This window comes from Leucopleurus acutus, assembly GCF_964270905.1.
Source record: "Leucopleurus acutus genome assembly, chromosome: 1".
Taxonomy (NCBI): Eukaryota; Metazoa; Chordata; class Mammalia; order Artiodactyla; family Delphinidae; genus Leucopleurus; species Leucopleurus acutus.
Genome location: NC_139142.1, coordinates 11,955,385 through 12,061,450, shown reverse-complemented (window position 1 = coordinate 12,061,450; position 106,066 = coordinate 11,955,385). Strand labels below are relative to the sequence as shown.

The 106,066-nt window shown below is 45.7% G+C and overlaps 1 protein-coding gene across 2 annotated transcripts; it reads right to left on the bottom strand.

Annotated features, from left to right (window-relative positions):
* Window positions 1-22,670: 22,670 nt before the first annotated feature.
* FBLN5 (fibulin 5) lies at window positions 22,671-105,795 on the bottom strand. 2 transcript variants are annotated; one of them, XM_082834648.1, is made up of 11 exons: window positions 105,515-105,795; window positions 101,953-102,007; window positions 99,741-99,792; window positions 95,691-95,945; window positions 47,742-47,864; window positions 44,754-44,870; window positions 41,062-41,181; window positions 36,536-36,658; window positions 35,332-35,458; window positions 31,532-31,727; window positions 22,671-23,754 (listed from the first exon to the last, which is right to left on the bottom strand). In XM_082834648.1, the coding sequence occupies exons 1-11, from the start codon at window positions 105,529-105,531 to the stop codon at window positions 23,593-23,595; spliced, it is 1,347 nt and encodes a 448-aa protein (XP_082690774.1). In that variant the 5' UTR covers window positions 105,532-105,795; the 3' UTR covers window positions 22,671-23,592. The 2 variants fall into 2 exon arrangements, with proteins under 2 accessions (XP_082690774.1, XP_082690773.1); XM_082834647.1 differs by lacking the exon at window positions 105,515-105,795 and adding an exon at window positions 104,993-105,480.
* Window positions 105,796-106,066: the final 271 nt, after the last annotated feature.

The following is a 106,066-nucleotide window of genomic DNA, read 5'->3' as shown; positions in this document are numbered from 1 at the left end:
CTTAACAACCTCCTCACTGATGCAGAAGTCCCCAAACGAGCTTCCCAAATTGTTCCTAATTTTCTTCCATCTAAAAAGGCTTCTTGGACTTCCCTGGTGGAGCAGTGGTTGAGAATCCGCCTGCCAATGCAGGGGACACGGGTTCAAGCCCTGGTCCGGGAAGATCCCGCATGCCGCGGAGCAAATAAGCCCGTGAGCCACAACTACTGAAGCGCGCGCACGTTGAGCCCGTGCTCCGCAGCAAAGAGAAGCCACCGCGATGAGAAGCCCGCGGCACTGGCACCGCAATGAAGAGTAGTCCCCGCTGGCGGCAACTAGAGAAAGCACGCGCGCAGCAACGGAGACCCAACGCAGCCAAAAATAAATAAATAAATTTATATAAAAAAAAGAATCCAGACAAAAAAGGAGCCCATAAATAAATAAATAAATATTTAAAAATAAAAAGGCTTCTTAGAAGAATCTACTCTGCTGACAGATATAGTTCTTTGAAAACAATGAAACCACTTTCTTTGTTTTCTTCGAAACGTCCCTCCTTCCTGTTCCACTTTCAGAGGCAAGGCTACATTGATACGAATGGAGGATATTGTACACCTTTCTTTGTGCCCTTGTGTTCCCTCTTCCCATAGAATGATGGTTGTTGCAACATTCTGAGTGGGTTTTTGTTTGTTTATTGTTTGTTTTTTAATGTTAAACATTAGTGTTTTTAATGTTTAATGTCATTATTTGAGGCAGATCTAAGGAGAAAAAGAAATTTGGGTTGATGTGGGTAACACTGCTGCTTAGATTTTGCTGTGTGTATTATTTCATTTGATGGAGACAAATCACTTAATCCCTGTCCTAAATCCCTTTTCATTCTTCCTTCATTTAGTAGTTTGTAAATGCTTTGTGACTTATCCAGCCCTACCTCTCCAGCCTCCCGTGCAACTACCCACCACCACACATTTTTGACCTTCTGAATTAATTGCAATTCCCAAAGGTGCCAAATTTGCACTACTGTTCTCTTTACCTCCATTTTATGCGTATCAACTGGCAAGTCCATGTTCATTCAGCTGCAGTATCACCTCTTCTGGAAGATGAAACTCCACAACACCCAGCCGAAAGTCAATGAGGTGCCCTTCCTCAGCATTCCTGCCATAATCCACCCATATCTCCATCATGGCACCTACTCAGTAACTGCGATTATTGGCTTTTTTCCCTCTTTCTATTAAACTCATTCCATGTGAGTTACCAATAAACAGGAATTAGGACTTCCACCTGTTCTCTGAACACATACGATAGCCCCTGACATGTAGCAGCACTCAAATATTTGTTGAATGAATGAAAAACAAATCTTTAAAAGAATACGAATTCGGGCTTCCCTGGTGGCACAGTGGTTGAGAGTCCGCCTGCCGATGCAGGGGACACGGGTTCGTGCCCCGGTCCGGGAAGATCCCACGTGCTGCAGAGCGGCTGGGCCCGTGAGCCATGGCCGCTGAGTCTGCGCGTCCGGAGCCTGTGCTCCGCAACGGGAGAGGCCACAACAGTGAGAGGCCTGCGCAGCGCCCAAAAAAAAAAAAAAAGAATACGAATTCCTAGAGTGCTTGTGAAATAATTTTACAAATATATATGGTCATATGAACACAGTGGGTGTGGCATACGGATTTCGGCTTCCCTCCAAATGATTGCCTTCTCATTTTCTGCCTTAGAAAAACAGAACAGCAGAAGCCTATACATAGTCATTAATTCATTCATTTGTTCAACAAAATTTTTGAGTGCCTGTAGTATATCAAGCACTTGCTCAGAGGGAAAGTGACATTTCAACAGAGCCATGGATGCCCACCAAACCTTAATTCCTTCTTCTGGCCTCAAAGCTAAACTACACTGTCCCTTCCCCTTGTATCTAGGTACAGCTGTGTGACCGGTTCTCATCAGTGGAATGTGAGCATGAGTAGAGTTTCACTCCTGGCCCTATGCAATGAAAAACTTGGAGTCTCTCTCCCTCTTCCCATCCCTTGACCACCCTGGACCATCGCTAAACCATTGTTAACCATTGCTAAAGCTAAGAATGCAACCAGATGGAAGACGTCCTGGTTTCTGCTTGACTCCATCCACCACCCACTAATCTTGATTGGATTGTGTTGTGAGTGAAAAACAAACTTTTTTGTGTAAACTACTAATACTGGGGCATTTTTTTCCCCAACAGCTAGCTTTACTTACCTTGATTAACATTGCCGTAAATGATGACATAGAGATTACACAAAACGCTAGAAAACATCTTCTTCTGCTCTAGGCATTGCATGGGAAACATGAAACACGAAAATTAATCAGAGAAAGTATTAAGGTCATAGAGACTTTAAGTTTGTCCCAAATGGATAATGAAAAATCCTTATGGATACACAGCTCTTTTCTCTCTCTCTGATGGCCACCCGATCCAAATGCTGACATCTTGACAAGAAAACAAGCATGGCGTAACCATGACATCATCATCATCTTTATCAGCCCTTGTCAGTCACTTTCATGCGCTCTGAAGGGTTTCCCTGTGAGCCTCAGGAAGTTCAGTGTTACTCAGAGTATGTACTAAGGAGTGATGGAAGATAGGAATACAAAGATAGGCTCTGAAGCCTCTTGAATATCTTACCAAGGAGACTGTATATTAATCTACAGGACACATAGTTGAATAAACTAGGGGCTATTTGTGGCGGGATGAGTTTTTTTCCTTTTTTCTCCTTTACTTCCCAGTTTCTCCCATAATTCTGTGAGATCTTATTCCTATATCAGTAATATCTAGTGGTGTGCTCCCCTGATTGAAGCCCTCTGGTTCACCATGCATGTGCTTGGCTGCCCAACAGGAGGATTATGTGAATTGGACCTTTCTTTCCTTCCATTATTAAAGGCAAAGTGCTGGGGTTATATGTAGGAACTATGGAAATCTGGGCAAAAAATTACACCATGGTAGAGGGCTCCCCAAAAAGGTGGTTACTTGCCCACTGCTTACATAGTGTGAATTTATCATAGTATGGAAACTGACTTTCAGCTTTTCAAGCTCAGAAACTTGTTTCTCTTCCCCTGCAGCTTACTAAGTTAAACTCTGTTAAAGAAGAAGACTCAGCCAGGCTCACTAGAGGGTGAACTAGACAATAGGGCCTATTAATATTAATAGGGCCTGTCTATTAAAATAACACAAGAAATAGAATTATTCTAGGTCCCAGACATTTGTATCTAAAGGTGAAACTACTATACCCTGCAGAAACAGCCATACAGGAAGCTAAATGATAATCAGAAGGTTGTCTGGGGAGGGATATGGAACCAAAATTAGAAGAGTTAGGAGGAATACTGATTGATTAATAGCATCAAGTTATGATCGCCATCATCAATACCACAGAACAGAGTGGTCTGTCACAGTTGCAGATAAGCTGTGTGATTCCACTCACCAAGTGTACAGTCAGAGTCACAGGCCTTCTTCTCTGTAGTAGATTACAGTACTGGCTTCAGCCCTCACTGTATCCATACTCTTTGCCATGACTTTGAAGTTCCTTCCACTCAAGGAGTGGAATATATTTCCCTACCCCTTGATTATAAGTTCAGCCATGTCACTTGCTTTGACCAATAAAATGAGATTGAATAGTGTTCAAGTTCTGAGCCTAGGCCTGAAGAGGCCTCAGATGTTTCTGCTTGCCTTCTTGTGCTTCTACCAATGCTGTGAGAAAATTTTGCCTGGGCCAGACACCTGGTCCAAGGAGGAGGAGGGACACAGAGCATCCCAGATAAGCCCAGACTAGAGGAGCTAATCCCTAGCTGACAAGCAGACAGGTGAGAAATAATAGATGATTGTCATTTTATATTATGGCATCTGGGGACTATTTGTTACACAGCAATAATTGCCTGACATACCCTCCAGCCATGATTTTCTGGGATGGGGTGGAGGAGGTGCTCTTACCCCACTGTGGCCCCAGAGTTCCAGACCAGCATGCCCAGGATTCCCCTCCCAAGTCACTTGGGGTCACCAACTGGACCAATGGTAAGTCAGAGGATTCAGTTTCCCAGCCCCGGCAAAATCCTGTTTGACTTTTTCTGTTCTTCTGGTTAGATGTAAAATCTAAATATTTGCCACAGCAGAGGAGAGAAAGATTTTTAACTCTTCAGAAGGCTACTTCTGAATATTAATGGTTGTTTACAAATGCAACTGAAAATCATTATTTGAAATAAAATTGAAAACCTATCATTTGTGAGTTTTGCTTTCATCAGAGTTTTAGGAAAACTCATATGCCCAGCAAAATCCCCAGGCAGCTTAGAATGCCAAGACTTTCTTCCCCTCTCCTTAAATCCGCTCCAAGTCTATAAGGAGACTTCATGAATAAACGCGGTTGGCAGAGGAACCATATTTTTACGATAATTGCTTCTTAATCTGTTAGTTTGAAATATGCATTAGTCTTTATACGAATTAGTAATGTGTGGGGGGGGGGTGTCTCAAAACACTTTACAATCCCATTTTTTTCAGACATTCCTTCCTCCCCCACTACTCCCTGCCTTTCACTAGCCTCTCCCACCCTGCTAGTTTATGATGGGACTGAAAATGTTGGGATATTTTTTGAGGAAATGTGGGAGGTCAGCAATCCATTTCCTACTTGATGTGGGTTTATTTACCAGAAGGGGAAACAACAACAACAGTGCAAGCGCACTTCCAGCACAGCTGGACAGCATCTCCGTGCACTGGCTTTTAAAGAGCTATCCTATCACTCCGCGAGGTGACAGCACTCAGGGGACAGGACAGGGTCTGTGAAGGCCAGTGAAGCATACCCTTCCATTCCTGAAAAACATCCCCTCAGGAAACAACTTGGCGTTTCCGGAAAAACATGAACTTGCTTGGCAGTCTGACCAACTCATCGCTCCTGTTCTTCACATACTGCCTGTCTGATTAATAACAATAACTAGTCCAAAAACAGAGTGACTACAGCTTCCAAAGGAAAGGGGGAAACAGGAGATAAACAGTGCCCTCGCCAAACAAACACATGTGCACACAGGTTCACACCCCCCTAAACATAGAAAGTCACTTTAAAAATGTCGAGAAATACAAAATGACTCAAGCAAAACCACTTTACGTTACTGGAAACAAGGTTGAAAATTACTTCTCGTCTCCCATCCAAATATGTTTGGAATGATACTAGCTGCCATTCTTCATTGACTTACCATGTGCCAAGCACTGTGTTAACGGTTCATATACATACACCTTTCAAAATTGTTGCAGAAACCCTGCAGAGAAGATATCTAAACTTTACAGGTAAGTAACCTTTCCAAGATCACAAAGAAGTGATCAAGGAGCCAGGATTTAACCCAAGGTTGTGTGTGACGCTAAAAGTCAAGCTTATTTTATGAAATCGCAGGCTTGATTGGTAAACTGTGAAGCCCAGGCGTAGTTGTTTTCACATAAACCCAAGCCATTCCTCAAGGCCCATGGAAATGACCACCTCATCTATAAATACTTGACTTGTTCTAGACAAAGCTCTGATGGTTATAAGTAATAGAAATCCACTCAAATTCATTCAACTGAAAGTGGATGGGATCCTAGTCCCAGCCCTATCCTGGTAAGGGAACAATGGAAACATATAGGAACTCAGGATCCGAACAAGTGGACCTCAGAAAGGTCAGGACCTGAAGCAGCCCAACACCCCTCAGCCCCTACCAGGTCTCTGAGCTCCAGGTTTAGCCCTTAATTTTAAATAGCCTCCGGATGCTCTCCAATTGCCTTCTATTTATTTTCTAGGTTTCTAGAGAACCACATCTTATCATCATGATATCTGCAACGCCTAGCAGAATGCTAAGAACACAGTGGACACTTAAAAATGATTTGTTTTATTAGAGTTCATTGTGGGGTAGAACAATGCAGATGATCAAGAAGAATTCCTTTATTCCTTCCTTTGCCCACAAAAAGATCATCAGAATTAGAAAGAGAATATCAAACGTCATCCCAAGTCTTTAACCTCACTGGCTTAGCTACAGCATATGCAGAGAAGGAAATGAATTTGACCCTTTAGTACACAAACTCCAAGTCTCCTTCCAAATCTTAGAAGGAGATGCCTCAAAGAGGCATCTAGGCCAATAGCTCTCAACCTGGAGTAATGCTCCCATGAACTGTATCCTTGCTCTGATGCCATCCTCTTATCACCCATTCAGAGAAGTCTACTAGAATTAAAATAAATGACTCTTACACTATTATAGTGGTAAGCTTTATTCCGCTCTGCTTTGCAAAAAAAAAAAATTAGTTTCAAAACCTAAGTATTAAATTATTAGTAACTAATTATTAGTAAACATATTACAATTGGTATTGTGATTGAGAGTGGTTAATATAAGACATTCTGCTGCCCACAGCTGAGATGACACTAATTCTATCAATAAGAATGTTTTCTGCCGTTAATAACAGAAAACCCAGCTTGAATAGTCATAAACATAAGGAAACGTATTAGCTGGCGTGGTGGCTTGAATCACGCTTGTAATTCTTTGAAATTCCTCTCATCAAGGTTGGGATCTATGTCCTCTCCCCTGTGTCGAGGGTAACCATAGTGACTGACTGACCAAGAGACTACTGTGGAGATGACAGAATGTGGAGATAACAGAATATGCCATCCAAGGCTAGGTCATAAAAGCAATACAATTTCTGCTTGGTTCTCTCTGTTCGCTTACTCTTGGAATCCAGCCACCATGATTTGAGGAAGCCCAAGCAGTTTGTGGAGAGGTCCACATGACAAGGGCCATGACTCTCACATTGGCTGAGCCAGCACCAACTCTCCAGCTATGTGGTGAGCCATCTAGAAGTGGATTCTCCAGCCCCTAGTTGAGCTGCTCCAGCTGATACCTCATAGAGCAGAGACAAGCCTTCCCCACTGAGCCCAGCTGACATTGCAGATTCATGAACTAAATAATGATAACATGTTGTTTTAAGTCACTAAGTTTGGGGAAGGCTTGTTACACAGCAATAGGTAATTGATATGTCTAACCTAAAAGGAAGCCCAAAGGTAGATCAGATTTCAACAGATTGATGATTGATTCAACAATTTCAGATTGATTCAACAATTCAATCATTTATTATTGACTGTTTTTCTTCCCTTTTGTCTGTTCTAGATTATGTGAACATCATCCTAAATCTAGTTCCCTCATGTTTATAGAATGGCAGCCAGGAACAATTAGACCTTCCTCTTTCTTTCTTTTTTTTTTTTAACTTATTTAATTAATTGATTTATTTATGGCTGCTTCGGGCCTTTGCTGCCCGCGGGCTTTCTCTAGTTGCAGCGAACGGGGGCTACTCTTTGTTGCAGTGCATGGGCTTCTCATTGCATTGGATTCTCTTGTTGTGGAGCGCGGGCTCTAGGCACACGGGCTTCAGTAGTTGTGGCTCGCAGGCTCTAGAGCACCGGCTCAGTAGTTGTGGAGCATGGGCTTAGTTGCTCCATGGCACATGGCATCTTCCCAGACCAGAGCTTGAACCTGTGTACCCTGCATTGGCAGACGGATTCTTAACCACTGCACCACCAGGGAAGCCCTTGCTTAGCCCTTCTTAGTCACTATCTCCCCATCCTTCACTAGTTTCCTTTCACTGCTCTGGACCATCTCCAGATTCCACCTTCCTTCTTCACTTCCTGGACTGGCTAAAAGTAATGAGGACTCAACTTTTCTACCTGAAGTTTTCCTGCTCATCACTTTTGACATTGTGCTGACCCCTTTAAACACAGCACAACATTGTGATGCAGTTCAGCAAATATTTCATTTCCCAAAATTGAATAGGATAGTTCTGGAAAAAAAAATAACTTTGTGGATTAAGTTTAGGATGTCCAGAGTAGACATCTATTCAGAGTCTGATCATGGGAACCACACCTCCTTCCACTCCAAACTTGTACTCCTAGGAGAAGCTACTATATCTTCCCATGATTTCACTCCCCTAATCAGTTGATTGGTTCATGAGAAGGCATCTCACCTGAGCAGTGTCAATCACAATCTTTCTCTAGAATCTTTTTTTTCAAACTATAGCCAGGAAAGAACAGTTAGTCTTCTTTTTAGCAATAGAAGACACTTCGGTGGCCATGTCTCCTAGGAAGAAGTCAATATATAATAAAAGAGAGTGAAGTTGATATGCTTCCAAAGGCATTAGACTTCCTGGTTCCATTCAGTCCTGAGGGAAGATGCACCCTGTTGTTCCCTTGTACATAAGCCACATCAGGTATAAACCCATAAATGGCATCCTTTGCCTAAATTAACGCATGTTTAGTTTCTGACCCTTAAACACAAGAGACTTGATATGAGTTCTCAAACAACTAGGTCCCTGTAAGATTCTTTGAAACTGGGTCTTTGGCATTTTCATCCCATTGTGATTTGCATACATTTTCATTTGCTTTAAGTGCTCACCTCTTAGGATTTTGTTTATGACATGGAAAAAAAAATGGAAGGGAAGCCCCAAAATACTATTTAAATGTAAATTAATATGATTAAGACAACAACAGCGGAGTATATATATAAATATTTTCATTGGCACGTTGAGTTGATCTTGGGCTGAATGACAATTTCAGTGTTGTGAACAAAACTTCCTATAAACAAGATGTGAGGGCTTCCCTGGTGGCGCAGTGGTTGAGAGTCCGCCTGCCGATGCAGAGGACACGGGTTCGTGCCCCGGTCCAGGAAGATCTCACATGCCGCGGAGCGGCTGGGCACGTGAGCCATGGCCGCTGAGCCTGCACGCCCGGAGCCTCTGCTCCGAAATGGGAGAGGCCACAACAGTGAGAGGCCCACATACCGCAAAAAAAAAAAAAAAAAAAAAGTGAAGTGAATGGAACTTTTGTCCACCATCCCTCCATACTCTCTTTGGTTATGCTCCCTCTGGTCCAGATAATGTGTCAGGGTGTGTCTGATCCCAAGTTCTAAAAGTAGCCAATGCTCTGCAGCCGCTGGATGCTGTTGCAGAAGCATCAAGATGGAGGCGATGGTGAAGAAAGAGGTTATTAAAATGATCTAAGGCCCTTTCACTTATAATTAGCACATAACCTTACTTCTCCATTTAGCGCATCAACACATCTAAGGCTCCCACAAAAGTCTCAGGATGCAAATTGCCCATTTGTGACTCCTTTTTCCCTTCCTAATCACCCACATAGAACTTTACAAAGAAGACACAGGGACTCAAGAAGCACAGTTGCCCGGGGCCATTCAGTGTAGGGACAAACAGACCTACGCACTGTACTATAATATAGCAAAGTGTAGCCACCGAGGTTTAAAATGATAATTCTGAATCATCATCAAGTAAAACTTTACACATAGCATAGTCTGGCTACTGAGGCAAGAAAGTGGTCAATACTTCATTTTAAAAATCCATCAACATGACTAAAATTATTTTAAAGGTTTATTGCTCCAGAAATTATGTTCTGAATTGTCTGAAACACATTTGACAAAATGATTCGTTTTTCAATTATTCAAAAGAACTTTAGTTTTTGGGTATCGTTGTTTATCCAATGGTTCAGTAAGTTAATTGTAAGCATTAGATGCCCATAACATAAAAATCCCTACTTAACGTTGTACAGTAGGTGAAAATGAACAATCTCCCAACGATAATAAGTATATTCCATTGGGATAAAAATGTTTTGCCTCACTAACCTTGACTTTTAATTTGTAAGGGAAATCTGTCTTTGGTCAAATTTCCTACAGTTAAAGATTGTTGAAAAAAATGAATTATTGTGGGCTTTGGATTTTTCTTTTATCCCCACCAATAGATCACTAAATTGTTGTTAATTGTTTGAAACAAATCATGTCCCACTTTCCTACCTTAATAGATGTAATATAATATGTAAGCCATACAGAAGAAAGGCATGTTTGCATTTCTCACTGTTCTCTCAGAACAGTGAGAGGGCCAGAGGCACTGGGTGAGAGAAGAGAGGAAGAAGAGTAGAAACTGAGGACAGAGGAATATGGGGTGGGATTCGGGGTAAAAGGAGATAGTGTGGGCCATTGTAAAGACATTTGCTTTTACTCTGAATAGACTGAGAAGCCATTGGAGGATTTGGAGTAGAGGAATGACATGAACTGATTTAACATTTATATAGATCAGCTGCTGGGTTGAGAATAGATTGTAGAGAGCAGGAGGAAAGGTGGAAGCAGAGAAACTGCTAGCTGATGAACTAGAATAGAGGTGAGGGAGATGGGTCGCTGGGACCAAGGTGGTGATAGGGCAGTAGTGAAGATGTGAGGATTAAACGATATAACACATGCACAGAAAACAGCATCATGATTGGCACAGTCAGTGCCCAGTAGACACTGGCTAGTATTAGTATTACATCATTCTGAACCCCAAGACTCATCAGTAAATGGTTGGTTGATTGAATGGCAGAGCCAGGTGAGTGATTACAAATTAGAGGGTCAATAGTAGGATTAGAAAAGGAACTTTTAATTTTTTTTAACATTTCTGCATAGATCAACCAAAATGAAGTGGAATTGAATCAAACCTAAAGAGTTCATGCTCCCCCTCATTGAACTGTCTGCTTGGATCGTTTTTTAAATTACACACACACACACACACACACACACACACACACACACACACACACGAAAAATCGAAGAATCTGTGGTCAAAATGGTTGTTGAATTGCTGCCATTGACCAGAATCCAGCCTGACCTTGCAGCACTCCTAGATATTAAAAATCCTTTCCATGGTCTTACATTTTTTGGTTTAACAACTATAAGAGGCCATGAACTCCAATATCTGAAGCAAACGTATTAAACATCTGGGATCTGGCACGAGTTTCGCCTGTGGGATGCTTTGTTTGGGCAAACTTTTATTGAATTGAAAAATAAGTAAGGACTGAGTTTCAAAATATTCGTGTAACCTAGTAAAACTATTTCTCTGAAGCCCGAGTCAAAATACAGAGTTCTTCAAACCAACTAATAAACCTAATTTAAAATCAGGCTAGAAATCAGTTCTTAAAACACAAAGTGGTGTCTAAAGGGAATCAAGCGGACGTATCCAGAGCTCTTGCTCCAACAAGAAGATGGCTAGTCTGAATTAAGTGGATTTTTCTAGACTAAAGGCTGCAGTTCACAACCACTCGAAGAAAGTCCATGACATTTGCAGGAAGGGCACCAGTCTGCAGTTTGGGGCAAGCTCTGTCACTTAAACACAGATGATCTTGGGCAACTTACTTTACCTCTAGACTTAAGTTTCCTGTATATCCCATGAAAATTGGAAAGAACAACCACCCCATGGGTCTTAGAAATTTACAAGCATAAAAAAATAGAATAATAAGGGTGACAGAACATTTAAAAGCTCCTATAGGTACATAGGAGAAGAGGAAATATTGTAAGGAGGAAATAGAATGCAAGAGATTATTATTAGAAGATGCGAGAGATCAAACAAGCTGAACAAAGCTTTTAAAGAAGAGAAGCCAAGGGTGGTCTTCCGGAGTGTTCTTCAGGGCAGGCTTGTATTCTTTTAGTATCTCCCCGAAGTGCCCAGGGCAGCATCCACTGACTGACAGACAAACACATCTCTCTCAGCTTCCACCGTCTACATCCTGACATTCTAAAGGGTGGGGTGAGGGTTACGGTTAAGGCCAACAACCTATCCCATTGTGTCTGGCAGGCAGAAGGATGGAAGTAAAGCAGGAACATGTCTTCTGAAAGGGGGACAGAAATCGTTTTTAAAACCCACCTTTCCCTTTTAAGAGGAAAAGTATTTTCAATCAACCAACCATTTACTGATGAGTCTTGGGGTTCAGAATGATGTAATACTAATACTAGCCAGTGTCTACTGGGCGCTACTCCCTGCAAAGTATTTTGTGCAGCTGAGTATCTGGAGGGGTTTTGGCCTGAATGGTGAGCTGGGAGCTGAGTTTGAGAGTAGGCATTCTGCATCCTAGAGCCAGATGAATCTGGAGTTTGTGGACTTCATGGGAAGCAGGGACAAAGAGGCAAGTTGAATGGAAGAGGAAGAATAGGGGGTGGCAGAGGACCTACTGAAACAGCAGGGATGGAGATCTGAAATGTAAATTACTCTCTGTCCCACCCTCCACTCTCAAATCCTCAGTAAATTTTGACTCCATACACAAATGAAAACAGTGTTTGTATTAGTTTCCTAGGACTGCTGTTACAAAGTACCACAAACTGGTGGCTTAAAACAACAGAAATTTATTCTCTCCCAAGTCTGGAGGCTAGAATTCCCAAATCAAGGTTTCAGCAGGACCATGCTCCATCCGACGCTCTAGGGAAGAACCCTTCCTTGCCTCTCTCCCAGCTTCCGGTGGCTCCTGGAAATCCTTGACATTCCTTGGCTTATAGCTACATCACTACACTTCTGCCTCCATATTCACGTGGTCTTTTTCTCTCTGTATATCTTTGATATGTCCTCTCCTCTTCTTATAAGGACGTTAGTCATTGGATTTGGGGCTCACCCTACTCCATTGTGACCTCATCTTAATTTGATAGATTATCTGTGCCAAGACCCTATTTCCAAATAAGACCAACTCTGATGTTCTGGACGGGTATGAATTTGCGGGGGACACTATTCAATCCACTACAGTGTCGTTGCATCATTTTTTTGCGTAAAAACCAGAGTTTCATGTCAGAATCAACTGGCAAGGGACTGGGGGTCGGGGGACTGTGTTGGTGGTGAAATGGCCTATGAACCAAGTAAATTCAGAGAAGTTCAGAGTTTGAAGTCAGAGGTGACCACCTCCCATGAGAGTGTTCAGAAATCTGGAAAGGCTTTGGAATTCTACAGGGCATGGAATGAGGATTATGAATATTATCTGGATCTCATGTACCAGGAGACCACAGCTGACTTCCGGGTTATCGATGAAAGAAAGACACCTGGAAGAGGGGGAAACAAGTGGAAGAGAAGGAGGAAGAGTAAAAAAGGTGGGGAGATGAATAAGAAAGACAGACGAGTTTCTAAAGGGAGACCAAGGAAAAAGAAAGCAGGGTTAAGGAACTAATGTAAGACCTGGTATATTAAAAGTGCTCAAGATAGGGCTTCCCTGGTGGCACAGTGGTTGAGAGTCTGCCTGCTAATGCAGGGGACACAGGTTCGAGGCCTGGTCTGGGAAGATCCCACATGCCACGGAGCAACTAGGCCCGTGAGCCACAACTACTGAGCCTGCGCGTCTGGAGCCTGTGCTCCGCAACAAGAGAGGCTGCGATAGTGAGAGGCCCGCGCACTGCAATGAAGAGTGGCCCCCGCTTGCCACAACTAGAGAAAGCCCTCGCACAGAAACGAAGACCCAACACAGCAAAATTAATTAATTAATTAACTAACTCCTACCCCCAACATCTTCTTTAAAAAAAAAAGTGCTCAAGGTAAGTTTGGAGAAGAAAGAAAAGGAGAAAGGGAGGGAGGAAGAGATGTGCATGGGAGGCCTCATACAGTGTCACCAAAATTGCCTCCACTGTCACCCAGAGCTGTCCGTATCGTGGTGGCTTGCTCATGACCCTGATCAATTTCAAAGACGAGAGCACCATGTGGGAACCCTTATTGCTTCTCTCTCTGTATCAGTGTTCTGTGGACTAAAGAGGTCGCAGTCCATTTTCCATCCAAGGGCCCTGAAGTCTTTTTTTCCGATAACGCATATTCTGTCTCAACTCTAATTTGAGTTGCCACATACTTGTGATCTCCTTGTGGTTTTTGCTGTCCCTCATTGTGCCACAGTTTACCTTACTGAATTCCCATGAAAGGACATGACAGTTGTCTAAATTAGTGAATGTCCTTCAGCACAGAAGGGCAAGGAGAACCCTTGTGGATTAAGCAAATAGCTTTCAGATCACTTGAGATACAAACAGTTTAAATAGCTCAGGATTGGAAAGATTCTTTGGTTTAGGGGAAAGAGAACTACTAGACCAGGAATCGGGAGACCTATATGTCAATCTACCACCAGGTTACCTTGAGCAAGTCAATTCCCTATTCTCAGCCTCGGAATCTTCATTATAAGGCAATTGGACCTCATGACATGATTTCTAGATCCTTTCGGTTGTCATGGTCTATATGGACGCATTATCAATAAAATCCAATTAAAATGACCTCCTTAGGACATCAACAGTGTATTGGAAGAGTGAAAATGTGGCTGGAAACCACATTCCCACTTTGTACAAAGTTGAGATGAAATGGACCTGATTTCAAGTTGAAATGAAATGAAATGAGAAGGAAACTGCTAAGAGTATGCTGAGAGAAGTGAGGCCACTTTGGTCCTTCAAGTTCCAAGAACTGTTTATAAACTGAGTCATTGCTCGGGTGAATGGCTTGGATACTTGGAATATTTGAGGTGAAGAAAGGCATGGGGCAATTGCTGCTTGCTAGGATAATAGGGAAGAAAATCACGAAGCATTTCCACATACATCATCTTATTTCTCAAAACAACAAGGAGGTGAGTATCATTAACCCCATTTCACAGATGAGGAAAGTAAGGCTCAGAGAACCCAGGCAACTTATTCCAGGTCACAGACTGATAAGTGGCAGAACTGGGACCCAAACCCAGGTCTATTCAACTCCGATCCCAGTGTTCCCTCTGCATCCCCAGATTGACACTATTATACCCAGTTGTCTGAGCCAGAACAAAATTCCTGTAAAGAAGCTGAGCTGTGCATACCTCATTTTTTCATCCTCTAGTGTAAAGAACACTTTCTAGTGTAAAGGCATACTTTCAAATTGAGAGTGATGGCTATCTGGCCAGAGGCCAGAGCAAAGAACTGTTTGAGCAGGGATTCTTACGCAGGTCAAATCCAAGACCAGAGTAGAAACTTGAAAAATATTTGTTGAGGAGTCAAGTGAGTACAGGGTTCGAGGTTAATATTTTTTCAGGTTACAAGGAAAATCTGAGGCTCAGAGAGGCCAAGTGTCTTGCCCTAGGTCAAGAGAGACCTAGAAAAGTTCTCTCTTTGTCCAGAGAGAGCTGGAGAAAGAACCAAAGCTGTCTAGACTTCCAGACTAGAGATATTCCCACCACATCACCATAACTCCTAAGGCCAATAGAATTTTTCCTATACATTTAATTAAATGCAGTATACTTTAGGGGGAAATGAATGCTAACCTCCAGCCGAGAACATTTATTTGCCTAATGGGTTAATAAGAAAATGACTCTGCTGTTTCGGAAGCTAACAGATGGCATGGTTAATGTAATTTTCAGTTTTGATATTGGTCCATGAGTCATTTTTGTTTATCTTAGCATTCTTTCCTCAGGCATGGTATGTGCTGACCATAATTACTGGGAATAGGAGCCCCGTCACTCACTCAGGAAGCAATTGACGGACTCTCAGGGAGGGGATGACTGCTTTCATGAGTGTATTTGGTCTTTTAGGTCAAAAAATGGATCTTGGGCTTCTCATCCTCAAGGAGCCACCTCATCTGCATCCCCGGGACCACTTCTCAAAGGACCCCAGAACTCAATCTCTAGCGTCAAAATCTCTCCTCCAACACATACTTCTGACCATCTTCAGAATACCTCCACCTGGATGTGTTACAGCCGCCTCAAAGCCAGCAGATTCTACCTGTCCAAGGCTATCTAACTGTGCAGTTAAGACCTATGCACTTCCCTGTATGTAAATTATACCTCCACACAAAAATAAAAATAACAGAGCAAGTTTAAAATGGAGTTCATCTTCCCCTACTTCCCAAACCCCTCCTCCTGAGGTATTTCTCGGCTTGGTTCAGGGTGTGCCTTAGCTCCGCAAGCCTCCACACCCAGTAAATCAGCAAGACCTATTGATTCCATCTACTACAGTTCTCCTGACTCTTTCCCCTTCTCTCCATTTTTCTCTTGTCAGTTCCCATCATCATATTCACTTGAATGACCCTGACCCCCTACTTTGTGCCAGGTGCTATGCTAGCCCTGAAGCCTATAGTGACGAGCAACATGTAAATGGTGTTTTGAAGGAGTTCGCAGTTTAGAACTCTGCACGGTAATCACAACCACAGGAACACAGGTAACAGGAGTGTTTCTTTCTACACAGGAGTAGAGGGCGGAGTTGGCAGTGTGGTTGCAGGGTTTCAGGGATGGGTCTGGAAAGCTCAGAGAGGAGCTGATCTCTGAGGGGAATACTGACAGACGAAGAGGCATCTGGCAAGTGGACGAAGAGAAGCGCTGCCAGTGAGAGGAGTTCTAGCAGGAGCAGCTGAAGGGAATATACAAGCCTTTCAGGTTAGGGGAGAGGGGTGTTGTTTGTTTGAGAATTTGTTATGAAGGAGGGGAAAGTGATTGGAGATGGAACTGGAGAAAAAGGCAAGAACCAGAACATGGAAGGCTTTGTCAGTCACGTTCAGGAGTTTGAACTTTACCCCACGGGCAGAGGCGGGGCTGGGGGTCAGTAAAGACTTTTAAGCGAGGAACTAGTCAGCCTTCTCTTCAGAAAGATCAACTTAGAGGTAATGATCTTTTATGTGAACAACCTGCAGTATTCTGCTTGATTCCCATTTCTCCCATCTCCATACACCACTTCCAAAGTGATCTTCCTAAAAATAAGACAACGTCCCTTTCCTAATTAAAAAGCAAAGCAGGGGCTTCCCTGGTGGCGCAGTGGTTGAGAGTCCGCCTGCCGATGCAGGGGACACGGGTTCGTTCCCCGGTCCAGGAAGATCCCACATGCCGCGAAGCGGCTGGGCCCGTGAGCCATGGCCGCTGGGCCTGCGCGTCCGGAGCCTGTGCTCTGCAACGGGAGAGGCCACTGCAGTGAGAGGCCCACATACCGCAAAAAAAACCCAAAAAAACCATAAAAAAGCAAAACAAAATAAAATACAAACTCTACCATAGTTCCCCCCATAGCAGACAGTAGAAATTCCCAAACTCTAAGGAAAATTATTACTGGAGACGTTGATAGTTGTTCTGGGGAAAAAAACATTTCCCTTCCAAATAAGTTTGATTCACCTATATACAAAAATTAACCAGGTTTCCTTTTCATTGTAGGACTTCTCAGAGGCTTTAATTTTCTAATATCAATTGTGAATCTTTCAAAAAGGGACTCATAATTCAGATTCCCCAATCTAGTAAACAAGCGAACTCCTCAGTCTTGGAGCACTGGTTAGCATCTCGCTGGGCTAGTGTTCTGTGAAATTCTGGTCTCTACAATAAAGTACAAACTCATTTAGATGAATAGGGCCATCAATAATGTAAAGAATTCCATTGCTCCCTGCCGTACACACACCCTTGAATCCTCTGCTCCAACCACATTGGTCTTCTCAGTGTCCTTTCCTTCCTATGCTTGAGGACTTCACGGTCATCCTTTAAGTCGCAACTAAATCCCAATTCACTGTGAAAAAGGGGTGTACGGGTGAAGGTTGCAAAGATATAGGTGGATCTGCGTAAAGGTTACTGTCCATAAAACCACAGTATGTTCTATTAGGGAATAGTTTGGATGAATAATTCTATAATCTGTGAATTTACGAAAAGTGCTAGCCTACATTTTACAAAGAAAGTTAAGGGTGATTTGTTACTGGCAGAGAAACCCTGGTCTTTAGAGACCGTGCCCGGTCCTGAGTTTAAACGGACTCCAGTTTTCCCCAGACTCTGCTCCAGATTACACGAAGACTATAGGCACCACGTCAAGCTGCTAGATGCCACGATGGACTAGGGACAGAGAGTATTGGAAAGATTTTTTAAAGTGCATTTCTGGTAATGAGTGGGGGTAGCCTGGCTCCTGACGAAGGGGTGTTGGAATGAAGGAAGTCGAGCCTGGAAAGGAGAGACTGCAGGTCAGAAGGGACTCTGAGAGTGAGTCCTCAGGAAGAACAGCCACAGGGAAGACCCAGGGTCAGATCACTGGATAAAGATTCTTTCTTTTTTGAGCAGGAATGACAGGAGAAAAATGAGAAAAGGGAAGTCGTGTCTTTGCTCAGGAAGGGGTGTTCTGGAGACTGGAGAGAGGTTCTGTGTGCTTGGGAAAGAAGAGCAGAGGAGGTGGAGGGAGAAGGGATCAAAATGTATCCATAGTCTTGTACTTTGCCCCTCAGACCCAGCTGTGCTTTCACTGGACAGGACCCGACCACCAACTCGCAACTTTGGGATGGAGATCAGGCAGTAGGGGTCAGGGGACAGTGCAGAAAAGGAAAGAAGAGAGAGAATAAAGGGAAGAAATGAGAGGAGGAAGAGGAGGAGAATGAAGGAGGCTCCTAACCCCAAGCCCACAAGCTTACTCAGAAGTAAAGCAAGGAAACGGAGTTCACATTCCCGAGGAGGAACAAGAGAAGCTCCATCTCTATCCTCGTCCCCTTCTTTCCCACCTCAGCCTTCAGCAGGTTGTTGACGAATCAACAAAGGAATGGAGTGGGGCTAAGTGAAATCTGGTGAAAATTAAGAACCAGAGTAGCTTGAGGCAATCTCCCAAGATGGAAGCTTGCAGCTGGAGGGAATGAGTGTGAAGAGCAGAATATTTATTAGCTGAGTATTAGCAGAGTACTGGCTCAGTATTAGCTGGAGGAAGCAACATCCTTTCCTTCCAGAGCCTGCCCCTTCTCTACAGCTGCTCCAAATGAGGCAATCAGCTCCTTTTCCACTTGCCTTATTGTCACAAAATTCTTGCAGTACACCTGGGAGCTCTTCACCACCTACTTGAGAAAAGTCCTGGCTTTTATGATGGAAAGTGATGCCAAGAGTTTTAAAAGTTGTACTGAGGGCCCTAAGAGGTTATACATTGAAAGTTCCAACAACAAAAGCAGGAAGCAAGAGGGCCTAGCTCTCCCCCAGTGTGCATAGATTCCGAGCTGAAAGGATTCTCTTGACTAACCGCGGTTTTACTGAAAAAAGTCAATTATGATTTCAATAGTGCCTTTGCACTTAAAAATGCTGCCTTTGCAGCAGTGTTATTGGCCCACATATCTGCTTTTCCGAAAGACTGGGAAAATGCTGTGTGGAAATGCCAAGCTTGGGGTGGACATCTCTGTGGGGGTCTTTTTTAAAGTGGAACTGGAAGAAAATGAAACAAAATAAGACAACACAAAATTGTAAGACTACAGAATCACTGTAAAGAGCTAAGTTATTTGCGAATACCACAGCTTGGTTTCAATAACTTTTTTTTTTTTTGGTAAAATTTTTAAGAGCAGAGGATGGAGGACATTAACAAATATAAGAGCAATCGATGCTCCTCTTTATGGACAAATTATAAGTGGTTGGTACATTAAAGCTCAGAAGAACTCAAGGCATGTGTTTGAAGTCTAGTAGCTACCTTGTGATAGAAGCCAGTTCTGCAACATCAAATGCATTCTCAGTAGAAAGTAGGAGAGCAAGAATTGGAGAAGAGGCTACGTAGAAACCAAAACAATCCTCCCCAAACAAAAACTACTTTCAAGTGGCATCCAGCTATCCAATGACTCTCTGGTAGCCCTAAATCAGCATTAAATTAAAAACATCAAATCTTGATAAATAGGTATCATAAGGACCTTGGTGTTTGCATCCATGCACAGTTTACTCCTACATTCATCTTACATTATTGCTCAAGAATACTCCAAATTCCTGAAAAAAGTGTTGCTAGTCACTGCCTGTCAACATGTCGTTACCTCTTTGAGAGAACACCAACAATGACAATATAATCGATCTGTGTTGACACCTATTTTCTTAGCCTAATGGTCTGTTTCACTGATGGATGCTGGTGAAGATTCAGTGCTAGGAAGCATTAGCAAGTCAAAGATTCTAATTGGATGCTGTCACTTCCCCTGCCTCCCCACCCCCGGCAAAAGAAAACCTACCAAAGTGATAAATCTTGCCTCAGTGCACTCCTTTTTGTCCTGAAACTTCTTGATTATTTTTTTTAAAAACATCTCTTAGTTACTTATGTTAGGGATTCTAATGAAGCTATCAGCCATCTGCTAAGTAAAGGCACTAAGAAAACTGAGAACAAAAATATCAATAAGAAAGAACAATCTGTGTATCTCTATGATAGTTGATGGGCATTGGCCAATTTCAAAATAATGAAGAGCTTTACTAAAAGTTTGCTCTTCTTTTTCCATAGAGATTAAAACATTGCGTTTCAAGGTACATACAAACAGTATCCAAAAGAAAGAAAATTTTTAGCTCACATTGATTTAGTGTTTCCTTTCAGTGTATTTAGTAAGCCTAAGCAGAGACATCTTATTCTAAATTTCAAACATGTTTCTGAGAATGTTCATAAGAATTTTTGTTGTATGAAATAGACATGTCAATAATTATGAAAATCTAACCAAAATCATTTTGTTCACACCGCTAAAATGCACCCACCACACTGTATTCCAGTTTTGTCTCAGAAGCTGCATAAACCCTTAGATAAATATCTTGTCAGGGGCTTGTATCTATCTTGTTCATCTCTCTGAATCCAGAAACTGGCCCAACCAAAGTGGGGTGGGTAGGTGCTTAACCAAAGTGTGTTCTCCTCTTACAAAGAAAACCTTCTACAAACAGGATTTCATGCGCTGAGAGGAGAGAAAAGAATAGTTGCTCCTTTATCGCACCATCTCTCTCTGGGTGACCTTCTTGGCTCACCCAGATGAAGAGTTTGTACATATTACAGTAAACACTCAGTCCATAAGCATACATTGAAACCACCGAAAATGAGGTAATCAGACCTGCTGAAATGTTTTCACCATCTGGGAAAATAACACCCCAAGGGCCAGGACAGTTACCTAAGAAAATTTCGAAGTACGTTTTCCAGGCCCGAGAGGCTACAGGTAGGTGGATTCTGTGCCAGTTAGCAAGTGTTATGATTGGCAAATGGCTGTGAAACTCTCAAATTGCAGTTTAATGGAAATGCTGGCTGTCATCCCCAAAGTACATTTCAAGAAATCACAAAACTTTAGAATTAAAGGCAGCTGAATGGAAGGTTTCATCCACATTGAACCCAGAAGCTTAGGTGGTAACGCAAGAACTTTTGCAGGTGTCCCAGCTCTTAATCTGGCACCTCTTCCACCACAGAGTCCTTCATTCTTCCAGCCCTGATGGAACAGAACGGAGCGGGGTTCATGTGACAAGCTCTCAGCCCAGCTCGGAGATGGGGCAACGCTGATGAGGGGGGACAGGTGTGGAACGGCCTGATACCTCAGGGTCCAAGGGGACAGCCAGCCCCAGCAGACTCCCGCGGAGGGGGCACAATGCTGAGATTTGAAGAGCAGGCTTCTCCCCAGTCTTGTGAAAATAATAACACCCGACTGTTCCCAAGGGGTGGCCGAAGGCGGCAGCTTTTCGGGTTCTGGGAGCCTCTGTAACTGTTTCCCAAATGTCTGGGGTTTGGCCCTACAGTACGTACACGCTTAGCCCCAGGGCATTTTTCCCTTAAGTTTTCAGTTTAGGGTATTTTAAGGTAAATTGATCCCACATGCTTCTGATTCATTTACACTGAACTCATCAGACTATGTTTGGAAAGAACAAGCTGCAGGCCAAGAAGTCCTTTGAGGCTGCTTTTATGAGTCTTTCTGTGCCCTTTTTCTTAGAAGTAGGAAGCCACGTCTTGACATGAACAAATAAAATGCAAGTCCTAGAGACTCAGGTCTGGTTCCAAATGTGGCACCTCTGAAACCCATGGGTCCTCAAATCACCAAGACAAGGCTGCCCCTCCTTCTTTTTCAGAAGTTAAAGGAAACCTTACCCTCGAGCTGTGTTGAGCCTGAGTCAGTCATTCGGAGCGGCTCACATCAGCCTTCAGCATTCTAACTCCACACCCAGTCCTGACACCTAAGCCTCCCCACCCAGGGGGAGCCCAGGGCTCAGGGCCACCACTGCTCTCTGCTCTGTGGAGCTGTGTCCGCACACTGGCAAGTCTGTAGGAAATTGTCCTTCCTCTTCTGAGCTATGAAACTGGGGCTGTGTGTTGTTGATTTGTTGCTGGTGCTACTGTTAATATCACTTGAACCTGACGGAGAGGGCACAGTGGGGAATGGTTTGGAAGAGATTTGTTTTAGGAAGGAAGAATTAACATATCCCCTCTGGAGGCCGACCGGAACCAGGAAATGTTTGACTTTACTCCTTCTCCTTTTAGTATAAAAGAAGCCTGAGGTCTAACTCAGGCAAGATGGTTCTTTGCAGCATGAGGCCACCGTCTTCTCGGTCTGCTGGCTTTCCAAATAAAGTTGCTATTCCTTGCCTCAATAATTAGTTGCTCAATTTATTGGCCTGTCGTGCAGCAAGCAATACGAGCTTGGACTCGGTAACAGGGTTGACTCCTGGGATGGGACGCAAAGGTAGCTGTCCCCACCTGTTCTCCCATCGGTGATTTGCACTGTTGACTCCCTTTGTCCCTGCCTGGGGTACCAAGATTGAAGGGAATTCAGGTCCCTGACCAGGAAGAGAAAAATGAACCCTACAAGTAAGAAAAGATGTTGAGGGCAAGGTGACCAGGGCTTGGGCCACATTTGTCTCCCTCTCTTTATGCAATGAGCTCTCAACTCCACCTACTTATTAAAGGTTTTAAGTTTCCCCATGCCTGGGCCCTACCTAAGACTGACTAAATCAGAATCTCTGGGGGTGAGGCCCAGGAAGTCAGGTTTTCTTCTAGAAAGCTCCACTGGTTATCTACTACGCAGTCAGGGATGAGGGCCACTGATTTAAAGTAACTTGATACATTCCTGCTCTGGGAAAGTACCTGGAAATAATCTACATCACGGGGGGTTGTTTGCTGTCTTCCAATTGAACGGAGTAAGGTTCAGGCTTCATGCTTTCCCCTCCCTCCTCCAGCACCATTTCTCTCCCCACCCTCACTCCTTATCATGTTGTTAACAATGATCTCACTCTCCAGAGAGCTTTTCAAGCCAGTACACAATAAACTAAAGAGAACAAGAACCAACCCCAAATGCTCAATCATCTACGATGTCAAAATGAACCAAACACAAGATCTCTTCAAATATTTAATCAGTTTGGAGACCTCTGCCTTCCAACCCAGTTGTGTAAAAATTCTAAAGGAAGCATGATGAAGGGGTCCTCAAAGAAAACGTTGGGCTAAAATGGAGAGGAGACTGGGTTTGGGAAGACAGAACATAACACGTGCCTTAAGGCCTTTTGAAGGAATTCTACCGTGGATTAAAAAAAAAAAATACTCAAATGAACAAGAAAGGATTAAACAGTTATACAGAATTAAGGACAACTAAAACTTCTTTTATGGCTGAAAATACCAGACATGGCTTTGAAATAGACTCTTTAAAAACCCTTAGATCCTGCTGTGGTTTCTTTCCATAGCCTTCTCTGTACATGCAAGAAGCAAGCTAGCTACACCCAGCATCCCCAGGAGCATTTTGGGCCTTGGCAAAGAAGCAATCAGCGAGAGATAGAAAGAAGGCCTGGAGGAGGTGAGAGGAAGCGGTTCACAGTTTTTGAACGTGGACCCAGACCCCAGCCAACCTAATCTATTTTCTTTGAAAAATATGGAAATAAACTGAAGGCCTTGAAAAATCACCGTCAATCTCAGGTTAGGGTGCCAATGATAATGCTTTTTGATAACTGTGTCATAGCAACTGGGGAAGCATGTCCTTCAAAGTGACGGGACGGGGTTTATAATAATACAGGCGTGGTCAGGACTCGGGGCTGACTCCCCAGGAGACATTCGGCAGGAAGGGCATCACGTCTTTCTCGCTCTCATTCTCCCTCTGGTTCCTTCGCTTCTCCTGTCCCTTGGTGCTGTTGAGAGGCAGTGTCAGAGGCTCCAGCCCAGGGCTCAGAATGGGTACTGAGACACGTATATCCGCAGTCGGATCACGGAGCTGCCTCTGAAGTTGATGACGGTGTTGACAGTGATCATTTCCAAGTCCAGCTGTATTTCCCGGGGCCCTTTGATGGGGCGTGTCATCACCAGGGTGGCACTGATGGGGCCTGTTTGCTGTGGACGGAACCGGGGATACCAGTTAGAGAAAGTCTGACTGGCTTAAGGAACCAGGGTGAGCCTGACCCCAGAAGCTGTTGAACAACGGCAGAGAGGGTGAGGAAAGCTGTCCGTCAGGAGACGTGGCCTCTGGGACAGTCACCAAAGCGGAAGGCCAGGTGGTCTGGCCATAGCCGGTCTCTGTGGCCCCAATCGGGGCGCTCCTCTTTGCCCACTGCTGGCAGACAGCCATCCCTCGATGCCAGGCTCTTCCCCCGACTTCGTTCATGCTCCACCTGGCTTCTCCCTGCTGTCCCTTCAGGTCCCACCTGAAATATCACCTCCTCGGAGGAGCTTCTGTGCTTTCCCCCATCTAATTCAGGTCCCTCTGACCCTCTGCCAGTGCACCCTCTCCTTCGCCTAGGAAGGAAGGTGTTCGTTCCCATGTGTCATAGTCCACACTAGACTATGAACTCTGTAAGAGCAAGGACCGGGGGCAGGTTTTGCACCCCTGAACCCCCCAGCGCCCAGCACGGTGTCTAGCATGTGGGTAAGTGTTCAGTGACTGTATCTCGAATGCAAGAATGAATAATTGTCCAAACTAACTACGTGACTCAGGGCTGTCACTTCACTTCTCTGTGCCTCCTCTCTAAAATGAGGGTTTGTACCAGATCAGTAGTTCCCAAGTAAACAGCTCCAAAGCACCTGGGACACTTTTTAAACTAAAAATCCCAGGGGCCGATGCTAGGATTTTCTGCTTCAGTGGATTTTTCGATGATGCCTGGAGAAGTGTGACCTGTTTACCAGCCCCCAGGTGGTTCTGAGCGTAGCCCCTGCTGGGGGTCCCGGCTGGACACTGTGCACTCACCTACAGCTTCACCACTCTGCGACCCTATCGCTGTGGTCCTGATAACTTCATGTGAGCTTTTTTCCTCCTCTGAATCTTTTTCTGAAGCTTTCAAGGAGGTAAGGAGAGAGGACTGATATAATTGAGCTTCCGCCATGTGTGAGGCACTCTTCCGGCCACTTTTATGTATATGTGCTTATTTAATCCCCATAAAAGCTCTGAGAGTCCTGGCTACTCAAAGTGTGGTCCCTGGACCAGCATCATCGGCATCGTCAGGGTGCTTATGAGAAATGCAGGATCTCAGGCCCCCCTAAGACCCACTGAGCCAGAATCTGGAGCTTAACACAATCTGCAGGTGATTCATGGGCCCATTAACAATTGAAAGGTGCTCATCTAAAAGCACAGGACCCAGGCTGGGGAACCTAACTGCCATACTAAAGGTATGTCTCATTATTTCTGTTTTTCACTGTTCCTTGTGAACTGAGGCTCCATGAGTTAAGTCATTGCTTAGGGTCACTCGACCAGTCAGGGGCAGAGACAAGGGATACCATTCCGGTGCTTTTGTCTGACTCCAAACCCCAGGCCTTTTTTGCTGCACAACAATTATCAGAAAGGACTGATGCGTATTTTACTTCTTCCTAGCACTGCCCTGAAGGACAGATGCTTGGGGTCGGGGGTCAGTGTAACGGCCAGAGAGTGGGTCCCTGGAAAGGAAATAGCATAAGGGAACAGGACATGCTGGATAATCCCTTCCTACAAGCTGCAGAGTCCAATGCTGTGCCCAGAAACTGAAAGCAACAGGCTCTGCAAAATCAAGAAACGTGGCTTCTTTAAAGCCACACCAGGCATTTTATCTGTCTCCTTGAAGGGAGGGCTCCCCATAAAGTTCTGGACAGCCCCAAGAGCTGCCACAGGTAGGACAAGGGCAGGGCAGGCAGACAGGTGTCACCCAGGTAGTGGGACCTCCCCTGGGCTATCAGCAGCTTTACAGCCACGCCATTTCCTCTTGGCATCAGCTCCCTCCATTCCCGTCAGCATCCGCGCAATTGACACCCTCTCACGCAGAGTATCGCTAGCACTTCCTTGTCAACTCTTGCAAAACCTCGGAGCCCTGGGCCAGGACTTCAGAGGGTACAGCCAAACAGGGAAATGCCCAGGACATTTACATATACAAATACCTCACCAGCTTTCACTGTTTGCATGAACAAAGGCCAGGAGCTGAGGACCCTGAGCTGAGGGCGGGCCTCTGGAGGGAGAGCTGCAGAGGCTGGGACAGGGAATGGAACAGCTGGAAACTTCCCAGTTGTCCCTTTGGGCTGTCCTTGTAAATGTCTCCAGAGTGTGAGAGCATCGTTGCCTCTCCTATTTGGAAGTAATCTTAGAGCTCAGACAGTCTGATCCCCACCAGGGTCAGATCTACAGCAGCCTGAGAAAGGCCTGCCCACAAGCACACAGAGGACTCAAGTGCCTGCCAAGACAGCTAAGGACCGACATCTCCACTCCTCACTGGGCTTTTAGGGCAGAGCCAGGGCATTAATGAAATAGGCCTCCCAAGAGGCTCTCGTCATTGGTGGACTTGGGGGTCACTGGTACAAAGGGATGACGGTGACGGTGATGGTGGTTGATACTAGGCATTTGGTTATGACCTTGCATACATCCCTTATTTAATCCTCATAACCCTACAAAGTAAGTAGGTTAAGTACACTAGCACATGGTACTAGAGCATCTGACTCCAGAAATCAAGCTTCTAGCCACTAAGCTGTACGATAAGGTCTCAAGTGTCTCTCAATTTCCTGACGTCCCGTGGCACTCACTCTAGTTGAGAATCACTCCTTTGCGTTGTAAATGTTTGCCTGGTTGTTTTCCCCTCCCTACCACAGTGTGGATTCCTGGGGGCAGAGGCCACATCCTGTTTGTCCCTAAACTCTCAATGCCTGACTCAGAGTTGCACATGCAGCGGTGCTGAATTAACCTCCATGACAGAAGAAGGAGTGAGTGACCGAATGCCTGTGAAGCTGCCCGCATGGGAGTAGCTTGCAAACAGCCCACCCGCTGTCTGGCTGTCTGTCTTCCGTGGCCCTGCTCCTACACACGCTCGGCTCTGTTCTGAGTCAACTCGCGGGATGGCACTGTCTGACATGGGGCAAGCAGCCAGGCCACAGCAAGTCAGCTTCCCTTGGCCCGGCCACGTGATCCCCGTGCACTTGGCCACAGCCTGTACCCTGTGACCGTGCTCCTTCTTCTGGCCCTACTTGTGTCCCTAAGTCACCTGGCCAAAGCCAATCACCAGTCCTCTGTCCAGGGCTCAGTGTGAGACAGATCGCCAACGGGGCTCATGAAAGGGACATGCGCCTGCATATGCACCTGTGCATTTGTGTGCATACCTGTACCTATGCATACAAGCAAGTGTGTGCTTGTGAGTGTGTGTGCATGTGAGTGTGTGTGCATGAGTGAGTGTGCATTTGGTGGGTGTGGCTGTGCATACCTGTATGTGTGTGTGTGTGTGTGTGCACGCGTGTGCATGCATGTGTGGGTTTGTATGCATGTGGCTTGCCTGCTGTTTGAAATGAAGCTCTTCCCAGGTGCTCGTAATACAGTCAGTGACTCTCAGGGTGGCAGAGACTGAAGAGCCGTCAAGCCCCACCCCTCACAGGATGCTCCAGTCCCTTGAGCATCTCTGGCCTCTCCAGGGCCCAGCAGCCCACAAACTCTTAACAACAGTAGCAGCAGCAGCAGAAACGATGCTATGGATACAATCGTAACTAATGCTTATTGGACACTTTCTATTGTGATCAGAAGTTAAGGTAGACTTTTCTTGTTATCTCAATCTCGGCTGAGACCCCAAAGCTAGGAAAGTAGGTGAAGATACCCTGCATCCTAAAGAGAAATGTGAGAGTATGTACAGATACTGGTGGTAGACTGCCCGGGTTCGAATCCTGCTCTGGGGCTTCCTAGCTGTGAGATCTCCACAAGTTACTTCGCCTCCCTGTGCCTCAGTGCTCTCATCTGTAAAGTCGGGAAGGTCAAGCAGGCCCCAGAGTACAGGATTGTGGTGAAGATGAAAGGAGTGAGACATGAAAAGTCCTTGGAGTACGTCCAGCCCCGTACAGGATTTGCTGCCAGCGCTGTCTGTGTAGTTCCTGTTGCTGTTGTTATACGATAGAAGTGTATTAAACACACTTACCAGCCCCAAAATCAAGCAAGAGGGGCTTTCACTGCGGGTCCCTTGACATTAAAGGATGCAGAGAGCAGCATCAGACTCCTCTGGAGAAGTCCAGGGAAGAGAGCCCCAGAGCTGCCTTGCGCCACGGGGAGGGGACGGGGCTGCAGGGGAGCGGCTGTTGGTGTCCTGAAGGCCCCGTGTAAGGTCTGCCCGCCAGCGTGAGGCAACACACACACACACACACACACACACACACACACAGACTTTCTGAGAGAGGTTTGCGGTGACAAGCGGCCAACTAGAGGCCCTCGCCCACATCTGGGAATGGTCAGTGCAAAGTCCTCAGGGAAATCTCCAAAGAACCCACAAAGCATCCCATTAAAGCAAGAGCATTTGGGCTGTGCCTCAGAGAGAGGAAGAAGGCCTGCCTACAATGGCCCCATCCCTCCTAACCACGCCCCTTCCACCATCTGCATCCCCAAAACCCTGGAGGAGGAGCCAGGGCAGCACATCGGTGTGGGGAGGGGAAGAGGAAGACAGTACAAAGGCCAAGCTGGCGGGTGGGGGGGGAGGGAGGGGGAGGGGGAGGGTGGGGGGAGGGAGGGGGAGGGGGAGGGGGAGGGGGAGCGGGGGTGCGGGGTGGAACATTACACTGAAGGAGAGACTGGGTAGTTGAAGTTTCCACGTAAAGCAGCTGGTTTGATAAAAACAGCCATTCTGTTCTCCAGGCACTGTGCTAAGTAGATGATCTCATCCGATCCTAAAGTAGATACTGTCATTATCCCCTCTTTACAGATGAGGAAACTGAGGCTCAGAGAAGTTAGGTAACCTGCCCAAGGTCATACGGTTGGTAAGTTATAGAATGCAAACGAGGCAGGTCAGCCTGTCTCCAGAGCCGACATTGGAATGACTCCGTGGGGCCTCCTGAGGAGGGCACTGCAGCTTTGCACAGCTTGGAAAGGGAAAGCCCTGCTTCCTCCAACAGATTTCTGTCTTCCTGGCCCCATGCCCTGTGGCGTCACAGGGCCCCTGCACCGAGCCTGTTTTCTCTTCCCAGGGGCAGCCTTCGAGATCTTTCCAGCCAGGATCCACCTCCCCATCCCTAAGTTCCTTCAGCCATTCCCAGGGCAGGTCTATGTTCCCTCACCCCCTTCGTGTCCTGACAACCTCATCTGAATAAATACTAAAGAATTAGGGCCCTTCTCAATGTTCTCAGAGAGAGAGCAAACCACATACAGCTCAAAGTTTTGTGAGTTTCAAGGGTCCCCTAGTCGCTGTGACAATCCAGGCACTAGAGGAAGCTGCCAGGAAGGGGCCCTCCCACGTGTTCACTCCACCTGTAGAAGAAGACAATCTTCTTCCCACCCTTCCCCACACACACACACACCATTGTGGTGTAGCTCTTACAAGTCAGCCTCACAGGGAACATTTGGGTCTAGGGAATTTTAGGAGGTGGTGACCTGGGAGTGAAATCTTGCCAAGACAAGGCCACTTCCTGCAGATCCTCTATTCTGCTGGGGGGTGGGGGGTGGTGGAAGGGTAACCGGAAGCAGGTAATGTGGGTGATGGTATTTTAAATCCCCAAGAGGGGCATCTCTGTGCCCTGTGATTGGGACCCACTGTGTCTGTACAAATGACAGAGGCCAGATTAGAGAATCCTAGGTGGGCTAGGCTTATGCTCGGGGGGGTGGGGGGGTGCGTCGGGGGGTGGAAAGCCCCCAGAGGCTCAGGCAGGTGAGCTGTGCTGGGTGGCTATGGCTTACGGGTTTGGAGAAAGGACTGACAGAGGCGCAGCTCATCTTTTTCATCTTGAGAAGTTCCTCTATCCTCAACTCATTCCATCTTCTTCCAAAGCCCTTGACCTCACTACACTGATGTACAGAGGCTGGGTCCGCAGGTATGTTATCACACATGACCCAGCCCTGTTAGGGTCTTGCCAAAAACGTATTAGTGAGGAAACAGGCATGATACCAGCTCCTGGGGCCTTTTCTAATCTGTTTTAATCCTGCTTCTGAGACCTCTCTGTTTTCCGACAGTCCCAGCACCAGAGGCAAGGACTGGAAGATTCTGCCCCGGGGCTGGGGAGAGGGCAGGGAAAGATCTCAGATATGTGGTTCCCTCACAGGCCAGTGGGCTGTGTCCCATGGAAGTGTGTAAACTTCTGAGTCTAGCGCCCCACAGGGACCCTGGAAGACCACATACTGTATTCGTTAGTAATGCAGATTCCTAGGCTGAATCATGGCCCCCCCAAAGTATCAGGTCTTAATCCCTGGAACCTGTAAATGTTATAAGGAAAAGGGATCTTTGCAGACATGATGAAGTTAAGGATCTGGTCACGGGGAGATTATCCTGGATTACCCGGATAGGCCCTCAACCCAGTCACTGTCAATTCTAAGAGACAGAGGGAGATTTGATACGCACGGAAGAGGAGGAGGCTCTGTCACAATGTGACAAGGGATGCAGAGATTGGAGTGATGTGGTCATGAGCCAAGAAATGCTGGCAGTCGCCAGAAACTGGAAGAGATAAGGAGTGGATTCTCCCCTGGAGCCTCCAGAGGGAGCATGGCCCTGCTGACATCTTGATTTCAGGGCAGTGAAAATGACTTCAGACTTTTGGCTTCCAGAATAAATTTCTGTTGCCTTAAGCCACCAAGTTAATGGCAATCTGTTACAGCAGCCACTGGAAACGGATACACTAGGCCTTAGCCCCCATCTTCTGAAATAGATTCTCTAGAGAGGACGCTCTGGAATTCCTTTTTTCAACAAGTACCCAAATTCACACTGAAATGTGAAAAACATCGCTCTAAGCCGGGGGGCTGTAAAGACAAGTGATCACCCCAGAGGTTGCAGGAGATGAAGCTCAATAATAGAAATGGTACAGTATTGGGTGTATGTAATTTACAAAGAAGCAAATCTATTTTAGGGTGTGTGCTCTAAATTTTTTTCCCGATATGGATAAGCTGGTGCTGCCCCATCGAACTTTCTATGATGACAGAATTATTCTATATCTGAGTTAATACAGCAGCCACATGTGGCTACTGAGCCCTTGAAATGTGGATAGTGCAACAGAAGAACTTAATTTTTAACTTTACTTCATTTTCATTAGTTTAAATTTAAAGAGCCACGCGGCCACTGTGTTGGACGGCGCAGGTTACAGCCCACTTCTGTGAGGAATGCCTTTAAGTTCACTGCCATGTATGTGCCACGAGGGCAGGGATTCAGGACTGTTTTGTTCACTAGAAGTCCTTCTAGTTTCTAGAAGGCCATAGTAGGTACTTGATGAGTATTTGTCAAATGAGTGGATGGAAAAAATGGATATGTGAATTCCTCTCCCACAGGATTGCAGGAGGAATCTGAAGAAGAATATACATATGTAGATAGATACAGATACAGATATATCTATATAAATATAACTGAATCACTTTGCTGTACACCGGAAACTAACACGACATTGTAAATTAACTATACTACAATTTTTTTTTAATGGTTAAAAAAAAGAAAAAAGAAGAATTGCAGGAGGAAAGAGACCTACAATTGCATCTTGGCCTGATTTCTCACTGCAGGTGAGGGTTCTGAGGCTCACAGAGGAGAAGCAACTTTCGCAAGACCACACAGAAAGTGAGAGGAGCCAGGACATTGGAGTCTGACTCACATCCGCTTCCCTCTCCTGCCTTTACACCTGCCCCTCCTGGCTGCACTCTGGCCTATTTCTAGAAGCATGTTCCAGGCTAGACAACAGAACACCTTGTTGAAGATGGTGACCATCACTCAGCACCCCTTCTTACCCGCATATAGAATTCTCTGCCCTCATTCCCAGACTTGATCTGGAAAATGTAATAAGCCCCAGGGTAGCGGGTCGTTGCTTGCATTTGGAAGATGTCAGCAGGAACAGAGCGTCCAGACACCACGTCCATATCCCGGTACAAGATGGTGAAGGGCTGGTCTCTGCAGCCAGGATTCTCAGCGGGACACATACAGCGGCTGTCGGAAAGGGAAATCATGTGAGAACTCAGGAAATCCTTTCCAGATGCTGCATGTGCCTACTTCCTCGCTTAAAACACTGAAAAGGAGGCCACCCCATTTTCACCATCCAAATGCTGTCACTGTAGAGGCTCTCTGCTCCCGGCTCCGGTCTAAAAGCTCTCCAGCATGTAGGTGAGCTCTCTGTTTCCTAGAGAATGTCCTGTTCTGGCCAGTCAGCTATTCTTGCTACTAGAGCATAAACCTGAGATGTCTGGTTTTCAGAACACTGGGGACATCCTCTAATGCACTTCACATTTGTCACATATTTAGTCAGAAAAATGTACTGCATAGCCTTTCACTTCCCCAGCCATCCATACTCATTGAGAAATTTTAAAAGTGAGAAAGTACATTAGACTGACACGTCTTGAGTGGTCACTCTACATTTTCTATTGCACTTACCCCAGTCTGTGTGGAATATAATTCAATATTTTCTTTCTCTAAACAAGCACTCAGAACTCACTGTGTATAAGATACACATTAGGACATGACTTTAAGATGTTAGGACATTATTGCAACAATAAATAAGATCCTGATCTTAAATTCACTCTCTAACAGGTGAAATAAATCACAGACACAAATACTTCTAATACAAAGCATCTAATTTGAAACACTAGTAATAGCATTATCATAGTATGAAGTTGAGTCATTACCAAGGTATGCCTGTTATAGACACCCCTTGATTTATCCCTAAGCACCCCCATCTCTCACCTCATCCCTGAGACTCCCCCTAGGGGGTCAGAGTGCAGAACAAGATGAGAACATCTGTTGATCTATGCCTTGGTGCAAAACCGGGAGTAAGCCTTGCTGTGCTTCTGTGCTTTCCCTAACTTCCAATCTATCTTCGAAACCTATCAGTTCTACTTCTAAAATGTAGTCCAAACCCAACCACTCCATCTCCACTGTCAGTGCACTGTCTCACTCACTGTCTCACCTGGACCTCTGTGACAGCCTCCTGTGATGGAGTAGAGGGTACTCCCACTCCAATCTATTACGCCACAGGCAGAGTGCCCCTTGTGGAACGTAAGTCAGATTACGTCTCTATCCTGCTTCAAGGTTCTACAGTGGCACCCATCGCAACTTGGACAAAAACGAAACACCCATTTCAGCCTCTAAAACCTCATGGGGTCTGGTCTCTGTCAGTTTCTCTAACCTCCTCTTGGGTCACTGTCCATGTCGTTCATGAGGCTGCCGTTTCTTCCGGTCCCTGAAGACATCAAGGTCACTCTTGTCTCATAGTCTTTGCACACACTGTTCCCTTTGCTCATCCACCCTCTGTTAACATCGACTCCCCTTTCCATTCCAGCCCAAGGGTCATTTCCTCAGAGGGGCTTTCGGATTATCCAGGCTAGACCAGGTCCAGCCTACTCTTGCGTTTTGTAAATTTCTGTTCTTCCTGTTCACAGCCCCTGTTACCATCTATGATCATGGATTCATTATATGACCATTTGTTTACTGTCTTCTCCTCCACTAGCATAAGAGCAAACACCACAGCACCTGGGAGCAGATGTGGCACAGAACAGGAGCTCAACTAACCTTTCATAAGTGAATGTATAGAAAGAATTTTTGAAGTTTTGTTTTTTGGGGCTCCATCAAAATATCCAAGTCAAAATGTCCCGGGTGCCAAAATGGTTGCATTAAAATGTCATGTGTCACACAGAAAAGAATTGTTTCCTAAAAGAAGCTTGAAGGAGAGAGAGATGGCTCCTAGCTGAAGAGGATCACAGACAGCTGGGAGGGGTGACACTGGAGCTCAGATCTGAAAGATGGGGCAAATCTGTCTGTGTGGCAATGGCAGGAATGCCTTGCATATGACAGAAAATGTGGGCATGGAAGCCAGAAGGCTGGACACTCTGCGGCATGGATGAAGGTGAGAGCTGGTCCTGTTCAGGTTGGCGGGAGTGCAGGACACCTGAACGAGCAAATGAGCTGGATGGGGGTGGCTGGAGTGAAACTGGAATGGGGCCTGGAGACAGGGAGTCTCCCAGCATTCTCAGTGGCTAGTTGGGGACTTCGCCAGTAACACCAGCTCAGTGCTGCAAGCTGCAGGTCAGGTCCCCACCACAGACAACAGTGGCCTGGAGAAACCCAGGGAGAGCCAGGATGGGAGCTGAGGGCAGCCTGAAGCTCTGCTCTGCTGCAAAGTGCCCTGGAACCAGAAATCAAAGAACCCTATTCTAAAGGCTACTTAGAAGCACAGCTCTTAGCAACAAGTGAAGACGTCTCTAAGGGACCAGCCTGTCCCTGCTTTGTCCTCTTCTGTCCAGCTTTTGATCAGAGCAGGAAGCACACTGGTAAGCTGTGGACTTCTCTTAGAAACTGCATCCCTAGAGGGAATGAATGATAGGCATGTCCATTCATCCCTTTATCTCCAGTGGGAGGGCTGGGCGATGCTCAGGGCATTTGACTGGAAGAGAGAAGGGCAGAAAAGACATCCCTGCATGTGTGCATGTGAGTGTGTGTGTGTGTGTGTGTGTGCACACACACGCACATGGGCTGAGGAGGAACTCAGATGGTTAAATAGGAGCTAAAGAGAAGGAAAAGGAATTCCTAATACACCAGGGGCAGAAAAACACTGTCCTAGGGCATTCACCTTGCAGAGGTTGTCTTCAATTTAGTTCTCTCCTCAACTCTAATATTTGCCATCTGGTGACTATGTAAAATCACTATTGTGGGACTTCCCTGGTGGTGCAGTGGTTAAGAATCCGCCTGCCAATGCAGGTTTGATCCCTGGTCCAGGAAGATCCCACAGACCGCGGAGCAACTAAGCCCCTGTGCCACAACTACTGAGCCTGCGTTCTAGAGCCTGCGAGCCACAACTACTGAGCCCACGTGCCACAGCTACTGAGCTTGTGTGCTGCAACTACTGAAGCCCGCATGCCTAGAGCCTGTGTTCTGCAACAAGAGAAGCCACCGTGATGAGAAGCCCGCACACTGCCACTAGAGAAAGCCCACGCGCAGCAACAAAAACCCAACTCAACCAAAAATAAATAAATAAATTTAAAAAATCACTATTGTGACATCAAAAACTTGATTAGAGCAAGCTAGGTACCCTCGGTTATTGAGAACTCTCTATTGACCTCTCTAACCCCTCACTACTCCCAGCAAGGTCCAGGGAGACTGGAAGCATCCGTTTCACCTGGGGGCTTGTCTGCAAGGCTGAGTCTCGCATCACCCCAGGCCCACAGAATGAGCATCTGCCTGCTAACAAGATCCTGGGTGGTTCCTATGCACGTGACCTTTGAGAAGTCCAGCTCTAGAAGACTGTGTATCCAGAACAAAGTCCCTAAAGAGAAAAGGAGGTTCATGAACCCTGCCTCTCCTTTTGGTTAGCTTTCTAGAAAATCTTCATATAGCTCTGGCATGAGTGGGGGAGTGGTAGAGAACAGTGTGTGTGTGTGTGTGTGTGTGTGTGTGTGTGCGTGCGTGTGTGTGTGTTGTGTAGTAGGCAGTAGGCCAGGTCTCCCAATGTCCTGGAGGTACACTCTCCTTTACACCACACTGGCAGCCTTCTGAACCAGGCCCCTCACCATGTTCCCATTTCCCAGGGGAAGCCATGACTTACTTATCGCTGATCCGCAGATAAGGCTCCTCGCAGCGGATGGGGTCAATGCACTTGAAGCCCCCTTGCAAATTGTAGCAAGTCTGCTGCAGGATGCACGTGTGGTTTCTGTGCTCACACTCATTGATGTCTGAAATGCACGGTAGACAAGAGGATGGTCACAGGCCAGATGGGTGGGAATGGCGAGGGGGGCTGCCTGGGTCTTTCTATAGAGCTATGCTAGCCAATAAGGCAGCCACTGACCACACTGGCTCAGTGGTCACTGAGCCCTTGAAATGTGGCTAGTCCAAACCGAGATGTGCTGTTGAGTGGAAACTATATACCAGATTTCGACGACTTAGTAAAACCAAAGAATGTAAAATACCTTATCAATAATTTTTATATTGAGTGCCTAGTGGAATGGTAATATTTTGGATATATTGCATAAATAAAATATGTTCTTAAAATTAATCTTGCCTGTTTCTTTTTACTGCTTTAATGTGACTAGGACATGTGACTGGGACATTTTAAATTACATATGTGGCTCACATTTGTAGCTCACAATACATTTCTACTGCCCGGCACTGCTGTGTGGAGAATTCTTGCTTAGTGTTTGGGTTAGGCAGGTTCAAGGAGCTGAAAATGAGTCTGTTGCTCAGCTACCAGCCTTCTCCACTTGCCCCAGTGAGTGGAGCATGGGAGGGAAATCATCTCAAACAGCCAATCTGGAGGAGACCCACCCCTTTCACAGACTGGGGTCCTGACCCTTGGAGGGACACAGCAGTTAGAGGTGAGAGGTATCCCCAGCGTCCATTCTCTAGGAAGTCAGTAGAGAAAAGCTGATCAGGCTTCCCTGCAGGGGCCATGAGAAAACCTGCTCATGGACCAGGGCCAGGCCATAAGATGTCCTGGTCGGGTCCGGAGCAGTCCCCAGAGGGGCCGCAGAGATCTGCCTGGGAGGGCACGACAAGCCAACTGTATCTCCAGAGTTCATTCCAGAAGCAAGAGTGGCCTTGTCCTTTCTGAGGCCAAAGGATGGATTGCAGGGCAGGAAGGCACCAACCCTGGCATCCTGCCCAGAGCCTGCCACTCTGGGAGTCACCAGCACCCACTCACACCCTCACCTCTGCCACCTTCCCCAGGTGAAGACATCCAGGTGACCCACCCCCGAGCCAGCCCCACCTCACACCTCCCCTCTGAACAGCCAGGTCCCTCTGAACAGCCTTACCCTGGCAGCTGCGGTTGTCATCCAGCAGAATGTAGCCAGCTGGGCAGGAGCAGAAGTACGTGCCAGGCTGGTTCACACACTCATGTTGGCAGAGGAACTCAGAGAAGCTGCACTCGTCCATATCTGGGAGAGACAAGTTACACCTGCTATTTATAATCACAGACTACCCAGGGATGAGAGCTTAGTGCTATTTCAGCTTTATTTATTCCAGCTTCCACACTCTCCTGACACATAGGATAGCTTTACTGCCAAGAAGTTGCTAACTCACTTCTTGAACACTTCTGGTGACGGGGAGCTCACTACCTATCAAGGCTGCCCGTTGATATCTGGACAGCTCTAATTGTTAGAAAATTCTCTCCTACATGGAGCTGAAATCTGTCTCCATCAAGCTTCTAACACCCTTTGCCTCTGGCTCAGCTACGTCATCTACTCATCACTGGCTCATTTTTGCTGTACAAGTGAATCCACCCTCCACCTCTGGAGGGGAGATTTGTTTGCCTGCTGGAGTTTTCTGGGTGCAGAGCTCTTCCCCCAGACCTAAAAACATTCACTGGCCCCAGTCTTCTGAAAGGGCAACTTTACCAGGGCTAACTCCCCTCTAATCTCCTGCAAGTTGAGAAACAATATTATTCCTAAAATCGCAACTAAAAGGGACATCTCCAGAAGGCCAGGGGGTGTGAATTATATTAAAACTCCAGGGACTTCCCTGGTGGTCCAGTGGTTAAGACTTCGCCTTCCAATGCAGGGGGTAAGGGTTTGATCCCTGGTTGGGGAGCTAAGATCCCACATGCCTCCCGGCCAAAAAACCAAAACATAAAACAGAAGCAATATTGTAACAAATTCAATAAAGACTTTAGAAATGGTCCACATCAAAAAAGTCTTTTAGAAAAAGCAAACAGGGCTTCCCTGGTGGTGCAGTGGTTGAGAATCTGCCTGCCAATGCAGGGGACACGGGTTCAAGCCCTGGTCTGAGAAGATTCCACATGCTGAGGAACAACTAGGCCCATGCGCCACAACTGCTGAGCCTGCGTGTCTGGAGCCTGTGCTCCGCAACAAGAGAGGCCGGGATAGTGAGAGGACCACGCACCGCGATGAAGAGTGGCCCCCACTAGCCACAACTATAGAAAGCCCTCGCACAGAAACGAAGACCGAACACAGGCAAAAATAAATAAATAAACAAATGTGGGGTTAAAAAAAAAAAAAAGAAATTACATTTAAAAAACAAACAAAAAACCAAACAAACAAAAACAACTTCATTGTGTCCAAAATCCTCCTTGAAAGAGAAAACTGCAGGGGCATGGGGTGGCCCTCCTGCCTCAGGTGATCCCTGGGACTGTGGGACCTGGCGCTGGTCCAACTCTCCAGCCGCAGAGGTGGGGACGTGAAGGGGGAGCCATAGAACTTTTACACTGTGGCCGCTGATGCAGAAGCAGGCGTTCCAGAAAAGCCAACTCTTCATCACACACAGCGTTTGGCAACAGAGCCCCCATTTGAGCCTCATGCGATAAGTACGCCAAAGAAAACATGTTTTTCTTTCATTTGTTGTTTCCCGAAAACTTGCTTTCTCTGTTTTCCCCATGTGATGTGTCCTCGGATTGCTCTCTGGAATCACCCAGAGAGGGTGTCAGCGCACGTGAGGCTCCTTCTCCACCATCTGATAATTCCAGGTGTTACATGCCTGACATCTCTCACATTCGAGAGGGAAAAACTCCTTCCCTTTTCTCTCAGGGGTCTTTGGGCGACAGGTTATGAGCCAGCAGAATTGGGAGGCTGATTTGAAATTTTAAATGATAGGGAGGGAGGGAGGGAGACGCAAGAGGGAAGAGATATGGGGATATATGTATAGCTGATTCACTTTGTTATAAAGCAGAAACTAACACAACATTGTAAAGCAATTATACTCCAATAAAGATGTTAAAAAAAAAACAAACTCACACTCAGTGAGTCAGATCTGCTCTGTCCTGCCCGCCTCCAGCTCCCCGGGAGCCTCAGAGAGTCTGGTCTTGGCCCCAGACAACCTAACAGAGTGCCCTGCTTATTTCCCTTAAACTTGTAGATTCCATTCATACCTTTAGTAGAAGCAGTGGTAAAAGCTGTCATTTCCTGAGAGCTCGCTGCGTACCAAGCCCTGGCTTAGATGCTTACATGCCTCATTTTATTTAATCCTCACCTCGGCCCTAGAAGGAGGTGCAATTACTAACCACACCTTACAGAGAGAAAATGGAGGCTCACAGAACTTAGGTGACTTAACTAAATTTCCTGATACTGAGTAAGCAGGAAAGCTGGGATTTGAACCCAGCCAGCGGCCCTCCAGGTCCGACACTCGTCAGCACAGCGCCATAATGTCTCCCTAAATGTAAGTCATGCTCAGGACTTGAAACTGGTGGATCTGGGGAGTCCTAGGGTCGGGAAATCCCCTGAGCGGGGCTAGCCCCAGTGCAGGTGGAGAGGGTAGCACCCACCTCCACCTAACAGACCCGCTCAGTTTATCTCGGTCAAAATCCCCAGACTTTACTAAGGGCTGAGGCTCCATCCTCCACTTGAAATACAAAAGCTGAAATACAAGGCTGGTTCTGGCAGAGAGCCCACACGAGGCCATTTTCACGCAATCACATGAGAACCCACCATGGTTTCCAGGGTCAGCTCACTTAGCAAATCTCTAAGGGACACGGCTAGGAAGGATCTGGGGCTGCACGGAGGGGCCCCACCAGCTGGGATAACACAGTGAAGGTAACAGTTCCTGGGGGCGAAACAAGCAGCACAGAAAGGCAGTAAGTAGGAGGGAACAGACAGCAAACTCCCTGAAAACATCCCTGCCTACTCTTGGGCCAGCCCTAAAGCCCGTAGTGGACAAGAAAGTGGGCATCGTGGTGAACGTGCAGAAGATGGCCATTTTGGTTAAAGTGAGTCAACTGAAAATCTTTGCCAAACCACCACGGATGGCTTCTTGAAAAGCGTAAAGTCCCTTACACCTACACTTAGAGGAAGTAAGTTAACACATAATGACACTTAGTTACTACAGCTCATTTAATCTTTATGAGCACCCTGTGAAGATGTTTGTTTGTTGGTTTGTTTTGTAACAAATGGGGAAACTGAGGCTCAGGAAGTGACTTGGCCAGGGAAAGTACTAAACAGGAGAACCAGACTTTGAACTTGGCTCCGTCTGACTCCACAGTCGCTCTCCCATACCTCCTGTGCAGGCGCCCAATAACCATCTGTGGATGGGCAGACAATTCTCCAAAAACAAATATTCCCATCTCATAATGCTAAACTTTCCACCTTTTAGTTCCTTGGCCCAGATTCCCCAAAGGAGTGCCATGGCAGGAGGAAGGGGGCGGGCGGTGAAATCTAGGAAGAAAGTAGCTTTTCATGACTGAGGGTATTTTATGGCTGTTTCTGGGACTGACATTTAGTCGATCTAAGGCTCTCTGTAACTGCCTACTTGCAGCTCTGGCTTTCCTGGCCCTGGGGAGAAGTGTTCATTTGTTTCAGAGAATTCTGTCCCTAGAACACTCCAGTCCTAAGTGAAGCTATTACACAAGCCCCATTCATGAAACCCAGGATTAGGAAACTTTCCACTCTGGAGGACAAAAAGATTTTCACACCCTCGGGTATGGCCCACTCATTGTGAAAAATACAGGGAAGCATCATTAATTTGTACTGTGCTCGTTTACAATTGCTGATGATGCTAAAAGTGGATGGAATAGAGTTTAATTCAACGTTTACAAAAAAATAGGGCAAGAAAGAAAAGAAGGAAACATTAAGCAAAAGATGAGCTGTATATGGCTCTGTGCAGGATGCTACAGGGACAAGTATGAGTAAGATGCTGTCTCTATTCTCAAGGAGCTTACAAGAGTTTACACGTTTCTAAGAAAGTTATAATAGTGTCCATACGCTAGCTTGGGCAGAGTCATAGCTTCTTGGGCTTGGAAGGAATTTGCGAGAGGTCAACTGAGCCATCTATGTTTTCACAACAAATTAAGATTTTACTCATTCAACATCCAACCATTCATTAGTTGATTTGCAAACAAGTTATTGCATGCTCGCAGTGTGCCAGGCCTGGAGCTAGGCACTGATTGTAGAGATTTTAATAGTTTACATACACAGTCTCATTCATTCAACACTCCCCCTCCCAACCCTACCCTGTGAGACTTGCTCTTATTTCTGCTATGATTCTATTAGTACTATCTGCTCTATCCCCAAGACTTGACTCAGTGCCGGGTGAGGACAGATAACTCAACCCAACATGCAATATTAGGCAACTCCTTTTCCTCTTCAACGTCATGTCAGACCCTAAAAAGTAGCTCCACTGATTTTTGTGCTAAGGGTCAAATGACGAGGACATGGGACTGCACTCCACCTTTCGGGAAGTGACTCATCTCCGTTTTGTGTGGTTGTGACCCACTGCACTGGAAAATGTCCCAAACTGGAGATGTGTCTGGGAAATGAGAGGAAACACCTGTGAAGAAAGCCCCCGCCCCTGTGCCCCTAGTACAGGTGGAAATCTCTAACGCCAAGCCCATTACCACTGCAATGAACTCCATCATCCTCAAGTTCATATCCCGGGTCGCAGCGGCAGATGAAAGAGCCATAGGTGTTGACGCAGGTTTGCACGCAGGGGTTCTCAGTTGCACACTCGTTCACGTCTGTGGAAAACCAAAGCACATCACTGACCATTCCCACAACAGAACATTTGTACTAACCAGGCAGTAAAATGCACCAGCAACAAAATTACTACCACTAGGAGACCAGATCCACAGGCACCAAGGGTCTCCATCTAGGACCAATCAGATGGAGAGCTCAGACCCCAAGGTGTTCACTGAAGAACCAGGGCCTCCACTCATACGTCCCTTCTGGGGTTGCAAGCTGGGAAGGGTGGACATGGCATGTATACATATCATATACATGTATACACATGTACACGCATACACCTCCTAGGAAGTCCACTCTCCAAGGCTCACCAACGGGAATTTCTAGGCAACATCTGCTCTTTCCCATCACCAATTGAATTCATCTCCAATTAGCTCTTCCCTCACCTCCATTGACTTTGAAGTTTCAGGTAAAGAGGTAAATAATCATGACAATTTAAATAATAACTCTATTCATTATTGCTGTGGACTGAATTGTGTCCCCTCCAAAATTCATATGCTGAAACCCTCACCCCCAAATGTGATGATATTTGGAGATGAGGCCTTTAGGAGGTAATTTAGGTTAAATGAACTCATAGGGTGGGGCCCTCATGATGGGATTAGTGCCCTTATAAAAAAGAAGCACCAGAGAGCTCGCTCTTGTTCTTTCTGCCATGTGAGACATAGGGAGAAGGCGGCCACCTACAAGCCAGGAAGAGAAGACTCACAAGCACCCAACCATGCTGGCACCTTAACCTTGGACTTTCAGCCTCCCCCCCCGTGAGAAAATAAATTTCTGTTGTTTCAGCCACCCAGTTTATGGTATTTTGTCATGGCAGCCTGAGCTGACTAAGACAGTTAGACAGAAATAATGTCGCTGATTATTACAAAAGGATCTCACACTCACAGGGTACTTACAGCCCTGTTTCAGGACCATCACCCCATGTTACAAGTTCAGTAGAATAAGGAGAAGACCAAAAAGGCGCACAAGGAAACTTTAAGGAGTGATGGAATATTCATTATCTTGAGGTGGTGATAGTTTCATGGGGGTATACATAAGTCAAAGTGCATGAACTCATGTACCTTTAATAGTGCAGTTCATTTTACGTCAATTATACGTCAACAAAGATGTTTACCTCTGTTTTGAGGTTGAGAGATGTGCCCAAGTCCCCAAGCTAACAAGGGCACAGTTGAAACTGGGACATAAGTCAGGGGTCTTTCCACAATACCCAAGATTCATTCCGCACAGCTCGGAGAACGGGGAGGGAAGGAAGGAGCCCCTGTGTACAATGGCATCAGCTGACCCGTTCTGAGCTCCCCCGTCCTGCTGCCACGCTCCATAGGGCAATGACCAAAGTTCCAGCTGAGAGAATTTCTATCCCCTTCAAAGTCCAGGTTAACCTCTGGAGACTCTTAACAGAGATTTGAGGGCTTTCAGAGCTAAAAGGTAAGTGGCTTGAGAAGTTTTTCTTACAGAAGAGGGCAATCCCACGCCCAAACAGCTCCTGCTTCCTGGCATCTTTGAAACTTTCAGAGGGGAAAGAAAAAACAGATGGCCATGCATGGAGGGTCCAGTGAGATACCAGTCTCCACTGGTGCCCAATGGGAGTCTAGAGGCTGCCCACCCAGAAGACCAGGAGAATGTCGTGGTGCCAGGCTGTCGAGTGCAAGTTCAGGCAGAACAGCACTAATGAGCATTAAGGGCTGCAATCCTCGGCTTCCGGCCGGATGCTGGCCATGCAAGGTGAATGAGCTTACGGCCCACCCTCTCACAGCTCTCAGCTGCTTGCGCTTCTGCCCCCTGGGGCCCTGGCTGCCCTCTCCTGCCAGCCCTGGCATGCACACGTGCCCAAATGCCTTTTGGAGTCCTTTGGGAGAAGACCGCATCCCACTCTGACTTGCTGGACAGGAAAGCTGGATCCTTGGTTCTACACTCATCTCAGAGCTGTGTGACTCTGGCCAAGTTGCTTAACCTTTCTGATCCTCGATTTCCTCATCTGCCCTGCCTACCTCATAAGGTTATTGTTGGAGTTCAGTGAAATGAACAAACGTGACAATGCTTTGAAGAGGGAGGGCAAAGCACTCTTCCTTGCTTGAGGTGTTAGGAATACAAAAGCTTGCCAGAGTATGTAACATCCTGTGTTGCCGCGGGCCCTGCTGATGCAATATCCCAGTGGCCAAGTGCCCAGTGTCCAGGCCTGGATGCCGTGCCTGCTGCTTAATCACACTGCTGGACTTGGCACTGAGAGGTATGTTCACTGTTCCTTGTCAAAGGCCGGTCCCTGAAGGACACATGGGCCTTTTGGCTCTTCTGTGCGTGGCTGTTCCTTAGTGGACACTGGGGGAAAACCTGGGCTGGCAACTCGAGCATCCAGCCCTGGCACAGAGAAGCCTGCATCTGCTCTGAGCCGCTTATCACAGCAGCAAAGGAGCCAGGCGCCTGCTCCCTGCTCTATCAGCTCCCTCAACCTCCCAGCCCAGGCTCTGCTCTCAAAAGAAAATGAGTTCTCCCGGCGAGAGGAACGCAGTCGAGACTTCTTGGAACAAGCAGCAGAACCAACTTTGGAAGAGAGACTGAGAAAGAATCCAGGATCCAGCTCTTTAACGCTGATGCCTTCCTGTTTACCCAGTGATTTAGATACGATTAAACTAATGGAGACATAATCTCCTCCAAGTAGCTGGCCAGGAGCCTGCCAGCCAGACCTCGAATGGTGTGACAAGGAAATGGATCCTGCAAAACCTGGTGACAGGCTCCAAACAAAGACCTCATTCTGAGTCTCCGGCGCTGCCTCCACCCTGGATGGGGCAGCTGCCAGGGCCTGGAGGCCTGGGCAGCGGGCTGGGGGCGGGGAGCTTGAGGCCAGACAGGACTTGGACTAATTCTTGGGTCTTAAGTCCCCCACTCACTTCCTGAGCAGAAGAAGCTTTCAGATGGAGGCAATGGGCCTGGAACTTGTTTTTCTTACTTATCAGTATTTGAAGTGATCATGTGAAAGTCAGAAAATGCCTTTGTTTCTTTCATTCTGTTACTGCGGGGAATGCTGGGTTGTAGGGGAGGTGACCACCACCTCCGGACGCTCTGCTAAATAACAGGCCCTCCTAACACGGGTGAGGGGAAACTGTACGGAGAGGCATCAAAGTCGCCCGTGAAAACCCCGCATAGAGTGTACCTGAATATTTCACAATTCATCCAGAATCAGAAGCCCTCTTTCCTCATCTCTCATTGGGCCTCAGGAATTGAACTCAGGCTATAGGACATGTGAGAACATTCCAGGTTGGCCAAAAAAGCTGGCAAGGCTACTTGTGGATAGCAGATACATAGAGAGAAGCAAATCCATGAAATCATAAGCTCCCAGCTGGTGGATGACTGTGGTTCTAATTTCAGCAGTACTCAGAGGACACTCTGACATGTTTCACATAACCTCAGTTAGGATCTCAGGTTTCCGTAAACAATGGGATGGGCAGGCAGTGACAATGAGTGGAAATACACTTTAACAACAGTGTTTCCTACCAACATAAACTGTCAGACTCTGAAGAAGACAGCATCTAGGGTTTCACATTGTGTTCAAGTTGTCATTCACATCACATACCTTGGCAAGACCTTCCATCCTCGTTGAGGGTGAAACCAGGGTTGCACGTACAGGAATAAGATCCAGGAACATTCGCACACAGCTGCTGGCAGTAGCCGTAGCGACATTCATCAATGTCTGGAAACAGAATTGCAAGCAAGGTAAGATATGTTTTCTTCTCAATCACCGATGCCACCCCAGCATCTCTACTGCCTGTCTCTTCTGGATCAGCATCACAAGGGGAAGCACAGCGGAACGAACACAACAACAGCACCTACGAAGTGTCAGGGATGGTGACACCCTCTGGGTTCCGGGCTCAATGTCTCTACCATCCTCCCTGACCCATCTCAGTGCTATGAACACCTGAACCTATACTGAAAGTTGTAGAAGAAATTTCTGCTTAGAGTGGAACATTGGTCAAGATGGCCTCTAAGATTTTAAGCAAATCTAAGATTTAACGCTAAGGTTTATCCAACACCAAGAGTCACCCTAAGATCCTACTTAAACGTGTCATTGCCCTGGAAAGGGACAAGTTGGCTTAAAGTGTAAGGGGTATCCATAGCCTGGCTCCTGTAGGCTCTTTGCCAGCTCCACTAATGATGAATATGTCCAGCTGTCAGGAACGAGAGTGAGTGTAGGCCAGGTCAGGCTGGGTAGCGCTGTGGTCTTGAGACCTACGAATCCAGGAACACAAGGATGCCGGAGTTGGCCTTGGATCTCCTCCTTGTAGCAGAGTGGACATAAAACTCTGGAGAAACACACCTCTTGCAAGCCATGATTGGCCTTTCCTGAGCAAGCAGCTATGTGGGTGAATGGTTCCTTTTAGCAGAGCCAGGCTGACATGTACCAGTCAACAGGGAGGCTGACGTCATTGGGAAAGCCCTTCTTCATACCCCAAGCTGATGGGCTGACGGGCTGACAGCTGGAGAATTCACTCCTGCAGGACAGGGTGTTTCGAATGAAGCCTCCAGGTGGGGACCGAGTCTCACCTGACTATAGCTATAACTGGTCCTTATTTCATCCTCACCTCCCCCTAAACGTTTCCCCTCTGGTACACCACTTCCTTTGGAACCAGGGTCCACCAAGGGCTCCAAAGGCCAGCTCAGAACTTGTCTCTGTGCCTGGTTTCTACCACCTACTGCCAAAAAGGACCCCATCTCCACCTTACTCATTGTTCAGCCCTCCTCATGCCCTGCCCTTGTCATTCTGTTTCATCTCTGAGTTGCAGCTACTTCTAACCTGGCTCACCCCACTGCCCACCAAGTGCCCTGCAGCTCCTGCTTATAAAGCACATTGACCTGTGCAGTTGCTGATCCTGACCTCCTACGTGGGTGCAGTTGGGCACGTCCCCAAGCCAGGGAGGCAGCAGGGGGAAAAGAGGGCATCTTCTGCCTAGGGGTACCTTGGAAGAAAGGCGATTCCCAGCCCCTTATTTTTCTGCAAAAGCAATGCGTCCAAAGTCGCACAGAGTGGGGGGTGGACGGCTATGGAATTTGCATTTTGAAAGAGAAAGAAGAGTTTGGCTGAGAGAAGGCGTGAGTTTAGCCCATACTGAGGAAAGCTCTTCACTTTGGATGTAAAGTGTAAGCAGGCCATGCATGCGGCACCACGTCAGGCCTCCAGGAGCATCCCTCCCAAAACTTCATGCTCTGTGGAAGAGAACAACCCCCCCCCCCCCGGTAGAGGAATGTCCCAATTACTGCCCCCACTCAGATGGGGAGAGCTTTCCTGGCCCCGAGGTCTCTGAAATCTGGCCTGTATGTGCTGGTCACCTGGTTCTCTCTAGCACCTTCCTGTGGTGGAAAAAACTGGGCTGAGAAGCAGGAGACAGATTTTAGACCCACTCACTCTAACTGTCCAACACGCTGCTCTCCTTTGAGTCTCAGTTTCCAACTCTACAGAAGTTGGATGACATAACATCTTATACCCCTTCCAGCTCTGAAATTCTGCATACTGACTCTTCCCATACAAATAACTCACACGGGTCTGCTTATGTTCAAATCAGTGGCGTCAAATTTTCCATAATAGCTGAGGTTGGTTAAAATGCAAAGCAATCATCATATTTACACATGCCCGTGTGCAGCCAGCTCTTTGGTGCCTGGAAAGGGGAACCGAGTCAAGCCTAGGCTGGCTTGTCAGACCCCAGGGTGCTCTGGACAGGGCTCTAGAGGAGACCTCAGCTCAGTCTCAATCAGGAAAGACCTGGAAAGAAGAACCTTGTTGTTTGTTTGTTTCCATGATGTTGTTTGGATTTGTTTCTCAGCTCCTCCAGGACTGACTTCCGGGAGACAGAATAGTGTCGTAGAGGATTTAAACTAGTAGGGCTTTTCCAAGAAAACAGCAAAGAAATCTCACCCTACGAAGAGAAACTGAAGTGACAGCCAGAGATTGCTATGAATTCATTCACTTGGCTAAACCAAAAACTAAAGGAGAAGAAAGGAAAACAGCCCTCCAGCAAAAATAAACAGAGAGATCATATAGCCGATGCCAACCGCAAGGGACAAAATTCTCAATTGGTGCTGACTGACTCCTTAAAAAAAGACCACAGCTAGTGGGGTGGGCATGGGGTAGGGGCTGTGATGGGGTATTAGGAGGAGATGATATTAGACCAGAATCCACTGATCACATTTGAGACTTGGGACATTTCTGTGACTAAGCAAGAATTCCCTTCTCTTGGTATGATTTCTAATTGGGACAGAACAACCCTCACCCCTATCACTTCCTGCCTCGGTTATCAACTTCCTAAAGGCAGAGAGAAGGTCTAGGTAGAATCAAACATGAACCCTTAAAAAGTACATCCAAAAACTCTGATGACAACATGCAGTGACGCGGTGATGGTGGTAACTGATTTTAAAGGGTGGGACTACGCGTGAGCTCAACAGCCTTCTGCCTCCCCCACCCCCAAAGAAAAGCCCGCTGCCCTTAGACCACCAGCCATGCCCACATTTCACTATACCCGACACAAGCATTAACTCTCAAGAGTTTCTGTGTAGCCCATAGAGCTGTTACCTAAGCACTGGCCTTCGAGCAGCCAATAGCCGTCAGTGCAGGAGCAGGTGTACCCTCCTTCTGTGTTGATGCAAATCTGGGTAGGGTTGCACTGGTGGGAATCCGTTGCACACTCGTCCACATCTGTAACACAGACATATTCCAAAGAATGTCACTTACATGTTTAAAGCCCTGCAGCCACTAGAGGTGCCAGCTGCTTGCTTGTCTGGCTGGGAGGCAGTTGATCATGTCCCTGGGTTATATCCAAGGAGACGGAAGCACCTCCCTAACAGGTACCGCTAGGAGACCCTGACCTTTTCGGAGGGGGGTAGAGCTAATCTGCTCCCTGGAAATCCACAAGGGAAATGGCCAAAAAGAGAACACACATCCTTAAGCACTTTTCTGCCGTCCTAGCCCATCATTCTCTGAAAACAAGTTCAACCATTACTTGGTTTAGAAACGCATTTTGTATTAGGCTTACCCATTCACATATTAAACCGGTCTGTTGTGTACCTGCCGTGTGCACGGAGCTATGATAAACACCACTGAGAACATAACAGAGGAAAAGAAACGTCCCTCGCCAGCGGAATCTCGTAGTCAAGTCACTTGATTTCATCCATGCCCCAAAAATCTTTCAACGTAGAGCTCCTGTTCCTTCATGAAGCTTCCCAGAGCCCTCCAGTCTTCCTTCCACGCCAGAGCTCCGAGGGCTGATCTCTTGCTGCCCTCTGCTTACATTGGGTTTCTCCAAGCTGCTGCGTCCCCATCTGTCTGCCAGTGTGCAGGTACTTATGTCCAAGCCAGTCGGTCCCGTTTCCTTAACTGGGAGCTCAGAGCACAGAGACCAGGTTGTTTTCGTGGCCACATTTCTCATCTGTTGTACACAGCACTCAGAACTGTTTCACCTGAAACGAATCCTTCTTCCCTTTCTCCCCACACTGCACTCTAGAAAGAGTGCTCAACCCTATAAGCGGTCCTCCTGACACCACGCTCTTACTTTGACCTAAAGGACAAGACCCCCTAGACCTTTGGCTATGAAGGGATTCACCCAGCGCCCTGGATCCGCCTGGCCAGGCCCCACCTCTCCTCATCACTCCTGCCCTCACCTGCCTGCACTTTAGGGCTCCTGCCTTTTGCCCCCTCCTCACTACAGGCAGGGTTTGCTCATCTACCCCGTCTCCCCGCCTCTCCAGAACGGACCATCGTGGCACCGGAAATAACTTTATAACTGCACCTCACTGAGCCTGCGCAGTGCGCCCGACTCCTCATTTTTTCTCACAGTCGTTCCATGCGGTGAGCTGGTGACCCCCACTTACAGATGGGAAAACGGTGCTGAAGATGCTGTATCACCAAGGCCAGGGCCAAGTCCAGGCTCCCCCACCTGCTGCCTCCCAACCCCCTCTGTGCAGGAGTGACAGAGGTCACACTGCGAGGCCCAGGCAGGTCAAGCAGAGGAGAGAGGGCTGAGCTTTTGCTACCTTTTCCTGCCCCACCTGGAAAATTGTCTGCCTCTTGACATCACAGATGGCAGACTGTGGTGGGGCTGGGGGGCACCTAGGATTCCAAAGTGTAAGCTCCTTGGGTAGCACAGGTGTGCACTCAGGAAGCAAGCACAGCTGGTCCAGTGAAACGTTCGGCCAGGTAAGCGATGGTCTCCAGGCTCCAAGCGACACCACCACAATCCACCACCATCTGCATCACTGGTCAACAGCAATGACGCTGGTCTGTTCCCATCCCACCCTCAATGACCAGGTGTCTGGGCACCGTGTGGAACCAGGCTCCAGCCCGCAAAACATGGACCACCTCCAAGAACCCGCTTCCAGGGCGGCAGCAGCCTCTGCTCCACCCTGACACGTGACGACGCGCAGCCTCGGTGGCAAAGACGCGCCGCCGTTCTCAGCTGCAAGAGCTCCTGCCTTTGCCCTGGGCCTCGCTTCCAGCCCCAGGTCTGCCCACCCAGCAAAGCCTCCCAGGGGAACCGGCCAGCAGCCGCTCCTACTCAAATCCATATCGAAGCCTGGGATAATAAACAACACCACTATTGGCCAGCACATATTTACATTTTTTCAGCGGAAAGTGATAGATGGCAATTGTACCCTGGGAACAACATTGCCTTAGGAATTTGTGCTCTTTTTCCTGCTTCAAGGGGAACGCAGGGTGAGGGAGACTTAAGGGGCAACAGAGCTGTTAGAGAGACTTGGTGATAGCAAGTTCCCAAGGCTCTGTGCTTGTGTAGACTGGGTGCACGCAATGTGCCCCCAAAGCCCTGCACAGAGGAACCAAACGCTCAGGAGGGGCCAGACTGGGCTCAGAAGGGCACGTGAGGTCTAAATGTGTTAGCGCATGTGCACACACAGGCACGTGCAAACTATTCAAATCCAGAAACAAAATCTCCAAAGTTTAAAAAAAAAAAAAAACTCCACCACTTTTACTGAGTTAAAGAATTAACTCAGTTATACCACATTTCTGTTGATGTACGTTCAAAAAAACTCCTTGAATTGATTGATTGAATGGGTTGAATCAATCAACTGACACTGGATTGTCAACATAAATATATTTTGAGAACTCAGTAAGTTTGGAGTCTTTGGTGGATGTATGTCCCATCTTTATAGCCTCAAAACATACCTGGGGCTTCCCTGGTGGTGCAGTCGTTAAGAATCCGCCTGCCAATGCAGGGGACACGAGTTCAAGCCCTGGTCTGGGAAGGTCCCACATGCCGCGGAGCAACTAAGCCCACGAGCCACAACTACTGAGCCTGTGCTCTAGAGCCCGTGAGCCGCAACTACTGAAGCCCGCGTGCCACAACTACTGAAGTCCGCGCACCTAGAGCCCATGCTCTGCAATGAGAAGTCACTGCAATGAGAAGCCTGCGCACCGCAACGAAGAGTAGTCCCCACTCGCCACAACTAGAGAAAGCCCACGCGCAGCAACAAAGACCCAACACAGACAAAAATTAAAAACAAACCTGGTTTAACCTGGGTCCATAGTAAATGTTTAATAACTCTTTGGTGAATGAATGAATGAATGAACACATGGGCAACAAACTTTAAGGCCTTTGAGCCCCCAGACAAGCTTTTCCCAGCCAACTTGCTGACAAGTGCCTGGACTTTGAAAACCACCACCCCACAGAAAACCCCCATCAGCTTGCACACCTGTGGGGCTGAAACTGGGGAAGTTCATGCTGTGGGTTCCACACGAGGCTAAAAGACTCATCACACATTCCAGCTCACAGCTAAATTGCTTACATTAAATACATTTGACTTAAATAACAGAAGGAAAAGTACGCTGAACACTCCAAGGACATTCTTTGGCAAAGGGGCCTTTTCTGCATCAGTGGAAAAGTACAAGTTACGGCAACCTGAGTAAGTGTCATTATCCTTGGACGCAAACCATGCCTGTTACTCCTTTCCTTTTCTGTGGGATGTTTAGGAAACATCCCTTAAGAGAAAAGAATGCTGGGTTCATTCAATCATTCATGTACTCATTCACTTATTAATTCTTTTGTTCTACTGTGTGTGTGTGTGTGTGTGTGTGTGTGTGTGTGTGTGTGTGTGTCCTCCTAAATTTCCAGGCCACTGGGAGAGCTGGTGTCGAGTGCAGTCCCTCTAGCTGTATGGTTCACGGAAGCAGAGGGTCCCTCCAGGGGGCTGTGGCCCTGGGCAGCTGCCTGGGCCCTTCGAGGATTCCAGCACAGCAGCCATGGCTCATCTCTCCCCAGCTGGGACAACATCCCCCCACCGTCCAGGCGACCAGCACCCTGGCTACTGAAGTGCTCACTGACATCTCCAAAACCAGATCAAAGCCCAGCACTGTGCCTACCCAGGAAAAAATCATCCTCCATGTTGAGCAGCACAGCTCTGCTGCCCCACGCAGCTCTGAGCTGTCACTCCTTCCTTCAGACATCCCCAGGGTGGCCTTCAATTACACTCTCAATCTCAAACAACAACTGCTCACGTAGGAAAGTCCTCAAAGCAGTCAACCTCATTTCCTTGACACCCTTCCAGAAGGCAGAAGTGAGCTCCCGGCCTTGGGACAGCAGCCTGCACGGCAGGGATATTCATTTAGGATGTCATACCGATAGCTGTGTCCCATGTCCCCAGCAGGTGTGCTAAGGCAGTGTGAGTGAAGAACGTCCTTCCAGTCCCGTCAAGATCTCACAGAGGTGCCAGATGGAGGAACTGGGCTCAGACTTCAGAATACACCTGCCCAACAAACTGGAACAACAAAAGGAACAGAATCTTCCAGGCTGAGACCTTAATAGACATTTCTCCAAAGAAGACACACAGATGGCCAGTAGGCACATGAAAAGATGCTCAACATCACTAATTATTAGAGAAATGCAAATCAAAACTACAATATGGTACCACTTCACAGGGATCAGAATGGCCATCATTAAAAAGTCTACAAATAACAAATGCTGGAGAGGGTGTGGAGAAAAGGGAACCCTCCTGCACTGTTGATGGCAAGGTAAGTTGGTGCAGCCACTATGGAGAACAGTGTGGATGTTCCTCAGAAAACTAAAAATAGAATTAGCATATGACCCAGCAATCCCACTCCTGGGCATATACCCAGACCAAACTATAATTCAAAAAGACACATGCACCCCTATGTTCATAGCAGCACTATTCACAATAGCTAAAACATGGAAACAACCTAAATGCCCATCGACAGATGAATGGGTAAAGAAGATGTGGTACACGTATACAATGGAATACTACTCAGCCATAAAAAAGAATGAAATAATGCCATTTGCAGCAACATGGATGCAACTAGAGATTGTCATACTAAGTGAAGCCAGAAAGAGAAAGACAAATACCATATGGTAACACTTATATGTGAAATCTAAACTATGGCACTAATGAACCTATCTACAAAACAGAAACAGACTCACAGACATAGAGGACAGACTTGTGGTTGCCAAAGGGAAGGGGGGTGGGGGAGGCAAGGACCAGGGGTGTGGGGTTAGCAGATGCAGACTAGTATATATAGGATGGATAAACAACAAGGTCCTACTGCATAGCACTGGGAACTATATTCAATATCCTGTGATAAACCATAATGGAAAAGAAAATTTAAAAAAAGGAATGTCTATATGTGTATAACTGAGTCACTTTTCTGTACAGCAGAGATGGACACAACATTGTAAATCAACTACAGTAAAAAAAAATAAAATTAGAATCTTTTAAAAAATTTTTAAATTTTATTTATTTTTTTATACAGTAGGTTCTTATTAGTTATCTATTTTATACATATTAGTGTATACATGTCCATCCCAATCTCCCAATTCATACCACCACCACCACCACTCCCCCCCACCCCACTGCCACTTTCCAGGCTGACTTAAGGGACAGCATGAGAAAAGGCCACAGCCTGCAAATCTGCTAGAAGGTTTAGCCCTTGGAGCAGGAGTTCTGTGATGGAGGCAAGTGGTGATTGGTAGGTCCCCCCTCTCTCTTGTCAGACGGAGTTCTCACAGGGCATCGTGACTATCATGCTATTGGTTTATGCCTATTGTATGTCCTTCCTTGGGAGTGGGTTAGGTCTCAGCATACAACCCATTTTTCTGTCCCCCGTAAAACCAATGGTTCCAAGTATGATCTTAGGGTTAACTCACAGGTTGTTATATAAAAATCTCTACTGGCAGGTATAATGGACAACGTACTGCTATAAATATGCATGAATATGTTTGAATACAAATAATATGCATATGTATGCCAGCTACTTATTATATTTGAATGTACATATTATATACCTACACGCATTTACATTTCAGCATTCCTAAAAGTTCAAGGGAAAATAGTTAAACTGTTTTCATAACACAAATTCTCATTGAAATAAATATCCTTTAAAAACGGTAAAACAAAGCAAAACAAAACAAAAACTAATGGTTCCGCCACACCCACAGGGAGAACATTTCCTAAGCCATTCTGCCAGCACTAAAGCTTAAGAGAAAAAAGACCAAAGGGCTGTGACTTCCCCAGAAAGGGCTACTGGGTAAAAAAAATAAGAACTTTGAGAGGCAGGCAGAGCTGGGTGTGAATCCAGGCTCCTGCACTTAATAACTGAATATTACTGACAAGTTGATTGATCTCAGGGATGCTCAGACGCTCTGCAAAATAGAGCTGCAGCAGCCTGCCTCCTAGGCTGCCATGAGAGTTCACAAATCAGCGTGTTCGCAGGTCCCATCACCATTGCCTGGCGCATAGGAGGTGCCCAGGAAATTATAGTTCCCTTCCCCAGTGAGGTGCTGTTTCTAACAGCCAAGAAAGATAGGGGAAGCTTGGTTTCCAATACTGTCAATAAGGCAGGGCTGACTTTGTGAGCCTGTGTACACACCCTAGGCTGAATGTCTCCGTTCTTGAGTGAGAACTGCCATCAGCCAAAGGGAAACATTCTCATTGGGTGACACGGGGAGAAACTGTCGAAAAACGTTCGGAAGACTGCACCTTTCCAAAGTCCTCCATGAGTCCTTTTTTGGACACGGCCGAATCACTTCCTTGGTAGTAAATTTTTACCCAGTGAAACAACATGTTTTCCGAGCCCGTTTTTGTTCCTTCCTCGCTCAAGCTAATGGGGCTTGATAAGAAAGAAGAAAATAACAAGGCACATTCCAACGCCTCCAGTTGAAGCCAGTTTTAGGCCTGCTGCTGGGCTGGATGGGGGCCAATTTTCATCAAGACGACCTCAGTGAAGGCTGGAAGCTACACAGACAGGACAGACTTCCCAAACACCTGCTTAATTAAAGAGCTCAGCATTTGAGAACTTGCTTGTTGAATTCCCAGGACGTCTGCATTCCACGTGTCTTATAGGTCCTGGGCAGTCACCAGGAACCAGATTTTTCTGTGTTTACAGCATTTGTCCCAATCCTTGATATCAAGCTTAGAATACAAAGCTTGCTCGTTTTGTGCCTCTAATTAGGCAACAAATATGTGATCCATTTTCCAAACAACTAAAAATCCTCTCCTTCTGGATGAAACCAGCTGGACTGTAGCTTCCAACCTCTGCACGGGTTCTATTTTTCTATCCATAAAGCGAGAACTTGGAGGAGAGCTCTGAAAGGCCCTTCTAGCCGTGCCTTCTACAGAAACAAAGTATGAAGATAATGGGGGTCACATTGTTTGGTTCTTGGGTAATTATTTCATCCAGAGCGCTTGGTAAACATCAGCTGACTCTAGCTGCTTTCAAACTGGGCAGGGAATTGGCTAAGCTCATTCAACTTTTTTTTTTTTTAAAGGTTTTTGCTCATTCAACTTTTGACAACGTATGAATTGTTACTGCAGTTCCAGGGGTGGGGTGGGAGCGAGGGGTTAGTGACATATATGTTCCTTCTTGAGCATCATGCCTCAAATTGTCCTGAGAGGAAGGGGACAAGGCTGCTTATTGCCAATGTAGACATGTTTGTGGTTTTTTTTGTTTGTTTTTTTTTTTTTTTGCGGTACGCGGGCCTCTCACTGTTGTGGCCTCTTCCATGGTGGAGCACAGGCTCCGGACGCGCAGGCTCAGCGGCCATGGCTCACGGGCCCAGCCGCTCCGCGGCATGTGGGATCCTCCCGGACCGGGGCACGAACCCGTGTCCCCTGCATCGGCAGGCGGACTCTCAACCACTGCACCACCAGGGAAGCCCGACATGGTATTTTTTTAAAGGGCATGAGGCTTTAGCCATGATTGTGATTATAAACCAGACAAACATGGAGCTCAAACTAGATTGTCATTTACCAAAAGTCCTGCCGTTTGCCCATCAACAGAGAAGGATTTTTGAAACTATACAAGTCAGTGGTTCCCAAACCTAGCTACACAAGAGAGTCACTGGGCTAAATCAGAAAGTCTAGGGTGGAGGCTTGGAAAGCTGTTTAAAGTTACCTAAATGATTCCAATGTAAAGCCATATCTGGAACTTGCTGTGCCAGACCAGTACTTCTCAAACTTTAATGTGCATATGAATCAGTGCGGATCTTGTTGAAATGCAGGCACTAATTTGGTCAATTCTGCATTTCTAAGTTCCAAGTCTGCTGGCCCAGGAACCACACTTCGAGAGGCAAGGTGCTAGATTATTGTGGGTGATGTTTGGTTCTCTATCCATGCAACTTACTCAGAGTTTAAGAAGCTGTTCAGGAGAGTCTAGGAGGGAATTAAGGGTTCAAAAATCAAGCTGGCAATCCCTAACCAGCTTATTCTCTAAGATCAAACCTGCTGGTTACAATAGTATTGTGACTTTTAGAGTCTTATTCAAGAAGTTCTCAGCACAGCCTAAACCACAGTCTAAAAAATGCTTTCCTGGGGCTACAGACTCAGCCATTACTCATGTCCACCTGCAGTGGCTGGGCCCAGAGCACTGTGTACCTTCAGAAGGTTCTCCTCCTTTCAGTTTGCTGGTGGTGTTTTGATTGCTTAAGAGTTAACTCAGTTCCCTGAATCTTAACTAAGTTCTTGGCAATACTGGCCCCCAAAGTGATGACAAAAAGTGCAAAAGATTCCAATTAGGAGCAAAGACAACGTTTTTCCTTCAATACAGACCATCCCTTGTTCAGTAACGCAGTCTATAAATATCATAGCTCTTAAATCACGTCATCTCCACCGCATCTCCCCATAGGCTCTGGCTCCCCATTCCCTCTGAGCATATTCCTCCCCCATACCCTTCTCTCCTGATGCTGTCACAGGTCACGGTGTCACCGTTGTCCTGAACCTGGGGCTAGAAAGCTCAGTCATCCTTAAGCCCTTCCCCCCAAACCCTACTCCCACACAATTCACCTCCTGGAAATGCTGCAAATTCTTTCTTTCCATCCCTTACCCCCGAATATTCCAAGGCCTTGCTGTCTTTTCTCTAAACGGTTGGAATAACTCTGTACTAGTCTGCCGGCCTCCAGCCTCTCCCGCTGGAAGCAAGTGAAACACAACCTCCAGAATGATCCAAGACATGGAAACGATCATGGGGCCCCACTGCTCAACACTTCACTCCCCTCCTTAGAAACCACACAGCTTTCTTTTTACACCTCGGCGACAGAGCACGTCAAGCCTACTTTTATACTCACACATGTGCTAATTAAACACATCTGGTTTTATAGCATTTCACACTGTATGACAGAATTAGCTGTGCAGGGCTCCATCTCCCTCCACCAAACCGCGAGTTCCCGGAAAACGAGAAATGGGTCTCATTCACATTTGTGTCCTGAGCACCTAACATAGCGCCTGGTGTGATGGAGAGCATGGAAGTGAATGATACTGGAAATGAAGATACTTTGTCCTTGGACTTTTCTGAAGGCAAGAGGGGGAAGTCAGTTATACCACAGGACAGGAGAGGAAGCCAGTTGGGCCAACCACCTCTTCGGTGGCCCTATGTCTCACACCATGGGATGGAGGATATCTGGGAACCGTGCCTGCCCAGCAGAGCCCCAGGCCCCCACCTCTAGTGCCCGGGGCCTCATCCCTGTCCCGGTCTTTGCCCAGGGCTGATTTGAGAGTGTCCTCAACCTCCAGAGGCTTTGACACGCCATGTGCTTGGCCTGATGGAGTGAGTTATGTTTCCTCCTTCCTCATAAAGAGCCGTACATCTCAGACAAGGAAGAAGTTTATTCTCAACAATCACAGGAGGGAGGAACATCAGAGGAAAGAAAAGACACACATTTTCCTGGCCTGAAAATGGGCACCAGCAGGACCCCTTAGGGCACAACCAGCCCAATCCATTTTGCAGGCTCAGGAGCAAACCCTTGGCCTGGTGCAGGCTGTGAGATTACCAGGGTATGCAAATTCACCCCAAGGAATCAATCAGCCTGTCATCAGCAGCAAACACTCCCTGCCAGTCCCTCTCAGAGCACGAGAATGGAATCTGCACGTGTTCTCCTCCCCACGCCGGGGTCAGAGACTCTGCTACCACTTCTGACTCCATCACTAACTAACCAGGGCACCCATGTATATGTCATTGGCCTGCATTTGCTTCCCTGCCTCTGAAATGGGGCCACCATCACCTGCCCTCCTAGGACTTGCAGGCTAGTGGGGAAGGCAGGCGGTGAACAGAAACCAGTGTGGAGAGCACTGCAGAGGGCTATGGGAACACATAACAGCGAGTGTCCCACATCTGGGAGGTGAAGCCAGGTCTTGACCATGGACAGTGACATAGGGGAACACTTCCTTCACATACACCCATTCCTGGAACCCTAGGACAAAGGAGGGGAGTGACAGATGGCTCTTTCAACATAACAAGTTACAAGCAGCAGGCAAGCAGGTGATTAAGAATATAAATCTTTCGAGAGAACTTCAAGGTGGCGGAGGAATAAGACATGGAGATCACCTTCCTCCCCACAAATACATCAGAAATACATCTACATGTGGAGCAACTCCTACAGAACACCTACTGAACGCTGGCAGAAGACCTCAGACTTCCCAAAAGGCAAGAAACTTCCCACATACCTGGGTAGGGAAAAGAAAAAAGAAAAAACAGAGACAAAAGAATAGGGATGGGACCCGCACCAGTGGGAGGGAGCTGTAAAAGAGGAAAGGTTTCCACACATGAGGAAGCCCCTTCACTGGCGGAGACAGGGGAGGGGTGGGAAGTGGGGAAGCTTTAGAGCCGCAGAGGAGAGCGCAGCCACAGGGGTGCGGAGGGAAAAGTGGAGAGATTCCTGCACAGAGGATCGGTGCCGACCTGCACTCACCAGCCCAAGAGGCTTGTCTGCTCACCTGCTGGGGCGGGCAGGAGCTGGGAGCTGAGGCTCGGGCTTTGGAGGTCAGATCCTAGGGAGAGGACTGGGGTTGGCTGCGTGAACACAGCCTGAAGGGGTTAGTGAGCCACAGTTAGCTGGGAGGGAGTCTGGGAAAAAGTCTGGAGCTGCCAAAGAGACAAGAGACCATTTCTTCAGAGTGCGCGAGGAGAGGGGATTCAGAGCACCTCCTAAACGAGCTCCAGAGATGGGCACAAGCCGTGGCTTTCTGTGCGGACGGGCATGAGACACTAAGGCTGCTGCTGCCACCACCAGGAAGCCTGTGTGCGGGCACAGGTCACTGTCCACACCTCCCCTCCCGGGATGCTGTGCAGCCCACCACTGCCAGGGTCACGGGATCCAGGGACAACTTCCCCGGGAGAACGCACGGCGCGCCTCAGACTGGTGCAATGTCCCGCCGGCGTCTGCCGCCCAAGGCTCACCCCGCATCCGTACCCCTCCCTCCCCCCGGCCTGAGTGAGCCAGAGCCCCCGAATCAGTGGCTCCTTCAACTCCGTCCTGTCTGAGCCGGAACAGATGCCCTCAGGCAACCTACACGCAGCGGCGGGTCCAAATCCAAAGCTGAACCCCAGGAGCTGTGTGAAAAAAGAAGAGAAAGGGAAATCTCTCCCAGCAGCCTCAGGACCAGCAGATTAAATCTCTACAGTCAACTTGATGTACCCTGCATCTGTGGAATACATGAATAGACAACAAATCATGCCAAATTGAGGAGGTGCCCTTTGGGAGCAACTGTAGACTTGGGGTTTGCTTTCTGCATCTAATTTGTTTCTGGTTTTATGTTTATTTTAGTTTAGTATTTAGAGTTTATTATCACTGGTAGATTTGTTTATTGATTTGGTTGTTCTCTCCCTTTTATGTATAGATATATATGTATTTTTTCCTTCTCTTTTTGTGAGTGTGTATGTGTATGCTTCTTTGTGTGAAGCTGTATAGCTGTGCTTTACCAGTTTTCCTAGGGTTCTGTCTGTCCGTTTTTTTACTTGTTTTTGTTTTTAGTATAGTTTTTACCACTTGTTATCATCAGTGGATTTGTTTTTTGGTTTGGTTGCTCTCTTCTTTCTTTTTTTATTTTTCTTTTTGAAATTACTTCTTAATTATTTTTATTTTTAATAGTTTTGAATATTTTATTTTAATAACTGCATTTTATTTTTATTTATTTATTTTTTCTTTCTTTCCTTCTTTTATTCTCCCTTTTCTTCTGAGCCGTGTGGTGGGCAGAGTCTTGGCGATCTGGCTGGGTGTCAGGCCTGTGCCTCTGAGGTGGGAGAGCCAAGTTCAGGACATTGGTCCACCAGAGACCTCCCAGCTCCATGTAATATCAAATAGCAAAAGCTATCCCAGAGATCTCCATCTAAACGTTAAGACCCATCTCCACTCAATGACCAGCAAGCTGTAATGCTAGACACCCTATGCCAAACAAGTAGCAAGAGAGAAACACAGCCCCACCCATTAGCAGAGAAGCTGCCTAAAATCATAATTACATCACAGACACCCCAAACACACCACTGGACATGGTCCTGCCTACCAGAAAGACAAGATCCAGCCTCATCCACCAGAATACAGGCACCAGCCCCCTCCACCAGGAAGCCTACACAACCCACTGAACCAACCTTACCCACTGGGGGAAGACGCCAAAAACAACGGGAACTACAAACATAGACCCTGCAAAAAGGAGATTCCAAACACAGTAAGTTAAGCAAAATGAGAAGACAGAGAAATACACAGCAGATGAAGGAGCAAGGTAAAAACCCACCAGACCAAACAAATGAAGAGGAAATGGGCAGTCTACATGAAAAATAATTCAGAGTAATGATAGTAAAGATGAATCAAAATCTTGCAAATAGAATGGAGAAAAGACAAGAAACGTTTAACAAGGACCTGGAAGAATTAAAGAGCAAACAAACAATGATGAACAACACAATAAATGAAATTAAAAATTCTCTAGAAGGAATCAATAGCAGAATAACTGAGGTAGAAGAATGGATAAGTGACCTGGAAGATAAAATAGTGGAAATAACTACTGCAGAGAAGATTAAAGAAAAAAGAATGAAAAGAATTGAGGACAGTCTTAGAGACCTCTGGGACAACATTAAATGCACCAATAGGGGTCAGAGAAGAAGAAGAGAAAAAGAAAGGGACTGAGAAAATATTTGAAGAGATTATAGTTGAAAATTTCCCTAATATGGGAAACAAAATAGCTAATCAAGTCCAGGAAGCACAGAGAGTCCCATACAGGATAAATCCAAGGAGAAACACGCCAAGACACATATTAATCAAACTATCAAAACTTAAATACAAAGAAAAAATATTAAAAGCAGCAAGGGAAAAGCAACAAATAGCATACAAGGGAATTCCCATAAGGTTAACAATTGATCTCTCAGCAAAAACTATGCAAGCCAGAAGGGAGTGACAGGAAATATTTAAAGTGATGAAAGGGAAAAACCTACAACCAAGATTACTCTACTCAGCAAGGATCTCATTCAGATTCAACAGAGAAATTAAAACCTTTACAGACAAGCAAAAGCTGAGAGAATTCAGCACCACCAAACCAGCTTTACAACAAATGCTAAAGGAACTTCTCTAGGCAGGAAACACAAGAGAAGGAAAAGACCTACAATAACCAACCCAAAACAATTAAGAAAATTGTAATAGGAACATACATATCGATAATTACCATAAATGTTCCAACCAAAAGACACAGACTGCCTGAATGGACACAAAAACAAGACCCATATATATGCTGCCTACAAGAGACCCACTTCAGACCTAGTGACACATACAGACTGAAAGTGAGGGGATGGGAAAGGATACTCCATGCAAATGGAAATCAAAAGAAAGATGGAGCAGCAATTCTTACATCAGACAAAATAGACTTTAAAATAAAGACTATTACAAGAGACAAAGAAGGACAATACATAATGATCAAGGGATCAACCCAAGAAGAAGATATAACAATTGTAAATATTTATGCACCCAACACAGGAGCACCTCAATACATAAGGCAAATGCTAACGGCCATTAAACGGGAAAATCAACAGTAACACAATCATAGTAGGGGACTTTAAAACCCCACTTTCACCAATGGGCAGATCATCCAAAATGAAAATAAATAAGGAAACACAAGCTATAAATGACATATTAAACAAGATGGACAAAACTGATATTTATAGGACATTCCATCCAAAAACAACAGAATACACTTTCGTGTCAAGTGCTCATGGAACATTCTCCAGGATAGATCATATCTTGGGTCACAAATCAAGCCTTGGTAAATTTAAGAAAATTGAATTGTATCAAGTATCTTTTCCAACCACAACACTATGAGAATAGATATCAATTACAGGAAAAAATCTGTAAAAAACACAAACACATGGAGGCTAAACAATACACTACTAAAGAACCAAGAGATCACTGAAGAAGTCAAAGAGGAAATCAAAAAATACCTAGAAACAAATGCCAATGCAAACACGACAAACCAAAACCTATGGGATGCAGCAAAAGCAGTTCTAAGAGGGAATTTTATAGCAATACAATCCTACTTCAAGAAACAGAAGCATCTAAGAAAAACAACCTAGCCTGACACCTAAAGCAATTAGAGAAAGAAGAACAAAAAACCCCTATAGTTAGCAGAAGGAAAGAAATCATAAAGATCAGATCAAAAATAAATGAAAAAGAAATGAAGGAAAGAATAGCAAAGATCAATAAAACTAAAAGCTGGTTCTTTGAGAAGATAAACAAAATTGATAAACCATTAGCTAGACTCATCAAGAAAAAGAGGGAGAAGGCTCAAATCAATAGAATTAGAAATGAAAAAGGGGAAGTAGTAACTGGCACTGCAGAAATACAAAGGATCATTAGAGATTATAACAAGCAACTCTATGCCAATAAAATGGACAACCTGGAAGAAATGGACAAATTCTTAGAAAAGCACAACCTTCTGAGACTGAACCAGGAAGAAATAGAAAATATAAACAGACCAATCACAAGCAACAAAATTGAGACTGTGGTTAAAAATCTTCCAACAAACAAAAGCCCAGGACCAGATGGCTTCACAGGTGAATTCTATCAAATATTTAGAGAAGAGCTAACAGCTATCCTTCTCAAACTCTTCCAAAATATAGCAGAGGGAGGAACACTCCCAAACTCATTCTATGAGGCCACCATCACCCTGATACCAAAACCAGACAAAGATGTCATAAAGAATACAGGCCAATATCACTGATGAACATAGATGCAAAAATCCTCAACAAAATACTAGCAAACAGAATCCAACAACACATTAAAAGGATCATACACCATGATCAAGTGGGGTTTATCCCAGGAATGCAAGGATTCTTCAATATATGCAAATCAATCAATGTGATACACCATATTAACAAATTGAAAGAGAAAAACCATATGATCATCTCAATAGATGCAGAAAAAGCTTTCGACAAAATTCAACACCTATCTATGATAAAAAAATAACCTCCAGAAAGTACGCATAGAGGGAACTTACCTCAACATAATAAAGGCCATATATGACAAGCCCAAAGCCAACATTGTTCTCAATGGTGAAAAACGAAACCAGGGCTTCCCTGGTGGCGCAGTGGTTGAGAGTCTGTGTGCCAGTGCGGGGGACACAGGTTCAAGCCCTGGTTTGGGAAGATCCCACATGCCGCGGAGCAACTAGGCCCGTGAGCCACAACTACGGAGCCTGTGTGTCTGGAGCCTGTGCTCTGCAACAAGAGAGGCCACAACAGTGAGAGGCCCATGCACCAAGATGAAGAGTGGCCCCCCCTCGCTGCAACTGGAGAAAGCCCTCGCACAGAAATGAAGACCCAACACACCCAAAAGTAAATAAATAAATTAATAAATTAATTTTTTTTAAAAAAACTGAAACCATTTCCTCTAAGATCAGGAACAAGACAAGGTTGTCCACTCTCACCACTATTATTCAACACAGTTTTGGAAGTTTTAGCCACAGCAATAAGAGAAGAAAAAGAAATAAAAGGAATCCAAATCAGAAAAGAAGAAGTAAAGCTGTCACCGTTTGCAGATGACACGATACTGTACATAGAGAATCCTAAAAATGCTACCAGAAAACTACTACAGCTAATCAATGATTTTGGTAAAGTAGCAGGATACAAAATTAACGCACAGAAATCTCTTACATTCCTCTACACTAATGATGAAAAATCTGAAAGAGAAATTAGGAAACATTTCCATTTACCACTGCAACAAAAAGAATAAAATACCTAGGAATAAACCTACCTAAGGAGACAACAGACTTATATGCAGAAAACTGTAAGACACTGATGAAAGAAATTAAAGATGATATAAATAGATGGAGAGATATACCATGTTCTTGGATTGGAAGAATCAACATTGTGAAAATGACTATACTACCCAAAGCAATCTACAGATTCAATGCAATCCCTATCAAACTATGAATGGCGTTTTTCACAGAACTAGAACAAAAAATTTCACAATTTGTGTGGAAACACAAACGACCCCGAATAGCCAAAGCAATCTTGAGGAAGAAAAAATGGATCTGGAGGAATCAGGCTCCTGGACTTCAGACTATACTACAGCAATCAAGACAGTATGGGTCTGGCACAAAAGCAGAAATATAGATCAATGGAACAGGATAGAAAGCCCAGAGATAAACCCACGCACATATGGTCACTTTATTTTTTATAAAGGAGGCAAGAATATACAATGGAGAAAAGACAGCCTCTTCAATAAGTGGTGCTGGGAAAACTGGACAGCTACATATAAAAGAATGAAATTAGAACACTTCCTAACACCATACACAAAAATAAACCCAAAATGGATTAAAGCCCTAAATGTAAGACCAGACACTATAAAATTCTTAGAGGAAAACATAGGCAGAACACTCTATGGCATAAATCACAGCAAGATCCTTTGGCCCACCTCCTAGAGAAATGGAAATAAAAACAAAAATAAACAAATGGGACCTAATGAAACTTCAAAGCTTTTGCACAGCAAAGGAAACCATAAACAAGACAAAAAGACAGCCCTCAGAATGGGAGAAAATATTTGCAAATGAAGCAACTGACAAAGGATTAATCTCCAAAATATATAAGCAGCTCATGCAGCTCAATATCCAGAAAACAAACAACCCAATCCAAAAATGGGCAGAAGATCTAAATCGACATTTTTCCAAAGAAGATACACAGATTGCCAACAAACACATGAAAGAATGCTCAACATCACTAATCATTAGAAATGCAAATCAAAACTACAATGAGGTATCCCTTCACACCAGTCAGAATGGCCATCGTCAAAAAATCTACAAACAATAAATGCTGGAGAGGGTGTGGAGAAAAGGGAACCCTCTTGCACTGTTGGTAGGAATGTAAATTGATACAGCCACTATGGATAACAGTATGGAGGTTCCTTAAAGAACTACAAATAGAACTACCACATGACCCAGCAATCCCACTACTGGGCATATACCCTGAGAAAACCTTAATTCAAAAAGAGTCATGTACCACAGTGTTCACTGCAGCTCTATTTACAATAGCCAGGACATGGAAGCAAACTAAGTGTCCATCGACAGACGAATGGATAAAGAAGATGTGGCACATATATGCAATGGAATATTACTGTCAATGGAATATAGTCTGTCATACAGAGGAGTGAAAGAAGTCAGAAAGAGAAACACAGATACCATATGCTAACACATATATATGGAATCTAAAAACAAAAAAATTGGTTCTGAAGAACCTAGGGGCAGGACAGAAATAAAGACACAGACGTAGAGAATGGACTTGAGGACACAGGGAGGGGGAAGTGTAAGCTGGGACAAAGTGAGAGAGTGGCATGGACATATATACACTATCAAGTGTAAAATAGATAGCTAGTGGGAAGCAGCCGCATAGCACAGGGAGATCAGCTCGGTGCTTTGTGACCACCTAGAGGGGTGGGAGGCCAACATAAGAGGGAGGAGATATTGGCATATATGTATACATATAGCTGATTCACTTTCTTATACAGCAGAAACTAACACAACATTGTAAAGCAATTATACTCCAATAAAGATGTTAAAAATAAAATAAAACGGTCAAAAAAAAAAAAGAATATAGATATTTCATCCTGAGACCAGCCCCCCCTGCTGGTCTCCTCTCCTGCCCCCCACCCTCTATGGTCCAAAGCTCCCTGCTCCTCATCACTAGCCGATGGCCTCAGCACATCAGAGAATAACTGCTGAGGCTACAACTGAAGAGGAGGTGAAACTCCAGGGGATGGGAGGAAGAGGGGAAAAGCAGGTAGGGACCCTGAAGGTAGGGGAGAGGATGTCAGAGAGAGAGAGAGAGTCTGAGGGATACTGTCTGCTGGCTGCGGGGGCCACATGTCCTGAGAGTCTGGAAGTGAGGGCCCCACCCCAAACGGCACAGGACTGAAAGAGCCACACATGCTCCCCACCACTCTTTCGACTTGGTAAGAGTTGGATTGTATCACTTAAACCTAAAATAAATATTTGAACTGATTAAACACTTTTCAGGATTGCATGTTCATCTAGCTGATGGAGTAGGGGTTGCCCTCTTCCATCCCCCACCCTGTGGTCACTAGCAGACATCTGGATTTCTCTAGTTCAGACGGCAGGGAGGTGAAGGAGCTACATGCAGGGCCAGCCAACTAGCTGGCCTACCGACCAGTCTAGCTCTCCCTCCCACCATGAAGAGCACAGCGCCCAAATCCCAGGGCCAAATAACACAGCTATTCAGGATTCATTTACGCCACGCCCATTCACTGGGAGTCAACACTGTGGTAGGTACTAGGGATTCAAAGATAAATGACACGTGGGCCATGTCTGTTTACATTCTAGCAGGCAACAGATAAGGGACCAGATAATCCCAATTCAGTACGGTAAGAATGAGGGTAATTCCACGAAGAAGAGACTTTCTGGAATAGAAGATATTTGGGTGAATCTAGACAGATGATGTGGCAGAGGCTGCCACAATTGGATACTGCCCTCCAATATCCATTCTCCCAACTAAAGACTGAATTTTTCAGCTTCCCTTACAGTGAAGTGTGGCTATGTGACTAAATTCTGGCCAGTGGGATGTAAGTAAAAATAATGTGTTACAACTTCTGGGTCATGCTTTAAAAGAATGACTATGTGGTTCCCTTGTCACTTCTCTCCTCCCTCTGCCTGGGATGTAGGTGTGATGGTGAGAGCTGGAGCAGCTATCTTGGATCCAAAGGTGAAAGCCACACATTGAGTTTGGTCTAGCCACCCTACCATCCCTGAACCACCTGCCTCTGGACTGTACCATGAGAGAGAATTTTAATTCTCTCCTATCTAAACCAGTGTGTTGAAGGTCTCTTTGTTATAGTAGCTTAGCTTGCACCCTAATACAAATGAGTAGGAGTTAGCCAAAACAAGTAGGTTGGGAATGGCATGTGCAAAGGCACTGAGGCATGAGAGGCATAGCACATTCAGGGACCCAACAGCAGTTAACACAAGCAGACATATGTGGGTGAGTGAAGGGGAGGGAAGGAGGAATAGGAGCCCATTTGTAAAAGGATCATGTGCCAAGCTAAGGATGCTGGAGGAAGAAGAAGAGAAGGGGAGCAGAAAGAACAGGAAAGGGGAAAAGAAAAGAAAAAAATGAAGAGATGATGAGGAGGGCAAAGGAGGAGAGAGGGAAAGATAAATCCAGTCATCCTCTCCTGCATGTGGGAACTTGTATTGGTTCTTAGTCAACCCCCACAAAAGTCCTAGCCCTTTGCAGTTCTGCAGCAATTAGCATCAAGTTTTATGTCTTGATGAGCTGAGTTAGCTTTGATCAGAAAATTTTAATGTACATATTTTTTTTAAAGCCACAATAAGCTAAGCCCTGCCACCGCCCGCCAAAAAAAATTTAATTTCTGATGCTAAATGGCTGGGTCAAGAGTCCGCTCAGTTGGGTTCTTTTTTTTTTTTTTTTAAATTGAAATATAGTTGATTTACAATGTTGTGTTAGTTTCCACTGTACAGCAAAGTGAATCAGTTATACATATATATATATCTCCTCTCTTTTTTAGATTCTTTTCCCATATAGGCCATTACAGAGTATTGAGTAGACTTCCCTGTGCTATATAGTAGGTTCTTATTAGTCATCTATTTTATATATAGTAGTGTGTCTATGTCAATCCCAATCTCCCAGTTTATCCCTCCCACCAACTTTCCCCCTTAGTAACCATACGTTTGTTTTTTACATCTGTGACTCAATTTCTGTTTTGTAAGTAGGTTCATTTGTACCATTTTTTTAAGATTCCACATATAAACAATATCATATGATATTTGTCTTTGTCTGACTTACTTCACTCAGTATGACAATCTTAGGTCCATCCATGTCGCTGCAAATGGCATTATTTCATTCTTTTTTACAGCTGAGTAATATTCCATTGTATATATGTACCACATCTTCTTTATCCATTCCTCCATTGATGGACATTTAGGTTGTTTCCATGTCCTGGCTATTATAAATACTGTTGCAATTAACATCAGGGTGCATATATCCTTTCAAATTATGGTTTTCTCCTGGTATATGCCCAGGAGTGGGATTCCTGGATCATATGGTAGCTTTATTTTTAGTTTTTTAAGGAACCTCCATACTTTCTCCATAGTGGCTGTACCAATTTACATTCCCACCAACAGTGTAGGAGGGTTCCCTTTTCTCCATGCCCTCTCCAGCATTTATTGTTTGTAGATTTTTTGATGATGGTCATTCTAACTTCTGTGAGGTGATACCTCACTGTCGTTTTGATTTGCATTTCTCTAATAATTAGTGATGTTGAGCATCTTTTTATGTGCCTCTCAGCCATCTGTATGTCTTCTGTGGAGAAATGTCTATTTAGATCTTCTGCCCATTTTTTGATTGCGTTGTTTGTTTTTTGGATATTGAGCTGCATGAGATGTTTGTATATTTTGGAGATTAACCCCTGTTGGTCACTTCGTTTGCAAATATTTTCTCCCATTCTGTGGGTTTTCTTCAACTGCATTCTTAATCAGGTTTTTTGATAAGAGTTAGTAGCAGTAGTGGAGGAAGTGCTAACAAAAAATAATGAAAACAAATGGCCCAATGTAACTCTCCCCATAACCACCGCATTTTTCTGGGTCCCTCTGCCACAGACTTCCTGGAAGTAGTTGTCTACAGTCGCTGCTCTGCCTCCAGACCTCCCACTCTCTCTTTAACCTGCTCCAATCAGACTTCCATCCTTTGATTTTACTAAAGCCTCTCTGGTCAAGGTCACCAATGATTTCCACAAGGTCAAATCCAATGGTTTAGTCTTTATCCTTTGTTACTTCTCAGCAGCAGCATTTGGTGCAGTCACCCTCTCCCTTCTTCTTTAAAGACTTTCTTCATTAGGCTTCCATGATCCCACTCTCCCCTGGTTTGGGGTCTTCCCTAAGTGTATCCTGGTAGTCAGTATGGGTGGGTCAGGACACATTATGGGTAGTCATTATGGGTGGGTGGTTACAGCATTATTCATAGTATCCAAGAAGTGGAAGCAACCCTACTGTCCATTGATGGATGAATGAATAAACAAAATGTAGTCTACACATACAATGGAATATTATTCAGCATTTAAAAGGAAAGAAGTTCTGACACGTGCCACAACATGAAAGACCCTTGAAGACATTATACTAAGTGAAATAAGCCAGTCACAAAAAGACACCTATTGATGATTCCACTTATATGAAGTATCTAAATGTAGTCTAATTCATAGAAAACAGAAGGCAGAATGGTGGTTACCAGGGGTTGAGGGGAGCGGTAAAAAGGGAGTTAGTGTTTAATGGGTATAGAGTTCTAGATTTGCAAGATGAAAAAGTTCTGGCGTTCTGTTTCACAACAATATGAATATACTTAACACCATTCAACTATACACTTAAAAATGGTTAAGGTGGTAAATTTCATGTTATGTATTTTTACCCCAATAAAGGTAATATCTGTAAATCAAAGCATATTCATTGAATTCCATTCTAAATTTTATCAATTTTTCCTACCTGAAGACATACTTGACCTGTGATCTGAAATAAAATCCCAGAGAACACGCACATGGCAGCATCCTGTGCTTCTGAAGAGCTTAACTCTCTGCCCAAACAGCTCGCATCCCCTTTGTAGCTCCCTTCTCCACAACGGAATTAAGACTTGAGTGTCCCTGGATGGGAGTAGAGAATCAGGAGAACAAGCATGGAGGGGGAGAAAAATGAAGGCATAGAGAGATGGGGAGGGAAGTAGGGAAGCAGGAATAAAGAGGTCTGGACTATGATGTGGGGCATCTCATACTTCTGTGAACTAGGTTCAAAGGACAACAGAGGTTGGTGAGAATATGGGTTTTGGAGTCAGACCTGGTTCAAATCCTGCCACCCCCAGGTTTTTAGCCGTGTGATTTTTTTTTTAACATCTTTATTGGAGTATAACTGCTTTACAATGGTGTGTTAGTTTCTGCTTTATAACAAAGTGAATCAGTTATACATATACATACGTTCCCATATCTCTTCCCTCTTGCGTCTCCCTTCCTCCCACCCTCCCTATCCCACCCCTCTAGGTGGTCACAAAGCCCCGAGCTGATCTCCCTGTAGCTGTGTGATTTTAAACAAGTCTTTTTCTTGTTTTTTGTTTATTTGTTAGCCCCTAAAAGCCTGGGTTTCCTCATTTGTAAAAGGATCTAGTGATGGTACATTACTCAAGGGGTTTTGTGAGGCTCCTTGTAAGCAAAACCTGTAAATCAGTGCCCGACACAGAAATGGCCCTCAGTCAAGGTTGATTGCTCCAGCTTCATGTCAGAAAGTAGGAGGAAGAAGAAGGGGAGGAGAGGGACGGGAGGAGGAAGGAAGCCCACCTCCTAAAAGAAGAGAAAAAACTAGGAATTCCAAGCCAGGTCCCAGTCCAGAACTTCCCACGAGCTCAATGGTGGCCCCAAGGCAAGTTCTTCTCAGCCTGTTTCCTCCTCTGAAAAACAAGGTCTGAGGTCCCTTCCATCTGGAAAGGTTGATAAATCTGAGTCTTCTCTGCTCCAGACGAGTTTCCTACTCTCATCACTCACTGTCTATACCTCCTACCTATGCAGGGCTGTGGAGGCCCTCTGGAGGACGCAAGAGGAAAAGACATAAACGTGGCCAGGAGCTGCTCACAATTTGACTCAGCATACAAAATGAGGACATGACCTTGTAGAACAGACTATTACAAAGTAGGGAGAAAACGTAGGGTAAGAGAGTAGCCTGAATGGGGAAGGGCTTCTTATCTGATGCTCTTGGTGAGCACAACTGAGTTATATCTTCTACTTTCTGTTTGGCCCCATGTCAAGTGTCTATTACAATATATAAACATTCTTATCATGCATGACTATTGTTATAGCATATGAACATTATCATAATATGATGCAAATATTGTTACAATATACGAATGCTCATGTAATGTATAAACATTGCCATCTTTCCTGAGATTTACCCTCAAATAAGGATGTTCTCATATTTCCCTTCGGACCTCTTTCAAGACCTGTTGAATAGGCATCTTCAAAAGGCCTTTCTCAGGGGCTTAGGAAAAGACAGAGAAGCTATTAATTAATTATTTTCTCCTTCATATGCCAGCTTCACCACTAACTAGGTTTATGCCAGTTTTCCCTTTTTTTTAAATGGGAGTATCATGCCTAACTACTTTCAGGGACTCAATGAGATAGGAGTTTCCTTTGGAGGAAATGCCACCTTACACATATTTTAAACTATTACCATTATAGAAGAAATGTTTTTCTCCAGAAATACGTGCAAAGCAATTATCTAATTCTATTACACTTAAGACTGGGTCTGATAGTCTCACACTATCAGTTTTGCAAGCAACCTCTCACCCAGCCACTCAGTGTCTGCTTCTAGGGCCAAAGGAGGAAGGGTGTGAGCAGAATAGAAGACAATTTTGGCGGGCCATTATATTCCTAGTGTGCATTTGCAAGCGTATTTTGGAATAAGATGTAGCTGGCAGGATTGGACATCTTGGCTGAGGATAAAGAGATAATTCCTCTAATGCCTGGTCACTAGACATTGATTCATCTGTCATTCATTAGATCGGCATTTACCAAACAACTTCCACATTCTTGGCATTATGCTAGGTATTGTGGACACAAAGTGAATAAATCATGTTCCAGACAAATTTCACAGAATCAGTTACACACAAATCATATTCCCTGATGACAATGCAATTAAGTAGAAATCAACAACAAAAAAAAGATAAACCCCCATAAATATGTAAAATTTAAAAACTCATCACTAAATAAATCATGGACCACAAGAAGTGGTCACAATAAATCAGAAAATCCTTAGAACTTAATAGCAATGAAAACACTACATATCCAAATTTGCAAAACACAAAGAAAAATATATAGTCTTAAATATTAGGAAAGAAGAAAGGTTTAAAATTAATGAGCTAAGCATCCAGCAGAAGAAATTAGAAAAGGAACAAAGAAATCCAAAGGAAAAAAAATTAGAAAGAAGATAATAAAGATAAGAGCAGAAATTAATGAAATAAAAAGCAAAAAGTAAAAAAAATAAAGATCAACAAAGCCAAAAACTCGTTCTTCAAAATGACTAATAAAATAGATATGACTTTAGCATATTTTTAAAGAGCACAAAAATATTAGGAATGAGACTAGCAATAGAACTACAGATTCAGTAGAGATTTAAAAGATAATGCAAAGAATGCTATGAAAAAGCTCATGCAAATTAATTTGAAAACTTAAATGGACAAATTCCAAGAAAAATATAACTTTGCAAAACTGACTTAAGAAGGAGTAAAAAGTCCTAACAGTCCATAACTGTTAAAGAAATTATATCAGTAGCTAAAAATCTTCTCTCTCTCTCTCTCTCTCTCTCTCACACACACACACACACAAACACACAAACACACACACACACACAAAATTAGACCTCAATGACCTTACAGAAAGATTACAATAAACTTTCCATGAAATAGATAATTCTAGCCTTCCAGAGAATAGAAAAGGAAGAATATCTCACTGTATCAAGCTAATATGTTGATACCAAACCCAGCAAGAGTATTTTAAAAAAAAAAAGTGACATGTCATTTTAATATACAGACAGTGATGAAAAAAATCCTAAACAAAATATGAGCCAAACAAATCCAGCAGTTTACTTTAAACAAATTATACTATATCATGACTAAGTCAGTTATACTAGGAATGAATGAAAGGTGGTTTAATAAGAAAATCCATCATTGTAATTCCCCAAAAAAGCAGATTTTAAAGCCTATAATTATCTCATAGTTGTAAAAAAGCATTTGATAAAATTCAATACCCATTAATTATTAAAAAAAAAAAAAAGAAAACTCAGCAAAACTCATTCTTAGTGAGGAAACATTAGACACAGTCTTTTTACCACCAGGAAAGAGACAAGGATTCCACTGTCAACACCTATATTCAACATATTTCTAAAGGTACCAGCCAGTGCTATAAGACATGAAAAATAAATAAAAGGTATAAAAATTAGAGAAGAAAAGAAACAAAATTCTCATTATTCACAGACAGTGTGTTTGTCAGAATCACCCAAAAGACTCTACAAAGTATTGGAAAGAATATGAGAATTTCACAAGCTATCTAGATATAAGCTCAATATATTAAAATAAGTTGTGTTTCTATATACTAGCAACAAAAGAAACACTGAATTTTTAAAGATATCATAAAGATAGCAAAAAAAATATATATATATACACACATATATACACACTTCCTAGGAATGAATCTAGACAAAGATGTGCAAAAAGGGAAGAGATTTAATGTCCATGGATAAAAAGGTTCAATAAAATGAAGATGTCGGTTCTCTTCAAATTTATCTAAAAACTCACTGAATTGCAACCAAAATTTCAACAAGTTTTTTCTTTAAAAAAAAAAAAGTTACATGTCTCACTGTCACCACTGCAATAATATTACAGTGATGGAAGCAAAACCTGTGTTCTCAATGTAGCCACATTAACAATTTATGGGCCCCATGAACAACAGTGCCCATTTTCAATAGAATGAGGCTTCAACAATTTTTTTTAAGGCACTTGGCCCAAGAATAGCCAAGACACTCCTGAAAAAGAAAGTAAAAGGAGTCTGTCTTATTAGATAGGAAGACTTATTAATGAGCTATAGTAATAAACACTGAGTAGTATTGGTGCAAAAACTAACAATGGAAGAGAGTAGCAAGAACACAGATACAACACAGGTGTAGACACTTGATAAGTAAATGAGGGGACATTACAGAGCAATGGGGAGGGGAGGAGCTACTCATTAAAGGGTGTTAGGGTAGGTGATTATCCATATGGAGAAAAGTGAAACTGGATCTATACTTTTCACCATATACACTAATAAATTCCAAATAGATTCAAGAGTTATATGTGAAAAGCAAAGTCTTAAAACTTTTAAAAGACAATATAAGAAAACATATTTATGATCTTAGGGTAGCGAAGGATTTTTCAAGCAAGCCTCCACAAAAACATTCAACTACATTAAAATTGGGAATGTCTGTAGCTCAAAAAATACCATGAAGATATTGAAAAGATAAGCCATAAATTGGGAGAAGATATTTGCAACCCATACAATTGAAAAGGATTAGTATCTAGATATATAAAGAAATTTCTACAAATCACAAGTACAAAAAGGAAGGAAAATTCAATAGGAAAACAGGCAAAAGATATGATCAGACAATTTCACAAAAGAGGAAACACACGTGGCCAATAAATATATTAAAATATGATTATCCTCATTAGTAACCTGGGAAATGCAATTAAGAACACGAAAACTACCATTTTACAACTACTGGATTGGCAAAAAATTAAGAAGTCTATCAGTACCAAGTGTTGGTGAGACTGAAGAGCAAGAGAAAATCTTAATCACTGCTTAGTGTGTAAACTAGTATAACTATTTTGGGAAACAACAAAGCATTGTTTTGTAAAGTTGAAATTTCCATACCTTACAGCACAGGTGTATAGCACTCAGAAGAATGTTCATAGTATCATCCTTTGTAATAACAGAAAACTAAAAACAACCCAAATGTCTTCAAATGAAAGAATTAATTAATAAACTATGATACAGTAGAGTCTCATTGTGGAAAAGTATACAAAAGCAAAAAATAAACTGCAGCTACACGCAACAACATAGATGGGAATCTTAGAAATATAACTTTGAATGAAATAAGCAAGTCTCAGAAGACCTTGAAAGGAGATACAAGGTGTGATGGTGGAGAAGCCCACAGGTTCTTAGGTTGGGTGCTGGGTTCTCCCATATGCATAGTTAATAAACATCTGGCTTACATATGTTACATATAATTTTGTGTGTATATAAAATATTGCATAAGTCCTTTCCCAGTTTAGTTCACGGTTTACTAAGACAGCATGACAACAAGTACACTGCATTCTGATAAATATAATGGAGCAAGTTATTTTAATGCTCTGGAAACAATTCTGCAGATTTTATAGGTACTAAAGCCTCTACTGCATCACTAATAATGCTGCGAGGTAGGCAGGTCAGGGATTGTTATCCCCATTTGACAGAAGAGAAAACTGAGTTTCAGAGAGTTTAAGACACATATTCAAGGTCACACAGCTAGTGAAGGGCAGAACTGGAATCATGTCCAGATATCCTGGCCCTGGCCCTGAGGTCTTCCTACAGATGCTTCTCCATTAAACACTCGGAGGGAATATTCTAGTCTATTTCTGACATCTCAGTACTATGCCCTGAGCATAACTATGGTCCTTTTCCAGAAAAGCATTATTCAATTTCTTCAGATTTTCTTTCTTGGTCATGGAGCCGTGGTGCATCCCTGGGCCATCATTCCAGTTCAAAAGCTCTTAGAAGCTATCTGTACTTTGTAAGTGACCAGTGGGGGCTTTTCTTTAAGGGCAGAAGTTAATGACTGTCATGAAGCATGTCTTAGGGAACATATGGCTACATATAGCTATGCCTCTTACTTATTTTAACATCACGTGCTTTATATATATTCTTTTAATCCTCACGGAAAAACTTATGAGATAGGTATTATCCTCATTTTATAGATAAGAAAACCAAGGCCATTGCTAAGATTTACTATGATAAGGGGCCAGGAGATAAAAGAATGACCAACAGCTCTGCACATGTGAGTGTTGGCAGTTACCGTACATGACCAATTAACGTATCACTGCCATTAAAATAAAAATGGAATCAGAGACACACAGGTGCTTTGATGTGGGATGGTGAAGATGATGACGATGATGATGATGGCTATACAAAGTACTAATCTACCATTCTTTGTTTTTTTTATTTTTTGTTTTTCCTAAGGGCAGGATAAGAAAGACAATAGCACAAGTGATTCAAGTGAGGTACTAGGCATTTCTTCTTGACTCAAAGAATTATAACAGCCTGATATTTCTATAAAGAGACTTCATGGTATTATCTCCCTGACGATTTTTAATGAACAAGAGAGTTCGCTGTCTCTGAGGGACAGTGTGGATAGCTGCCTACATGAGGACAGATGGGTAGCATAAATAACAGTTCCGGGCCCCTGCTTTCTTTACTGGTGACCATCCCCCAGTGTCGCAGAAGAGTGCATGTATGAAGGACACTGAATCAGCTGGGGAGCGCATTCTCCATTATCTGTCACTGTTGGCTCAGAACAAACTAGAGTCCTTCCATTTCCTCTGTTTCCACGTGGAAGCCGGAATGCCAGGTATAGCTCTTGCCCACTCAACGTCCAAACTCCCTTCAGGAGGTAATAGCATTCCGATTTTCCTTTGAGAAACCATCTTTCCTCACCTTTAGTGTGGAAAGTGTGTTCCAGATAGCTTTACATCCACTACTGGCTCCGGCATTGGCCCTGTGATGCAGGTTTGGTAAATCAAAACCCCACATGTTCTGGTCACAGTGATGAGTTTAGGAATGGGCGTGTGACCCAAACTAGCTAACAGAGTCTGACTTTATCCTTTTAAAAGAGCTCTAAAGATTGAGGCAATCTCTCTGTGTGGCTAACCTGGTAAGAGAAAAGCCTGCAGCTGCCAGGGGCTACCTCTTGAGAGAGCCTGCCCTGAGAATGAAGAAGCCTTTGTATTGGAGACAGGAGATGGAGAGAGAAAAAAACCAAGTCCGTATGATATGATCCAGTCATCCAGGGCTCATTCTACTCGTGGACTTCTCAGTTATGAAAAAATAAATTATGTGGTCATGCAGTTGTGTTTGTGTTGTTGTTGTTTTATTTATTTTTTTGCTTAAGCAACTCTGAGCTGGGTTTCTGTTACTTGCAACCACAAGAGTCCAGATGATGAATACATTGAATGTAATCAAATTTCCCTACAACTTTACTGAGCCACAGAGTCCTAATGTTGGCATTCATTTTGTCCAAAGCCAGAGCACCAAGAGTAATAAGTGAATGTGTTTCCTTTTAAAAGGTAAATATTGAGAAACCTGCTCTGGGATCCTAGAAATCTCTGCAGAATACATCAGTCTAAAGCAGTCCTCCCCAACCTTTTCCATTTGGGGGCACACACAGAAAATTCTAGAAGTGTGTAAGGCACAATGGAGAAAGCAAAGGCAACTGGCCCAAGGACTCAAGCATTCCAGGCCCTTGCCAACCATCCCAAGAGCTGAAGGGACCAATCCCCAGGCACCCCTGCCTCCCAGGGACCAGGTGGGAAGCTTCACTAGAAGAAAGTAAAGGTAGGAGGCGAGGGAAAGTAGAGGTAGGGATTTCAGAGCAAATCCTCAAATGAGTCTTCTCTTAACAAGATGGGTGACCTGCCTTATCTAACAGTACATTCCTCATCCTCCATACACCATTCTGAAACAAAGTGATTTTCAATTATTAGCATTGTTCTTCAAAATCAGCCTGCCAAAACCCAGCTGTTTCCGCACAGTCAGGCTTTCTGGGCTGTGTGGCTCTGCCTTCGTGGGAAGGACCCTCGCTCTGATGAAACTGCTTCTGCTCTACAGCAGACCCAGACGTTCAGCCAAGAAACAAGGGGACAGAACACTGGACTGGGGGTGGAAGGCAGAGTATCCGTAGAGCCGGGCCGAAAGAATGCCATTATTCAAGAAATGATTGAAGAGTTTCTCCAAGACTGGCCAGTGGAGTCACCGTCTTTGAACTCTGGGGGTTTAAGAACGCTGAGCACCCAGTGGGCAGATTCTTCCGTTGACCCTTTAGGTCAAACGAAGTTAGAAGGGTGGAAGGAGCTTCTTTTCTTTATAAATCCAGGAGCTCGACTTTGTCTGCGAGTGCAAAGACTCTAAGGAAAGGCACGTTGCTGTTTTATTAATAGCTGCATCTTCCTGTTTATCCAGCACTTATTACCCAACTTTCTTGGACAGCCGGCCCGTCAACAAGCCAACAAATATTATCAAACCTGCTCTATATGCAAGACAGGAGGCAGGGGATATGAGAGAGACACAAAGATGCCTAAGACATGTGGCTTCAATAAGTCAGGAGCATAGACACATTTCTAATTAAGTCTAAGGTAGATGATGATAAATGCCCCAATAGAGGTACCAGCTAAGTGTTTGGAGAACTCAAGGGAGGTGGGGAGGGAGTCCAATGGGCTTGGACGGGGTGGTAAAGATCTAAGAAGGCTTCCTAGGGGAAATCACCTAAGGTCTAGGTCATTAAGGGTAAGAGCAAAAAATGGCATTCCCAGTGGCTTCTCATGTCACATGGGTCCCCCTCCCGGAGGAAAAGGGACTGTGTCTTGTGTTTTGGGCTGAATTGTGTCCCCCCAAAATTCATATGTTGAAGTCAAATTGTGTCCCTTAAAATTCATATGTTGACGTTTTAACCCCCAGTACCTCAGAATGTGACTGTCTTTGAAGATAGGGTCTTTAAAAGTGATTAAGTTAAACTGAAGTCATTAGGGTGGATCTTAACCCAATGTGACTGGCATCCTCATAAGATGGGGGAGTTTGGACACAGAGATACACATAGAAGGAAGATGATGTGAAGGTGACTTTTTATAAGCCAAGGAGAGAAGCCTAGAACAGAACCCTCCCTTGAGGCCCTCAGCAGGATCCAACTCTGCCTACACCTTGATCTTGGACTTCCAGCCTTTGGAACTGTGAGAAAATAGATTTCTGTTGTCCTAGCTCCCTAGTCTGTGGTACTTGTTATGGCAACCTGAGTACACTCGGACTTTCTGTGTGCTTCGCCCTGGCCCTGAACACCTCCCACCCTGGAGACTGTCCCCAGCCTCCCAGAGGGACATGACCGGCTTGCCCTCCTCCCTCCCCCACCTGGTCTCAGGGTTCTTAGCGTGGCTGTGGCTCGCTGGGCTCAACTCTGGAACCGCACACGTTCTTCCTCATGGTCAGTAGGCTGCCCTGGAACGCGATCCTGGCGATCCTGTCCTCCTCATGAGAGCTAAAAGCCAAGTCACACTATCTCCTACTGTCTTAATCGCTTTCTATTTTATTAACCCTTCTGTGATTCGTCCACTTCTGAAGTACCAGGGTCTCCTATCTCCTTTTAATTTTGTTTTCATCTTCAGAGGGAGATCATGCTAACAGCCACATTTGTTCCATTTACAACTCGTTATGGAGCTTGAACGTGGAAAGAACAGAGCTGTATGACTTACAAAGTGGATCTGGCTTGGCCTGCCCATGCAGCTGGGTTGGGGCAGAATTCTTGTGAAACCAAACTCTAGTGAAAGGAACTGAGGCCGATGCAGTGAGCCTACTTTAGAAAGACAGTTCAGTTTAATGCCCTGGCTCACCTTATCCCGACAAACACTAGCCTGACCAAACTGCTTAGAATATAAAAGTTAACACGGGCACCAGAATCAGAGCTCCCGCCATTGTCTGCCTGAGATCCTGTGTTGTTCATTTGTTATCCCCACAATGAGTGAGTGCACCTAACTAATCCTACAGATCACGCTCCTCTGTGAGGCCCACGGAGAAGAAGGGACCTGTTCAAGGTCACTCAGCTTCCAAATGCAGTCTCTTTCCACAGCACAGCACAGTTTCCTGGGATTAGGAATCCTGCGACTTTGGGCTTTATCCCAGCTCTGCAAATGACAGGCAAGGTGACACTGGACAAATTATTTCCCATCCCTGGTCTCCAGATTCCCAACTCAACTATGACCGTCCCGTCTCTGGGTAGACTTCCTTGACTCTCTTGGGCAGAGTTAGTTGTCCCCACAATACTTATTCCAGGGCAGCCATGTGGTGGTCTCCGAAAGAGTTGGCAACCCCCCATCCCGGGGATACACACACACACTCACACACACACACACTCCATTTCCCTTGGGTCCTCAAAGGAGCCCTGCCCCCAACTAAAGGACGAAGCTTGGCCCTAGCCCACCCTCAGCACTCCCCCAGCCACAGTGCCACCTTGGGAGGATCCATAAACACCTCAGACCTCATCTTCAACTCCCCTTAGACAGGGAAGATCAGATTTTACATTTAAAACCCAATTCCAAATGTAAACTAGACAGCTAGTGGGAAGCAGCCTCATAGCACAGGGAGCTCAGCTTGGTGCTTTGTGACCACCTAGAGGGGTGGGGTAGGGAGGGTGGGAGGGAGACGCAAGAGGGAGGAGATATGGGGATATATGTATATGTATAACTGATTCACTTTGTTATAAAGCAGAAACTAACACACCATTGTAAAGCAATTATACTCCAATAAAAATAAAATAAAATAAAATGCACTAGTGGAAAAAAAAAAAAAAAACCCAGTTCCAGTCCGGCAAAATCTCAACTTTGTTCTTTTGAAACCTCAGGGTAGGAGAGGCGTCAGACACTCGAGAGTTCTGAAAGTACCACTTTGGGAGTTAGGAGAAGTGTTCTACGCAAGCCAGTCATAAAATTCTAATTCATTTACCCGGAAAGTTCCCAAGAGGTTTACAGCTGTGGCATCTGGGCTGGGTTGCAGTTTGTTTGAACAAAGTGCTGACAAGCCCAAGATCAAGGTTTCTTCCCTTAGTGCCAATCTGCTCGTCACAAAGGGAAAACCCTGAGTCATAGTCCCAACCTGTATTCTCCCTCCCACCCCCATCGCAGCTAGCTCGCCTGTAATTTGTCAAAGGCAGAAGAGTGAGGATGTGTGGGCTCTTCCCCACCTGCTGACAGGGGAGGTGAGTATCAAGGTTTAAGTACAGCACAGAGACATGGCAGACTCAGGGAGCCACACTTGGCCGGATGCCCTATGGCTTGGTTGGATTTTGGACAACCCTCCTTGAACCCAGACAGTGCAATTCATTGGAATTTTATAAAAATCGTCCATGAAATCTATACATAAATTTAATAATGACCCTTAGAACAACAAACTAGTGGACATAACAAAAAGAGAAACGACGCACAGAGATAAAGAGCAAACTAGTGGTTACCAGTGGGGAGAGGGAAGGGCGAGGGCAAGATAGGGATAGGGGATCAAGAGGTACAAACTATTATGTATAAAATAAACTATAAAAATATATTGTACAACACAGGGAATATAGCCAATATTTTATAATAATTATAAATGGAGTAAACCTTTAAAGTTGTGAATCACTGTGTTGTACGCCTGTAACATATAATTTTGCACATCAACTATACTTCAATAAAAAAAAAAATAATAATGACCCTTAGAAAAAACTTGAGTGTGAAAAAAGTTAAAGAAAAAGGTAATGGGGAGAAGAGATCAGACCAAATAACTCCCAGGGTTTCTGTCAATGTTTGACCTTCCTTCTTAGGTGTGGGATGATTATAAAGCAAGGAGTCTGACTGAGTCTTCAGTCAATACTCATTTGACAAATACAAATGATGGACCAGGCACTAGGGATAGAGCAGAAACAAGACAAGAGATGGAATAGATAATAAACAAGTACAGCCAAGATAGGGAAACGACCCACATGTCCATCTGTGGATGAATGGATAAAGAAAAGGTGGTATATACATAATATAGAATAATATTCAGCCATAGAAAAGGGAAATCTTGGGCTTCCCCAGTGGCACAGTGGTTAAGAATCCACCTGCCAGTGCAGGGGACACGGGTTCAAGCCCTGGTTCAGGAAGATCCCACATTCCACGGAGCAACGAAGTCCGTGTGCCACAACTACTGAGCCTGCTCTCTAGACCCGTGAGCCACGACTACTGAGCTCACGTGCCACAATTACTGAAGCCCCCACGCCTAGAGCCCATGCTTTGCAACAAGAGAAGCCACCGCAATGAGAAGCCTGCACACTGCAATGAAGAGTAGCCCCCGCTCGCCGCAACTAAAAGAAAGCCCGTGCCCAGCAACGAGGACCCAACGCAGCCAAAAATAAATAAATACAACAAATAAATTAAAAAGAAGAAAAGCAGGGGGGAATCTTTCTATTTGCTATGACATGGATGGACCTTGAGGGCGTTATGCTAAATGAAATAAGTCAGAGAAAGACCAGGTCCTCAGACCTCACTTATACGTGGACTCTTAAGGGAAAAAAAGCTCATAGATACAGAGAACAGATCGGTAGGGGGTAGGGGTGGACAAAATGGGTGAAGTGAGTCAAAAGGTACAAATACCCAGTTATAAAATAAATAGGTCATAGGGAAGTAACATACCTCATGGTGACTATAGTTAACAATACTGTATTTCATGTTTGAAGGTTGTTGAGAGTAGATCTTAAAAGTTCTCATCACAAGAAAAAAAATTTTTTTAACTATGTATGGTGATGGATGTTAACTAAACTTATTGTGGGGATACGATATATACATTGAATCATTATACTGTACACCTGAAACAAATATAATGTTACATGTCAATTATGCCTCAATAAAGCTATTTAATTAAAAGATAGTCATCGGGCTTCCCTGGTGGCGCAGTGGTTGAGAGTCCGCCTGCCAATGCAGGGGACGCGGGTTCGTGCCCCGGTCTGGGAGGATCCCACATGCCACGGAGCAGCTGGGCCCATGAGCCATGGCCGCTGAGCCTACGCGTCCGGAGCCTGTGCTCCGCAACGGGAGAGGCCACAACAGTGAGAGGCCCGCGTGCCGCAAAAAAAAAAAAAAAAAAAAAAAAAAAAAGATAGTCATCAATCAGTGGTTCTCAAAGTAAGGTCCCGGACCAGAAGGATTAGCATCACTTGAAAGCCCAGGCCTCACCCCAGACCTGCTGAATCAGAAATTCTGTGGTGGGAGCCAGCAATCTGTGTTTGAAGCCCTCCAGATGATTTTACACACTCTCAAGTTTGGGACAAGTAATAATGATACGAGCTGTGACGGAGAATGATTGCAGGGTGACTTTGGACAGGTTGGTCAGGGACAGGCTCTTTAAGAAGGTATCGTCTACTGAGCTGAAGCCTGCAAGAGGAGAATGAACCAGAGAGAGTTCCAAACAGAGGGACTTGAAAGTGCAAAGGCCCTGGGGTAGGGATGCTCTGTTTGAGAAGACAAAGGAGGCCAGTGTAGCCCGTGATCAGTAAAGAGCATCTGGCCCATCTTACGGGAGGAGGAGGGTCTGAAAGTCAGCAAGTCTACACTCTGGTTGACCTCTCCCACGGATAAACTGTGGGATATTGGGACAGTCACAGAGCCCTTCCAAGTATTCTCTAAAATGGGGAAAACGATCCTGAGCCTGCCTACTGGGCTGTCTGAGAATTCAGTGGATGCGAAAGCATTTGGAAAAGTGAGAGGCAGTGTTCAAGTGGGAATTATTATAATTAAGGGAGTCCCTTAAGGATGTAACTATAGGATCCAGCTTCCCACAGTGAGTAGCCATCAGACCACAGGCCAGCACCACCTGGTCCTGGGCCAGCTCCTGCTCTCTAGAGCTAAATGAGATTGAGACAATCCTTTAAAAAGGGTCTGTTTAGAAGGTCTGAGGTGCAGGATTTCCCAGAAAGGTCTGATTGTGGAACTCTTACATTCTTAGCCCATTGGTCAATCTAAGAAGATTCTTGGCTTCGCAAGGAATTTGTGTTTTGCTCCGGCTGCTTGCAAATTCTCCCCAGGTGTTATAAAGGCAACGCCAGATTTCTTACAGGACCAGGCCATGTGCTATCATCACAGTCAGAGCTAATTTCATCACCATCCACTGATGCCCCTTTCCTGGAGGGACTCAAAAAAGGGATCATCTCTGCCTCAAGCTTAAAAGAAGGCTCCAAGCAGGACTCTTAGAGAGCATGGAGGCGATATCCTTAGAGGCGGTCCAATCATTACTCTTAGAGAGCATGGAGGCGATATCCTTAGAGGCGGTCCAATCATTAGTTTAGACTTACTGCAAAATCGCTGCCTCCAGTGAAAAGATACTATCTCTAGAATCTACCTGCCTCCGGAAGGTACCCTCACCTAGCAGTCACAAGCATGTCCACATCCTGAGTGGTCGGGGCTGGAGGGAGCCTTTGAGACTGTGGTGCGGCCCCTCTTGTATAGATGGGGAAATGGAGCCCCGAAAGAGAGGGAAAAGGAGCCACGACCCCCCACTGAGTTTGTTGCAGTGATGAGATTAAATCAAGACCCCAGTCGTGATTTAATTCCTGGGCTCCTAAACCAGGAATCTTCTTCAAACAGATGTCAAGACACCACTTAAAAACCAGTGTTTACAGAACAGAGTCCAAGAGATTGGCATGGCATTCAAGTCCATGCCAAGTTCCTGCCAAGTTCCTTAGCCTCATCTCTCACTCTACGGCTGCCCCGACCCCACCCCATGTCCATGCTGCAGCCGTGCACTGGCTGTCATAAATGGGCAGGTGACCAATGGGCTCACGACCAAGGCTGGTCCTCACCAGTAGTCCTCAATGTGCCGTGAAGCTTCTGGCCTCCATGTCTTTGCCCAGGCTGTACCCTCAACCCAGAAAGCCCTTCACCATCTGCCACATGAAAATTCTACTCACGCCTCCAAACATCGACTTAGAGGCCATCATATCCATCGCCAGAGCGGAATCTCTATCCCTTGCGGGCACCCCTACAGCACCCAGCCATACTGCTCTCACCACCCCTCACACTCCGGCTCATGTAAAGACACTGATGAGTTATGGGCACCCACCCTTCCCCAACTCTCACTCACATCTGCTCAGCTGTGAGATCCTGAAGGCAGGGCCCAACTCTTATTCATCTTTAGATTCCCTCCTAGCACTTGGCAGTGTCTGACACAGAGACGTGCTCAGTGAACACATGTATAATCAAATGGATGCACAGATGTGTAACACCTGTCCTTATGGAAGGATTCTGTGATCACTGCAGCCAGGGCCAACAGAGAGCCTCGTACCTGCTTTGGCTGCTGTCCCATTACCTCGGGCTATAACTATGTATGTGTTGGGCTCCCTACGTCCTACCAACCTACCTCAGCTCCCGGCAAGAGACTGAATTCCCGAAGGTACTGATGATGCCTGATTTATCTTTGTGTGAACAGCACAGACCCCAGCATGGAAATGATAAACGAATGAAGTCCACTAATGATAATAAATTAATCTATGTGGACAACTGTACCTGAGGTGTAATCAGTTTCTCTCACTCATTTGAACACTACATACGATTCACCGCATGTCGCTTTTCTGCTTGTTCAACAAATACTTATCAGGTGCTAAAAATACAACAGTGAACAAGACAGAAAGTTCCTGCTGGACAGACAGACATTAAATAAATAATCACAAATGTCTATTTATCACTGTTACAGAGCATGCAGCAGAGGACACAGTACAGGATGCTGTGGTCACTGCTAAGTTGGCTCTGAGTTCATCGCCCGCCCTAGCGCCCCCCTCCCATCATGTTTCATTTTGGTCACAGTGGCTTCAGCAGAAATGGCCACCCCTCATCCAGCTCAGATGCAGAAAACAGATGACTTGTCTTTCTCCCCAACGGGAATGAAGCAGAGTCCAGGTTTTTTGTGTCTTTGCAATATTTAATATAATCTCCCTTAAATTATTATCCCTTGCTTCCCATGGGAACTGTTGAAGATGCCAATTTCATACTGATTCCGGATGCAAAGTCTGTTCTGTCTGACCTCATTGATTCCTGGGGGATGCGTTAAGACCTGTGAAATATGTGGGGCTCATAAATCAACTCTGGCTGGGTTTCTGCACATGTTTTAGCTTGAAGGAAAGTCAGTTCACACTGACAAGTCCCCCACGCCTCATCGCCTCCCAGCCCTGACCCGCCCGCGTCCCCTGGAGCCTGTGGATGTTGGCTGCCTGGGGCAGGGCCCAGGGCTGGCTGTCCCCATCTCCCCTCTGGCCCAGCTCCGACAAGCCGAGGGGAATGGGAGGTCAGTCCTTAACATCCAGTCTGATGTCTCAGTCTCTCTGGAGGGAAGGAATCCTGTGAATGTCCTTTCCCTGCCAGCCCCCAAGGAGATGGCCCGGGGACCCTTCCCCAAGCATGCACCTCTGTTTCCAAGGCAAACAGGAACCTCCTGCCGCTTGCTGGGCTCCAGGGGATGCCAACAGCGTGTCATACAATTGAATGGAGCCCCTTGGAGTTTTGCGAGGAGCTGACCCTGGCTGGAGGCGGATCCCTGAGAGCCAATCCCTCCCATGGCAGAGAAACAAAGTCGCAGGTCCAAGGTGGAAAGAACACAGCCTTCCACAGATTTCCCCTGTGGCACAGCCCAAAGCGGAAAGGGTGGTGGAGGTGGGTCTCTTTGTAAATCAGTCTGAACAGATGGTTGTTCACAAGCATCTTTTCCCATCAGCCCCTCAGCTACAGTGTAAATTCAATTCAGTTCAACACCCACTGAGTGCCAGTGGTCCAAGGAAGCATGCCGGGTGCGGGAGCACACACAGTAACCACGGCCCTGGCGTTCAAGGAACAGAGACACGCTTGGTTATCTTGGTCCTCCCTTGGCACTCAGCACAGTGGGGGCCGGTCGAGGGGGTGGGCTTTGAGGGGTGATGAGAGACCGAGTATGGAAGTGAGTGAAGGTACCGCCACTTGCCTGAGTTGAACGGTGCCCACACTCTCCTTCCATTCATCCCTTCACTCATTCATTCATTAGTTGTCAATAGCTTACTGAGAATTCACGCTGCCGGATGCTGAGGATAAACAGTGGATGCTGGCGCAGTGGCTGCGTCCAAGGAACCCTCCCGCCACAGTCCCAACTCCCAACACCCACGCCCTGGTGAGAGCACGTGGGCACCGGCCTGCCCTCTGTCACACACCTGGGGCATGCCAGGAAGCTGCGGCCCTTCTGCCTCCAAGTGGGAGACCAGCCAGACTGCTCGGGGGTCATCTGACTCAGGGGTCTCTCTGATGACGGGTCAGACCAGCCCACCAGCACTTCCCAGTCACTGCCTGCTCGGCCAGCGTGGCCTGGAGTCTGTCTTTCTGTCTGTCTGCGTGTCCATGTGTCCAGAGAGGCTGGCAGCCAAAGGAAGAGAATGAATGTACCCATCTGCCTCCTAGGCACCCCCAGGGGTAAGAGGGCCCCAGAGAACAGCTCAAAGGCAGGCCCTCTGGCTGAGTGGAGCCGGGGAGAAGAATCAGCGCGTGGTCGCAAACCCGAAGGCGGTGCCTTTCCCTCGCCTTCTTTTATTTTTTTTTGGCCACACTGCTTGGCATGCGGGATCTTTGTTCCCTGACCAGGGATCGAACCCGTGCCCCCTGCAGTGGCAGGACAGAGTCCTAACCACTGGATCACCAGGGAATTCCTCCCCTTTCCCTCTCCCTCCTCCAACCTCCCCACTGGGGATAAGCTGCCAGCAAGCACCTGCCCCGTCTGCCCCTGTGGCTGGGCAGGGATTGGCAAGATATGACGCAACAGAGTTGCTGCCCCTCCAGGAAGGGGTAGGGAGAGTGACAGCAGCTGTTGCTTAGCGGTTGCAGACAGGACTATCAGACACTCAGCACATCCTTTGCTAAAAACAAGTGCTATCATCCCATCTGGTAGATAGGCCACACAAAGGGTTTACCGCTCGGAGCCAGGCACCTGTGCGAGGGTGGGGTTCGAACCGCAGCATCTCTGAATCGAGAGCCCACGCTCTCCCCACGCATCCAACTGCCTTCCACCACTCCCTGGCCTAGTCACCGACTCCTTCCAGGCCTTTGAGAAAACAAAGATCCCCTTTCTTTGGGTAACAGCAGATATTATAACTTGGGCCTCGCAGATGATATTTGCTTGAGGCTGTTGCTGGCAACATTAAATACGATTCCTAATTTATGGTTTTAATCAGTTTCATACTGATTTTGAAACTGACCATACTGATCAGTTTCATATGGTTTTCAATCAGTACATAGCACACACTCTCCACAACACTGATACTTTGCTTTCATATGGTATTTGTACTTCTTTATTTCATTTAATCCTTTCCTAATAGCACAGAGAGTTCCCAAATCACTGTTTCTTGCATCACGCTGGGGTGGGGGCAGGAGCCGCAGACGCCATGCACACACGCAGAGCAGAGCCACGCAGAGCTCCCGCAGAGGCTGCCAAGGCGGGCGCAGAACCTATGCGAGCAGTTCTGCTCTCAAGTTTTCCAGTGGTGTGCTCATCCCCTTTCGTCAAAAGGATCTTTGAAAAGAAATCTACAACCAGGATTGACGACAAAGGAGGAGGTACAGACACCTTCCCACACATCCAGAACCACTGCGCCTCTTTGAGAAGCATCATCACATGCACCTCCCACTAATTTCAAGCACACGTGGCTGAACGGGCTGCAGTGGCCCTCCAGCAGGGGCTCTCTGGAGATCTGGCCTTAACACCCGCTTTCACTGGGACCATCCAAAGCAAAGCTGGGTCGTGCTGCTGCTCAAAGTTCCCGCTTCTCCATCCTCTTGCGATCCCCACACTTGCTCTTCACACACAACTGGCTAATCCCAGAATGGAACATATTGAAAAGGAACACGACCAGACCAAGGAACATAAGGTGAGAGCCAAGAAAAAGTTGTGGTTCATTGAGAAAACTGCCACGCTAGGCAGTGGGGAAGTGCCTATTCCACACACAAAGGCACCCAGGGCCGGGCGTGCCCCACAGTGGGTTTCCACCCAGCGCGGAGGCTGGCCAGTGCCCTGGACCTCACCGCAGGCCGGGGCCAGTCCCCGTGGGTGGCTCCAACTGTGGGTGGTTCGGGCTTCCTCATAAATGGAGGACTGACACGGTCCTAGCAGAAGATGTCACCAAGTGTGTGGGCTGGCTGAAACACACGAGTAGAGAAGGACCACATCACGAGTGATCCAGGTGAGAGCGAGTTAACAGAAAACCCAGGCTGTCTGGACACAAACATTATCTTTCCTAAGGACTGGGAATTGAAGAAATCATCTGGTCCAGGGAATGCGTTTTGCAGACCGATGAAGCCATGGACCCTTTCTCAGAATAATGTTTTTAATTGCATACATTAAATTCACAGGATTATGAAAGAACCCAATTACACTGAAAGACAGTTATCAAAATATTTCTTAAACATATATGTAATATGTATAGTAACATACACGCTTCTTTATCAGTGACAAAAATTAGAAATGACAAGACTGGACAGCAGGTCTAATATCTCCTACAATTTTCAAGTAACGGTAAGTGAGAATACTTCAAAATAATATTTCAAAATACATCAAAAACTTCAAAATATGTCAGAATAACTGGTACAGCTGTAACGTGATGTATAAATATCTGTGTTTCTCTTGTTAATACTGCCACAGGTATTGCTAAGAGTCCTGTGGCTTACTGCCTCTATAAAGAAAAATAATACTAAATTTCATTAGAAGTTAGTAGAGAAAAAAGATGAAAATGGATCCCCTAAATTCCATCCACAGACCCCATATTAAGACCCCCTAATCCCTTCTTTTTACAGATAATAAACCTTAGGCCAGAGAAGCCAAGTGACTTTCTTAATGGCACACAGCTGCTCTGGGATCAGAGTTCAGCTCTTACTGATGTCCTGTCTTTACCACTACAGCATGCTGCTTCAATTTAGGCTTTAAAAACATTTCTTTTGGATTTTTTGTTTTTGTTTTTAAACAAAAGTAATACATTCTTCTAACAGATTCATATAATACGGGAATTTCATTTAAAAAAATAAAGTTTCTACCTTTCTTTAAATGCAGGCCTATCTAAGAGTAGACAGATGGACAAGAGCCTTCCTGGACCAGCAGGATCACAACATCCAGGAGCTTCTGCAAAAGGCAGAACCTCGGGCCCCAGACCAGACCTGCAGAGTCAGATTCTGCATTTCCCCAGGTGACTCGGAGGCACATTCATGTCTAAGAAGAGCTGCTGTGAACAACCTCCTGGAGCCCCTTCTCTGCTGCATTCTCCTTGGAAGCACAAGTAACCCCAACCCCTGACACTGAAAGTGGCGAGAATTCAACCCTCAACCCTCTAAAAGCCTTGCATTCTTCAGTCTGATTCCCAGAGGAAAGAATAAACAATAACAGAATAACAGGACTAGGGGTTTGGAGTAGGAGCATTCATCACGGAATGATGAGATCTGACACAGTAAAGATAACATCGTAACAACTCACTGTTATTAACCCTTACTGAGAGCCAGCCTCCATACTAGACCAGGCACATGCACTGTCTCACTGAAGTCTCACAAATATCCTACACTAATAGTTAATGCTGTCATCCCTATTTACAGATGGAAAAACAGGTTCAGAGAGGCTGAGCTGCTTGCTTGCCGTCCCAGCCAGTGATCAGGAGAGACCTGAAGCAAGATGGGACAACCTGAGTGGGGGGGCCGCATGTGAACAGGCTTGCTGAGGCCCAGTTCACAAGGACATCTGAGCAAACCTGACTGTGTTCCACCTCAATCCTGGGTCCCCCTCCTCACCAGGCCTGCCTGGTCCTGATGCCTTTAGCAGCTAAAGAACCGAGTGGTTTCTGCTTCCTGTGCTCTCGTTCCGGTCTCATCCAGAGGACTTGGTTTCAAACCTGTGTTAAAAAAGTAAGAAGAAAAGCCTGCAGGCGGCTGCCCCATCCAAGCACTCTTGCCCTTGTCGTACCTGCTGGGTGGTTAATTGTTTTGTTCCACAATTAAATAAACCTAGCCTTTGCCGGCGTCTCGAAGCATCTGACTGAAGTCTCATTAAGCACTGAACTGGGCAAAGCCCAGCAAGGTCTGCAAGGTGGGTGAGTACCACGCTCAGTTTTAGGTCATTTTAAAAGTTTTCAAGAACTAGGCCCTCAATACATTTTCAGACTCGATGACTCTCTACAGGTTATCTCAAGACCCTAGGATCTTTCTCAATTAACATTTACCACGTGATACTCCATGCAGATACTGGGCAAGATATTTTCACAAGTTATTTGTGAGGTAGGCATTGTTGTACCCATTTTACAGATGAGGAAACTGAGGCTCCAGTCTCACAGCCAGGAAGTGGCCAAACCAAGGTGAGAATCAAGGCCTGGCTGGCTTCCCAGTTCCAGCCCTCTCCACTCCAGCACACACGGCCTTCCCATCTCTGCCTTCTCTTCGAAATTCTCAGGAATCAATCAGAGGCCACCTGGTACACAGCTGCTCTGGGATCAGAGTTCAGCTCTTACTGATGTCCTGTCCCAGAGGCTGCTTGTTCCGTGACTAATCTCCCTTCCTTGACGGTAAGCTCTGAAGACAGCCCCACGGCTGTGCCCAGACTCCCTGCCCCCTCAGTGCCTAAGCCAGAGCCTGGCACCAAAGAGGTGCTCTATAAACAGTGACTGAATACACATTGGCCGGCTTTCAGGAAAAATAACTCAAGAGAAAGCCTCAGGCCAATGCCATTCATCTTCCAAAAGGATCCATTTGTGTTCCTCTCTGCCCACTCAGGCACTTTGATCAATGAGAAAACCCCAGGCCAGGAGGGAGTATAAAGATATTGCTTGTAACTTCACAAATGACCAGAGGAATTCCTTCAGTCCCTGGGGTAGCGCGGCTCTAGTAAAAGACTGCTTTCTCAGTTGTGAAACATTTCACGAGCATCAGTTATTGGTGGAGTCCCTAGATTTGACACTGAGCCAAGCTGATTAGCAAAGCCAGAACGAAGAATGTCCACCCAGAGTGGTGACGAGTCGAGCCCCAAACGGGACAAATACGCGTAAACAAGTGGCATTAACATTCAGGGACCCTAGCCAGAGGTCCTATTCTCAGAGGCAGTATGATGATAGAAAGGTTCCTTAATGGGGGTTCAAATCCCAGGGGCCCAATCGCTCAGCTCACCCCTCCCTGAGTCTTCAGCACCAACACTGTTAACTCCACAGCGTCCTGCCTTTCCTGCAACAGCCCTTTCCTCTTTGCCAGTAACCATGTCTATCTGGCTCTCCATCGTCTGAGATGCTGACCACCAGATCGCCCAAGGGGCCAGCATCTGGGGGATACAGTCTAACTAGCCATGGGTCCACCACCCTCATGGAAGTTGCCCTGGTGCTGAGCACCCACAAGCCAAGATGCCAGTTTTCTTGATGACAAAATCCTTCTTGGTTCCTGAACTGTAATTCTTGGATTACTGCCTGCGTCAAAGGCCCTGAGTGATCCAGATTTACATCTCGGGGCTTGTGGACTCAAATCTGAGGCCAAACTTTGTTCCAGAAAGAGCAGGGTCTAGTCACCTCCCAAGTGGAACACCAAACAGAGAGGTCAACAAGGAAGCTCAGGGCTTCAAGGGACCCGGGCTCTGAGCCTGGCCCGGCCCAGCCTGCAGAGGCAGGGGACAAGGCAGGAAATTGCTACCTTGAAAGTGGGTCCAAAACCCAGAAAGAGTAAAAGCCTCAGTGAAAAGTGTCCACTTGCTTTTTTAAGGCAGACTTACTTACAGTTTATGGGAAGAAACCAGGGCATGGAAAGGACAAAAGAGCAAGGGCACTACGTAGGAAACAGTTGGTCCCCAACTTTAAACTTCAATTGGATCCAGTCTCTAGATTTAACTATTACCAGTTTACGGAAAAGTAGAGGGGTTGAAGGAATACGTTATATACCACACCGACAACACAAGCAGCAATATCCCAAATGTAGGAAATTCTACAGGACAAACGACTCAGCCTCTTCAACAAATACGTGGTAAGAGAGACAAAGAAGATTAAGACATAGTTAAGAGATTTGTCAACCAAATGCAATCTGTAGACCTTGTTTGGATCTGATTCTAAAAGAAAACAATAGAAAGGGGACATTTACGAAATGACCAAGGGAAGTTGAATCCCACCCAGATATTTAATGATAAAAAGGAATTATTGTTGATTTTGTAGGTTTGATAATGGTATTGTGACTATGATTTTTTAAAGAAGCTTCATCTCTTAGAGATACATTCTGGAGTATTTAAGGATAAAATGATTTGATGCCTGAGATTTGCTTTAAATTGATCCGCTGGGTCAGAGTAAAGAAGAAATGAGAGTGGGTCTGTGTTGAGAATGACCAAACTGGGTGAAAAGTAGACAAGTGTTCATAATGATCTCTCTGCTTTTGTCTAGGTTCAAAGTTTTACAGAACAAAAATTTATTTACAAAAAAAACAAGGCAAGAGAAGGCCCTAGTTTTTCATCATGGCTCCAGGACTGACTCTCGAGAGGCTTGAACAAACTTGTACCTCGCTGAGCCTCAGTTTCCTCATCCAGAGCCCGAATGGGTTCAAGTCCTGGCTCGGCCCTCATTTGCTGTGTGACTTTGGACAGATTCTTAACCTCTCTGTGCTTCAGGGCCAACAGGAACAACAATAGTCCTACCGCAGGGGTTGTGGTGAGGATTCAACATGTTCATTCAGGTAAAGATCCTGGCACGCAGCACTACATGTTTGGTTTTATTCCTACTGCTGCCATCATCACTGTCGTTGATTATTTTCTACATTGAAGAGGAAGAGGAGAAGAAGGCCCCCTGGAGATGTGGTCCTCCCCTCGCAGAACAGCCAAGTTTTAGAGGCGTTTCCCAATTCCCCCCATCACAGTGGAGCTGCTTACTCCAGCTTCCTCCCCAGGATCAGACCTACACTCTGGGAGAAAGGGACACTCCTTCTCTGGCAGTGACGACCCCAATCACCTGCTTCTCCTTTCAACAATGTCCCCGTCTTGGTTCCTTTGGTTCCTCCCCCCTCTCCCCCCGTCTCTGAGCCCTGCTTCCCTGTGGCCTGTTCCCAGGCCCGCCTCTCTCATCCCTGTTCCCGTCCTTCTGGGGCCCCCTCCCCATGACTTCCCCTCTTATAATGCCCAGAAGGACCTGTGTAAACCAGAAAAGGCAGGGTGGGGTGAAGGGAGGTTGGAAGGAACCCGGGACTTATGAATGCATAAGGCTGAACTTTCTGGAAGTGGACGGGCCGGGTGCCAGTCCTCCTAGGGTTCCTGGATCGTATTCTCCTTACAAAAGGGCCATTATGAAGACTCCACATCCCCCGTGTGACAGGTTGGGGGCCTGTAAAAAAGTGCATGACGTCACAGGGACCAGGAGATAAACAGGGTTCCCAGCCGCGTCTTATTCTCGAGGGCACTGGGATCCTGGAAAGAGGGCTGTGGGAGGGAGGGGGGTGCTTCAGAGAGCCCTGTGGCCATTCCAGGCTGTTCCCCAAAAGGGGCCTGCAGGACTGCCCAAGACATCAGGGAGCCCTACAGCCATCGGAAGCCCCTCCCGAAACCCTGGAGTGACTGGGCGGCTCACTCCACCCCCTTCCTCACTTCCAGACGTGCACATGGTCACTCAGCTTGTCCAGCCCCACAGGACATCGTGGAAGAGCATCACCCCACCCCCAACCTCTCTTTCTCTGCATTTGCTTCGGGATCATTTCTCTTCTCCCGAACGAGAGAGGTCACGTGGGCGAGTTAGGAAAATGTGGGCTGGTTGTCAGGAGAGCTGGACTCCCGTAAGTACCTAACTTGGTGGAGTCCACACTCCCTTTTTTTATAAAAGGAAGAGGCTGCAGTTAAAGACTGTTAAAGTCCCTGCCAGTTACAGCGGCCTATTGTTCTACAGGTTCTAAGGAAGTACGTTACTATCTTCCCCACCAGTGCTTCAGTCCATGGCTTGATTCAGTCTACTCTTTCCCGTGAACACTTATCTATGTTCAAAGTGACCCTCGGCCAGCTCCCCGCTCCCCCCCCCACACACACATACACACACACACACACCCCTTGAGACCAGTAAGAATAGAGAAGTTTAGTTAAGGTGTATCCAATTTTCCCTTTTAGCTCTGAGAGATACTTGTTTGCATATTATTTCCATGTAGTCAAATAGAAATGCACTCATTTGCATGAACATATAGAAGACATTACAAAATCACCAACACAGCCTCTCTAACAGTGGGTTACAGCTCAACACTTCAGAGCCCTGAAATGGGACCAACAAAAATCTCACTAAGTAGACTAATGGTTTACCAAACTTTCAGGGTATAGGAAGGAAATATTAGAATTTCAATTCATATTTATTTTGATCACATCCTTTAAATTTTTCTATTTCTTACATATACTTTACACTCCTCCAACCATATCACAATAACAGGATATGCGTGTAATTTATAAACATGCATATAGTAAGGGTCCAGCTCAGAAAGGTTTTGCAGATGGGGTGCATGATCAAAAGCTTTGCAGCCATCATCACTCTAGACCATCTCCCAAAGCTGGAGACAGTGGCAAAGTTTTGGTCCAGCCAAAGCTGAAGCAACAAGGGAGGATCCCAGGTAAACCTCCACCAAGGCCACACTGGCCAACAGAGCACCAGTGCATAGCAGGGCACCTGTCATACCACTTGCCAACAGCCTGGGGACATCATGGCATATGGCATCTCCTTCCTCCCCAAGGTCCACTCTTGCTATGAGTTCCCAACAGCGAGGCTCCTTTTGGTCAAAAGAACCCTGGTCCCCACCCAAGGACCCCACTTTCTTTCCAGAACAGTTGGCCCTGGCCCTCAAGTCTTCTTTTGTTTCAGGAGCAAACATTCCATTCGAGGGTGAGTAATGTTGAAGACACTAGAAAGCTGGTCCTTTCTAGATCTTCTCTCTGGGATTCACTTACTGCATCTGACCAGACATATTTGTTATCGAAGAGAGAAAACATGACCTTGGTCTTCAAACAGATAGATGATAGATATGATCTAAAGGCAGATAGACAGATACATAGATGAATGATTGATAGACAGATAGACATAGATAGAAATAGATAGATGACAGATTGATGATAGATGATAGGTAGATACATAGATCGATAGATAGATACATAGACGATAGACAGATAGATAGATGAAAATAAAGAAAAAACAAATTGGCTTTCTGGGGGACTATCAATAAGACAGCACACTAAACTCCCCCCTAGGTGGGAGGGTACCCAGAGACACAGGCTGCTAAGAGTGAAAGAACCGTGTACCACGTAGGTTGTTTCACTGGTTCATTGCATGGGAACTGATTTCCCATTTGGGGTTGACCTGCTAGACTAGGACGATGCCTTCACCAATGGAGGGAAGCCTAGGATGCTGGGCTACTCACCTACACACTGGTTGCCTTCATCCATCTGGTATCCAAGGCGACACATGAGAGGCCTCGAAATCGTGGGGTAGTTTGGAGCTGACAGCGGGGGTGCAGCTGCTGGGTACGGACCTGAGTAGGGGTTGGAGTAGGGGTTGGAGTAGGGCCCTCGATACACTGGGTTTGTTCGGGGGATGCATAAATACCCGCCGTTTTGGTTAACACACATCATGTCTCCTCGGCAGGCCTCGGGGATGGTCCGGCACTCATCAATATCTGCAAGGGCCACAGAAAGGACAGGCGTTAGTGGCCCCTTGGCCACAATGTGCCAATTTCAGCAGAGCTCTGTACCAAGAACGCCATGAAGGACACCCAAACACTCTTTACCAGCATCTGCTCCCAAACATGTAGGGCTGGGCCTGGCAGCTACTCCCCAGATATTGGCTGAATTGAATCAAACTGACAAGTGTCACCCAAACGTCAGCCATCAAATACCATCATCATGATGTTTGGGTCACAGCTACCAAAACCTGTACTGTCACATGCTTAATACTTTTCTCTTAAATGAACCCACACTGAAAACCCAAGTGGGGATTTCCCTGACGGTCCAGTGGTTAAGACATCGCCTTCCAATGCAGGGGGTGTGGGTTTGCATCCCTGGTCAGGGAGCTAAGATCCCACAGGCCTTGGGGCCCAAAAACCAAAACATAAAACAGAAGCAATATTGTAACAAATTCAATAAAGACTTTAAAAATGGGCCACATAAAAAAAAAAGAAAGAAAAAGAAAACCCAAGTAAACATATTTTTTTATCTTACGTCACGACAGCAAATGAAAAAAACCCTATCAATGATCAAAAATAGAAGGTAAGTAAAAATAAATATATAACTATTAAAATAAAGATGGTTTACCTGTGGATGTACCACCTAAAAACATCTCAGGTATTCTTTTGTGTCCATATGACACTCGGGAAACGCTGGGATGGACCTAATAATTGTACCCACTTCTACTCCAAGTAACAGCTGGGCGGGGAGAAAGAGTCCGCTGCATCCAGAAAGACAAGGCTTGGCCGAGAGCTAGTTTCTTATTAGGAAAGCAGAGACTTACTTGAGACTCGGCTCACACCGTGCCAACAAACAGGGCCCGTTTCCAGCCAGGCTGGTGCTCTGCTTGTTGTGTCTAGAGCGGGGTGTGGGAGTGGCAGGGGGGTAGGTTCTCTAGAAAATCAGCCTTGCGGGGCCAGGGACAGGGGAGGCCTGAACTGAGGCGCCAGCGTGTGCAGCTGCCCTGACCCCCCGCACCGGGGCTTCCCACCAGCCTTGGGGTCTGCTCCACGTGGGGCTGGAGGCTGGGAGAGAGAGGCCTGAACCCTGACCGCTCACTCCAGCCACCTCATCTGAGACTCGTGCCAACTCCCGCCTCGGGAAAGGGAAGCGTGGAGTCCCACTTTCTAACTGTAAGCCTGAAAGCGTCATTAAAACTGGTGGGCCACAAAAGACGGCTGCCGTCCCTCTCTGCATCCCTTGGCACATTCTCAACCCCCTTCACCTTAAGTCAAAGTATGAGCCTAGAGCTTCCAAGGCAAGGCTTTTTCCCCACCACCCATCACTCTAACTAAGCTCAGAGACTACAAATGATTTGGCCTAAATCAAATATCATTAAAAAGGTAAATATATCCCCGAGGGGAGAGCCTTATTCCTTTTCTATACTCTATGCTCCATCCACAACAAACTAGTCTATACTCTGAATGTCTTTTCAATGCCCTGATCTTTGCTTATGCTGTTCCTACTACCTGGGATGCTATTTCTCAGGATCCTATTCATCCTTCAATACCCAATTCAAATGTGACCTCCGTGAAGGCTTTCTTTATTGACCTCAGACGTAAGGCATCACTCTCTCCCCTACTTCTGCAGGACTGATTGCTTTTACCTCATCTTGACAGTGACTTTATTCTACCCTGTACAGTTTACTCCATCTAGACCTACCTCTCCCACTAGAGGGAGCGCTAGGAGAACAGCCCCAAAATGTCTGTCCTCTTCCTTGGAACCTGTGGCTACATTAGGTTACATGGCAAAGGGGAATTAGGTATGGATGGAATGGAATTAAAGTTGCTAATCAGAAGACCTTGAGATGGGGACTTCCCTGGTGGCACAGTGGTTAAGAGAATCCACCTGCCAATGCAGGGGACACGGGTTCGAGCCCTGGTCCGGGAAGAGCCCACCTGCCATGGAGCAACTAAGCCCGTGCGCCACAACTACAGAGCCTGTGCTCTAGAGCCCGTGAGCCACACTATGAGCCTGCATGCCACATCTACTGAAGCCCGCGCGCCTAGAGCCCGTGCTCCGCAACGAGAAGCCACAGCAGTGAGAAGCCCGTGCACTGGAACAAAGAGTAGCCACAACTAGAGAAAGCTGGTGGGCTGCAACAAAGACCCAACACAGCCAAATATAAATAAAATTTTTTTAAAAAGGGTTCTCCTAAAAATAATAATAATAATCTTAAAAAAAAAAAAAGAAGAGCTTGAGATGGGGGAATTCTCTAGGATTATCTGAGTGGGCCCAGTGAAATCACACAAATCCTTAAAAGTAAAAGAAGAGGCAGAAGGACTGGTCAGAGAAATGAGGCAACAGAAACATGTGAGGGACTTAACTTGCTGGCTTTGAAGATGGAGGAGGGGGCCACGAGCCAAGGAAGAGGGTGGCCTCTAGGAACTGCGAAAGGCCTTCAGCCGACAGCCAGCAAGGAACCAGGGGCCTCAGTCCTACAACCACAAGAAACTGAATTCTGTGGGAATGTAAATCCATGCAGCCACTATGGAAGACAGTGTGGAGGTCCCTCCAAAAATTAAATCTAGAAATACCATGTGATCCAGCAATTCCACTTCTGGGTATATATCCAAAGGAAATGAAAACAGAATCTTGAAGGGATATCTGTACTGCCATGCTGATTGAAGCACTATTCACAACAGCCAAAATATGGAAACAACCTAAATGTGCATCAGTGGATAAAGATTTGGGATGGATAGATGGATAGATAGATGTGATATTATTAATATTATCATCATATGAATAATATAATATTAATAATAATCATATGAATATTACTCAGCCATGAGAAAGAAGGAAAATCTGCCATTTGCAGCAACATGGAAGAACCTTGAGGGCATTATGCTACGTGAAATAAGGCAGACAGAGAAAGACAAATGCTACATGATATCACTTATGTGTGGAATCCAAAAAGCCAAACTTACAGAAATAGAGAATAGAATGGTGGTTATCAGGGGCTGGAGGGGTGGGGGAAATGGGGAGATGTAAGGGTACAAACTTCCAGTTAGAAGATAACTTCTAACTGGAAGGAAATAATGCACACTACTGTGATTATAATGAACAACACTGTATTGCATACTTGAAAAATACTAAGAGAGTAAATCCTGAATGTTCTCACCACAAAAAAGAAATGGTAATTATGTGATGTGAGGGAGGTGTGAGCTAAGCTACGGTGGTCATCACATTGTAATATATAAGTATATCAAGTCAACGCATTGCACACCTTAAACTTACACAATGTTGTATGTCAATTACATCTCAATTTTTAAAAAACAGAAACTGAATTCTGCCAACAATATGCATGAGCAAGAAAGTGGATTCTTCCCTCAAGCCTCCAGAAAAGAACACTGCCCTGCCATCACCTCGATGTTAGCCTGGTAGAACTCCCATCGGGCTTTTGACCTGTGCGCCTGTGAGATCATATATTTGTGTTGTTTAAGCCACTAAGGCTTGTGGCCATTTGTAAAGGCAGCCCTAGGAAACTGATACAGATGGAGAGCTCCTTGAGGCTGGGGATCAATTCTTCGTCATCTCTGCCCTGTCGCAGGGCTTACCCAGTGCCAGGCACAAAGAAGGTGATCAATGGAAGGGTGTCGTTGATTTCAACCATCCCGTGGCACTGTTTTCTTCCATGGGCAAGGCTGATACAGATTTGACAATACTGAGTGACGGCTGAGACAGAAATGGTCCTGTGATTGGGCTGTCCCTGCACCCCACCCAGAGAAGGATCTTCAGTGGCCTCCTACCTAAACACTGTCCTGATGAGCGGTCCAGGTCAAAGCCGTTAGTGCATTGTTGCTGCAGGAAGGGAGAGAGAGAAACAGGAGAGGTCATTCTGCTTACTTACCTTTTTTTTTTTCTTTCACTATAAAAGTATTCTAACTGCATCACAGGAGGTATGGAAAATGGGTAAAGAAACAAGGCATTTATAATACCAACATCTGTGTTATAACCTCTATTTGTCCCTTTTTTTGGGTATTTTCTTACAATCATTTTACACTTTAGCATTACTTTTTAAGCCCCTGCATCATTGCTTCAGAACGCCCATTTTTAGCAGATGGTTATGGGGACTTCTCCCTGCTCTGGTCATGAAGAGCAATACTAATAGCATCTGATCTGCCCAGTGAGGCTTGCCCTGTGCTCAGCCCTTTCTGAGAGAGGACAGGACTGCTTTTAAGGGCAACCACTCTCTTTCTTTGGGTGCTATTTAACCCCTTTGCAGCGCCCGGCATGAATTCTTCGCCCCCCATGAAATCCTCGACCTGATTACGAGGTCTGTGTGTAAAATAAATCTGCACAGTGATGTAGTCAGTTTTTTAAGAAAAATAGAATTGGGGAAATTCTTCCATTTTAACCTCAGGAAGACAATTACACAAAGATGAGATGCTTCCAGAGACCGCCAGGTCTCAAAAGTCCCTGAGGGCTGCAGGCTTCACATACAACTTGAGTTACAACTTCATGCATTTAGAAAAATCTCATGGGCTCAACAATCACCCCTAGAGCTGACATGTTATAGGAATAAGTCAAGGAGGTGTGGTTTTGCCCGTGGGGGTCCCTTCCCTGGCCTTCCCTACGGTTTATGGGGTTCAACTTCCCTGAGCTATGCGCTGGTTTGTGGAGATGATGGATTTAGCCTGCATTCCTGGGAGTGGGGCCTTGGGGCCAAAGAAATGGAGCGGATGAGCCAGGAGGTAGCGCCATGAAGTTCAGGAAACCAAGAGACTCGAGTTGCAGTCCTGGCTCACCAACTACGTGCAGGCGTGGGTTCAAGCCCACTGCCTGGCTTCAAATTCTCACTCTAGCCCCTATTCACTGCATAACTTTTCTATGCCTCAGTTTCCTCATCTGTAAGATGGAGAGGATACTACTTACTTCTGAGTGGTTGTAAGGACTAAATTGTTAGTGCATGTAAAGTGCCTACAGTACAATAAACACTATACTATAACCCGCGCCCTCTCTGGATCTAGATGTTAACTGTCACCACAGAGCTAGATCAGAGGACGCCAAGGTCCTTCCAAGGTCTAAAAGTCTTTGGTACTCTTCCCAAGATTCTTTCCACCTCCAATGAAATATATTTCAAAATTCTTAATATGAAGGGAAAAAACATTTAAAGGGTGTGATCAAAATAAATATGAATTGAAATTCTAAGATTTCCCTCCTATACCCTGAAAGTCTGGGAGACCATCAGTCTACTTAGTGAGATTTTTGTTGGTTCCATTTCAGGGTTCTGAACTGTTGAGCTGTAACCCACTGTTAGAGAGGCTGTGTTGGTGACTTTGTAATGTCTTCTATATGTTCATGCAAATGAATGTGCATTTCCATTTGACTACATGGCCCCTCAGCCCTGCTCAGAGGTGGGGCTTCTCTCATTTCTGAGCTAGAGATGCAGAGGGGCTGCCCTGAGCTCCTCAGGAGGGATCTGTCCACATTTCTCAAGGGCTGACACAACCGTCACTTTGTAAAGTCAGGGATGGTGCAGGTTTCTCTGCACAGCCACCCAGGAGCCCAAGCTCCCCCTACACGCTCCTCCCAGGGGTCCGGGCCAGAGGTGGGTCCTCATGGGTTGGGCGCTGAGATGCCTCACAACTGCATGTCGGCCACACACACCCACGTGGGCCACACGCAGGCACCCAAGGGGCACCACTGCCCAGAAACACTAGAACACGCTTGACTTTTTAACACTTACACTAAGTCAAGACCCCCAGCCCCACCAAAGGGACAGAAATGAGGCAGCATTTTCTGATTATAAGAGTCTTGGATTGGGAACCAGGACACTGAGGTCCAGCCCTGCCACTTATATACTATGTCACCAGGGGCAAGTCTCAACTTCCCTGAGCCCCAGCTTTAATCTCTGTACAATGAAGAGCTCGGTTTAGGTAAACAACACAATGCGTGGCTGGACACCCTCGCCCTGGTTTTTAACACACTTCCTGATAAGTAACAAAATAAAAGTCTCACCTGTGCATTCCCAGGACTTGGAAGACAGAGAGCCAGAATGGTCACAGTGAGTATCCTGTGGAGGAGCAAGAAGTCAATATAAATGCTCAGGATGCTCCCAGGACCCAGGTCTGGGGTAACACGTGCCTCTCGCGCTGCCTGTGTGTTTACAATGATGACTTCACCTCGTGCTTGTCTTTGGGCAGGGGGATGGGGGGCGATGCTCCAGAGAGGCCGGGGAAACTCCAGATGCCCCAACCACCCCAAAGAGAACCGTGCCCCCTCCACTGGTTTCATATGTTGGGATAATGTGTTCGGTGGCATTTTTATAAATAAAGGGTCTTGCTGCTCCAAATCTAACGCCCACCGCCATGGTATTAACAATGTATTCACCAGCTGCTTGGCCTTTACTCCTGACACAGGGGACCTGCCTGAGTTTTGAATGTCTTCATTCTGAAATGACCACAGTGTGAAGAAGCCGTCGAGCCCTCGGATGATGAGAGGAAAGGAAAGTACAAACGTGAAGCACGTGAGCTCCACGGAACAGAGGTGTCAGGGGGAAGGAACGCATGTGCTCCCAGAGTGCGCCTCATACAGACCCTGATGGAGGAGAGGACACGGGGACCTGGGCAGCCCCAAGAAGGAGCACAGCTGACACTTAGGAGGAGGTGTCAGTAAACTGTGTTTCTGCATAAGCCACCAAGCCCTGATCCTGCGATTTCTACTCTTCATCATTCACAAGCTGCTATCCAACAAAATCGTGGTCGCCAATTAGCTTTAAAGATAAAAAATCAATACCACCTCACATCCAACAGGATGGCTACAACCAAAAGAGCCAAAAGCTGGTGAGGGTGTGGAGAAACTGGAACCCTTGTGCATTGTTGGTGGGAATGTACGTTGGTGCAGCCACTATGGAAAACAGTCTGGAGGTTCCTCAGAAAATTAAAAATGGAACTACTATATGATCCAGCAATCCAACTTCTAGGTATATATACAAAAGAATTGAAAACAAGGTCTCAAAGAGATATTTGTACACCCATGCTCATAGCAGCATTATTCACAATAGCCAAAGGGTGGAAGCAACCCAAGTGTCCATCAACAAATGAATAAACAATGTGTTATATACATGCAATGGAATACTATTCAGCCTTAAAAAGGAAAGAAACTCTGACAAGTGCTACAACATGGATGAACCCTGAGGACATTATGCTAAGTGAAATAAGCCAGCCACAAAAAGACAGATACTGTTTGATTCCACTTATATGAAGGATTGACAGCAATCAAAATTATAGACAGAAAGCAGAATGGTGGGTGTCAGGGGCAGGGGGAGGAGGGATTAGGGAGGTGTTTATGGGTATAGAATTTCAATTTTTCAAGATGAAAAGAGTTCTGGAGGTTGACTGAGCAACACTGTGAATGTACTTAACACTAAGAACTGGACACTTGAAAATTGTTAAGGTGGTTAAAAAAATCTATGCAAATACAGAGCTTTATTTGGTGCTGTTATTACTGAGTTCAACAGGGGTTTATCTGAGTAGTTACTAGCTGTGAGCAGGGACCCTAGGTAGGCAGAAAAACTACAAAACTATGACCCAGATGCTGCCCTGGAGAGCTGGTGGGGGAGCCACGTGAACCAACAATGTCTATACCCTTTGGTTAGGGCACTGATAGAAATGCCCACTGAGTGCCAGGAGAGCCAGGCTGCGGGTAGGGAATGGAAGGTCAGGGAAGGCTTCCTGGAGGAGGTGATCTCAAAGGCTTCTTCAGTAATTCAGTGGACCTGGCACCTGGTTGGATTTAGTGACCTGTTACTGTCAATGTATACCTTCACTTGACAATCCCTCCCTTCAGAAAAAGAGCGTTCAATAGACTGCAAAACTCACTCAATCCATGACAGAAGGCGCATATGAATCAGCAACGCTGGGGTACTTGGAGGGCCCCAGAATTAAGGTGACATCCAGAGGAAACAGGACTCTAATGTGGTGTTGGGAGAGGCAAGCCCACTTCCTTCATCTAGTCCTCAATCCAAAGAATAAAGACCCTGGAAGCCCACAAGTTTTCCTTTCATCTGAGTGCCTGTGTGAGCCAGATTCTAGAACACTGGAGACAGCTCTGACCTTATAAAGTGCAGAGCCAAATCCCAGGGCTTTTTGATATTCACAACAGCCAGATTTATATCTGGAAGGAATGAAAGAACAATAACAAATTTATTTTCCAGGCTGTATATTATGAATTTCAACGTTTTCCTGTTTCTTCACATGAAGTTTCCTTTCGGTTGGTTATAAAACCCTGTCTCGTTTTTGTTGGAGACAGGACAGGCTGACAACGCAGTGGACTTCAAGACCTAGTGGAAAAGGCATGCTAACCCATTTCTCCCCCTACCCCACCTCCCCTACTCCCTTTGGCTAGAGGGTAATCCTCTTTGGTTAGGGACAGGTCTCCTCTGAGAAAGCCCATCTCAAGCCCGGCCTCCTGCAAGGGCCACAGCTGAGGCCTGGGGGTCAAGTAAGCTCCAGGCTTAACTGAGATGGTTTCCCAAAAATGACATAACATCCAAGCATTGCTGCTCTCACAGCGTCACCCATAGCTGCACTTTGTCATGAAAAACTCTAGAAAACTCCAAAATTAATTAACTATAAGAATTTTGGGGATCCTTTGATGTTCATAACTGGTCCCCGGAACTTTCAAAAGCAGGTGGGTCCACCTATTTTGGGCTCCATCCACAAGTGGAGGAAAGCTGGGCGGGGGTGGACGTGGGGATGGAGGTGGGGGACCAACTGAATCTCAGGGCTGTCTGTTCAAGAAGTGCTGGTCCCTGATCCAGGATGACAGGATTACAGCTTCGTTTTCAGCACACACACGCACACACACACACAGACACACACACACACACACACACACGCATGCACACACGCACACACACACACACACTTTGTCTAAAGCAGCTACGTTTTCAAGACTGCGCTGGATAAAAACTGCAGATGTAATCTAGATAAAATTCTTTAACGATCACTTGACTGGAACTTCAATTTCCTTAAGGAATATCAAAATGTTTGCTTACATGCATTTCTGTCTGCAGTCCCCACTTTTCATTGGCTCGAGACTTCTGGGTCGCATGCCCTTTGAGAATCCCACACAGACATAGAGCAAATCCAGCCCCGGGATGTGCAGCTAGCCCGTTCGCTTGTCCAACAGCCGATGCAGCAAAATAATTGCTAGTGAACTAGTAATTGATCTCTCAAATTAAAAAAAAAAAAAACTTAAAAAAAAATTTAAACGGCACACAAATTTGCTGCCCTTTCGGAAAAGAAAGAAAGAATCAGGCTCTGAGATTTTTGCCGACCTCTGTCGGATGCTGGCTTCTGAAACTGTCTTATAAAATACCCACTCCCAAAAGAAGGCTTCAAGATGGAAATTACAGAGGCGCAGCTTTTTACAATTAACAATATCATTGCATCACTAGCTAATGCCTTTTCCAACATCCTGACACAGCCTGAATCACGGCCATAGCCATTTTCCACCCATCGGGTTTGCAGTAAGGTTTCCAGACCCTGGAGGAAAAAGTCCGGAGCAGAGAACGTACCTTTTAAATCCTGGCATGTCCAAGACGCGTGGGCAGGAGAAGCAAGGGGGAAAAGATGGAGAGCTCTCAGCGCGGGACCCTCGGAGCAGTTCCTGAACTTCGGCCTCCTCTGGGCCTGTGGGGCTCGCCGATACTTTTATTCCAGGGGGGACGAGCGAGGCGAGGAGAGGACAAGGGGAGAGCCTGGGTCCTCCGAGCCACTGGAGAGCTGACAGAGAAAGCACCTGGTTTTGCTTAGCCCTCTTCAGTAATTCAGCATTAAACCAATTGGAGGAGGAATGTTAAAAATGAACACTTCATTTTCTAAGTATGTTAAACAATGCAAATGGGGCCTCAGTCTGGACACAGCTGGTTCAGATTACAGCACTCACCAACTGGCTAGACGCCTCACAACAATCTTGGGGCGTCTGCCAGGACCAAGTGCTCAGTACTGGGAGGAGAGCCCTTTCCCGGGCGGCAGCGCAGCCACACTCAGGCTCCCAGCATCTCTACGGGAGGCGATTGGCGGGCAAGTGCAGGAGGGTGGGGTGCGGCGGGGGTGGGGGCGGCTGG

Excerpts from the sequence above, each read along its gene's own strand:
- FBLN5 (XM_082834647.1), bottom strand. The coding sequence starts at position 105,048 with ATGCGACCCAGAAGTCTCGAGCCAATGAAAAGTGGGGACTGCAGACAG. Across the intron at positions 44,871-47,741 it reads GCTCGAAGGCCAGTGCTTAG|ACATTGATGAATGTCGCTAC; the intron begins GTAACAGCTCTA and ends TTCTGTTTCCAG. Across the intron at positions 35,459-36,535 it reads TGACAACCGCAGCTGCCAGG|ACATCAATGAGTGTGAGCAC; the intron begins GTAAGGCTGTTC and ends CGTGCATTTCAG.